The sequence below is a fragment of the Rattus rattus genome, chromosome 10 (genome assembly GCF_011064425.1).
Source record: "Rattus rattus isolate New Zealand chromosome 10, Rrattus_CSIRO_v1, whole genome shotgun sequence".
In the NCBI taxonomy this organism is placed as follows: Eukaryota; Metazoa; Chordata; class Mammalia; order Rodentia; family Muridae; genus Rattus; species Rattus rattus.
The window spans coordinates 12,659,757-12,793,707 of NC_046163.1; the positions used below are offsets into that span (position 1 = coordinate 12,659,757).

The following is a 133,951-nucleotide window of genomic DNA, read 5'->3' on the forward strand; positions in this document are numbered from 1 at the left end:
CCATGCACTGGGAAAACGTGTGTTGAGCGGCTGTTTGTCAATTCCACACAGCCCAGAGACATCTGAAGAGAGGAAGCTGAGGGACCTCTTCTTTACTGTTGATTGCTGTAGAAGGGACCAGCATACCGTGCGCAGGTCATTCTTGGTCGGGTAGTCCTGGAATGTAGAAGCTGAGGGAGCCAGAGCGGCAGGCAGTGAGCAGCGTTCTCCCACAGCCTTGGCCTTCCGGTTCCTGCCCTGGGCTCCTGTCCTGACTTCCCGCAAGGATGAGCTATAAGCCGTAAACCCTTTCTTCCCAAGCTGGTTTTGGTCCGTGCTTTATCACAGCAGTAGAAAGCAGGCCTGGACAGCTTGTATCTTAGTTAGCTCTCTTTTGCTGTCATAAATGCCGTGTGGTTACCTGCACGCCGCCCGTCCTCACCATGTGTGCAGGAAGGCATCGAGCCTTTTGATGCTGTTGAGACCCTGGACCAGCTCCTTTTTACTGGTGGATTAAGGAACCAAAAGGCACATAAGAAGTGTTACCAGAGTCTTGGGGGTCCTGGTGGAGCAGCCCTGTGACACAAGGAAATCAAGGTTCCCTCTGAGGTTTCTTAGTCGCACCAATGACATCAAAATAAGAGCAGATTTGATTGGAAGCTCCAGGGCAATTGGGAAGAGTTCAAAGGAAAACTACAGGACGGGTAAGCTTCAAGTGAGGGCTTCCCAGAAAAGGGAGATGGCAAGCCAGCATAGAGGTCAGGCAGGCAGCCACTCAGGGAGGAACTTTGGGAAGAGTCCGGAAGCCCGAAGAACCAGCGAGTCTAAAAGCAGCTGTAGAGAATCAAGTGGCCATTTGAAGAGAGTGCGCCGGGAGGTGGGGCTTCTGGGCAGGACAAAGCCCCTCCCCTGAAGGTGAGCCTGTCTTCCTGGGGGTCTGACCTGGCCCACTGGGGCCACACCGCCACCTAGAGTTCAGTTCCATTTATGATTTTGCCCAGGCTCTTCAGTAACTCCGTGTGTCCTCAGGGCTACAGCCTAGTCCCCTTACTCATCTGCACAGAGACAGAACGCCATGTCACCCGCAGTCCTGGCCCTCTGCTTTAAGGTGGAAAAGCCATCAGGCCAAGCGACTTCCTGAAGGTCACATGGTAAGGACACACCATCCTGCCACAGCTCCTGGCTGGGACTTGGGAGGATTTGTGAGGCCCTGGGTTCCACAGCCAGAACCAATATCAAGGCCTAAAAATCCCTGTATTTGGGGGATGCCTGTAAAATTCCCTATTTAAAGAAGCCTGGCTCTTTGGGGGAGAGCAGTGGGAACCAAGGACAAATACTTAAGAGTTCCCCCAAACAAAAATGTCTTTTAGATCACAGAGGTTAAGTCAACAGTGAACTGTTTTTCTGCACAGTATTAATCTGTGTGTGTGTGTGTGTGTGTGTGTGTGTGTGTGTGTTCCTGCACACATGTGTTCAGAAGTGAAGCCACCAAGTGAAGTGTGAGGCTACAATGCCTGGGATCTTGTATATATCTGATTTTGAATTAATTTTTGGTATGTTCAGAAACATTTCAGAGTTGTACATTTTTGTACCTCCACATTAGCTGTCACCCCCATATAGAGTTGTGACCCCCTATAGATTCAATGCGTTGGGTTTTAAAACTCAATGCATAGAAGTCACCACACAGGACACTCCAGGTGACTCTTCACCAGGGTGGCCGTGATCCTGTCAGACTCTCTGATGGAGTCACACTTCAGGAACCAGTCACTAAGTGTTGGTCCATCTCCTCCCCCCCCCTCCCTCCTCCTCCCTCCCTCCCCCCCCTTCCCTCTACTGACATAGAACACAGTATCTATTTCCTCAGAGCTGTTGGGCTACACTCTCAGACTCTGAGTCTGGTCTCGTGGCTTCCTCCATGGGCTAAACTTGTGCTTGTACCAGAAGGTCTATCTGCTGCTCCTTCCTCTCCACGTACCTCAAGCTGATAACACAGGATCCTGCTTCTTGCTGTCTTACTTTAGCCTTGATTCTTTGTAGCTAAAGGCCGGGGACCCCTACATGGAGGAGTTTAGGAGATGCCTAGAGAGATGGGGGAGCTGCACTGTACGCTGTTAACCCTTGTGTCCCAGCACTGGACTGGGAAGGTGGTAGACAGCAGTGTTCACTAAGGGCTCCATGGACCGACCGACAGAAGTGAATGAATGAATGAATGAATGAAGAGCTTTAAAATAGCTGGAAAGAAGCAAGGGATATTTCTCAACTGCCTTCAGGTTTAGTCTCTGGGTCCCTCTTTCATATGCTGAGTGGAAAATCCCTGGAGGCCCCTGTGTAGAGTGGAGTATATATAGATCGCGGGGTCATAAACCAGAGACCTTTGTCCCCGCACACGGGTTCTGTCTCAGTTCCAAGCACGTTGCCACTGTCTTATCTCTCCTGCCATCTCTTTCTCTGCCCCTTAGGCCTGGGAGTTGCCGTTGCCAAACATAGCTTCTCCTGATGGCTGGCGTGGTTGTGAGGATAGCAAGCCAAGCCAAGTTATGAGGACATGGGGAAGAGAGGAGCCCTCGTGGGAAGTCTGACTGAATTTTTGCACACTGAGAAAGAGTCCAACACAAGTGCCATTTGCTTCGGGCTTTTTCCCTTCCCAGCTGGGAAACTGCGCTGTTCCAGGACACTCTCTGGCACTCCTCTATAGGGCAGCAGATATGCCCTAAGTCCTGTGTGCAACCCCGTGACTCCTGGTTTACCCCGTCAACTCTGGAGCCATGCTGTAGTCTTAATTATGAAGGGAATAGAGACAGAGGAGAGGAGGGTCCCTTAGAATCCAATAAACAATGGAATTCTAAATCCTGTATCCTGTCACCACTAAGAGACTTAACTGTGGCTGGGAGACATCTACGCCCATACTCCTGGAGTGCCTTAGCCCCTCCCACTGTGCCTTGTCTTTTCTCCTGTCTCTTATGTGTGTATTTGTATGCACATGCACATATGTGTAGGTCGAATGTTGATGACAGATATCTTCCTTAATTGTGTTTCTACCTTGGTTTTTTGAGACAGGGACTCTCCCTGAAACCGGAGCCTGCTGATTGGCCAGGCTGGCTGCCACACATATTTATGTAGGGTCCAGAGATCCCAACCCAGGTCCTCCCATGTGTGCTGCAAACACTTTCCCCACTGAGCTGTCTCTGTGGTTCCTCTTTCTATCTTTAATACATTTCAGCGCTGGTTTATACTTGCACATTCTGAAGTCCTTTTCTGCACCAAAGCCAAGGATCTGTCTTGATGTGAGGGGAGGTCCTTAAAAGGTCTTGGTAACTCCCTGGGCTGCTGAGAGCAGTGGCATGGGGCTATGTGCTGGTTAGTGTTGACAGTGGCCGTGTGAAGAGAGCCACAGAGGACGGAGAGTGGAACATAGGTCTTCATAGCCAGTGTTTGCCACTGTGAGGGTTCATCTTTCTTCTATCCTTCTATCCTTTCAAGCTTGCCCTAAGATTAGATAGGAGAGAGAAAGGGATAGAAAGGACAGGGGGTGACATTATCCTTGGATGACTTCCTTCTGATTAGGGGCATTGAATTCCTTGGGCAAGTTTGATCTTCACTGTCAGGATATCCAATTTCTTCTTCTTTCTCGAGCCTGAACTTAACAAACTGCAACCAACAACAGCCAGTAGCAACCAATGGCCAACCAACAACAGCCAGTAGCAACCAATGGCCAACCAACAACAGCCAGTAGCAACCAACGGCCAACCAACAACAGCCAGTAGCAACCAATGGCCAACCAACAACAACCAGTAGCAACCAACGGCCAACCAACAACAGCCCGCCCACCTCTCCAGGCCCTAGCATCTGTATACCCTCCGAAAAGGCCCCAGAATCCCAAATGTCACACAATCCCAGGATCTGCAGCTGGCACAACCACGCCCCTGCTTGAGCACAAAGTAAATCATGGTCAGCTGCAGTGGACAGTCCGAAGCAGCCCCACTCCTGGGATTAAAACAAAAACACATTCTTACAACATCTCTGTGCTTTTTTTAAACCCAAATCCCAATATTCTCACTACAGGTCTTCCGACTTGAGTGTGCATCAAAACCCCTAGGAGGGCTATTTAAACCCAGAGCAGAGGCTTCAAGAGATGGCTCAGTGGTTATGAGAGTTTCCTGCTCTTGTAGAGGAACTGAGTTCAGGTCCCAGCACCCACATCAGATCGCTCACACTCTGGTTCCAGAGGATCCAACACCTCTGACCTCCATGGCACTTTCACACGTGTTCAAACCCATATGCAGATAAATAGGATTAGAAGTAAAAATATATCTGGAAAACAAACAACGAAACTCCCACACAGCCAGACCCAGTCCCACCATGTTAGGTTTCAAAGGCCTGAGCTGAGAATAGAGAACATGCCTTTGCCCAAGTTCCCAGGCAAAGATGAGCCTGTGAGATTGGCCACACGGTCAATCTCTGGTCTAGAGCAATGGACCAAGAACACAGGAACTGCTATTCTGCTCTGAAGTCCTGTGTGACCCAGGTAACCTGCAATGCTCTCTCTGCCTTGTGAAATAAAGTGCTGCATTTAGTCATAATAAGAATTGGCAGGGTTGGGGATTTAGCTCAGTGGTAGAGCGCTTGCCTAGGAAGCGCAAGGCCCTGGGTTCGGTCCCTAGCTCTGAAAAAAAAAAAGAATATATATGTACGTGTAGATGTATATGCATATGATATATATGCATATGATGTATGTGCATATGATGTATATGTATGTGTATGTGTATATGATGTATATGTATGTATATATATGAGGTATATGTATATATGTATATGTAGTGTATATTTATATGCATATGATGTATGTGTATGTGTATGTGTATATGATGTATATGATGTATATGTGTGTATGTAAAGCACCTGTCTGGCATACAGTCTTGGTACTAGGAGCTTGAGGCAGCTCCTCACATTGTCTCCAACATCACAAAGCAAAGAGAGGTTAAAACTCTGCTCATTTCCTGGTTTTTATACCACCCCAGACTTCAGCCCTGGGAACCGAGCCGCCCACAGCGGGCAGGTCTTCTTACCTCAGTTGACCTAACCAAAATAATCTGAAACAGGTGCGTCTGGAGGCCCATTTCCCAGGTGATTATAGAGTTTATCAAATTGACAGCCGAGATTAACCATCACAGCTTACAAATGAGACCTTTCTACCTATCAACTTGGAAAGGCCAATGCTTCATGGTGCTAACAATGGAAGTTATGCTGCCAGACAGATCTGGTTAGAAGTCCCTCAGGTGTGAGCTCAGGGGTCCACTTGTCCAAGTTTGCCCTGGACTAAGGATTTCCCAGACAACGACACTGCTGATCCCAGGAGAGTCCCAGTAAACCTCGTCTGATGGTTCACCTGTGTATCCATGTGAACACTAAGACAGTCGCTATGGTTTGAATATGGAATGTCTCTCACAGGCTTCTGCCGGGGCTTTGGTAGCCCACAGATGGGCTTTGAGGAAGTCACTGGATCTTGAGGGCTCTAATTTAAATGGGGACTATATCTTGCTCTGGCTCCTTCCTTTATTCCATTCTGTTTGTCTGCTGTCTGTCCGCCATATTGTGAACTGTTGTATTCTGCCACTCCCTCTCTGACATGATGAACTAAGACCTCTGATATCATGAACCCAACTAAAGTCTTCCCTGTTTGTTCTTGACATTTGGTCACCGTGAAGTGAAACCATCTGACACAGCAGTGGAGAAACACTAAGCGCTCAGCCGTTCGTAACTGGGAAAAGAACCCAGAGTTTGGAAGCTCAGGGGTCATCTCTGCTCTGTGTTATGTATTAAGGAATGACACCCTTTGACTTTCCTGCACACACGCAGATATAGGGAACCCTTGGGTGGGGTTAGACGTGCACGGTTCACAAATTAGATCAAATTATAGAATTACATTTGGGAACCCCACCCCCACCCCCCTGAAGTGCTGCAACATGTCTAACTGGGGGCCCTGCGCGGCTGGTGAAGCTGGAATAGGATTCAGCGACTGGGAAATCAAGGTGAACGCTCGCCCTCTAGTGGCCAGAAGTCCAAAGTGCAGCGAGAGCCAGCTGGTCCGCGGGCCTCTGGCTTGCTCAGAGTAGATACCAAGGACATAGGGCCAGACTAGACCAGTAATGGCGCTCTGGTATCTTTTGGTTTAAGAAACATTTCTATAAATACCTCGTCTTTCCAGAGTCAGGACCTCTTTTTAGAACTCCTCTCCCCGCACCTCTCTCCTTAACAAGAGAGACAGGAGCACAGGGCGATACCTGGGGCTTTCCATAGATCCCTGACTGATATGTAGGCTCTGACCAACTAAGCCTTCTCCGTAGTCGGCATTAAACCCTGTGCATTAGAGGACAGGAGAACTGACTGAAAGGAAGGAGAAGTGGAGAGAACAGAGGCCTGGCCTGCTTGCCCCATTCCTGCCCTTGTTGACAGCCCTGTTCCCGGCTCTCAACCTGGCTTTGCATTCCTGCCTCTGCTCTGCCTCAGAGCCTTCCTCAGCCTCTCCATTAGAATAGGTTGGCTCCCCGGGCAGTTCTGCATTCTACCATCTTGGATCTCAGAGCTCTGTCAGGCCTGAACCCTTGAGGTTTTTTCATCTAATTCCCAACAGAGATTTTCAAACCTCCCTGAGGCCCAGCTGGGTGGCTAGAGACAAGGGGGCAACTTGTTTAGTGCAGCCCACCCCTTTCCACAAGCAGTCTAATGGTTTGCTCTCCCAAGATGAAATCGCCCTGAGATGCCGCGGGTTTGCTTCTGGCCCCCGACTCCTACCTGACTCCCTCCACGACTCTCCTTACACACTAAGGAAAGTAAGCAAACTTTATAATATATACATATATATAATCTTTATATATAATATATAATATATATAATCTTTATATATATAATCTTTTAAAGTATGGCTTTGATTAAATATTTATCTCTAGTGTGTGAGTGTAGTGCATACATGGGTCAGAGGACGGTTCTCACTGATTGGTTCGGGTGAGTCGGGCTTAGCAGCAGGTCCCTTTATCCACTGAGCCACCTTGCTGGCCCCTAAATGTATTCTCTCTGTACTCCAGTATGCAGTAATGGTTTGTTCTTAGTCTGCCGATTTTCTCCTCCTTCTTTCCTTTCTCGGTGCTGATGATGGAACCCAGGACTCTATGCGAGAGATATACGGAAACTACACTCTAACCCTGATTCTCGTTTGTTTGTTTTGAGACTTCTGATCCTCCTGCCTTCACCTCCCTAGTGCTGAGAGTATAGGTGTCCTATGACACCATATCCAGTTTATGTGGTGCTAAGAGAGGGACCCAGGCTTTGTATATGCTAAGCCAGCGCTCTACCAACTAAGCCACATCCTCAGCCCTCGAGCTCCCTTTTAGATCTCTGTTCTAACTACTTATCACTGTTGCCCCGGTGCCAGAGCAGCCACAGGCAGCATGTGGGGGTGTCTATGTGCTAATAAAGCTTTATTTATAAGAGCAGGCAGTGAACCCCAGAGGCAGCATGTGGGGGTGTGTCCATGTGCTAATAAAACCTTATTTATGAAAGCAGCCAGGCAAAGAGCTCTAGTTTCTGATTCTCAGACTAGCATAAGTTTTACATAATTATTCAGTAGAACCCACACTTCCACTTTTGAAATTTGATCATTATCTGGCTATATAAGATGGTCTTCATTTTTTAAAAATTTAATTTAGTATTTTTACTTATTCACTTTACATCCCACCCACTGCCCCCTCCTGATCATCCCTCCCACAGCCCTTCCCCCATCCCATTTTCCCTTCTCTGAGTGGGGCCCCCTGGGTATCCTACCACACTGGTTTTCTCTCTCACTGAGGCCAGACAAAGCAGCCTGGCTTATCCCACAGACAGGTAACAACTTTTGGGATAAGCCCCGTTCCATTGTTTGGGACCCACATGAAGACCAAGCTGGACATCTGCTACATATGTGAGGGGAGGCTGTCTTAAGGTTTTACTGCTGTGAATGACCAAGGCATGTCTTATAAAGGACAACATTGAATTGGGCCTGGCTTACAGGTTCAGAGATTCAGTCCAATATCATCAAGGCAGGAGCATGACAGCATCCAGGCAGGCATGGTGCAGGAGGAGCTGAGAGTTCTACATCTTCATCTGAAGGCTACTAAGAGAATGCTCACTTCCAGGAAGCTAGGAGGTGGGTCTTATAGTACACAACGACACACTTCCTCCAAAAGGCCACACCTTCTAATAGTGCCACTCCCTGGGCCAAGTATATGCAAACCATCACACTCCACTCCCTGGCCCCCGTAGACTTGTTTAAACATATGAATGTATGGGGGCCATACCTGAACATAATGCAAAATACATTTAGTCCAACTTCCAGAGTCCCCATAGTCTATAGCAGTCTCAACAATGTTAAAAGTCCAAAGTTCAAAGTCTCTTCTGAGATTCATCCAATCACTTAACTGTTATTCCTAAAGAAAGACAGGAAACCAGCTGGGCAAACTCCAAACCCTGCACCTCCATGTCTGATGTCAAAGCAGTTTTCAGATCAACTCCTTTTTCATCTTTGTTGACTGCAACAAACTTCTTTCTCTCGGGCTGGTTCTACTTCCTGTTAGCAGCTTTCCTCAGCAAAGAGCCCACAGCTCTGTCATCTTGAACATCTTGGGGTCTCCAAGGCAACTTCAGTGTTACAGCTTCTTGATTCAATGTCTAGGATCCTCCAATGACAAATACAACTGAGGGTGCCCCTTCACCAATGGCCTTCCATGGCCTCTCACAGTGCCCAGCCTCAGCTGTTCTTCATGACCTCTTCTGACCCGTCCAGCAGGTCCAGTTATTCAGGGTCCCGAAGAGGCCTTCTACCTGTGTATCAAATGGGGGTGAAGAGAAGAAGGAGACCAAGCAAAGGTTCTGTTGTCAAGGTCTTGTTTACTGGGGTGAACGTTACAGCTTTTAAGGCTTTCAGGTAGGGGGAGTGTCCTTAGTGAAACACAAAGGATGGAGGGAGGAGGGCATTCCAGCAATGATAGCAGAAGGTGAAGATGTCATGCAATGGAGACAGCGGAGACGTCTGGTGTTTGCTCAGACTGAAACATCCTGTGAATGTTATCTTCCTGTGCCGTAAATTCATGGGAGAGGCTTTTGTCCAACACTCTCAAGACTTACGGCAGTCATTTCAAGGTTGAACATCCGTGGCCATGCAGCCAAGAGTCACGTAGCCACTTTGAGCCATACAGTCACAAAGTGGCCAGGCCCAAATCCAATACGGCTCCCTACACCCTTCATGCCTTCAAAGCCAGTGCCACCTGGGTGACTCTTCCACCAAGTACAGCTGCAGCATGCGGTACGACCTTGCCTAGATCCGGAACACAGCTTCCTTGTGCTCTCAGAGAACACTTCCCAGAAGATTTCACCTCAATGATGCTGGTCTCTTCTTAATCACTGCTAATTTCTTTTTTTTTTTTAAATAGATTTTTTAAAAGATTTATTTATGGGGTTGGGGATTTAGCTCAGTGGTAGAGCGGTTGCCTAGGAAGCGCAAGGCCCTGGGCTCGGTCCCCAGCTCCAAAAAAAAAGAACCAAAAAAAAAAAAAAAAGATTTATTTATTTAATGTATATGAGTATGCTGTTTTCATGCACACCAGAAGGGGGAATCGGATCCCATTATGGATGGTTGTGAGCCACCATGTGGTTGCTGGGAATTGAACTCAGGACCTCAGGCCTCTTAACCACTGAGCCATCTTTCCAACTGTCACCACTAATTCCTTAGCTCCAGATAACCAGCATCAACTGTCCCAGAAGTCCCTTCTATTCTTGACTCTAAAGCCAGAGCCACGTGGCCAAAGCTGCTGAATTCTGCTGCTTCCTGGGGCTGGAACATGGCCCCTTGTTCTATTACATCGTCACCAGCTTTCTGTTTTCCAACTCCTTCACTGCCTACGCTTTGACTGTCCTGGAGCTTGCTCTGTAGACTGACCTTGAGTTTAGAGATCTATATGCCTGTCTCCTGGGATTAAAGGAGTGTGCCACCATGCCTGGACTTAATCTTTTTTTCACCTAGAACTTGCTCTGTCCTGGACTGGCCTTGAGCGCAAGAGATCTGCTTGGCTTTATCTCCTGGGAGTAAAGGTGTGAACCACCATGCCTGGATCTAAACTTAGCTGGATAGGCTCTTGCCTCAAAGTCCCACTCTCTTAATCTGCTGTCTCCTAGGACACAGGATTCGGCTCATTTCATTTCTTGGTGCCCCTTTAATACTTGAACCATATATTTTATATTTTTCCTTTCTAAGCTTGCCACACTTGTTCAAAACGCTCTTCATGAGACCTAACCAGAGAACAAAGTCTCTACTGGGCTCTTTTGAGACTTCCTTTGTCAATGCAATTAATATAAATCTCTCTACCTTAGCCTCAGGGAGACTCTTCAGACAAGGGCAAAAAGCAGCCACATTCTTCACCAAAATACTTCAAAAACAGTCTCTGGGCCACATACTTAAATTATTCTCCACTGAAACCTTTTGGGCCAGGTCAGCGCAGTTCAAATCACTCACAACAACAGTCTTCCATATTCCTACGGATGGCTCATTAAGCCCTACTTAAAACATTCCGTGACTTTGCAAATCCAAAGTCCCCGAATCCACATTCTTCCAAACAAACGCATGGTCAGGCCTATCACAGCAATACCCCAGTCCCTGGTACCAACTTCTGTCTTAGGATTTTGCTGCTGTGAACAGACACCATGACCACAGGAAGTCTTATAAGGACAACATTTGACTGGGGCTGGCTTACAGGTTCAGGGGTTCAGTCCTTATTCATCAAGGCAGGAGCATGGCAGCATCCAGGCAGGCATGGTGCAGGAGGAGCTGAGAGTTCTACATCTTCATCTGAAGGCTGCTAGCAGAGTGCTCACTTCCAGGCAGCTAGGATGAGGGTCTTATGGCCCACAGTGACGCACTTACTCCAACAGGGCCATAACCTACAGTGCCACTCCCTAGGCCGAGCATATACCAACCATCACAGAGGCCTGGGGCCAGCCCATGCGTGTTCTTTGGTTGGTGGTTCAGTCTCTGAGAGCCCTAAAGGTCCAGGTTAGTTGTCTCTGTTGGTCTTCCTGTGGAGTTCCTGTCCCCTTAGGGGCCACAGTCCTTCCTCCTATTCTTCCATAAGAGTCCCTAAGCTCCCTCCACTGTTTAGCTGTGGGTGTCCTCATCTGTGTCAGCTGCTGGGTGGAGCCTCTCAGAGGTCTGTATGATTCAGGAGTCTGATGAAGGTGGAGAACGAGTGGTGGGGAATCTGACCTTCATTCTTAAAGCTGGACACTGTAACCACCCAATCAACTTCATAATCATCATTGTAATTACGGACTCTCCACAGTGTGCTTGGGTGTAATGTTTGTTAATAAGATATAGTCAACCCATTTCAACATGGTGCTTTCATCTTTTAATGGGGCCATGACCTCAAATTCATTCTTTTTTAGTTCCCTGCCTTCGCTTCCTAAGTATTAGGATAGCATGTGTGTGCCATCACTCTCATTTATATCTGTGGTTCCCAACTGTCCTAATGCTGTGATCCTTTAATACAGTTCTTCATGTTGTTGTGACCCCCATCATAAAATTATTTTGTTGCTACTTTATAATTGTAATTTTTTACTATTATGAATCATAATGTAAATATCTGATATTGAAGACGGTCTTAGGTGGCCCCCATGAAAGGGTCACTGGATCCCAAAAGGGTCACAATTCACTGGTTGAGAACCGCTCAGTTTCTCAGCTGTAGTGTTAGGGACTGAACCTGGGGCTCTGTGAATGATAGACAAGCATTCTACTAACAGAGCCACATCATTATGCTGTGTAAGTCAGGAATATGTGTCCTTTGAAAGGAACAGAACTGAGGAAGGCAAGGAGGAGGTGGAATTTTGATATCCATCCATCCTTCCACACATCCTCCTGTCAACCCATTGATCCACCCACCCATCATTCCATCCATCCATCATCCATCCACCCACCCACCCATCATTCCATCCATCCATCCATCCACCCATCCATCCACCCACCCACTCACACATCCATCCATCTATCCTTCCTTCCTTCCATTCATCCATCTATTCACCTATCCACCCATCCACCCATCCACCCATCTACTCATCCACCCACCCACCCATCCACCCACTCACCCATCCATCTACCTATCCACCCACCCACCACCCCATCCATCCATCTATTCATCCATCTATTCATTCATCCATCCACCTATTCACCTACCCACCACTCCATTCATCCATCCACCTATCCACCCACCCACCTATCCAACATACTTCCCAGGGATTTATGTCTGATGTCTGAAGGCATGGGACTAAGGAAGGCAGGCTGCTATTTCCAAGAGCCTCAAGCTGGCTGGTTCCTTAAGGAGGAAGTGGTCCTCTTTGCTAATTGCACCTTGGTATGTAGAGCTCAGTAGTAGAAAAGTGTCCATGGGGGTTGGGGATTTAGCTCAGTGGTAGAGCGCTTGCCTAGGAAGCGCAAGGCCCTGGGTTCGGTCCCCAGCTCCGAAAAAAAAAAAAAAAAGTGTCCATGGCGGGTGGGGGGGTCCAGGTAAGCCTCTTGAGGTGAAAGTACCCAAGCCCTGCCCCAAGACCATTCTAATTGCCACAATGGCCAGCTCTACCCTACAGTAGGGAAAACAAACAAACAAACAAACATCCAAAAGCAAAGCACCAAATCCCACCAATCCCCGAGCTGCCCCAAAATTTAGCTGCAAAATCCACCAATTCTGGGCCACCCTGGAAATCTGTGCTCCCAAAGAAACCCTATATAAAGATTGCCTCCTGCTTAGTTCTTTGCGACTTCTTGCCTGAGAGGAGGCAGCCACCCTCCTGTGTGAGGTTTGCTATGTAGGACGACTGTGGTATTCCTTGGCTCCTGATGGCCAGGGTACCTTTCCCTTCAGAGCTTTGACACTCACACTGGGGAAATCGTCCCCTCAGAACTGTAACACTTTCATGAGGGAAACGTTTACCCTCCGAGTTGACACACACGCATCGGGACTTCTGGTCAGGGCTATAACAGTTGTGTTGGGGAAAACTTTCCCCTCAGACCTGTACCATAGCACATGAGATAAGGAGAAGGATCTTCGGAGTGAGGGAGAGTTGGGCGCGGTCCTCAAGAATGCCAAAGTTTGGTGCAGGACTGGGCTGAAGCAGAAAGAGGTGAACCAGAGAAGCAGCTCTCTTGTGTTTCTCACCAGGCAGATGATGGAGTCTCAGATTAAGATTTTCCAGAAAAGCTCAGAACACAACAGGAGTCTGTCCTCACAACACCTTTTCCAGCTGGCGAAAGAAGACGTTCTGTATTTTAGCCTGGCCACAGGAACTTGAGCAAGCTTGCCCGGAACAGGAATCTTTAGATGATGTAGTTCTCCCTCCGACCTCCAGAGGCGCGCCAATGCTTCCTTTAAAGGTTTTTATTTTTATAATAAAAGTGGGCAAAAGTTATTACAGACTCCCTTGAAAGTGGAGTGTTGATGGTTGTCTTCTCTCTGGCTCTTGTATTCCTCTCACTGCCACAACAAGAGGGGCCTTGGCTTACAGTTCCAGACGTTTCCATTTATAGTGGTTTGGTTCTGTTGCTTTTGGGGACATATAGCAGAGGAGAGGGAAGAGGGCAGAAGAGGAGAGAAGAGAGGAGGGGAGGAAAACAGAGCCTCAATAGCCTCTTCATAGTCCCAAATGGCCTAATATCCTTCCATGAGTTCCCAAAGCCATAAGGCTCCACTGTTTCCTTATAGTGTGGTGACCAAGCCTTCAACATGTTATATGTACGTTTGTCCCCCAAATACAATGTGTGTGCGCATATAAGCACTAATCAATAACGTACATGCTTAAGACTATGGGACGTGCACTGATGTCCACAGATCACTTTGAAATGCATGAAAGTACTTTCGGCTTGCTAGTGGAGCACTTAGAGTCTGGTGGATGACGTGCGCCAGATGAAAAGCTGAGCTAAGAATCCATTGAGTGGGAACATGGCTGCTCACTGAAGAATTATTTCTGTTCTCTGGGCATTTGAAACATTTTAATAAAATGGTCTCAAATAGGGCTGGGGACATGGCTGTGCTGCTAAAGTGTCTTGTCTGAGGACCTAAGTTTGAGCCTTCAGAGGCCATGCTAAAAGCTGCGTGTGAGTCTTGGGGTACACACCTTTGATCCCAGCACTCAGGAAGCAGAGGCAGGTGGATCTCTGAGTTTGAAGCCAGCCTTTCTACAGAGCAAGCTCCAGGACAGTTAGGGTTCTATAGAGACCCCATCTTGGAAAAAAAAAAAAAAGCAACCCAAAATCTGTGTGTGGCAGTGAACTGGTGGCTCTGGGGGAGTAGAGAGGTGGACCCCACTGATCAGAGACAAAGCTTGGAGCAGCTAGAGCAAGGCTTTGTGCTCAGTCTGCATCTTTGGCAGATCCTCAGACCCCTTGAGGATCTCTGCCGAACATGGCTTCCTCCCCTCAGAGCTCTGAATGTGTTCCCAGATGACGCACAGTCTGCCCACATGAGCCCTTCCAGTTCCTTTCTAAGCATCTGAGGCCTGAGGCCTGGTGCTGTGCCTTGAAGACCTGCTTCCTCAAACACTGACCATTTTTTATTCACTGACTGCCACATCCGGCCCTGAGTGAGTAGGAACGCCCACTCTCACTGGCCCCAGAGTGTGCTTGGTATCTCTCTCTCTCTCTCTCTCTCTCTCTCTCCTCTCTCCTCTCCTCCCTCCCCTCCCTCCCTCCTCCCCCCTCCGTCTCCTCTCCTCCCCCCTCTCCCTCCTCCTTCCTACCCCTTTCCCACTCCTGCTGCCCCCCCCCCACGCACACAGAGGATCTCAGGGATGGGAAAACATCTTGCTCACTGCTCCTGGGCACAATTAGACTTTGAGAGCAGGGCTGGACTTAAGCGTCTGAAGGGAGAAATAATTCTGAAGTCTAACAGGAAGGTGGTGTTCAGCAGTGAGGGAGAGTGATCAAATGAAGCCCCATAAAGAAGGCAGCTGTCAAACTTGTATTTTCATTGAAGCCTGAAGTAGCAAAATACCATTCTTGTCTGCTAAGCTATGAAAACCATTCTTAAAAGGATACTCAAATTAGCAAAGGCATGTTAACATTGAATACATTAAAATTCAGTCATTCTTACCCTCGTACTGAGTTGGAGGCCAGCCTGAGCTACACCAGACTCTGTCTCAAAACTCCAGACAAGCAAGAAATCCATTTGCAATAATCATTTTGTTTATTAACAGCAACGACAAACAGGTCCCAGTTTCGGGTCCTACTGATGGAAATGCTAAGGGTTGGCAGGAGTTGGGCAGAGTTCTGTCCATAGCAGGCTGGAGCAAACACTACAAAACAACCGTGTCACCAAAAGGCTCTGGGCTGCCCCAAGCAGCAAAGGTTGCTGCCACTGTTCTATTGCAACGCAGGCTGCAACAGCATGAATTTCCACAACCATGGGGAAGTGAAGGGTCACCGGAAGGGGGCGGGGCACACAGACTGCCCATTATGGAGTCTTCCTTCCTGGCTGTTGTGATGGGAACTGTACACACGTTACCAGTCACCTAGGTCTTGCAAGACTCGTGAGATGCACCCTGTACCCTAGACAAGAGATGACAGGAACCCACCTCACGGTGGCATAAGCAACCAGAAGTACAGTGTGGTTATGTGGGAAAGACAGCTCCATAGGAGCCTTCCTCATTGAGAATATCATGGGTCTCAGGCAGCTTGTATTTTCCAAAGAATGGTGGCGACAGGGTCCCCCATTACGTAGGCCTTTCCTTCAGTGTGACATTGGCATTTTTCCCATCAGGTTTTGGGGAGTGCGCTAGAGAGATGCTTCTGCATTTAAGAGAATTGGGTGCTCTTCCAGAGGACTAGATTCAGTTCCCAACATCTACAAGGCAGCTCACAAACTATCTGTCACTCCACTTCTAGGGGTATCTAACGCCTCAGCTGGCCTCCATGGGCACCAGGCATGCAGACGTTTGGCACACATATATGCAGCCAAAACACACGCATAAAAAATAAAACAAATTAATCTTTTTTTTAAAAAAAAATGCAGGAATGGTGGCACAAGTTTATAGCCCTAGTGTGGGTGTTCTGGCTAGTTTTATGTCAACTTGACACCAGCTATTGTCACTTTGGAGGAGATTAGGTCAATTGAGAAAATGGGTGCACTCGATTGGCCTGTGGGCAAGCTTTTGATTAATGATTGCTGTGGGAGGGCCCAGCTCAATATGGGCAGTGAGTGCTGCCTATGGGCTGGCAGTCCTGGGTGAAATAGGAAAGCAAGCTGAGCAAGCCAACAGGAACAAGCTCGCTGGTAAGCAGCATCCCTTCATAGTCTTTACATACATTTGTTTCTGACCAAAGTTCCTGCCCTGGCTTCCCTCAGTGATAGATTTATAAGCTGTGCAGTGAAAGAAACCCATTCCTCTCTGTCTTAGCTAGGGTTTACTAACTGCTGTGAACAGACACCATGACCAAGGGAACTCTTATAAAGGACAACATTTAATTGGGGCGACTTACAGGTTAAATGGTTCAGTCCAGTATCATCAAGGTGGGAACACGGCAGCATCCAGACAGACATGGTGCAGGAGGAGCTGAGAGTTCTACATCTTCATCTGAAGGCTGCTAGAAGACCGGTTAGGAGGAGAGTCTCATTGTCCACCCCCACAGTGACACGCCTACTCCAACAAGGCCACACCTCCTAACAGTGCCACTCCCTGGGCCAAGCACATTCAAACCACCACATTCCCTAAGTTGCTTTAGATCGTGGTGTTTTTATCACAGCAATAGAAAGTGTAACTAAGAGAATTGGGGAGAGGGGTAGGGAGGGAGAAGTGACTGAGGGTTGCTATCTAGCCATCTTAGCTGAACTACTGTATTCCAGGCCAGGGAGAGACCCTGTGTCAAAATACAAGGTGGACAGTGGCCTGAAGAAGGACACGTGAAGTTGGGCTCTGGCTTCTACATACATGTGCACACAAGTGGACATGAACACGCACATGCACATGCATCTACACTCCACACACAATGGCTGGATCTCTGGGGATACTGCATGGGAACTCAGCCACCATGCTGTGAGAGAGCTTAAGCCACATGAAGGGACATGGGTAGGTGTCTGGCTCCTGCTAGAGCCAACCATCAGCCTAGTGAATGTGGACATGATAAATCCAGGGAAACTTGGACATGATTCAAGCCTGGGCCATCACCTAACTGCAGCAATGTGAGCCCCTAGCTGAGTCATGGGCCAACCCCAGAACCATGTGGGCAAGAAAATGTTGGTATTTTAATATACTAATTTTAGGAGACCTTAGTAATATGGGTCTAGATAACTAAGGCTCTCCATCTTTTTGAGACAGGGTCTCATGTAGCTCAGGTTGACCTTGAAGTTACTATGTAATCAAAGACAACCTTGGAATTCTGATCCTCCTGCCTCTATTTCCCACCAAGTTGTGACTACACAGATACACTACCACTTCCACATTTGGAAGTTTGCATGGATGAATGTTTAGGGTAACATTATTTCTTTTTTGCATCCCCAGGAGGATTGGTTGCCTTGATGTCTCTAGTCTTTAGGAGCTTCCTGTGCCTTGTCTTGTGACTTCTGTCTTCAGAGACTGAATTGTTCTCATATTGTACCTTCAACACTGACTTTTTTTTCTTTGCCACTTTCACACATTGTGACTACATCAGGTTCTTCTCGACTATTTTGAAAACTTAGTCGGTTAATAGCTTCATTTCCATCTGTGCTCTTAGTCTGGGGAGGAGAACAGAAACATCTTTAGGGAGACTACTCTTCTGCTGATTGTGGACTTTGAAAAAGTCTTGTTTGTTCTTTATCCCTCCTTCTTTCTTCCTTCTGTGGACGTGTGGTGTACCCAAGTCTGCGCTCAGTTATGGTGAGGGGCAGCCTCCCAGAACCACTTTTTGGTAGGGCCTTGCAAGCATGAGGTCCTGAGTTATGTTGACCAAATCCACATCTAATAAAAGCGGGTTGTGGTGGTATATGCTCTTAATTTCAGTGCTGGAGAGGTCGGCCAGCTAGTGTAGCTGAACCTGCGAGGGACCCTGATTCAGAAAAGGTGAAGAGTGACTAAGAAAGATACCAGAGGTTACCCCTGACGCCTGCGCGTGTGTGCATGCGCGCAGGCACACACACACACACACACACACACACACACACATACCAAAAGAAGTGGGGAAAAGGGAATCACTACGAGTGAAAAGCAGGAAGGGATGCAGACTTCAGAAATGTTCAACATCTGCACCAAGCATCGGGGTGATGGTGCTTGTCTGACTTTTCCTGTTGCTGTAACAAAACACCGACAGAAGCAACTTTTGGGAGAAGGGTTTATTTGGCTCGCAATTCCAGGTTATAGTCCACTGAGGGCAAGTCAAGGCAGCAGAAACTTGAAGCAGTTAGTCACACCACGTGCATAGGAAAGAGCCAATTGCAATGATGAATGCATGTATGCAGGTGCTCAGCTCACTTCTCTACTCTTAGATGGTCCAGTCTCCCAGCCTATAGCATGGTGTCACCTACAGTGGACACGTCTCCCAGCCTATAGAATGGTGCCGCCTACAGTGGACACGTCTCCCAGCCTATAGCATGGTGCCACCTAGAGTGGACACGTCTCCCAGCTTATAGAATGGTGCCACCTACAGTGGACACGTCTCTCAGCCTATAGGATGGTGCCGCCTACAGTGGACACGTCTCCCAGCCTATAGAATGGTGCCACCTACAGTGGACACGTCTGCCTAGGTCAATTAAAACAATCAGAGTATATCTCCTGAGACAGGCCCAGCTCTAATCCAGACAACTGAAACTGTCTTGCCATGTGGTTCTAGATTATGTGGCGTTGTCAATTAAATCACCACAGTGCGGCTGTCCGGCCAACTCTGAAAGCCTAGGCTCACTGGTCCACTCGTCTCCAGCTCACAGGTGTCCAGCTGTTGACGACTCTGTCCCGCTGGCCTGGGTTCAGTGTGACTCTACCCTGCAGGTTAGTGTCCAGTGCATCCTGTCTCTCAGTTCATCCACTCAGCAGCAGTGGCTGCTATGTGTGCTCTCACTGTGGGTGCTCTGCAGCTGCACCACCCTAAGCTGTCCCCGCTCTCATATGGGGGACACTCTCTGTACTCCTGCCTCCCCCCCACACACACGTTCTCTGGTCACTGTGCTAGGTCTGCACCTTCAATCTTGGTGGATCTCGTCGCCATCCGACCCTCACTGGATCCTACCTTCGAAGTCTCTATAGCAATCCTCTTCATCCATGGCTCGGTTATCTGCACACAATCGCAGTCCTCAAATGTCAGAGAAAAAAAAAGTCACAGAAGTCACTTGAGCTGTACGCTAGCCTAAGTAGCAAGCCAAAGTCTTACGCTGTCCCCTTCAGATACAGTGCATGACACAGAGCCCAAAGGCAGATCTCTGGGAAAGCCTGCCTCACTGGCGACTTCTCTGGGCTCATCTTCAACTTCAGTATCTGTAATTTACACACCTATAAACCGTCTGGCTGATTAAACCATCTATTTACAATATTCCAATCGGACATTAGTAACGAAGCCACACCCGGGGGCTTCTCTTTGCCCCTCTGTGGGCAAATAATATTGTGGAACAATAACCTACTTAGTGCTGTTTAAAAAATATTTTTATGGGGTTGGGGATTTGGCTCAGTGGTAGAGCGCTTGCCTAGCAAGCGCAAGGCCCTGGGTTCGATCCCCAGCTCCGAAAAAAAGAATAGAAAAAAAATATTTTTATTATTTAAAAAATTATGTGTAGGGCTGGAGAGATGGCTCAGCGGTTAAGAGCACTGACTGCTCTTCCAGAGTTCAAATCCCAGCAACCACATGGTGGCTCACAACCATCTGTAATGGGATCTGATGCCCTCTTCTGGTGTGTCTGAAGACAGCGACACTGTGCTCATATATAATAAATAAGTAAATAAATAAATCTTTAAAAATTTATGTGTAGATGTGCGTGTGTGTCTGTGTGTGGATATGGACATGTGAGTGTAGGGCCCAGAGACCAGAGACATCCGGTCCCCCCCATATCTGGAATTACACGTGGTTGTGAGCCGTCTGACATGGGTGCTGGGAAGCAAACTTGGGTCCTTTGCAACACCAGTGGGTGCTCTTAATTGCTAAGCCATCTCTCTGATCCATGGCTCCTTGTGTGTGTGTGTGCGTGCAGGTTGAGGTCAGAGGGCAACCTCAAGTAGTAACCTTTCGCCATCTTGGGGACAGAGTCTCTTGTTTTCATTGTGTACTCTAGGCTTGCTGGCCTCAGTGCTTCCAGGGATCCTTAGGTCTCTGCTCCCATTTTCCTGTTTGAGGCACTGGGATTGCAGAAGCATGTCTCTGCTCCAGTTATTGTTGTTGTCATTGTTATTCTTATTGTTGCTGTTATTGTCGTTGTTATTGTTATTGTTGCTGCTATTGTCATTGTTGTTGTTGTATATGACTACAAGCTGTCTTCAGACACACCAGAAGAGGGCATCTGATCCCATTACAGATGGTTGTGAGCCACCATGTGGTTGCTGGGAAATGAACTCAGGACCTCTGGAAGAGCAGTCAGTGTTCTTAACCGCTGAACCATCTCTCTAGCTCCTGCCCCAGTTTTATATGGGCTCTGGGGAGTTGAACTCGGGTCCCCGTGCTTACCTGCTGATCTCTCCCCATCCTCCAGCCCTCAGCTCAGAAACTGAGGCTCCCTGAGGTGACATGATTTGCCCCATGTCTCATTAACTTGAGTCACTGCAGAGCTGAAGACCTGACTTGCTGTTCAGTGACACGTCATGCTTCTTTGAAATGCTCGTTCCCAGACTTCTGGATCATGGAACCACTTTGGTGTAGAGAGGACATGTTGAAACAACTCACACCTGCTTGTTCTGGAGCTCTGCCAGGGTGAGGCACAACACCGTGGCACCTGGCCAGGACCTAAGTTACTGTGGAAGCCCAGAAGAGCCCCCAAGGGAAGGTGCTGCTGACACCTCAGAACGCCAGGTAAATGTTCCCAAGGAACCAGTAGGACTACGCTCGGGTATGTGCGTATTGAGGTGGTATAGGCAGGTAGCTGACAAACCTAGCTCAGGCTGGGAATCACCTTAAAAAGCAGGTTAAGGGGCTGGGGATTTAGCTCAGTGGTAGAGCGCCACCTAGGAAGCGCATAAGGCCCTGGGTTCAGTCCCCAGCTCAAAAAAAGAAAAAAAAAAAAAAAAAAAAAAAAAAAAAAAAAAAAAAGTGCTCACCTGCACCCCCCCCTCCAGGTGGGCGGGAACTGCTTTTGCAATCGTGTTCTCCAGAACGGATCTCATGGCGTTCGAAGGAGCACAAGAAGTTGTCATTATTGCCTCCCCCTACCCCCACCCCCATCCCTTCAGTGGAGATAAAGAGCAGAGTGATGGCTGAGGGTGACGAGCAGGGACAGGACAGGAGGGAACAAGCAGGGCCTTCTAATGCTTTTATATCACCCAAGCCATAATCTCCTTATTTGGATAATGAACACAGCAATGTCCTATACTCCCAGGTGCTACAGCACCCTCTCAACTGTGCTTCGCTTTCTGTAGTTTCATGACCTTTGATAGAAAAAGTACTGAATAGGGGTGGGGCATTGGTGGTGCGTACCTGTAACTCAGTTACTCAGGAGGCTGGGACGGGAAGATCCTGTGTTTGAGGCCAGCCTAGGCTATGTAGTGAGACCATCTCAAATATGAGAAAACGTCCGAGAAGGCGGCTTAGTGCGGTGCTTCTCTTACTGCAGGAGAGATGAAGAGTCGGTAAAAATGCTTACTGGGGACCTGAGTTTGACCCTAGAAGTGGCACAAAAGCCAGGATAGTGTGCCTATAATCCCAGACTCCCACAGAGAGATGAGAGGCAGAGTCCCCTGAAGCCCAAGGGCCACCGAGTCTGGCAGTCACTGTAGAGAAAGAACAAAAGAAGCACTGTCCCAAACAAGGTGAAAGGTGGCCGTGGGCACAGGGGTTCTTTGGACTCCCACATGCGGCCAAAGTGTACCTGGGCCTGCACGCACACACAAATGCACATGTGTGCACATGTGTGCACACACATGGCAAACAAGCAGAAGTTTAAAACATTTTAAAAGTGGAAGGCTCAGCGAGTAAACTGTTTGCTGCCCCAGCGTGAGAATGTGGCAGTGCTCGGAAGCAGAGACAGGTAGATTCTGGGCATTACTGACCAGCCAGTTTAGTGGGAAAACATAAATTCCAGATTTACAGAGAGACCCTGTCTCAAAATACAACGAAGAGACAAACCAGGACATCCTCTACCCCCTGGCCCCACCCATCACAGGGTAGGGTTGGGGTGGAAAACTCCACAAGTAAGCAACTTGTATTTTTAGCTAACTAGTATATGGTTATACCTTTCTACTTCACTAACTATTGCTAATTTTGATGTGCATTTTCATAAATTACACCACAGGGATGTACATAAAGAGAAGAATAGTGTGAGTACAGTTTGATACTCAGTGTTCTCAGGTATCTGTGTAACATCTTGCAATGTGTTCCCCAAGAAGAAGTTCACTGTAATGACATGTACTTTTCCCATCGAAGGACTGAAACGGGGGTGGGGGTGGGTGTGGGGGGTGGGGATGTGATCTGCAAAAGCAGAAATGAAGACCATGAATGACAGCCCTATCAGATACTCAGTAAACAAAGGCCACTGACTGAGGCCACCCAAGTTTCTTATCATCAGACATGCTGAACTGAGCTGTACTCCTGATCTCAGGGAAGCCACCGACTTCTCACTCTGTCCCTTCCTGTACCCAGAGAGCACTGACATGAGTTTAGAAGGCTGTCATGAGCCAGAAAGTCAGGCCTGAAGGCTCTCTTACCAGGAAAGGCGAGGACATAGTGCCCTGGAGGCCCATCTGCCTCTCACGAGCCACAAGCAAGCCAGAAGGCTGTGTGGTGTTCCTTATCCAGTCATGCAGCTGAGTGACCATTAGCTCCAGTCCGAAGGCCTCCTGGATTCCCACCCCCTTAGAGCTGGAGTTGCTGGTGATTGTAGTTAAAAGCTGTTGGGAGACAACATCTCAACAAAGGAATCTCTATGGTGCCAGCTCCAGGCTGGAAGCCTCTCGCGGGCTTATGAAGGTTCACTGCCACCCTCCAGGGGAGTTTGCTGAGTTGAGCCTTGAGCCAAGTCTGGATGGAGAGGGACATTTTGAACTTCACTTAGGATATTTCCCCCTTAATTTTCTGTCTGCCTCTCCCCATCTCTCCATGCTAAACTTACCCTCTACTATTTACATTTACCCTCAGTGTATTTTGTTGTGGGTTCTTTTGAGACGGAGTAGGAGGGAGGTGTCTCTGCAAACATCATAGCCAGTTGTGTCCATCCAAGAGAGGTCAGAAAGAAAAATTGGTTCAACAGGACTCTAGTCAGTCTTGGTTCAAACCTCAAGAGTCTAATTCAAGGTAGTTTATTTTAGGCATATTTAGGCACAGCACAATTTGGAAAAATGTTTCCGGGTGATAATTAACTCAATCCCATGTCCTCAAGGCTTAAGACATGACTACGTCACAACTCTTTCAGATACAAATGACGTCTTCCTTAAAGATTGAGGAAGCAGGCTCCAGGTAAACAATGCTCATGATAAGGTCTTCAGGAGGATATCGCTGCTGAGATAAGCAGGCTCAAGATAAGGGTCTAGCGGTTGGGGATTTAGCTCAGCGGTAGAGCGCTTGCCTAGGAAGCACAAGGCCCTGGGTTCGGTCCCCAGCTCCGGAAAAAAAAGGAAAAAAAAAAAAAAGATAAGGGTCTAGGGGAGCCAATGAGGCCAGAGTGTTAAAATACACAGGGTTGTGTCTTCAAAAGGAGAGAGGTATAATCTGTTTTTCTCCCGTAAGACTGGGAGCTGAAGTGGTTAGCAGCTTGGTGAGCTCTGTGGTATCTGTACAACCAGGCCATACCATGAACACAAGACCTCGGTGTCTTCTACAGGGCTTTGCCCAAGCTGGTCTCTAATGTGTCAGCCTCCAAGGCAAGTGGAACCCCAGTTGTGCATCCCCTGTCTGACTCTCTTGGTGCCTGCTTCCTTAACAGCTGTCGATTAGAGTATGATTTAATTCAAAGGCTGGTTTATTTGCTTTTAGGAGAGATTTATATGCAGAGTTTGTCAGAATCACGTGGGGGGAATTTAGCTCGTGGTTCAGAACTAAGATAGGAAAAATAGAAGTCTGTAACTCCGGGTAGAGAGCATAGCAGATAGATGGTATATATAGTCTGCAGGAAACTCATATTCTTTGCTCGTGGACTCCATGAGAATGTTAATTTTTGGACATGACAGAATAGAAAAAGCCTAAGAGTAGGCTCACACAGTATTTTAGTTTACGTCATTAGTTTTAGATTGTTTTAATTTTCAAAATGGGTGTGATTTTGTGGTTATATTATTTCTCTGGGAGAGAATACAAGATACAAGCTTTCCTGGTTGCCGACTGAAGGATATGCTGATTTGGGGAAAAGGTTTTGTCTTTGTGTTTTTAGAAAAGGTGACTAGGCTCTGGACACCTTCCAGAGTTAAATGGATCAGATTTGATAGAGGGAGACCCCTGAAGACTAGATTCCAGAGAATCAATCAAAACAGATACTTGATGATACTAAAATTTCATTTTGAGATTTATATATTACAGAATGTTCAGCTTTGGTGAGTCTCACTGGCAGATGTGCTGAACTGACCAGCTTGACCTCCTGATCTCAGGGACTTTCAGCCAGATTCAGTCAGGACAGACATCAGAGATGGCACTCGTTGGTGTGGCCTTCTTAAGACCAAACAACTCCTCTATTTCCTCCCCCTTCAAGATATCTCCATGCCCATGTACGGCTTGAAGAAGTTATTGAAGAGTCATTGCCCCAGTTCCCTAATTTGGGGAGGCTGGAGGTGGTTATTCTAGGCTGTCTTCCTGGGGAATTTAGAAATGGTCATAATTTAACATGGAAGAATTAACTAGAATTGATTGTGCAGCCTAATCTCATTTAGTAAAAATCCTTATAATTGTTACTAAGTTGAAGTTATAATTTCTCACTTTGGTACAGAATTCGTTTTGGTACAGGATCAGTGTTTTCATTGACGTATATTTCCTCTATTGTTACAAAAAATTAGAAGTATGAGGCTTGGACCCAGCCCTTCTATTCATGCCATGAACTGTCTTCAAATGATTTCCCAGTGTGAGTCAGGGCCGGAGAGCAAATTCTTGGCTCTGCGTCAATGGCTAAGTCTAGAAACAGCTGAGAGTAGTTAACAGACAACAGTCCAGGTTACCTTACACAGATAGGTAGTTTTCAAAAACATCAGAAATCCAGTGTGACATTTAATGTTATTTATCATTTATTGAGACATGTCTGCTCCTAACAGCTGCCCTTTCGTGAGTTCAAAGAAGGAACTGAGCCTCCGTCTCCAGGTGAGGATTGTGGCAAGGTGGCCGCTGGGCAGACATCGCCCATTTCTCCTACAGACCTGTACTGCTCTCGAGAGGACAGTTACAGGAGAGGACAGCTTAGTCTGCCCAGACAGAATAAGCTAGTCTCAATAATTCCTGTTTCACGAGGTCTGTCAGATGATCCTGGGCCAGAAGGCTGAGGATTGCAATGCGTTGCTAACAGGGGACTGTACAGGTAGGCAGCTGTCTCTAGAACTTGTCTCGGTTCTGGAAGCCGTGTTAGGCTTCCTATATTTTCAGATAATATTGATTGTTCTTGGATTTCTGATGGGGTTGAAGACTAATTATAGTCTCATAGCCAACCTGGGCTACTTAGCATTGAGAGAACTCATTTGAGAGGGTAGTTTTCAGATAGTATACAAGCTAAGCTAGGACATAACAGATATAAAATCATAAGCCTTTTTAAGTTAGGACAGATAACAAAGTGTTCAATTTAATTGACAAAAATGATGGACGAGGTGTTAGGTATACCTTATACTTTATAAATATAGAGTATTTATAATGGTAATAGTTATGCTCAATTTCTATTTGAAAGGAAAGAGCCTTTTAACTGGACGAAAGGGGAAATGTGGGTTGATGCCTATATGTAGGTGAGGGCAGGCACAAGATAAGGCAAGGCCTGTGGTTGGGCAGTGAAAAAGAAAGGTGGGCTGAGAATTTTAGAAACAGGACAGAGAGTACAGAGAGGGGAGAAGGAAGGAAGAGGGAGGAAGAGGATGACTCAGATCCGTGTGGCTTTCAATAGCCACCGGTAGCAACGAGTCTCATATAAGGGATGGATTATTACAGGACAATTTGTCCAATCTAAGTGGGCACCTTCTATCAGTTAGCTCTGAGTTCATTTGGGCATTTGTGGGTGGAGAATTTAGTGATATAAATCTGACTGATAAATGACAAGCCTCTAGAGTTTTTATTTTGCAGGGTTATGGGGATTTGTGACAGCTAACCATGAGATGGGGTCATGGCATGGGGCTGGTGTGGCAGCAACCCGACCTGGGAACTTAGCGAGATGGGCGATCACTGCTGGGGCTAGACATGGAGGCAGTGATCCCGCTGGGGCCAGAAATTACCCAGCCCTAGCATGGGATGGTGCCGCCATATTTAACATTTCCTGCTACGCACCCTCGATTTCTGGCAGTGTTTCAAACTGACTTACTTTTGGAGCAGCCAATAACAGAGCAAGCAAATGGTTGAGTTAAGTGGTCTTGACAACCTCGGTGCAACGAGCTAGGTAGGACAGAACAAGACAGCAGGGGCTCTGCCTCAGACATGCCATTACATTAACAAGCAGGAAAAACAAAGTCCTCATACGCGATCCTGTCACATCCTCTGGGCGCCTCTTGCTGTGTTAAAGCCATCTCCCACACGCTCAGCTCAGATGGTGCATGTGTGCACACGCATGCGGGCACATGTAGGCCAGAGAACAGCTTTGAGTGTCATTGCTCTGTCCACCTTGAAAACATTTATTGTTATGTGTGTGAGTGCTTTATCTGTGTACCATATGCGTGCTTGGTACACAGAAGCCAGAGGAGCGTGTTGGATCCCTTACAGCATGGAGTTAGAGGCAGTTACGAGCCATGGGTCAGCTGCAGGGACAGCAAGTGTTCTTTTTTTTCTTTCTTTTTTTTTTTTTTAATTAATTTTTATTTATATGAGTACAGTGTAGCTGTTTTGAGATGCACCAGAAGAGGGCACCAGATCCCATTACAGATGGTTGTGAGCCACCATGTGGTTGCTGGGATTTGAACTCAGGACCTCTGGAAGAGCAGTCAGTGCTCTTAACCGCTGAGCCATCTCTCCAGCCCCGACAGCAAGTGTTCTTAAATGCAGGGGCTCCTCCCTTGTTCACCTTGTTTAAAAGGCAGGCTCTTACTGGCCTAAAACCCACCAGGCTGGCTTCCTAGAGAGCCCCGGGGATTTGCCTGCTGCTGTGTCTCCTGTGCTGGGATTAGTAATGCACGACACCACACCCAGCTTTTTAAGGGCTCTGGGGACTGAATAGACAGAGCCACCTCCTCAGCCCTCAGACGACACCTTTATGTCCACCTCCTTAGGTTCCCACTGCCTAGAAAAGAATCACGCACATTCGAGCCAGTTCTCTCCTGTCCTGCGGTACAGAGGGTGCCATACCCAAGCATGAAGGCAGTAGCTTGTCTCCTTCCTGCCCTTCTTCAGGCTTTGACACCAGGGTCAAGAGCTGCTGTTTTGTCTGCTTACCAGCCAAGAGAGCCTGGGTGAGCCACTCTCAGGCCTCACTGTTGTTCTGGGGCTGAGGCTGAACTGTGGCTATGGGCGTGGGTTCTGAAGGAAGAATGTCTCGAGAGCTATTTGCCCTTGGAGTATTGTAGAGTTCCTTTCAGCCTCAACATCGTCACTCATGACAGTATGTTCAGGGCTGCAGCGGGGACCCACCTGGGGCATGCATTTGCTGCTGTCCCTTTTCCTTAGAGCAGCAATCCTGGCAAAGTCCAGCCGTACTTTTCTATGGCCTCCCTTCTTCCCACCGAGGAAGTCCTTGGCTCATTGGTGAACAGTTTCCTGCCCCCAATGTGGTTCCCCTTCAATAGGTACCCTGGGAGACCTCAGCCCAGGGCGTACTCTGTTCCCAAGGGTACTTCCACTCTTGCTCAATTGTTCTGAACCCAGACAAAGTTCACACTGTCAATCCTGCCTTCCATAGAACCTGAGGGTGGCCCCGCAAGATGAGGCTCTTACAGCATCTGTAGGCACAGGTCCCAGTCAGATCACCTGATCTGAGGTGGGTGAAAGGAGGAGGAAGGCTACTTCTATAACCTAGTCCCTCACCATGGGAATGAGCATGACAATTCCCTCACATTGCACCCAGGTAGAGAAAAAGGGCAGAAGCGTTCGAAGAACATTTACTTTTACGACACAGGGTCTTGTACAGTCCAGGTACTCTTAAATTTGCTCTGTCACCAAGATGGCCTGAATCCACCTCCTGGGTGCTGGGATCACAAGTGTGTACAAGCAAGCACTCCTGATTTTTGTAGGCAGTGTTGGGGAATTGAACCCATGGGTCTGTGCATGCTAGGCAAGCACTCTACCAAACTGAGCCACACCCCAAGCCTCAAAGCACGTCATCAGAAGGAAGGAGAGGTGAGAGATTAGAGGAAGGGACGTTATCTCAAGAACCTTGAAGATGGGCTGGTGAGATGGCTCAGTGGTAATAAATGCCTGATAACCTGCTCTGGCAGGTTCTTTTCCTCTGATCTGCACGTGTTCTGCTGTATTTGCACCCACCCGCGCACACACACAAAATATATTTAAATGTAATAAAAATCAAATGCATGTGTACACACACACACACACACACACACACACACACACACACACACACACACACACACAGAGACAATAGAGTAAACCAGGCATAGAGTAACAAACGTACTTTTAATTGAGTTCAGGTAAAAACTCCAAAGGGAGGAAGAGCAGTAATTAACTCTGGCCCTAACATATCAGAGCCATGTCATCTACATTAGGAAAAAAAAAACCAAGGCATTATGTCCTCATAGGCATTATGTCACACATGTGACTGGCCACCAAATCTGGTCGTTTATATTCCATATTTCTTCTTTAGCTCTTCTACCTTTTCCACATAGGTCTTCATGGCATTTTCCTTGGAAGTTCCTGGAAGGAATTGGTAGGAATACACATCAGGGAGGCTGTATGCTAGAAAGGCATCCAGCTGGCAGGGGTGTCCAGCCGTTGCTTTTTAAAAACTTGTGTGTGCATATTTTACAGTGGATGTAGAATGTATGTGTCTGTGTGTTTGCCAACAAATGTGCACGTGTGTGCATTGTGGTGGTCAGAGTTACATGCCAAGTGCCTTCTATTCTCACTCTCTATTTACTTAAAAGACTTATTATTTACTTATTTGTTAATTAATGTGGTGGTTTGAATAGGTATGGCTCCCAGAGCCTCATGTGTTTGAATGTTTGACCCATAGGGAATGGCACTATTAAGAGGTGTGGCCTTGGGGTTGGAGATTTAGCTCAGCGGTAGAGCGCTTGCCTAACAAGCACAAGGCCCTGGGTTCGGTCCCAAGCTCCGAAAAAAAGAAGAAGAAAAAAAAAGAGGTGTGGCCTTGTTGGAGGAAGTGTGTCACTGTGGGAGCAGGCTTTGAGGTCTCCTATGTTCAAGCTATGCCTAGTGTGACACACAGTCTCCTTCTGCTGCCTGAAGATCAAGATATAGAACTCTCATCATGTACAACCACAAGCTGCCATGCTTCCTGCCACGATGATAATGGCAGCCTCAATGAAATGTTCTCTTTATAAGAGCTGTCTTGGTTATGGTGTTTCAAAACAGCAATAGAACCCTAGACAATTAGTACGCATATGTACCAAACGCATCCAGGTACCCATGGAAGTATAATGAGGGTGTCAGATCTCTTAGAACTAGAGTCATAGGCAGTTGTGAGTCACTTGTTGTAAGTTCTGGGAACCAAATCCAAATCCTCTGTAAGAGCAACAAGTGCTCCTAATCCATTAACTATCTTTCCAGCCTCACCTTACCTATTTAAAAAATTATGTGTTTATTTTGCAAGGGGGGAGTGGTGGTAGTGACTTGAACTGGAATGGTTGAATGCTTGGTCCCCAGTTAGTGGAACTGTTCAAGAAGGATCAGGAGGTGTGGCCTTATTGGAGGAGGTGTGTCACTGTTGGTGGGGTTTAAGGTTGGAAAAAGCCGATGTCAGGCTCAGTCTCTATTGCTTGTGGGTCAGGATATAAAGGTCTCAGCTCTACCATCATGTCTGTCTGTTTTCTGCCATGATAATCATGGACTACCCGCTAAAACTGTAAGCAAGCAGAGTTGCCGTGGTCATGGTGTCTCTTCACAGCAATAGAACAGTAACTAAGACAAGAGGAAAGGGGACATACACATAGCACAGCATGGGTAGACGTCAGAAGGCAACTTGTGGGAATTGATCCCCATGTGGGCTCTGGGGATCCAACTCAAGTTGTCAGGTTTGGTGGCAGGCATCTGTACCCACTGAGCCGTCCCACCAGACCTTCCGCTTTATTTTGAGACAAGATTTCTCACTGAACCTGGAGCTCTTAGACTGGCAGTGAGTTCAGAGGATCAATCTGCCTGTCTCTGCCCCTTCCAATTACAGATGCCTGCTGCTGTATATAGGCACTGGGGATCTGAACTCGGGCCCTTGTGCTTACATGACAGGCACCTTGCTGACTGAGGCCATCTCCCTAGCCCCAGATACCTAAGCTTTGGACATTGTGGTATTATGTGTGTCTGCTTCCTCCCATGATAACTATGGACTAACTCTTTAAAATTGTATGTTGAGCCATAGGTCAGATACAGCTGCTGTGATCCCAGTTAAATATTTGGAGGTTGTTTTTTACATGTCTACTACAGCTCTCTTACATCTCAGAGACGGCCTGAGGACTGGACCCAAGGCCCTCCAGGGGCTGGGTTCTGCCTTACCGTGCACCAAGGTCCTGCATGATGTGTCACCCATGAAAGTAGGGCAGCCGTCCGTGTGAGCCTCAGCCTTCTAGGCAACCAGGAAAGTGTCCCTGCGCTGATTTTTCTGGTGCTAATAATCTTATCTTTGGCTTTAGCCTATGGACTATTTGTTTGGGGCTTTTTAACTCCCACAGCTGTACTGTTGGCAGTGAGAAAGCAGAGCCAGCCGCCTTCTTCGCCCCTGTGAGAAGAGCTAAAGGCTGGGCAAAAAGTTGCTGGTTCTTGGAGAGGAATAAAGCAAACCTTTGTCTCCTTGTCATGGCACAAGGGACCGTGAACACACCCCGAGGGACACACTCGGTTCTTAGACTCCCCCAGGGAAACGAGAAGTCCCCGGGGACTGAGAGAGCTCGTTGTGAAGCACTAGATGTCCAGGGGCCTGAGAATGCTGTGGGAAACGAACAGCCAGACTTGCATGGCCCCCCGAGCAGTGCATTTCAGAGTGCCGGGGCTCTTCCTGAGTTCATGCCTCTCTCCCTTGTGAGAGGACAGAAGGCTTATTCAGCAACTGGCTAACAAGCGAACAAAAGCTGCCAACGGCTTTGGTGCCAGCTTTTGGGGCTTGCTGCCACGGGAACACGTGATTTAGTGGATCCTGGACACTTGTTGGATGATTGTGCTTTAGTAAATAATAGTTCCATTCACTGGCCATGAATTACCTCATCCCCCTTCTCTATGTGCCCTTCTGGCTGAAAGGGAACTGGGGAAGGCCACTCGGCTAAGGGGTCACTGCCTGGCCTCGGTGGGGAGATAGAGGCGTGGACAGAACTCTCCTGACTCTGGACACATCTAAAGACCACAGCGATGATATCACTCCCCAGCCTGTTTCTCTGTGGCCTGATTCCCTGGCCCTTTCCCTCCAGACAACTCCAATGCCCAGAAGACAGAGAGTTCTTAGAAAAGGTATCGGCACCATTTGGAGGGAAAAGAAAGGGTATGACCTAGTTTTCTGTGTGAGGGTGAAGCTGGGCTAGCTTCCAGGATGTGCCTCCTGACCTTTGCCCTCCTTGCTCTCCAAGGGAGTCTTCAATGCCCAGCCCCGCACAGGAGGGAGTTGGCTGGGATGTGTTACCTTTCAGCTTGTTCCACGAGTCCCACTTGGCTTTGCCCTTGAGGTCCAACAGCCCCGGCCGATCTGTAGGGAAGGGCGGACATGGTAAGGTTTGCTACAATGGATAACTTTCAACTTATTCCCACGAATTTGTTACTGTTGTCCACCCCCCACTCCCCACCCACAATGACAGGGTTCCCTCTGTGTAGCCTAGGCTGTCCTGGAACTCACTCTGTAGAGCAGTCTGGCCCTGAACTCAGAGATCCACCTGCCTTTTCCTCCTGAGTGCTGGGATTTTAAAGGAGTATGGCACCACCCTTGGTGCCAAGACATTTTTTCATGTAACATTTTTTTTTTTTATCGATTATTTGGGAATCTTATATCACGAACTTCAACTACACTTCTCACTCCTTCCAGTTCCCCTCCTTCTAATCCCAGTTACAAAAACAAAACAAACCAAGTCCAATTTGTGTTGCCCGGATACTCCCTGGAGAGCAAACTCCCAGTGCCCAGTCCCTTAGAGAGAAAACCTTCCCCTGTCCCACCCCAGCCAGAAGCCCTCAGTTGTGGAGAGCCACACTCTGGCATCCTTACCATGGGTTTTAAGAACGTCTAGTGTCTCACACAGTGGGCTCTATTGCAAGAAACCCAGTCAGGCTTTTAACAACACAAAGGTAAAATTGAGAGAATACAAGATTAAAAAAAAAAAAATGTTCTTAGGGTCTTTTTTTTCTTTCTTTTTTTTTTTTTGGTTTTTTTTTTCGGAGTTGGGGACCGAACCCAGGGCCTTGCTCTTTCTAGGCAAGCGCTCTACCACTGAGCTAAATCCCCAACCCCCCTTAGGGTCTTTTTAAACTGTAAAGTTAAATGTTTAAAACCCAACGTTTTAGTTTAAAAAACAAAAACCGCACTCTTCTTTGGAAGTGGGGATGAAGCTTAGTTGGCAGGGGCTTGCCTCACACGGACAGGGCCCTGGCGGGTTTCATCTATGAACAGGGAATGGCGACATACACCTATGATCCCAGCACTTCAGGAAGTAGAGGCAGGAGGATCAGGAATTCGAGGTGGGCTTGACGCCAGCCCAGGCTACGTGAGGATTTGTCTCAAAAAATTAAACATAATACAAAAAAAGAAACTAGACAGGCGTGGTGTTCACACCCATGAGGCCATCCACTCCGGGGGCCGTGGGGCCAGGAGGAGGGAAAGTTCAAGGCCTGGCTTACAGGGGCTTAAAGCCAGAATGAGTGGCTTAGTGAGAGTCTTTCAAAATTAGAAAAATATTAAGTAATAAAAGGGCTAGGGGTGTGGCTGACTTGGCAGAGTGCTTGCCTAGAATGCTCCGAACCCTGGCCCAGCACCAGATAAATTGGGCGTGGTAATTTATATCTGTGAGGTGGAAGCAGGAGGATCAGAAATTCAAAGTTGGGGTTGGGGATTTAGTTCAGTGGTACAGTGCTTGCCTAGCAAGTGCAAGGCCCTGGGTTCGGTCCCCAGCTCCAAAAAAGAAAAAAAAAGAAAAAAAGAAATTCAATGTTATTTTTGGTTATGTAGTGAATCTGGGCCAGCCTCGGCTACATGAGACTCTGTCTTAAACAAAATAGGGGGTAGGTGAGGGGAGACTAAAAAAATCCTCAAAACCAAACCTGTCCTTTAATCAAAATAAATAAACATCCATCCATTCATGTGGTTCAGAATTCAAAAATTCTGAAAATAGGCTGGAGAGATGGCTCAGCGGTTAAGAGCGCTGGCTGCTCTTCCGGGAGGCCTAGGATAGATCCCCAGCATCCGCATGGCAGTTCACAACTGTAACTCCAGTTCCGAGAATCTGATAACTCTCACACAGATATACATGCAGGCACTACACCAAAGTACCTGAAATTAAAACAACCACCGACCTCAAAAACAATTCTCTCCCCACCCCCTTCTCAGCTTCTGATTTCCGTCCAAGTTGCATTACCGTTACCTGGGGGGGCTCTGGTGTCCTTGCCTGTGCTTGTCTTAATACTCTGGCCCTATTTTCATATCACCAGACTCCTTCTAGAGTTTTTGTCTGAGGACCACACTGCTTCCAGAGCACCTGTATCTGGAAAGCCCTTCTACCATTCTTCCTTGCTAGGAGCAGAAACTGCAGAGTGTACAGCTTGGGGAACTGAGTCTGAGAAAAAGTTCCAGGAACCTCACAAGAAGACCAGGCCTGCAAAGGAACCCTCAGAACCCCAAAGGAAGACTCCCTGACAGCCTGTTCTCCTCAGATGGAAATATACATTAGCAACATTCCATTAGTAATAATAATAATTATTATTATTATTATTATTAAGGATGTATTTATTTTATGTATGAGTATAATACATAGCTGTCTTCAGACACACTAGAAGAGGGCACTGGATCTCATTACAGATGGTTGTGAGCCACCATGTGGTTGCTGGGAATTGAACTCAGGACCGGGGGTTGGGGATTTGGCTCAGTGGTAGAGCACTTGCCTAGCAAGCGCAAGGCCCTGGGTTCGGTCCCCAGCTCTGAAAAAAAAGAAAGAAGAAGAAATGAACTCAGGACCTCTGGAAGAGCAGTCAGTGCTCTTAACCACCGAGCCATCGCTCGAGCCCCCATTAATTAATTTATATATTGCGGTGCACATGTGTGCACGCCATTGTTGCAGGTGTGGAAGTCGGAGGAAAACTTTTGGGAGTCAATTCTCTCCTTTCACCGAGTGGGTCCTTTAGATAGTCAGGCACGGCTGTAAGAGCCTTTACCCGCTGGCCATTTTACTGGTCCCTGCAACATCTAATTCAGAAACCACTTGTCCCCTGTGGCCACTGAGCCCTTGAAATGCAGCTGACGTAGCTGCAGGCTGGGCTTTTGGCATTACTTAGGTTTAGCCAGTTTTAGCTAAAACCCATTTAGCCAGGTGTGTTAGTCTTCGCTGTACTGAACCAGTACAGCCAAAAACCAAAACAAACAGTTCCCTGACCAGGCAGGGGTGGGTGCCAAGCTAGTCTACTGATGCTTATATGCCACCAGGTACCTACAGCTTGGCTAGGGACGAGGCTCCGAGAAAATGCTACCTACCAGAGAGCATCCAGGCCTCCCTGATCCCTTCCCACACTGTCTTCTCCTTCCTGGATGTTTATAAGCCCTCAAATCTCTGACCTGCTTGGCCTGCCACTCCAGCTGGAGGCCACGCTTGGTGGAGGCTGAGGCATCTATTTCCTTCCATGCTGTCATGTGTTCTCTCTAGAACACACTGTGCTGTTATCTTAGTATATAGCCACTGCCCAGGGCAGCAGAGAAGGCAGCGTTATAGGCCAAGGTAACCCACAGCACAGTTTCAAAAACTATACCAAGGGGCTGGAGGAATAGGACAGCCACTAAAGTACGAGGGTCTGAGTTTGACTCCCAGGGGAATATAAGGTCACACTGTGGCAGCCTATGCTTATAATGTGCTAGCACTGGAGAGGCAGAGAGAGACAGGCAGACGGGGTTGGGGGTGGGAGGGTGGGGCTCTCGCTGGACCACCAACCTAGACTACTTGGCAAGCTCCAAACCAAGGGGGAGATCCTCTCTCAAAAGTAAAAGACAAAAAGCCAAATGCCAAAAACAAGGTTTAAAAAAAAAAAAAAGAAAGAAAGAAAAACCTGCCCAAGATCTTTAGATAGGGAGAAAAATCATCTGGGCAGGGCAGACTTGGGCCAGCAGCTCCTTCAACTCACCTCAGGGCAGCAGATGTGTCCCTGCTCATCTATTAGGCTCGGGGAGTCTGCCAAGCACTCTGTGACCCTGCTCATCTGATGGAAACGGTAGGCTCAAGAAAGCTACTGACAAAAAGCAACGGGGCTTAGGGCGAGCTTCCCTCACAGTAGATGCTGAGATAATCAGTCAAGCCCTTCTAAACCCACACTGAATCTGCTCCCAGGGTCACTAAGAGTTTAGGGAGATGGTCTTTGCAGGTGAGTATCTTCCAGCTTAGAGTCTCGATGCCAATGTTCTGCCACCGTGCCCTGCCTGAACCGTGGTGCCTCCGGCGGTTGGGAAGTGAAGTTCTCAGACTCCTGGGCTGCCGAGCCAACTTGGCCCGGCTCCGATGATGAGAAGTTGGGCATACCTGTGTTTACATCGCCCACAGTAGCTTGTTTGAAGTGGCTGTAGATGAACAGCATCTCTTCATCAGTTGGCTGAGTCTTGAGACGCTTCACCTCCTCAGCGGCTTTGTCGAAATCAGCCTAAGAGAGAGGGAGAGGAAGGGGATGCAGGACGCCTGAGTGGGAGAGGTCCAGGGATGCACGGGAAGGTGGGAAGCAGCACTCTTCCCGAACTCCTCCTCCTTGTCAAGATTCTCTACAGGCCCACCTGTCCACTCATGTAGTTACAGCACTGTGTCAAGTACTAGGAATAGACTTGGCCCACAGCAAAAGTACGTGCCCTTGAAAATTTTCGTGCTCAACTAACTGCCTGGGCCACCACTGGCCCAGATCCAACAACTGCTGGGGTTCCAGCAAAGCCCCGACCTTTGATCAGCGGAGATTTACTGGGCAGAAAGGGGAAAGAAATGTGGGGTGATCAAAACAGTCGATCAGGGTTCAGGACGCGAATGCCGTGGAATCCAGGGTCGGGTGCCAGCTGGTCCCTTCCTACCGGGGCCTGGAGTTCAGCGTTGACCTCTGTCCCAGTGCCCAGATTAGGGAGAGGCAAGTGGGAGGAGCCAGAGGTCGCCCCACAGGGCTCAGTCCTAGGCAGTGGTCTCCACTGGAGGGAAGGAACAGGTTTCTGGGCCACTTCACCTACTCGCATCTCTTCTGTACACGGGCAAGCCAGGCACAAGACTAAATACCTTCCCCGACCTCCAGGCTCTTCAACCAGGGCCTCCATTGAGTGGCCCTCTATTCCTTTCGGTTCTTCTCAGTATGAGATTCAATCTTCCCTGTCCTTCATCCCCCTTTCGCCCCATCTTTCTTTCGAGGACCCTGTGCCCGCTTCACCCAGGAGTCCAGCCCACCCGTAACTCTCTAGCAGTTCCGGCGTGGGTGGCAGTTTCAGAAATCTGCAAGGGAAAAAGTTCCGCTCCCCAGGCTATGAGCTGGGCTCGGATCCCAGAACAGCTGCGGGATATCCGAGGAAAGAGACCCCACGGGATTCCTGCGGGCTGATGCCCCCAAACCCACTGCATCTTCGCGGCCCGGCAGGGCACGCACAGTACCTGAGACATACTGGCGAGGTGACCTGGATGCTGAAAGCGCGGGAGCAAGCTCAGAAGAGGGAAGCAATCAAGTTCCAGAGCGTACCGGCTAGCGCCTTTAAAAGCACAACCCCCGCGTTCCTACTGAGCTCGGGCGAGCGGCGGCAGCCAATCAGAAGTCGGATCTGCTTTCGGGGGCGTGTCCATCCTCCACAGAGCGCTCCGGCCCTTCCCCGACACAAGAGGGAGTTTATTGCGCATGCACAGGGAGGAGCCGCGGAGCACGTTGGGAGCAGGTTGGACACGCTACGGTTTTTTTTTTTTTTCCGGGGTGGGGGTGGGGAGCGGAGGGGGACGGAAGGCAGTGGGATGGATGGACGGGACGTTCTGGGTCGGGACAGTTGGGCAGGAGCTGGCAGGAACTGAGAACGCCGTGAAACGGGGTGCTGCGGGAGAACAGTGAAAGTCAGAATGATTCTTTCCCTTTAAGTCCCTGTGGATTGGAAAGAGGCCGGAAGTTGCCCGCCTGGAAAATGGGCTGTTCCGACCCCTTTCAGGGAATCTAGGGAAGAATCCGTGGTGCACAGCTCGTTGAAGGCCTACTGGACCAAGGCCTTTTCTTCTGAACTTCTAGCATATTCTTTGACTTGCGCATATTGCCCATGATTTTCAGTCCTGCACCCCTAACGCAGTCTAGTGCTTCATCAGTGCTTAATAAAGTCAGAGACAGAGTCATATAACAAACTTGCACGTGAAGAGGTGCCCAGAAAGCCTTGGTTAAGTGAATCACTTTAAGAATTTTTTTTTTTTTAAACACTTGTCCTGATGAAATCTTAGATCTTGGCCACGCAGTTGTGAACAAACAGACGAATCTCTGCTACCGTGGAGCGTCTTATAGTGGGATTCATAGTTGATATATTTTAAAAAGTAAAGAGTTGGGAGTTGAAACTGATGAGTGTGGAGAGGGGCTGGGGAGAAGATGCAAGTTGGAAGGAGCTTTCTAGCAGAGAGCAGGAGTAAACAGGAATTACTGTGGACACTGGGGTTCCCTTTGAGTTCTTAGTCTCATTAATGAAATATTTTAAAACTGATACGGAAGGAAGCTTGTGGACAATTTTTTTAAAGTTTGAGGTTAAAAAAACAACAACAAAAAAAAACCAACAGGACGGACAAACTGAAAAATCCCTCACTGGGGAGAGGATATGGAGGAAAAGTTCTGCCTTTTAAGCTAGGCCTGGAGGTCAAAGAAGTGGTGAGAAAGCCCAGAGTGTCAGGGAGAGCATGCATAGGAAAAGCAGGTTCAGAGGACTACAATTAGAGGGCATTCAAGCCCAAGAATATGTGACCCAGGACCAAAGATTATAGCGGAGCACGCGATGAGAGAATAAAAAGGCACGAGGCTGGAGAACTAAGAAAGGTAGGCTGACTAGGTGATTGCCGAGGCATTCATTTGGACCATGCAGACAATCATTCCGATGGAGTCATGGGGGTGGGGAGGGGACTTTTCAGCAGAAGTGATGGAGTGCAAAGGTGACTGATGCGAGGTTGTTATGGGGGGCTTGGCTCCGTGGGAACAGGAGGAAGGGAGGCAGCACAAGCGGATGGGAGGATTTAGTGGGCTAAATGGAGAACTTTCTGGCATTGGATACAAAGGGGAAAGAGAGTCATGATAGAAAATTCTTTGGCGGTCATTACAAAAGGGAGATAGTCCTTCACTTGTTTTTACATTGTTAATATGATTTTATTCGGGTTTTAAATATTTTAATTTTCTTGAATCCTTCACTTTCTAATATGTGACCAGAGGCCTGGGCCACAGATCCCTACTCTTTGTGCCGGCCACCTCTATCACAGCTCTAGTAGTTTGCAAAGGCAAGGCTGGGACTGCTGTTCCGTGCCGGAGAGTGTCTGCCTAGTACATGTGAAGTCCTGGGCTCCGGTCCCAGCCCCGAAACATAGAAAACTTTAAGTCCAAACTTTAGATTTCACCAACATCGTCAGTCAGGTTTTGTGGAGTGTTTGGGAAGGAGACCTTTAATTGCAGGGAACGCATGTAGATTTGCTAGTTTGTGAGGCACTTCGGTGAGAAAGCAAAAGTAACAAGAATGTTGGAGATAAATTTGGGGAAATTGCCTGTGAAGTATAAAAGAATGTAGATTCCTTTCATAGTGGTGATTTGCCCCCTTCCCCCCTTAATGGATGGATACAAGATGGATAGCTTGTATTCCTTACTGTAATTTTCCTTGTCACTTCTGAAAGAGGAATTGACACCACGGCGTTTTGGCTGGACTCATGCGGTCAGTGGATCAGTGGAGTGTTACTGTTATCTGTATGTCGTCTGTATGTAGTATGACAGTCTGTATGTAGTTCCAGGTTGAGTCGTTGGTTTCTTGTAGGAATGTAACTCACACTATTAATTAATTCCAAGTTGTGGTTCCAGATGAGGGTTCAGAAATTATTTCGACCGGGTAAAGGACATGCTGAAGGGTGTGGTCCTTGGGAACCAAGCCTTCTTGAGGCGGAGGGGCCGGAAGCACTTCTCCTTGTGGAGTCTTCCGTGCACCACGTGTCAGTGAGTCTGAGGGCATGCTTCTCAGCATAACTTCCACCTCCTTCCCCGGCTGCTCAGTGTCTCTGCTATGGGAACGTCACTGCTAAGCCCACCCTTAGTGCTTCTGCCACAGGGAGTTAGGATGGCATTTGGAGGCCATAGAAAAACTTGGGCTATTATGCCCCAAATGTTCCGTTTGTTTTGGAGACAGTGTCTCCGTTGTCCTTGAACTTACCATGTAAACAGCCTAGACTGGTTGGGCCAGTGAGCCCCAGGGGTTCCTCTTTTTCTGTCTCCCCAGCACAGAGATTATAAGCATATGCCACCATGCCTGGCTGTTTTGCATGGTTTATAGAGTTTGAACTCAAGTTTCCCCTGCTTGTGTGGCAAGTGCTTTACTGACTGTGCCTTCTCGGTGTTTGGAATTTAATTTTTAAAAGTAAATTGCAGGGGCTGACAGGATGGCTTGTCCTGCTGTCCTGACAACATGAGCCTAACCCTTAGAGCCCATATAAAGGCAGAAGGGGAGAACCAAGTCCACAAAATTGGCCTCTGACTGCCATGTATGTGCTGTGTCACACATGCATGCATATGCACAGTCCGTGCACACACATACAATAATAAAAAAAAAATAAAAATAACCGCTCAGTATATTTGGGACAAGTCATGAAGGTTTTTGGATTGCAAATTTCTGCAAAACTAGAAAAGGTCATTGCTTTTCATCATCTCCAGTAATCAATGGGGTCCTTGTCTCTGTTTATGTCCTCATGAGGAAATCTCATTATAACTCTTGTTATAACTTCACTTTTCCACTGTCTGCTTCCTCCCATATCTGAGCTAAGGAGAGCAGAGGTCACCGTGCACTGGCCACCACTTATCCCTTCATGCTTGCTCTTCAGAGGAACTCAACAATCCTTATTGACTGAGTATAGTGCCTTTTTTTCCGATGAGATTTGCTCCTTCTGGCTAGATGTAATGGCACCCACCGTGACCCAAGGAGGAGGGAGACCAAACCAGGAGCATCCCTGAGTTTGAGGACAGCCTGGGCTTCATACTAAAACCTCGTCTCAGAAAGCAAATGAAAAGGACTTGGGAGATGGCTCAGTTGGCAAAGCATCTGCTCTGCAAACAGAGAGACACGAATTAAGATTTCCAGGCCCACATAATTGTTAAAATGTATTTTCTGCACCGGGGAGGCTGATACAGGCAAATCCCAGGAGATTGCTCCGTGGACATTTTAGCCAATCGGTGAGCTCTGTTTAAGATATCCAATGTCAAAAAAAAAAAAAAAAAATCCAATATCAGCCTCTAGCCTACACACACACACACACACACACACACACACACACACACACACACACACACACACACACAGAGCACATTCATACATAATACAAAAAAATGACAAAAGAAAAAATTCAAAAAGTTCCTTTTAATTAGCTGCCAACTTGGGAACCAACTGAATTCATTAGGACTGATTATCAGATCATGGGCTAGAACAAAGCAGATGAACTCTGGCCAGAGGCCTATGCAATCTCTTGGTAACACTCCCAGCTTTGGAAGCAGAGGGCTGAGGGAGGATGGGGAGCCTGACCCAGCCACTTGCCAGCCAGACTGACTCAGCCCATCAATGGGACTTGTCAGTTGTTGCAGCTTGTCCTCGTGGTTATGAATCTATAAGGTATAGTTCTGTCTTCCCACAGGCTTCCTTGATCTCAGCTTAGATTGATTGACCAGGTTTACCAGGTATGGAGTTCCGGCTTTGAAGCAGGCCTCAGAGCAAGTCAGAAAGCAGTTGATTGTTTTATAGCTCTCACACCACTGTTGGACCAATAGGATCCAACACTGGATAAGCCCTAGCTAGCAGTTTGTACTACACTTTCTGACTATGTAAGGTAGCCAGCAGGTAGAGTTTCTTGTTACTCTGAGGTTGGTTTCTGTGTGTCTGTATCCACAAGTTCTCCTTATTGTTAGCTTAAGCCAAACTAGCAAGACACATGAACTGGTGAAAATTGTTCCTGCTCATTGGGTGTGAAGAGTGGTTTAAGATTAAGTTTCTTTCTATAAAGGAAACCTCTAATTTCTAAAAGTCGCCTAATCATTAAGAAAAGAGTTAAGAGCAGACTAATGCTGTGAGAGAGCTTCTGTGGAAGGCAAGGGTGTCCCACACACCCAGTCAACACTCAGAACCTGGTTTCCCTTTTCTTGGAATGTGACTCCCCTGGCCAGGCTCCAACAGCACTGGGTGGGGGTGGGGAAATAGTATGCTTTTAAAGGGATGGGGAAGTGCTTCTGGGATGGGAGTGGGGAGGGAAAGGGGGACGCCTGGGCTCTGAAGGCTGAGGGAGGTAAGAGCCCAGAGAGTGGGGTAGGAAGGTAAGGATGACTTTTCTACACTGCAGTAAGGGGAGGCTTGCCAGCCAGAGCTCTGAGCAGTCCTCTTCTTTGCCATCTTTCCTTCCTCAGTCGTTGAGAGGAGCCGCATCAAGGCAGGTGTTAGGGAAGGGTGTGTACCACTGGGTTATCATTCTCTACCATCTTCTCTTCTTCTGTCGGCATGGGTGGTGGTATCCAGTGGTGGCAGCCTTGGACACCAGGAGGGCTTGAGGGTGGAAAATGGTAGGGAGGTGCCCTTGACTCACTGGGAGAAGGGAAGGATCGGATGTTCAAAGTCGTCCTCCGCTACATATCTTGTCTTAGTGCCTTAGGTGTTCACATGTGCTTGTGTGTGGGTGTGTCTGCACGTGCATGTATGTATGAAGGCCAGAGGACAACCTCAGCTGGTGTTTTATTAATTTTGATGTTTTTGCACAGTCCTTAAAAATTATTTTTTTTTTTTTTTTCGGAGCTGGGGATCGAACCCAGGGCCTTGCGCTTCCTAGGCAAGCGCTCTACCACTGAGCTAAATCCCCAACCCAAAAATTATTTTTTAACTGTGTGAATGGATGTGTGTCTGTGTGAGTATATGCTGTGTGTGTGCAGGTGCCCACGGAAGCCAGAAGAGGAAATCAGTTCACTTTGGAACAGAGTATAGGTGGTTGTGAACGGCTCCATTTTTCTTCCTGAAAATGTGGTGTGTGTGTGTGTGTGTGTGTGTGTGAGAGAGAGAGAGAGAGAGAGAGAGAGTGTGTGAGAGAGAGAGAGAGGCGTGTGTGTGTGTGAGAGAGAGGGCATGAGTGTGTGTGTGTGTGTGTGAGAGAGAGAACATGAGTGTAGTGTGTGTTTGTGTGTGTGTGTGAGAGAGAACATGAGTGTAGTGTGTGGTTGTGTGTGTGTGTGAGAGAGAGAACATGAGTGTGTGTGTGGTTGTGTGTGTGTGAGATGAGTGTGTTTGTGTGTGTGTGTGTGAGTGTGTGTGTGTGTGAGAGAGAGAACATGAGTGTGTGAGTGTGTGTGTGTGTGAGAGAGAGAGCGTGAGTGTGTGTGTGAGAGAGAGCATGAGTGTGTGTGTGAGAGCGTATGTATATTTGTGTGTGCGTGTGTGTGTGTGACAGTATAAGTGCTCAAATGCCAGTTTTCAGAGGTGAGTTTCCTCCTCCTGCCTTCTTAAGGCAGTGTCTCTCCTTTATGCTGCTTCCCTGCCTCCTCCGTGCTGGCTGGCTCTGGCTGGCTCTCGAGGTTGCAGATGGGCCTTCGGTCTCTGCCTCTAATCTCACTGTAGGAGGGCTGGAATTACAGTTGTGAGCCTGCACATCCGGCTTTTCACGTGGGCTCTGGGAATTGAACTCAGGTCATCAAGCTTACAAGGCTTTTTTCTGCTGAGTCGCTGTAATGGTCCCACCTTGTTTTTGAGACAGGAACTGGACTGGAGCACCCTGGCTAGGCTAGGCTGGGTGACCAGCGGACCCCAGGGATCTGCTTGTCTCTGCCTCCTCAGTGCTGGGATTATAAGTGCTAGCTACTGAGCCTGGGTTACTTTTTAAACCTGGGGTTTGGGAATTAGATCCCTGTTTAAGGTCCTTGTGCTTGCAAGGCTTCACTAGACAAGACGCTTCTCTGGCCCTTTCTTAGTGCCTTTCTTTGATACCCTCGCTCTGACAAAAGAAGGGGATCACTGACATTATTATTAGATGGAGGGAAAAGTTCTGTCCTTACAGGCAGCTGAACTGAGTAGGGGTCAGGCTCTCCCTGGGCCTCTGCAGCCGCCTTGCTGGCAGGGCCAAGAATGCCTTGCTACTGTTATGACCCACCTTCCATGGATGTTAAGATGGGCTAGCCTTACTACAGTGGATGGAGGGACAGCGCCTGCCCTCCAGTAGGTCTCCTTTACACCACTCTCTGTGGAGAGGGAGGAACGTGTGTGTAACCAGTGATGGGGAGAAAGTTGGAGATCCTCAGGTGGCCTCATAGCCACAGGGAAGATGGGAGTAGGGTGCTCTGCAGCTCAGATCCCTTCCTCCTCTGACAGGTGATGGGCCCGGTGAGGACAGGGCTCCTAGCATCCTGATGTTCCTGGTTCATGTAGAGGAATGGTTGCAGTCTTTTGTGGTCTCTACTGAAGTAGAGTCATCCCTGCCTGGAGCTTTTTAACATGCTAGGTTCCTTCTGTCCTTCTGTGCTGGCGCTTTGTCTAAAAAATTGGAAACTGTGTGTGTGTGTGTGTGTGTGTGTGTGTGTGTGTGTGTGTGTGTGTGTGTGTGTCTGACGTGTATGCCATTGTGACTGTGCACATGCTTCTTGGGTACGCGTGGAGGCTAGGAGAGGATTCCCTGGAGCTCGGGTCACAGGAAGCTGTGAGTCTCCTGATATGGGTGCTGGGAGCCAAAACTGGGTTCTCTGCAAGAGCAGCAAGTGCTCTCAGTCACAGAGCTGTTCCAGCCCCTGGAGCTTTCTGGTTTTGATTCCTCATTGGTATTTCTGAGATTGGAGAGTTGCTAAGCAATGGTGTCTGAGACCCAAGAAACTTCAGGAAAATAGTCCACCACTATCTTATGCCTGCGATCCTGAGGTCTCTAACTTGCCTGCCCTCCTTCCTCCACATTTCAGAGTTGAGCTTTGCTTTGTACAGAACATCAGGATTTGGAATTGTACCAAGTAGGAAATATAAGGAAAAGACATCATTTTCTCATGAAGGACAGCACCACTTGGAGCTTGTTAATAAGAATTGTTCTTTTTTTTTTTTTTTTTTTGGTTCTTTTTTTCGGAGCTGGGGACCGAACCCAGGGCCTTGCGCTTCCTAGGTAAGCGCTCTACCACTGAGCTAAATCCCCAGCCCCAATAAGAATTGTTCTTATGTATGCGTATCTGTGTGTGTCTCTGTGCAAGCATGCACACTTGTATAGGGAGACTCATAGAGGCCAGAAAAAGGTGTCAGATCTGGAGCTGGAGTAACAGTCTATTGTGAAGTGCCCAGTGTGGGCACTGGGAACTGAACTCAGGTCCTCTGGAAGAGCAGCGCTCTTAACCACCGAGAGTCATCTCTCCAGCTCCTGGAACTGATTTTGCCAGGCATAGTGGGACACACCTATAATCCAGTATTTGAGAGGATGAAATAGAAAGATTTCAAGTTCAAGGTTTAGGTTGGGGTACATAGCTAGACTCTGTCTCAAACAACCAAAAACCCCTCCCCCAACAAACAAAACAATAAATAAACGAAGCTTATTTTTAAATTACTCCTACAAAGTACACTGGCTTCTGACTGTGTAACTCCTGTGTGAATCATCTGTCTTTCTTAGATTATTATTTAAGTTTTTAAAATATGTATGAATATGCCTGCATATATGTCTGCGCACCACCTGCATCCCTGGTGCCCACAGAAGGCGGAAGAGAGAGTTGGGTTCCCGGAAGCTGGAGCTGCAGATGGCTGTGAGCTGGGTGCTGGGAACTGAGCCAGGTCCTTTGCAAGAGTTGCAAGTGTTTTTAACACGGAGCGGCCTCTCTAACCCCGTCTTAGATTACTTTTGTACTATTAATCTATTTTCGTGCATGTGTATGTAAGTGGGCATGTGTGTGGAAGTCAGAAGACAACGTGTGAGGGTGGCTTCACTCCTTCCACCTTGTGGGTCCTGGGTCTTGAACTTAGGCTCATCGTGGTTGGATGCAAATGCTTTCACACACCGAGCCATTTTGCCAGCTCTCCCAGACACCTGCCCTCCTGTGCGAGCCTTAAAAACCCAGTGAAGACTCTTGAGTTTCACTGCCTCCATTAGTGCTACTGTGGTTATGGGAACGCTGGGTATAAGGTAGGACATTGCCCTGTCTTTAGATGGTCCTGGGATGTGAGTAAAGCGCTTGCCTTGCAAGGGTGAAGACCTAAGTTCAAGTCCCCAGGGCCCACGTGAAGGTGGGATGTGGAAATGTTTTCTTTATCTTCACCCCCAGTGCTGGAGGTGGGAGGAAGGGACAGCAGAATCGCTAGAAGCTCCGTGGGCCAGTCAGCCTCGCTATGCAATGGGCAAACAACAGGAAACACTCTCAAACCGGGCTAAAGCAGAAGTCAAAGGTTGCAGAAGTCAAAGGTTGTCCGTCCTCCGACCTCCAGTGCGTGCCACAGCACGGTCAGCCTCACACAGGAAAAAGAAAATAAGAAAGAGCGCAGGTGGTCAGCTACTTACTATTTTGTCCACTAACCCTAATGCCAGATCAGCTGAGCCTGTTAATGCACACTTTTGAGCATTCAGGGGTTTATCTCACAGACACCCTTCCTGGCTCGAGCTTTGTCAATGACATCTGGAGTTTACCTTTCCTAAATGCCCTCTCTGTTGCCCCTGTGATGCTAACTGTTCTCTCTAGCCTATCAGACACCTCTGTGGAATGCGCTCTGGATGGAACTCACGCGTCACGCCTTTGCGAATGACCCCGTGACCCTCCATCCTTTTTTCCCCATCTGAAGAGTGGGGATGACTGCAGAGAGTCTGGAGCTCTGGTTGAATTTGTCACTCCGGGTGGCAGTCGTCACCACCACAGTTTCTAGTGCAGGAGCTGAGCAGATGTGAAAGATGAGGTCAGAATCAGAAGAGGTGGCGCGGTGGTAAAGGCACGTACTGCCAAGCCTGGCAGCCTGGCAACTTATCCCCATGACCCACATGGTGGAGGGAGGAAACCAGGAGACGGGTGTCCTCTGACCTCCACGTGTGCATTCACATACACATGCATGCACGCATGAGCACACAGATACTTTTAAAATTATTTGTGTGCACATCTCAACCTGGAGCTCACCTCTTTGGCTAGATTGGCTGACCAGTAAGCCCCAGGGGTCTTACTTCTGTTCCCACCCTCCAAGTGCTGGGGTTGCTAGCATTTGCTGCAATAGCCAGCTTTTATGTATATATACCATATATATATATATATATATATATATATATATATATATATATATATATATGGTGCTGGGGATCGAACTCAGGTCCTCACCCTTGTTCTGCAGGCACTTTTCCTACTGAGCCATCTCCCTGGCCCAAGTGTCATTTCTTTAAAACAAAACAAAACAAAAAATAATAATAATAAATTAACATTTATTGAGAGATGTGGGCAGGTATGTGGAAATGCATTTGTACCTTGGTGTGTATGTGGAAGTCACAGGACATCTTGTGGGTATCAGTTCTCTCTTTCCATCATGTAGTTCCTGGGTTTAAAACGTAGGTCTTCAGGTTTGGCAGCCATCTAAGTGGCCTTGTGTGACCTTGCCTTATTGGCACCATCGTAATTAGTGAAGAGCGACTCTGTTCTTTTTAAGTAAGGAATTGTGGAATGAAAACATCGGCATAATTTGAGGGTAGAGCTGGTAGTAAGTCCCCACTTCAATGGTAGTCTATATTGAATAATTAGGTTACTTTAAAAAAATGAAATCCATAGTTTAAAAAAAATATTAAAAAGTGCTTTTCATGGACTAGGGAGATATGAGTTCGATCCCCAGAACCTATGTGAAAGTCACAGACATGGTGGCAAGCACTGGAATTCCAGCACTGGGGAGGCAGAGACAGGTCCCTGGGGCCCTAGCCAGCTGGTCTGAGTCTACAGCTAAGTTCTCCCAGCTCCAGACCAGTGAGAGACCCTGCCTGTCCCACAGGAGGTACACAGCAATCCCAAGAATGACACCTGGGGTTGTCCTCCAGCCTCTACACACATGTGCAGGTGTTTGCACATACACTTAGGGTTGTCCTCCCGCCCCCACACATGTGCAGGTGTGTGTACACATGTTGAAGACCCTGCAATTCATGCCTCCTATGCTGCCCTGGAGTCCCCCAGCCCCTTCTATTTGTCTGTGTCTTAGAAATGAGGTGCAGAATTGCTTAAAGCAACAGAAGTTTGCTGTCCCAGAGCTCTTCAGGCCCACACTTTGTGAAACAGATTATCAGCAGCAATCTAGTTTTCTTTCTGATGCTGTTATAAACACACTTGGACCAAAAGCAACTTTGGGAAGCAGAGGGGTTGATTTTACCTACAGGTCATAGTTCATCAGGCAGGTATTTGAAGCAGAAAACACAGGAATGTTGCTTGCTGGCTTGCGTATTGACCCAAGCTTAGCTAGCTTTCTTATACAGCTTGGGATACTTGTCCAGGGAATGGTGCTGCCCACAGTGGGCCGTGTTCTCCAAAACATCCCCTATCCCCATGCCCACTGAGCTAGCCATCCCTCGATTGAAACTCCTTCTCAGGTGACTGTAGGTTCTGTCAGGCTGACAGGAGAAGCTGACTAGGACGAGCAGCACGGAGGCCTTCCAAGGCCTTTGAAGGAGAATCTGCTTTGTGTTTGTCTCCCAGTTTCTTGCAGACCCTGGCATTTGGTTAATTGATGGACTGTTGAATTCCCTGTCTTTATGTGGTATTCTCAAGTGATAGTTTACAGAACTTTTCCTGTGAGGGCACCAGTCTATTCGACTAGGGTCCAGTTGCTGTGACACGTCACTAGGGACCAGGTCTGGTGTCTGGAGAGTCCTGGCTTTCCGATTCATATTTGCTTTGGACAGTGTCCTTACATGCCAGAGACGACAAGGCAGCTCTGAGGTCTCTCTCACTCTTTTTTCCGTGTGTGTGTGTGTGTGTGTGTGTGTGTGTGTGTGTGTGCGCGCGCGCGCGCGTGTGTGTGCGTGCATGGCTGCCTGCCTGTGTGCGTGGAGACCTGGGGTTAACATGTCTTCCTTGATACTCACCACCTGACTTACTGAGGAAGGGTCTCTCAGTCGAACCCAATTGGCCTAGCCTGACGAGTCATCTTGTTCTAGGGATCCAAGTGTTGAAATTACAGGTGGCCACCCTGCCTGCCTCGCACTCACATGGGTCATGGGAACCTAAACTCCAGTTCTCACTTGTACATGGCAGATGCTACACCCACTGAGCCATCTTCCCGGCCTCTGGGACCTCTTTTACAAGGTTCTAAGCTCATTCATGAGGGCTTGCCCCCACAACCCAGTCATCTCCCCAAGGCCTTGCCTCACAACACTGTCACATTGGTGGTTAAGTTTCAAAATGCACATTAGGAGGCATCTTCCCCCTGAGGCAAAGGATAATAGCTGTCTCAGTTCTCCTGTGCCTGTAATTCCAGTACTCAAGAGGCTGGACTTCTAATTCAAGGCTAGTTTGGGGCTTCATAGTGAGCCACCATCTCAAAACAAAGCTGAAAAGCAGAACAATCCAGCAGTGTGCCAGGTTTCCTTTTTGGTGGCAAGAAGCTGAAGAACCAGCCATATCTCCTTGGTGATCAAAGGGACTGTAAGGCTACCTATCCACTCCTAAGGAACTTAACTTGATATGCATTATGTTCCTCTGTCCCTGTGATGGAATCCCTGACACAGGAGACTTCAGGGAGGAAGGGTGTACTGTGGCTCTCAGTTCGAGGGGTCAGTCCATCATGGTGGGGAAGGCACGGCAGCAGGAGCGTGAGCAGCTGGCCACATGATATCCACAGTCAGGCAGCAGAGACATGGATGCTGGTACTCAGCTTGCTTTCTTCGTTTTCCTCCGTCCAGGACCCCAGCCCATGGGATGGTGCCGCTCACATCCTGGCTGGGTCCTCCTACTTCTGTTAACCCAGTCTCTGGCAGAGACTACCCATCTGTTTGTCTCCTAGGTGATTCTAGGTCCTATCTAGTTAGCAGTCAATATTAACCGTCCCTGGAGTGGTAAAGTGACCCCCAAATTTTGCTGGCAAGGATGAGATCCCAGTACAGTCAGGGCTGGCAGAATGACTGCTGTCACCCAGCATCTAGCAGCTTGCTTTTTTATGCAATAGGCTTTTGGGACATCCGGAGGGGTCATTTGCCTTAAATCCTGGCCTCCCACTGATGACAGATGGCAGGGTGTTTGTCTTGCTAGCATTTCTCTCCACATGTAGCTCCTCCAGACTGGAGGGGCCCCTCTGCCACTGTGGGTGGGGTGGCACCAGCGTCTGTAGATGCCCCTTCCTATGGTATGTGTGGGTGTGGGAGTCAAATGTGTTGAGTTGGCTAAGGACTCTATACTCCAGGCACGCCAGTGTCCTTCCCTTCTGCTGTTTGAACTTTTAATATTATTTAAAAAATAGAGAGAGAGGGGTTGGGAATTTAGCTCAGTGGTAGAGCGCTTGCCTAGCAAAGCAAGGCCCTGGGTTCGGTCCCCAGCTCTGAAAAAGAGAAAAGAAAAAAAAAGAGAGAGAGAGAGAGAGAGAGAGAGAGAGAATATGTTTGTATACTTGAGGCCAAAACGGGACATTGGTTCCCCTGAAGCTGTGGTTATGAGTAATTGGGAGCTGCCCAGCTGGGTGCTGGGAACTGAACTCTGATCCTCTGAAGGAGTAGTAAGCACTCTTAACCACCGAGCCATCTCACCAGACACCCAGAGCATCTCTTGAAAGCCCATATGTTAGAGCAGTGGTTCTCAACCTTCCTAATGCTTTAATATAGTTCCTTGTGTTGCGGTGACCCCACTGGCTGTTTCATTGCTATGTAATAACTGGAATTTTGATACTTTTATGAATGGTAATGTAAATGTCAGTGCTTTCTGATGGTTTTAGGTGACCCCTGCAAAAGGGGTTGCAACCCACACGTTAGAAGCACGGTCCTCTAGCTGGTGCTGTTTGAAGGTGGCAGAACCCTTTGAGAAATGGGACCTGTGAGAAGCCTTTGGATCACTGGTAAACCCTCATCTCTCTCTTGGTCTTTGTGCCCTGACCCTGAAGTGAGTGGTTCTGTTCTGACACAGTTTTGTTCCGTCTTTGTTCCCATAGTCCTGAAGCAGCAGGGCCACGAATGGTTAACTGACAGAGAACTTTTGGTCTGTGAGCCCTTTGTTTTCATTGTCTTAGTGTTCTACTGCTGAAGAAACACCAGGAGCATGGAGATTCTTACAAAGGAAAACGTTTTTTTTTTTTTTTTTTTTTTTTTTTTAAGATTTATTTATTCATTATATATAAGTACACTATAGCTGTCTTCAGACACACCAGAAGAGGGCATCAGATCTCATTACAGATGGTTGTGAGCCACCATGTGGTTGCTGGGATTTGAACTCAGGACCTTTGGAAGAGCAGTCAGCGCTCTTAACCACTGAGCCATCTCTCCAGCCCAAAGGAAAACGTTTAACTGGGGCTTGTTTATACTTTCAGAGGTTTAGTCCATTACCTTTATGGCAGGGAGCATGATGGCATGCAGGCAGACATGGTAGCTGAGAGTTCTTTATCTGGATCCATGGGCAGCAGGAGGAGTCACTGAACCTGGCTTGAGCTTTGGAAACCCCAAAGCCCACCCCCAGTGACACACTTCCATCATTGTGGGGAAGTCAAGATGGTAGGAACTTGAAGCAGCTGTGTACATAGTCAAGAACAAAAGCAGTGAAATAAGGTCTGCATGCTAGTGTTCAGTTCACTGTCTCCACGCTTAGGATTCCCTGCCTAGGGAATGGTGTCACCCACAGTGGAAAGGTCTTCACTCTTCAGTTAACATAATCAAGATAATCCCTCACAGACATGCCCACAAACCAACTCGATGTAGACAGTCCTTCACTGAGACTGTCTTCCTGGTGATTCAAGATTGTGAGGAGTTGATAATTAGAACTAGCCATATAGCTGTCTCACCAGCCCTGAATACCTGCTCTTTGAGTCTCATGTCACATTGAATTTCTGATTACCCTGCTTCCACCTCCTGAATTCTGGGTTTGCAGGTTTCACTACCATGCCTAGTGCATGGGCCCTGTGCATGCTACAAGTAAGTACTCTACCAACCAATCTGCATCTGCTGCCTCGGGATCTAAAACTTGATGTTGATGGAAGACATGAGACTCTTGGGTCAGAGACAAAGGACTCTGTTGTTCATGGCACAGCCAAGAGCACTTATCATTTATATTAATTTCTCTTGCCCTAAATTCCCATGGGTCAGGGCTCTGTGGCTCAGAGTTTGATACACAATCATGTGTTTGCGTCACAGCTGCAGAACCCCAATTTTAGGTAATCTGAACCTTTACAATAGAGCCACAAGCTGCTTTCCCCCTGAGGGAGATGCTGTCTTCATTTTACCAGACAGTAGTCAGACCTGCCTGCTGTGCCGGTAGGAGAGCCCATCTCTGTCTTGCTGAGCTGCTAGAAGCCACGTATCCTAGAAAGAGAGCCTAAAACAACAGCAGCCACTCCTGCGCTCAGAATGCATGCAAAAACTGTAAGAGGCCCAACCCAGAAGGGTGAAGCTTCTCCCTGATGGGAAGTGCAGGGGCTAGAGTGGTGGCTCAGTGGGTACAGTGCTTACTTTACAAGCAGGAGGACCTGAGTTCAGATTCCCAGAACCTACATAAAAAGCTGGATACACTCTGGGAGTGACACCATATGCCTTTAATCTCAGCACTCCAGTGGCAGAAATAGAGGCATGTAGCTCTCTGCGAATTTGTGGCCGCTTGATCTATACAATGAGTCCCCAGGTCAGTTAGTGATACACTGTGAGGCCAAAGTAGCCAGGCACAGTGGCCCCTGTCTGTAACCCTGGCATGGAGGAAGACAGGTGAGTCCCTGGAGTTCACTGCCAGCCAAGCCCAGCCAAGTCAGTGAGGTCTCAGTTCAGTGAGAGACCCTGTCTCATAAAATAAGGTGAAGAGGGCTAAAGAAGGCACCCTAATAGTCCTTGTAGACACACAGGCAGTCAGACAGGCAGGCAGGCACGCACACACACACACACACACACACACACACACACACACACACACACACACACAGAGAGAGAGAGAGAGAGAGAGAGAAAGGGAGAGAGAGAGAGAGAGAGAGAGAGAGAGAGAGAGAGAGAGAGAGATGCATGATGTATGAACAGTCTTTCTCTTAAATCTGGAGCACTGGCTGCCTTGGATCCTTTCTCAAGTGTCACATGCCTTCAGCACAGAAAACAAGCGATTGTTTTGCACATTTGCCCAAGGTGAAAGACCAAGGCCGAGGCAAGTGTGTGGAGCTACAGGTGTCTTGGCAATGCCAGCAGGTCGGAGGCTGAAAGAGCAAACGGGATCCTGTGCTTATTTCCTGGCTTGGCATTGACAGTGACCCATCCTCAGCTGCTAAGGTCACCATGTGATAAGCTTTAGCAATGTGGGGGAGCATGTGTGGGAGTTATTAGATTAGCTCATATTTATTTTGAATCTATCATGTTACTTAAACACCAACAGGTGAAAGGTTTTATTTTTTTTTAACTTAACTTAAAATGATCCAAACCTCAAAAAATCATTCTTTTAATTTAGATTTGTTTTATTTTTCTGTGTGTCTGTGTGTCTGTCTTGTGCGTGTGAGTGCCAAAGCTCATAGAATCCAGGAAAGGGCACTGGATTCCTTGAAGCTGGAGTTGTAAGCTATCCAACGTGAGTCTTGGGACCTGAACTCAGTTCTCTGCAAGAGTGATATGCTCTTAACTGGTAAACCATCTGTGGTGGTTTGAATAATGGTCCCTGTAAGCTCTTATGTTCCAATGCTTAGTCACCAAGGACTGGCACTCTTTGAGAAGGATTGGGAGGTGTGGCCTTGTTGGAGGAAGTGTGTCACTGAAGGTGGGCTTTTGATGGCAGGTCCCACCCCTCTCTCTTTCTCCCCCTGCCTGTCTCTTAGTTACTTTTCCAGCATCACCCTGCCTGCAACCATGTTCTCTGCTGCTATGGTTCTCACCAAGATGGCAATGGTCTAAACTTCTGAAACTCTCAGCAAGCTCCCAGTCAAAGCTTCCCTCTTATAAGAGTTGCCATGGTCATGGTGTCTCTTCACAGCCATACAACAGTGACTAAGACACCATCTCTCCAGCTACAGTCATTATTGAATTAACGTAGGAAGTGTGTTTCTTAAAACTTTTGTCAGTGAAATGTGGTCACACCCATGTTTCTAGAATACTGGGACTTTGGTTTGCAGAATGTAAGAAACTAAAGAAAAAGGGCAGGAAGTTTGCAGGTGTTCATTTGATTGTCGATGGCCCTAGTTTTATACTATCATTATCATTGGTCTTTAGAGTCTATACATTTATTGTATATGTTACTTTGTGTATGTATGTGGGAGAGTACAGGTCCCATAGTGTGTGTGGATAGCACAACTTGGAGGAGTCAGCTCTCTGCTTCTACTGAGTGGGCCCAGGGATCGAACCGAAGGCCTCAAGCTTCTGCAGCAGTCGCTTTACCAACTGAGCCATCTCCCCAGTCTGCGTTTCATGTCTTACACCTGGCCGTCTTTGCTAGTTTCATTATTCTCAGTTACTTTCTTCTTGTTAGTTTCATTATTCTCAGTTACTTTCTTCTTGTTAGTTTCATTATTCTCAGTTACTTTCTTCTTGTTAGTTTCATTATTCTCAGTTACTTTCTTGTGACCAAAGTACCCAAGAGACAAGTTCAAGGGGAAAGGTTTATCAGAGCTCATAGTTTCAGAGGGTTCAGTCCCCCGTTCATAGGGTTGGGGGGTACAGCAGAGGGCTCAGTCCATTCATGTGGGGGGTACAGCACAAGGGGCTCAGTCCATTCATGTGGGGGGAGAGGACTCAGTCCATTCATGTTTATCAGCAGAGGTCAGTCCATTCAGTTTCAGAGGGTTCAGTCCCCATGTGTGGGTTGGGGGTACAGCAGGGCTCAGTCCATTCATGTGGGGTACAGCAGAGGGCTCAGTCCATTCATGTGGGGGGTACAGCAGAGGGCTCAGTCCATTCATGTGGGGGGTAGAGCAGAGGACTCAGTCCATTCATGTGGGGGGGGTATAGCAGAGGGCTCAGTCCATCCATGTGGGGGGTACAGCAGAGGGCTCAGTCCATTCATGTGGGGGGGGGTCCATTCAGCAGCAGAGGGCTCAGTCCATTCATGTGGGGGTACAGCAGAGGGCTCAGTCCATTCATGTGGGGGTGTACAGGGGGGCTCAGTCCATTCATGTGGGGTGGTATAGCAGAGGCTCAGTCCATTCATGTGGGGGGGGTATAGCAGAGGGCTCAGTCCATTCATGTGGGGGGGTACAGCAGAGGCTCAGTCCATTCATGTGGGGGTACAGCAGAGGACTCAGTCCATTCATGGGGGGTACAGCAGAGGGCTCAGTCCATTCATGGTATAGCAGAGGGCTCAGTCCATTCATGTGGGGGGTACAGCAGAGGGCTCAGTCCATTCATGTGGGGGGTACAGCAGAGGGCTCAGTCCATTCATGTGGGGGTACAGCAGAGGACTCAGTCCATTCATGGGGGTACAGCAGAGGGCTGTCCATCCTTGCAGGCACTGCTGTATAGCAGAGGGCTCAGTCCATTCATGTGGGGTACAGCAGAGGGCTCAGTCCATTCATGTGGGGGGGTATAGCAGAGGGCTCAGTCCATTCATGTGGGGGGGGCTCAGTCCATTCATGGGGGGTACAGCAGAGGGCTCAGTCCATTCATGGGGGTATACAGCAGAGGACTCAGTCCATTCATGTGGGGGGGTACAGCAGAGGGCTCAGTCCATTGCAGAGGCACTGCTGGGGGGTCCATTCATGTAGCAGAGGGCTCAGTCCATTCATGTGGGGGGTACAGCAGAGGGCTCAGTCCATTCATGTGGGGGGGGTACAGCAGAGGGCACAGTCCATTCATGTGGGGGGTACAGCAGAGGGCTCAGTCCATTCATGGGGGGGGTACAGCAGAGGGCTCAGTCCATTCATTGTACAGCAGAGGCACTTCATGTACAGCAGAGGGCTCAGTCCATTCATGTGGGGGGTACAGCAGAGGGCTCAGTCCATTCATGTGGGGGGGGGTACAGCAGAGGGCTCAGTCCATTCATGTGGGGGGTACAGCAGAGGACTCAGTCCATTCATGTGTGTGTGTGGGGGGTATAGCAGAGGGCTCAGTCCATTCATGTGGGGGGGGTGGTATAGCAGAGGGCTCAGTCCATTCATGTGGGGGGGTATAGCAGAGGCTCAGTCCATTCATGTGGGGGGTGGTATAGCAGAGGGCTCAGTCCATTCATGTGGGGGGTATAGCAGAGGACTCAGTCCATTCATGTGGGGGCTCAGTCCATTCAGCAGGGCTCAGTCCATTCATGGGGGGTACAGCAGAGGGCTCAGTCCATTCATGTGGGGGTGGTATAGCAGAGGGCTCAGTCCATTCATGTGGGGGCTCAGGTATGTAGCAGAGGGCTCAGTCCATTCATGTGGGGGTACAGCAGAGGCTCAGTCCATTCATGTGGGGGGGTACAGCAGAGGACTCAGTCCATTCATGTGTGGGGTCATAGCAGAGGGCTCAGTCCATTCATGTGGGGGGGTATAGCAGAGGCTCAGTCCATTCATGTGGGGGGGTACAGCAGAGGCTCAGTCCATTCATGTGGGGGGTATAGCAGAGGCTCAGTCCATTCATGTGGGGGGGTACAGCAGAGGACTCAGTCCATTCATGTGGGGGTATAGCAGAGGCTCAGTCCATTCATGTGGGGGGGTACAGCAGAGGGCTCAGTCCATTCATGTGGGGGGTACAGCAGAGGGCTCAGTCCATTCATGTGGGGGGTACAGCAGAGGGCTCAGTCCATTCATGTGGGGGGTACAGCAGAGGGCTCAGTCCATCCTTGCAGAGGCACTGGTGTATAGCAGAGGGCTCAGTCCATCCTGATGGTGATGGTATGACTGATGGGCTTATGCCATAGGGGACAGGAAGTGGAGAAGAGGGGATATATAAAAAGGCCAAAGCAAACTTCCAAGGACAAGTTCCTAGAGATCTATTTCTTCCAGCCCGCCCCGCCTACTGCCTTTCACTGCCTCCTGAGGTGCCGTTGTCCTCTGAGTTCATCTAATCCTTTCCTTAGGTCAGAGTCCTTGTGATGCACATGCCTGGTAGATATACTCAGACATGTGCTGCTGTTCTCCTGGGTGCTCCTGAATCAAACCAGCAACGGAAATTAACCACCTGGCAGCTGAGAGGTAACGCACTTGCCGTGCAAACCTCACTACATGAGCCCCACCCCTGACCTCTGACCTCTAACCTGTGACCTGTGTAATGTGGCATACCCTCCCTATACATATACACATGCACAAATTAATAATCAATAAACAAAACAAGAAGTCATTGTAGTATTGCACATGCAAAGCAAGTTTATTTTTAAAGAAAACGGACAGAGAGGTGGCTCAGCTGGTAAAAGTACTCGTCTCCAAGTCTGGTGACCTTAGTTCCATCTCTGACTCACAAGAGAAAACAGGCTCTTGGAAGCTGTTCTCAGACCGCCACATACCCCCAACTGCCCACCAAATAAATAAAATTATTAAAAACTTAAAACAGTAAACTTTTATACCTATAACACAGATCTTCAAATAGGAAACTAAGCTCGTAAGGTAATATGAATGTGATTGTTTTTGGTTTGCTTGTGGTTAAACCATACTTTTTGGGAAGCTGTATTTTATGCAGTTAAGACCTTTAAAGGAAACACCCTCTATGAAAGTTCTGAGTTTTGTAAAACTTGAATTGATAGAAAAAATATAACTCTAAAGTGGTTCTGGTTTCTAAAATAATTCCATTCAGGTGCCTGTTCAATCTCCAGCCATACACAAAATCAGACACACAGACACATGGAGTAGAACAGAGGACCCAGAAATAAACCCACAAAGCCACAGCCACTTAACTTTGACAGAGGTGTCAAGAGCGTGCACTGGTTAAAGGCAGCCTTTTTGGCACTCGTGAAACCAAACACAGCCCCACCGTGCACAGACCTCAGTGTAAGGCTTGAAACGTAGAGACTGTGAGGAGGAAAACACTTTTACACAATCAGACACTTGGGAGTTGGTCAGTGAAGGACAGAGGACCTGAATTCAGTTCCCAGCACCCATGTCTGGCAGCTCAGAAGAGCGGGCAACTCCAGTTCCAAGGGGATCCGGTGCCTCTGGCCCCCTCTAGGACTGCACTTAAAAAACAAACAAACAAACACCCATCATGGGTACCTGAGAAGGACTCCAAGGATATAATCCTAAAACTTGGTAGGTGGGTTTAGATAAATTTAGAAGCACAGCAGAGGAAATGGCCAAGGCTACCGAATTAGAAAAAACATCTTTATCAACGTCAGACAGGGGATGGATATGTAGACTTTACGATAACTAGGAAAAGTACCAGAAAAAGCAGACCATCCAGTTAATAAATGCCCTAAAGAACTGAAAAGACAGTGTTCAAAAGAATAGACAAGAGTGGTCAATACTTTATTTTTTTAAGCCAATATCTTTAGTCATCAGGGAAATGTAGATCAAAGCTGAGTTGAGATTCTGTCTCCCAGGCATCGTGAGTTCAATCCCTGGGACTCACGTGGTAGAAAGAAATCTTAGATTCCATCTCACCGTAGTCAGAGCTGCTGTCATCAAGGAGATAACTGACAGTGCTGGCGAGGATGTGGGGGAGGACAGCCATTGTTTGCGTTTAGTGGGGATGTAAACTTGTGCATAGAAAACAGTACGGAGGCTGCTCAGCTAAAACCAGGCGTCATCCAGCTATACCAGCCTTGAATGTAAATATGAAAGACTAGCTCAGTGGTTCTCAACCTTCCCAATGCTGCTACCCTTTAACACAGTTCCCCATGCTGTGGTGGCCCCGACCATAAGATTATTTTCATTGCTACTTCATAACTGTGATTTTGTTACTGTTAATGTTAATTAATTTTGTTAAATAATTTTGTAAAATAATTTTGTTAATGTTAATGTTAATCTGTGTTTTCTGATGGTCTTAGGTGACCCCTTGTTTGACCCCCCAAAAGGGGTTGTGACCCACAGGTTGAGAACCACTGCTCTGGGATTGGGGATTTAGCTCAGTGGTAGAGCGCTTGCCTAGGAAGACAAGGCCCTGGGTTCGGTCCCCAGCTCCAGAAAAAAAAAAAAAAAAGAAAAAAAAAAGAGAACCGCTGCTCTAAATCAACATATCACAGAGAGACTGCCCACCTAGCAGCCTAGGTGACCGTCAACAGATGAATTTGTAATGAATATGCAGTGGAATCTTATTTAACTGTGAAGAAACAAAATTACATTTGCAGGCAATTGACGGAACTGGAGGTCATTATGTTACCATATGTCAGAGTCACAAATTCAAGTATTTCGTGTTTTCTCTTACACACTGACTCCTCCGAAGCATGTATGTGTGAGTGTGTGTGTGTGAGTGTGTGAGTGTGGGGGGGCATAGAAAGGAAACCAGGCAAGAGGAAGACGAGATCTTACGGTAGGGGAAAGAGGAAAAGCAGGAGGGACATGGAAGCTGAGGGGGAAGCTGCTGGAGCCGGGGGGGGGTACGGGAGGGGGAAGATGCATAAAAGCGGGACATGACACCAAGTATGAAGGTGCCTTTAGGAAATCTGTTACTTTGTATCCTACCTTAAAAAGCAAGAGTAGAGGGAAAAGCTTAAAGAAGACAGCGGGCTGACAACTCCTACAGCTTTGACACCTGCTGGTAGCATGGAGGGAGGACGGACAGTGCAGAGTCCTGCTGGTGTGACACACAGGGAGGACAGACAGTGAGTCCTGCTGGTGTGACACACAGGGAGGTCAGACAGTGCACAGTCCTGCTGGTGTGACACACAGGGAGGTCAGACAGTGCACAGTCCTGCTGGTGTGACACACAGGGAGGTCAGACAGTGCACAGTCCTGCTGGTGTGACACAGGGAGGTCAGACAGTGCACAGTCCTGCTGGTGTGACACACAGGGAGGTCAGACAGTGCACAGTCCTGCTGGTGTGACACACAGGGAGGTCAGACAGTGCACAGTCCTGCTGGTGTCAGCACAGTCTGCTGGTGTGACACACAGGGAGGTCAGACAGTGCACAGTCCTGCTGGTGTGACACACAGGGAGGTCAGACAGTGCACAGTCCTGCTGGTGTGACACACAGGGAGGTCAGAGGGTGCACAGTCCTGCTGGTGTGACACACAGGGAGGTCAGACAGTGCACAGTCCTGCTGGTGTGACACACAGGGAGGTCAGACAGTGCACAGTCTGCTGGTGTGACACACAGGGAGGTCAGACAGTGCACAGTCCTGCTGGTGTGACACACAGGAGGTCCTGCACAGTCCTGCTGGTGTGACACACAGGGAGGTCAGGGGCACAGTCCTGCTGGTGTGACACACAGGGAGGTCAGAGGGTGCACAGTCCTGCTGGTGTGACACACAGGGAGGTCAGACGGTGCACAGTCCTGCTGGTGTGACACACAGGGAGGTCAGACAGTGCACAGGGGGGTCAGACCGTGCACAGTCCTGGTGGTGTGACACACAGGGAGGTCAGCCAGTGCACAGTCCTGCTGGTGTGACACACAGGGAGGTCAGACAGTGCACAGTCCTGCTGGTGTGACACACAGGGAGGTCGGAGGGTGCACAGTCCTGCTGGTGTGACACAGGGAGGTCACACAGTGCAGGACACAGGTCAGACAGTGCACAGTCCTGCTGGTGTGACACACAGGGAGGTCAGACAGTGCACAGTCCTGCTGGTGTGACACACAGGGAGGTCAGACAGTGCACAGTCCTGCTGGTGTGACACACAGGGAGGCCAGACAGTGCACAGTCCTGCTGGTGTGACACACAGGGAGGTCAGACAGTGCACAGTCCTGCTGGTGTGACACACAGGGAGGTCAGACAGTGCACAGTCCTGCTGGTGTGACACACAGGGAGGTCAGACAGTGCACAGTCCTGCTGGTGTGACACACAGGGAGGTCAGACAGTGCACAGTCCTGCTGGTGTGACACACAGGGAGGTCAGACAGTGCACAGTCCTGCTGGTGTGACACACAGGGAGGTCAGACAGTGCACAGTCCTGCTGGTGTGACACACAGGGAGGTCGGAGGGTGCACAGTCCTGCTGGTGTGACACACAGGGAGGTCAGACAGTGCACAGTCCTGCTGGTGTGACACACAGGGAGGTCAGACAGTGCACAGTCCTGCTGGTGTGACACACAGGGAGGTCAGACAGTGCACAGTCCTGCTGGTGTGACACACAGGGAGGTCAGACAGTGCACAGCCCTGCTGGTGTGACACAGGGGGAGGTTGGAGTCCTGCTGGTGTGACACACAGTCAGACAGTGCACAGTCCTGGTGTGACACACAGGAGGTCAGACAGTGCACAGTCCTGCTGGTGTGACACACAGGGAGGTCAGACAGTGCACAGCCCTGCTGGTGTGACACAGAGGGAGGTTGGAGGGTGCACAGTCTGCTGGTGTGACACACAGGGAGGTCAGACAGTACACAGCCTGCTGGTGTGACACACAGGGAGCCAGCATCTGTAAAGTCTTCTGTCCCCGCTGTTTTCGTGTGAATGCTTTTCCTACACTTAGAACTTCTGATACTTTTTCCCCTTTCAAAGGCTTGTGTAGAATAATGGGCTCCCGGGGACTTTCATACTGGTGTATAAGATGCTTTGATTCTTGTTCCTCTCCGCACCCACCTGCTGCTCTCCCTCTTCTGCCCCACTTCCTGAATAGACTCCCTTCTGCTCTGCTCCTTAATCTTTTCCCACGTATGAGAGAAACAATGTTTGTCTTTCCAAATCCGCCTTTGTTTTGATTATCACAGTATTTTTCTTGTATCCATATTCCTACCAAAAATACTGTCACTCTTTTGTGACTGAATCACATACACACAAACCACAGATATATAGAACCTGACCACCACACCAGACTCCCCAAGACGCGCGCGTACACACACACACACACACACACACCCCTTGGCTGATTGTGTAATTCACTGTTGTGAATGGTGCCTCCGTAAGCATGTGAGTGTCTGGATTGTATGGTGGATTGTATGGTGACCATAGTTTTCTCAAGTTGTTACCTAGCAGTGGGATAGCTGGGTCATATGACAGTTCTAAGGTTTGGGGGTTTGTTTTGGGAATTTTCCATTCTGATTCCCATGGCTGGACTGCAATGTCTTCACTTCCTCACCAGCGTGTGTGTGTGTGTGTGTGTGTGTGTGTGTGTGTGTGTGTGTGTGTGTGTGTGTGTGTGTGTGTGTGTGAGATGACAGCCACTCTGACAGAAATAAAGATGTTCTCTCAATGGAGTTTGGTTTGATTTGTGTGTCATTCATTTGCCTATTTATCCATTGAATTTTTTGTTCTTCTGGTGTTTAATATTTTGGGTGTTTAGATATTCTGGACACTGATCTTCTATAGGACAAATAGCTGGCCAAGACTTCCTTCCATTCTGTATTTTGGAATCTGTCATCTCAGAGGCTGGAAATAGCTCGCACCAGACACTGAAGGTGCCACTAGGCATGGTGATGCACCTGGGCAGCAGAGGCAGAAGGATCGCTGGAGCCCAGATTCACAACCAGCCCCAGCAGCATAGCAAGACCCTGTCCCGAAAGGAAAGCAGACAGTTAGCAGAGGCCAGCGTGCGGCCATTGGTCATGTGGCCAGGCTGTTTGCGGAGTCTGGAACGAAAAGTGTCAGTCATTCTGTGCTCACAAGCGCAGCTCGGGGCTGACAGGGCGACACTTGGTCTTCTCATTTCAGATCCTCAGCTAAACAGACATCCAGTTTACAATATATTTAGTGTATGTGTGTGTGTATGCTTTGCATGTGTAGAGGTCAAAGGGCAACCTTGAATGTCCCTTTTCAGGTACCCCCACCCCTTTTGACAAGGTCTCTTAATAACCTTGAACTTTGCCAAGTAGGCTACGCTAGCTCTCCCTTGAGCTTCTAGGGATCTGCCCGTCTCTGGCTACCGTCTTACCACTGCGACTGTAGGCGTGTACTGGTATACTGGGTGGCCGGGCTGCCTGCCTGCCTGCCTTCCGTCCATCCTTCCTTCTGTCCTTCCTCTCTCCCTCCCTCCTTTTCTTTTCATTCTTTTAAAGAATGACCTCTAAAGTGACTCATTAACTTTTAGAATTACATTCATTAGTGTAGTAGGTGCATGTGCCAGCCACATTGTGGGGATCCAAGGACACTTGAGGGGATTGGTTCTCTTTCTTCACCATGGGTCCCAAGAATCAAACTCAGGTCAGTAGGCTTGGCAGCCGCCCTTGAATCATCTTCCCAGACACAACTTTTTTTTTTACTTAAAAATTATATGTATGTATGTCTGTGTATATGTGTGTCTGTGTGTATATATGTGTGTGTCTGCATGTATGTGTCAGTGTATATGTATGTGTGTGTGTGTTTGTATGTATGTGTGTCTGTATGTCTGTGTATATGTGTGTCTGTGTGTATATATGTGTGTGTGTGTATGTGTCAGTGTGTATGTATATGTGTATGTGTGTGTGTGTATGTGTGTGTCTGTGTGTGTGTCTGTATGTCCGTGTGTATGTATGTGTGTGTCTGTGTGTGTATTTGTCAGTGTGTATGTATGTCTGTGTGTATCTGTGTGTATGTGTATGTATGTGTGTTTGTGTGTGTATGAGTGTGTGTCTGTCTCTGTGTGTATATATCTGTGTGTGTCTGTGTGTAACTCTGTGTGTGAATATCTGTGTGTGTCTGTGTGTAACTCTGTGTGTGTGTGTGTGTGTGTGTGTGTGTGTGTGTGTTGGGAGCTCATGATGGAGGTCAGAACACAACTTGCAGGAGGATTTGGCTTTCCTCTACTGTGCGGGATCATAGAATAAAACTGACGTTGTCGTGCTCGGTGTTAAGGGCTTTTTAAAATAGTGATTCTTTGTGAATTTCACATCATGTTCTCTATCCCTTCATATCTGCCCTTTGTCCTTGCTATCCTCCCAAAGAAAATAAAATAAGATAGAATTAAAAACAAAACCTTGTCATGAAAGATCTGTATGTCACAGTGTGTCCCACAGTGTACCCTCTGTCTACACATCTTTACTTGCAAAGGATCATCGCAGTGAGTCACTGGTTTGTTTCACAGCCTCTGGCTTCTGCTACACTGTCTATCCTGGAGCCTCACTGGGACAAGGCTTGGATACCCTGTTGTTGCCCCGTGTCATGGAGATCCTACAGACTGGACCCTACACACACTCCAGCCGTTCAGAGATGGAGTAGATGTTGGGGTGGGCCAACCTGAAGCACCGGATCTGGGCCTGGGAGGTCCTAGGAGACCATCCCACTCTTTGTCCCTCACCACCAGGACAAGCTCACCTAGTGCAAGAGACAGGGTCAGCTCCTGCTCTCATGGCCTTGGGGCTGTACACAGGGGTGTACAGACACACCCCTCCCCCACCATCAGGGTCAGCTCTACTGTGCTGTGTAGGTGAGGGGCCAGGCCAGGTCAGCACGGCCCCTCAGGCAGCAGTCCATACTAGAGACTGGCCTAGACTTTGGTGGTAACGCCAGCCTGGGACATCAACACAGATCCTGGCTGCTGTAGGACCATGGATTCAGATGTGGCCCCCAGCAGCAGCATGGGCCTGGGTGTCCCCGAGGCCTCAGGTGGCAGTGCAGGCCACTCAGATCAGCTTGTCTCCCTGCAAGAGCAAGTCCTTCAGATAGCCACATAGTCTCTTGTGCAGCCAGACCACGGGCATTCACTTGGCCTTTGGTGGTAACCAGGACCACAGACCATGACAGAGCCCAGCTTCAGCAAGACCACCAACCCAGACATGGCCCTTAGTGGCAGCCCGGGCCAGGACCCCACCATGGCCTCTTCATATCTGCCTGGTCCTCTCTGCCGTGGAGTCTCCAGTCCCACCTTTTTCACAGTGACTGAGCCCCTCAGCTTAGCTTTCTCTCCGTCTCTCCACCGTGCTTCCACTTCTCTATCATGCATGCGACCATCGTAGCGGCACCTGCTCCAGGTGCTGTGTCTTCCTTCCGGCCTCCCTGAGCCAGCGTGAGTGGTAAGGGCCTTTACTTGCTGAACCGTCTCACCAGCCCCTGTGCCGTGTTTAATGTAGATTCCTGTGGTCCAAACTAAGCTTCTCATGCTTATGAGACAAGCATTTTACCGATGGAGCCATCTCCCAGAGCCCGTCTTTTGCTACATCTAACACCCCAGGTGTAGCTCTGAATCATTGAGTGTTCCTAAGTGTGAGAAGGAACCTTCCAGAGCTAACTGGTGTGGCAGACAACTTTCTATACACAGTGTCGACATCTGTGAATTCAGTTTTACAAACACACATGACAGAACATGACAGAACATGTCTTGATTAATTGACAGCCAACTCTGCAGACATAGACTACCATGCATAGCCAGAGTCAGCTGCAGTTGCCCGGTTTTCTTAAGCTGATGTGGATCAGTCTAAAAAGCCCACAACCCAGCGTCATGTGAACATGTGTTTTCCATGTTTATGGGAGCGTCAGGCTCAGAGGTTTCATGTGCCATGTGTCTTGCCACAGGAGTCAGCTTTGCTGGGTTCCTAGCAGTTTGGCTGGGAACTCTGCCAAGTGGAGAGGTGCCAGCTTGGGAAGTTGCACAGTCCCGGAGTAGCCGCTGTCCTTGGTTCCTGAGTGTCTGTCAGTCCCGGAACTGGAGTCTGTAAGCCTGCCAGCTCTGGTTACTCCAAGCCCCTCAACCTGTTTGAGCCTGGGCCAGTGTAGCCCTGGGTTCCCAGGGAGGGCCTTTGAGGGGCTGTTGAGTATCTGGGCTGCAGTGATGTGGCTACCAGGGAACCAGGTGCTCCAGCAGGCGCCAGCCAGAACCGGTTTTGTGGATGCTGAGTTTAAAGACCTTCCCAAGCCCCGGGCACTCTCACTTTTCAAAGCCAATGGCTTCTGCAGTAGGGTGTGCACAGTCTTAGTTCAGCTGAACTCCTGTAATACAGAGATGCTGAGTTGCTGAGTTGCTGGGTTTGGTTGGGAAACAGTAAGGTTTTCTTTATATCTCCTTCCTCCTTCCCTTCCCTTTATGTCACTCTTGTCTTCCCTCCCTCCCTCTCCCCCATCCTACCTTTTTTTCTTCCTTCTCCCCTGTGTGTCTTTCCTTCCTTGACTCCCCCTTCCTTCTTTACTCCTTCCCTCTCTCCCTCCTGCCCTCCCTCCCTCCCTCTCTGATGTCTTTTGGAACGCAGGGGATCCAGCCTTACTTGCACACCTTCCTGCGGCCCTCTGCATGACTGCTCTCCCAGTGTGCCCTGGGGAATGTAGGTCGTCCTCAGACCTGCCTATCAGCCAGCAAACATTCCTGATGCCCCTGACGTAGCTCATGTAGCCCAAGGTGACAGACCTAGAAGAAAGCATGTAGGGTGCTTTCTAGTGGGAACCCTCCAACAGGAGAGATGGCCAGGCTTGGCCCGAGGGAGGAGGCACTGACATCAGCTAGGCTCACAGTAGGGAGTCTCTAACTTGCTTCTTGAGTGGTCCCATTGTTGCAGAGAGGGACAGTGGAAGGATGCATCTGAAGTCCACTGTAGTGGTGAGGACTCCCAGATTGGGATGACTGGGGAGGCTTTCAGTGCTGTGCAGATAAGGTCAGATGGCTACTAGTCATGTGACCTGATTCTTGTGCCCCACCTGCTGAACACTATGAATTTATTTGCTGAGGTTCAGTGTGCAGCTATAATATAAGCACATGATGCTGGGAATTGAGCCCCTCCCACCATGCTGAGCATGTGCTCTGCAGCTGAGTTCTCTCCAGATGAGGTGCCTACCCTTTGAAGGTCCCACGGCCCTTCCGTACACTGTTCTGGGGCCAAGTGTCTGCAGGACACTGCAAGGACCACAACCCACGTCTGAACCAAACTCGTCTAGATACATGACTGTCACTCTTAGTACACTTTTTCTTTGTGTGTATGATGTCTGTCTGCATGTGTGTACTCATGTACACCAGTGCAGTTGCATATCTAGTTGCCATGGTGTGCATGTGGAGGTCAGAGGGCAACCTCTAGGAGCAATCTTCCTAGACCTCCTTCTTTATTTCTTGTGAGTTTGCTGAGGAAGCCAGGTGACTTCCTTAGCATCTTACTTTAGCTGGTGTCACTGAACCTGGCTTCACACCCTGTCAAGGCAGATGCACTGGAAGATCTGGACTTGATGCAGTCGGCCGCTGGCTGCGTCCGGGTCTCCGTTCTTAGCCACACCCCCGGTCTCTTACGTCGTGGCTTTGGTACTTTAACTCAGTGTGTTTCCCTCCACTCATAATTCCATCAGACCTGTCTCCATGACAACCTTTAGGAACCCCTGTGGTTTTACATGAGGTAATGCAGAAAGAGTATTTGTATCTCTCACCCAGTGTAACCATGGTGATAGCACCTGGCTTGAGCGTAGTCTGTCTTCATGGCCAGACGGCTGCTGTTGGCAGAATCCATGGTTTCAGTTTCCAGTTCAGATTTAACAATTTGACGTGTGTGTGTGTGTGTGTGTGTGTGTGTGTGTCTGGACATGTCTGTGTGTGCATGCATTTATTTTATGCATTTTTATCGCATGTGTAGATGAACATAAATAATATTGCAGTTAAGAATCAGAGCCTGTGCTATGGAGGGACAGCACAGTGGGAGTTGCGGTGGACCCCTCAGCAATATAAATAGCGACAAGAGACCTTTTTATTATTTTATAGCTTAGGCCTTTAGCGAGGGCCGTCCCCTAGCTATTCTGAACCTAATCTGACTAACTGTGCCCCACCACGTGGACACCTCTACCTCTCTGCTCCACTGGGGTCAGTCCGTTCACCTCCGGGTCAGCTGGCTGAATCTCCTGCCTCTCCTTTCTTTTCCCAGTGTCTCTCTTATTACGGCCACGCAGATACAATTCTAGATTGCCTTAGGCAGGGGAGGAAGAATGCCACAGAAACGGCAGTACCAGGATCCTGCTGGCGTTTTCCTCTCCTGATACAGAAGAAACAATTGAATACATGGAGACGCTCCTTCACACAGCGTACCCAACGTCAGGTGCTCGCTGCAAACCCCGAGTTTGACCCACGTGGTAGAAAGAGATAACCGAGTCCCACCAGTTGTCCTCTGACTTCCACATGGGCACCATGGCACAGTGTGCCCCAGTGTACATACACAAGGAACAAACAAACACAAGTAATGACGTAGAAACATGGGCTGGAGAGATGGCCCAGTCGGTAAAACACTTGCCCCGTAAACATGAGGACCTGAGTTTGGATCCCCAGGGCCCGTGTTAAAAAGCTGGGAGTGGTGCTGTGTTCAGTCAGGTGGATCCCAGGAACTCATTGGCCAGCTAATGTGGCCTATGGTAAGATTCCAGGCCAGGGAGAATCAGTGTCTCAAACAAAAAGTGGAAGAAACCTGACTTTGTCAGTGTCTAATTGCTGTAAAAAGACACCGTGGCCATGGCAACTCTATAAAATGAAGCATTTAATTGGGGCTTGCTTATGGTTTCAAAGGTTAGTCTATTATCAGCGTGGAGGGAGCCATGACGTCCTGCAGGCATACATGGTGCTGCAGAAGGAGCTGAGAGGTCTACGTCTGGATCGCAGGCAGCAGGAAGAGAGAGACAGATCCTCAAAGCCCACCCCTAGTGACACACTTTCTCTAACAAGGCCACACCGAAGCCAACAAAAGCACACTTCATATTAGTGCCAGTCCCAGGTGACCACACATTCAAATCTGTGCACCTCTGGGGAGCATTCCTATTTAAGCTACCACAGGACCCGAGAAACAACATGTGAGATTGTCCTCTGACCTCTGCCCGTACATACAACATACATGCACCTGTGCACTCACACATACATAAGTATAAACAGGACATTCAGAGGTGGGTGGTGAGCAGCTCAGTGGAAGATCGGTGCCCTAGGATATGCCAGGTTCTGAGACTGTGCCCCATCGTGCAAAAGAGATTTAGATATTTGATCTCAAGGTCCTTTATGTCCCCTTTGCCAGCTCCCCCTTCTTTGCTTAGCTTAGTGGCTCTGTTGAACCAGAGTTGCTGGAGTAGAATCCAGTGGTAGGAGGGAGTAGGACCACCCCCTCCCCTGTCCCAGGCCCCTGTCCTCCACCTTGGTGCACAGCAGAGGAGGTCACCCAGCTGCAGCCAGGTTAAACATCCTCTTCCCTTATAAGGTCGTCCAGCAGCACCTGGGATTCCTCCTCATGCAGATGAGGCACCCACAGCACCCTGACCCCAGCCACCCCTCTGCACCCCCTACTCACCATCCCAAAGGTTTAAATAGCCTTTGTTCCCCCCAAATAAATGAGCCGTCTCACTGAAGCGCGCGCTCTCTCTCTCTCTCTGTCTCTCTCTGTCTCTCTCTCTCTCTCTCTGTCTCTCTCTCTCTCTCTCTCTCTCTCTCCTCTCTCTCTCTCTCTCTCTCTCTCTCTCTCTCTCTCTCTCTCTCTCTCTCTCTCTCTCTTCCTCTCTCTCTCTTCCTCTCTCTCTCTCAACCTGAAGTCTGGTTGTTCTGGTTTCCCTTCTCTGGATCTGCCAGTTGTGGTTGCCGGGATCCCACTGTTAAGGGAAGGGGAGGGGTGGGAATGACAGCACCGATCTTTTTGTTTCTGTGGTTTCCTTTTAAGAAAGACAAAGAGAATGATACAGATGTAACCTGTTGTGATTGGAAGTTCTCTCCTTCTCTCCCTCCCTTTCTCTATGTGGCTCCCACCAATGGCTTATTTCTAGCTGGGTGTGGTGGGGCTTGCCTGCTATCTTACCACTTTGGAGGCTGAGAGCAGCCTCGCCTACATAGTGTACACAGAGTCTAAAAATCAAACACCCACATACGTTAGAGTTGGCTGGAGAGATGGCTCAGGGGTTACAAGTGCTTGCTGCTCTTTCCAAGTACAGGAGTTTAAGGTTCTCACGGCAAGTGGCTTAAAACCATCTGTAACTCTAGCTCCAGTGGATTCAGTGCCCTCTACTGGACTCTTCAGGTACTGCATGCACACAAACACTAAAAGATCTTAAATGATAAGTATTATTGGGATGGAGAGATAGCACGGTGGTTAAGAGTACTGGCAGCTCTTCCAGAGGATCTGTCCGTGCGTGCACACACACACACATGATTTAAAAATTAAAGTATTACTATGAATCATGGATTAAAAATACTTGACATGATTTTCTTGTTAGGGTTAACTCTTGGAAGATGTAGCACTATGTGAACAGCTAGGCTGGCCCACCCCGTGATCTGGCTGTCCTACTTCCCCAGCACTGGGCACAGCAAGTTCAGTTCTGACTGACCCTAGACCCCAGATTTAAAATTTTTATAGATTTCTCTTCTTACACCCCCGAATTTATGTTCTTATCAACACTATATAAAAATACTTGTTCCTCCTCATTTTTGATTAACATTGATTAGGCATTTGAAAAGGTTTTGTTCTTTAATTTTACAGATTCAATGGCACAGTTGCCTTTTTTCATGTTTCTACTACAGCTCTTGGTTAGAATTGAAGATAAGTTAATTAGAATTAAAAGTAATGCACATCATTGGCTTACAGCATGCAGACAAAGCTGGGGGTGGAAACACACATCTAGGATCCCAGCATTTAGACAGAGGCAGGGTGGCCAGGAATTCAGGATTATCCTCAGTTGTGTAGTTCATTTGAGTCTAGCCTGGGCTACCTGAGTTTGGACAATTAAGACAATCCCTTGCCAATGACTGTTAACCATATTTGTATCAGGGTATTGGTTTTATTTTATTGTTATTGTAAGGCTTGAAGTGAGTCTTAACTACCATGAGACCCCCCAAGTGAGACACAAGAACGGAGTTTGATGCAAACACAAGAGGTTTATTTTCTGGCGTCAGGGTCAACCTTCAATCAGTCCCTCATGGCGAGTGACTGGAAGGCGACCCTGAATGGCTATAACAAGCAGTTTCTATACTTTCAGAGGTACAGGTTACATCAGCAAGGTTACAGTTTAAACTTATATGACATGTCTTCGAGCTCTATCTGGGACCAGAGGGCCAGGTGACTATCAGTCAGTACATTCTGTGGATTTTCAAGAATGTCCTGTCCCTGCTCCTCCCGAGAATTGTGGTGGAGAATGGAACTTGACCTAGCCTTGACCCAAGGCAAGAAGCTGGTACTTGGCCTAATCTTGACCTGAGGCAGTGTGTGTAAACCTGGCGAAAGCCCCTAGGGTCCCCATAACCTATGTACTTTCTGCCAGGCCAAGCCTCTTAATAGCTCTTACACTTTAGTAAGAACTAGGGTCCTTCATTATCCCTACTTTTTCTTAGTATTCCTGCTTTCTGTTTGCTTGGAGCCTTTCCTACGATTGTAAACGTATATACCTATTTTTGTGGTACTTCTGCATTTTAAAGGTTCCTTATTTTGTATAAAGAGTGTGGGGTAAGGAACCAGCATTGCTTCTCCCCCACTACAGGTCAGCTTTCTAAGTGCAAACTTGTTAAGTAAAATTTCTTTCCCCATTAACTTTGCTAGTAAACCCAGGTCCATCTCCATGTTACTAGGACCTAGCTCCAGGTATTCAGTTGCAAATGCTTGGCACAAAGAGAAAAGGACTCACTGAAAATGCTGGGGGAGGAGGTGTCTAGTGGCCTGGGTGTCTAGTGCCTAGCCTGTCAAAGCCCTGGGCTTTGCAAGAACCAGGTGTGGTGGTGCACATCTGTAAACCCATCACTCAGGAGGCAGAGGCAGGAGGACCAGTGGTTCAAGTTCATCCTCAGCTACACAGCAAGGTCCAGACCAGTCACAGGCCACTGTGAGACACTATCCCCATCAAAACCAGGAAACAAAGACCAGAATGTGAACAGAGCCAAGCAGATGCAGACTAGCACTGCAAACAACTCTCCTCTCTGCAGGATCAAGTACAGGCTCCTTCATTGTAGGCTAGGGGAAGGAAGTAGGGCCTGGGGTGGGGAACTTGGAGACAGAGACTAGCTGATTCCTCTTCTCCTATGGGCTAGAAGGGCACCAGGGTATGACAACTAGTAGTGGCAATCTGTCAGTCACCGTGCCTCATACCTGTCACTGTTATCCTGATGTCTCGGCTTCGAGGGGCCGGAGCAGATCAATCAGCCTCCTCTATCGTATAGAGATCCTGTGAGTGATTACACATAGACCTGAGCAGAAGCAGTTGAACTCAAAGGTCAGGGTTCTAAAGGGATGGATGCAGAAGGAGGGGACCTGCCACCTGGCTTCACTCACTGGTAGAACACTTAACAGGGGTCTAAGTCAGGACTTCTGACAAAGGAGTGTGGTGGACCATCGCCATGGTGATGGTCTGACTAGCCTAGCTGTCAGAGTATCCCAGGAACCCTGCCTTCCCCAGCATCTCCGCCTCCTGAGCACTGCATTACAGGTGCACCACCATGCCTGCCTGGCTTTACATGGGTACTGGGATTTGAACTCATGTCCTCACTTTGCATGGCGGGCGCTTTCACTGACCCGCCAACTGGAGTTTGATACTGCTTTTCTAACAGAGTTTCTTCCTCCAGAGATGCTCCTTACTAAGTGTCTCCCTATGCTGAAAGTTTTTATTTTGCCAGTGTTGGTTGAACTGTTGTGGGGTAGATTTTAGGACTGTGTCTATCTGAGAATTCTAAAGGAGCCAATGAGGAATGCTGTAATGACCAATATTGGAATTATCAAAGGATTGATTAGGCTTGTTAGCCATGAGACAAGGTTAGATGAACCCTTTATTTTATGAGGAAAATCTATTTCAGGTTTTATGGAAGCTGTTTTATTATAGCTAATATGCTCATTTTAATTATAAATTAGTTGATGCATTCGATAGTAAACTCCCTGGTTTTTCATGCTTAATGTGCTGTATCTTTCCCCAAGTTTAGTAAAATAATTGGACAAGCACCCAGGTCTTCAGAGAGACTTTCTAAGCCAAATTTGTATGACTTATTTCTGTGTTATGGACTATTTCAGACAAATTGAAAGGCATAAAAATAGCACACTCTCCATATACTTAATATCTTGCCTTAGGATGTAGAATGTTGCCAATGTTATTAAAGCCCCTGCCGATGCCTAAGAAATAACTTTTATTTGAATTTTATTCATTTTAATGTATGTATGTGTATGTATGTATGTGCGTATAGTGTGTATGTATGTGTGTATGTATGTATGTGCATATATGTGTATGTATATATGTATGTATGTGTGTATGTATGTATCATGTGTATGAATGTGTATATGTATGTGTGTATGTGTGTGTACATGTATATGTTTGTGTGTGTGTATGTATGTGTGTGTATGTGTATATGTGTGTATATATGTGTATATGATCTATGTATATGTATGTATGTGTGTGTTTGTGTGTATGTATGTGTTTATGCATGTATGTGTGTATGTATGTGTGTGTTGTGTGTATGTATATGTCTGTATGAGTGTGTGTGTATGTGTGTGTGTGTATGTATGTGTGTATGTATGTGTGCATGTGGAGGAGGCCTGAGGTTGACCCTGGGTGTCTTCCTTAGTCTCTCTCCCCTTCATTTATTGAGGATGAGCCCCCAATTCTGGCTAGTCTTGCCAGCCAGATTGCTCTGGATCTCTGACTCTGACTCCCAAGTGTTGGGAGGGCAGGAGGTCACTATATATGCCCAACTTCCATATGGATGTCAAGGATCTGAATTCCAATAGCAGCAATGTCTTTACGCACTTTCTCCACCTGTCTTACCACAGGTTATCTCTCCACATGGCTGTGGAGGAAGCCACCATCACCGTTCGCCTCATCCGTTCATTTGAGCATCGAAATTTCAAGCCTGTGGTATATCATCGAGTTAACTTACATCAAACTGTAAAGGAATTTATAATATTTCTAAAGCAAGGTATGAGAAATTAGAGCTTCTTTGTTTCATTTGTGTTTTGACAATGAAAACATCTGACTACAATGTTAGTAATAATCTTTGAAAAGCACAGAATTAGGCTGAGCCTAGTGGTATACACCTACATTTCCAGCACTCAGGCCTAGAACAGGATAATCATGACTTCAAGCTACCTTGGGCTATTTAGCAAGTTTTAGGCCAGCCTAGGCTGTGTAGTGAATTTTCTGCTAGTCTGGGCACATAGAAATATTTATGCTTCAAAACCAAACCAAAACAAAACCAACTAAGAAAATCAGCAAAGCAGCCCTTCCCCCAACCAGAAGCTGGTGCTAGCAGAGGCTAGGCCGGCCCGTGTCCTGGGCTGGCCTGTGTTCTGTCCTCAGCTGCCCCAGTTTGTCAGTGAGTACTGTGAACACATACACCAGGGGTTTGTTTCCATCATGTTTAGCCTCAAACAAACTAAGGTTCAGGGCAGGAGTGGTGACTGGCAGGTGCTTGCCACACATGTGTGAGGAGGACCCATGTAATACAGGAATGGAGGTGCATACCTGTAATCCTGCTGGGAGATGTCGGGGGTTGGGGGAATGGAGTACCCCTGGGGCTCACTGTCTAGTCTGCCTGCTACATAGGACACAGCATGGGTACCAGAACCCGGTTAGGGGTAGCAAGAGAAAGGGATAGACACACAGATACACGGACACACAGATATACAGACACACAGACAACGAAGCTGGGACCATCTGAGATTCTCTAACTGTTACCTCATCTGTCTGGAACTTCAGCATGTTTAGTAGGTACAGCATAGGTTGGGGTGGGGGAGGATGGCCTAGCTAGTTTAGACAGGAGCTCTCCATAGGCAAGCCATCCCAGGCTGTAAGCTTCTGGAAGGGAGAAGCTGCAGTTGCACACATAGATCCATCACCATGCCCATGCTCAACCATGCCCATGCTCAACCATGCCCATGCTCAACCATACCCATGCTTAACCATACCCATGCTCAACCATACCCATGCTCAACCATACCCATGCTCAACCATACCCATGCTCAACCATGCCCATGCTCAACCATGCCCATGCTCAACCATGCCCATGCTCAACCATGCCCATGCTCAACCATGCCCATGCTCAACCATGCCCATACTCAGATACTCAAGCTTTGCCTCGAGCCTGACCCAAATGGGTAATGGCTTTGCCAGTTTACCGAGGGCCAGTTGGCCTTAGAGTCGTTAACGGGCTCGCTCATGTCAAAATACACATTACTCAGGATGTAGTGCACTCCAGGCTTCCTCCGCTCCTCACACCTGTCTGGCAGAGTTGGTGAGCTCCAGGTTCAGTGAGAGAGCCTGTCTCAAAAGTAAAGCGGAGAGAGATTAAGGATGGCATCCATCCTTGACCTCTGGCCTCCTCACACATATGCATACATAAACATGTACACACACAGAAAGTCACATTTACCTGCAGTGAGTTTATATCTTTGGAGACTGAGTGGCACGGAGTGAGGTGTAGCTGACACTGTGTCATCCCAGCACTTAGGAGTCCTGCTGGGGAGTGTTGCTATGGCAGCAGGGAGCTGATGCAGTGAGGAGAGCTCTGATCTCTGTGGTCTCAGAGATGGGACATTCTTTACATTTTTCATATTTGTTTGTTTGTTTGTTTGTTTGTTTATTTATTTATTTATTGGCCAGGGTTACTTTTCAGGGACTTGGAGGCCACTTTTGTTTGAAGCCCTCATCTTTTTCTCTTGGGTCTGTATAGGTGTCTTTGGGTGACTCAAACAAGGTGACAGATCTGGGGTTTTCTACGCTCATGCTGTCTCTGTCCTCCCTTTGCTTCCCTAACTTTGGTCAGATTGTAGACACATCAGTCACTCACGTGCACTTGGGACATAGTAAATAACGGCTTGCTCGAAACTCACCCAGTCTTCTTTCTTCAAAGCCAAAAGATGTCTAGACAGGAGTGGCTAGGTCTTTTCCAGGTTTCAAGCAGGTCTGACCTGTGGCCTGGAGGCCCCATGTGATCCAGGATGGTGGAAAAATGAACCCAACACAAAGTCATAAAGTCACTTAAGGAGCTGGGTAAGGGCTCAGTGGTTGAGTGCTTGCTGCTCCTGCGAGGACCTGGGTTGGATTCTTGTCCCCACATTGGAATGGAGAAACTACAGTTCCTGGAGATCGGAGGCTCTGGCTTGGCCTCTGGGTACTGCATGTGTGTTGTGTATACACAGACAAAAAGATGCACACGTATACGCATAAATAATTTTTAACTCACTGATTTTTCTCTGCTCTGTTTTTAAGCGTGATTAGGCCGTTCTTGAGCCTATTCTGTATATGTATTTGTTGCAATGAAGACCATGGTGTTGTGATTTCATGCGTACTGACCTCTGACTGCACAACCCGGTCCATTCCATGGGAAAGGGGCCTAGGAGTGTCTGGTCACCCGTGCTTTCCTAACCTGAGTCCTCCTTCCCCACCTTGCTTACGATGGGTTAAGGTGTATTTTCCAGGCCAGGACGATAGCTTAACATATGAAAGCACTCGGCAGCAAGCCTGAGAGGATCCCGTTTGATCTGAGGAGCCACGTGGTGGAAACAGGGAGCCAATTCCTGTAGGCTGTGGTCTGGCTACAAAAAGTGTACTATGGCACATACGTCTACACTGATGCACAACACATAAATAAAATGTCATTTTAAAAATTGATGTCTTTTCCCAGGGCATTGGCCTGCTATCTTCCTGATTTTATGGGCATCTTGAGTAAATAGTTTTTTTAAAAAAATTATTTATTTTTCCTTATGTGTGACTGTACTTTTACCACATGCATGTAGTGCTAGTGCAGGCCAGAAGGGGGCACCAGATTCTCTGGAATTGGGGTGATAGACAGTTGTGAGCTGTCAGTGAGGTCCTCGGAGCTGAAATTCGTTCCTCTGCAAGAGCTTCCTGTGTTCTTAACTGCCCAGCCATCTCTCCAGCTGAGTAAATTGTTTCCTTGCTCCAACTACTAGTCCTCTATTCTGAGGGCTGTCTTTTGAGTGGCAAATAAATGGGTTTGGTTTGGCAACAGGTTTCCTTTGTGTTCTTAGAGACAGGGTTTCTCTGTGTCGCCCTGGCTGTTCTGGAAGTCACTCTGTAGAGCAGGCTGCCCTGAGACTCAGAGTTCTGCTTGCCTCTGCTTCCCAAGGGCTGGGATTAAAGGCTTGCACCATCACCGACTGACTCTTTGTTGCTGTGTTCTTAGTTATTAGGGGGGTTTTGATGTTTAACACAAAGGTGATGTTATGGGGAGAAAAAGCAACTTTTCCTTATTCTGAAGGTCTTAAAAATAGCTGTATATATGATGTGTGCGCACACACACACACACACACACATGCACACACGCACACAGTCGTGTCACGGAGCACACATGGAGACCAGAGGACAACCCCATGTCAGTTGCATCGCGTTGGAGACAGGGTGTCTTGTGCTTCCTGCTCTGTAACTGGCCTTTCCTGTCTCTGCCTCTCGCCTCCTCTGGGACTACAGCCACGCGCGGCCATGCCAGGCTTTATGGGGGCACTGGGGACTCAGTCGAGTCTTCACACCTGCATGGCCCAGGCAAGCAAGTGCTTTACCCACCAGGCCATCTCCCCAGCGCCAGCCATGTAAGTTCTCAGATGAGAGGGCCAGTGAGCAAGAGAAAAACCAGCAGGAGTTCGTTGCTACGTGCACGCCATATTTGTTGGTTGCCTAGGGAGTGAACACTTCTCAGAGAGGCGCCCAGACAAGGAAGAGGTCTTCAGACCCTGAAGCTTTTCAATACGGTGCACTCCGATGCCCCCTGCAGGCTGATTAGGGGCACAGCAATCTTCTAAGGTTGTTCTGTGCTGGGAGGGTGGGGGTGGGGAAGGCGTTGGTTTCGGCAAACATGGAGGGTCCAGAGCACTAGATCAGCTTTTGTCTCCAAAGAATCCTTGTGCCAGGTAGGCATATAATACATTGGGGTGACATATTCTGGCCACCCCTGGTGCCAGTTACAGAGTGGCCTGCTTTCGTAAAGCCATTCCTCAGTGTATTAGGCTTTTGAACTACAAACAGATTTCTACAGAGGTCTTTTCAAATTATTTTAATATTTTATAACATTTTGTTTGTCCCCCCCCCCCGTGTGTAGGAAGTCAGTTCTTCCCTTCTACCATGTGGGTCCAAGAGACTAAGCACGGGTGTCAGGCTCAGTGGTGGGTGCCTCTCTGCTGAGCCATCTCACCAGCCTGTGTTTTCAAATGTTCACATGCTAGAGAGTCCTAGTGTTTCTTGGTATCAAAGCAGCAAGGGCTGTGGTATTCTTGGTACGGCAGAATGGGTACCTCTTAAAGTCCTTAGGAATAAGATGAGTCAAGTTGCTATGGTGATGGTGGCACAGGAAGTTGTGCTTTCCTTGGCACCCCAGAAGGATTCATTCACAGTAACCATTGGTCACCGCTGTCCCCTGTAGAACAGGGGTACCTGTCATAGCTACATGCTCAGGCCTGGCTGCTTGACCTTCCACCTGCCATGGGAAAGTCATAACTTCTGCCTGTTTCTGTTGAGTATGTGGGGGAGGTATAGCCATGAAAGTGAAGTTTGAGGATGTCCCTCATCTGGTAGAGTGCTGACCCATGTTCAGAGTCCTGGGTTCCATCTTAAACAATGCATGAATTGAGCATGATGGTGCACATCTGTAATCCCAGTACTCAGGAGGCAGGGGCAGGAGAATCAAGAGTTCAAGGTTAGCCTCTGCTTACTGGGAGTTTGAGGCAAGCTTGTGTCACGAGAGACCAGAGGGTGTTGGAACTCTGAAATGAGAGTTACAGGCAGTTATGAGCCACTTAATGCGGGTGCTGAGAACTGAACCTTGGTCCTTTGCAAGAGCAGTGTGTGTCCTTAACCTCCGAGCCAGCTCTCCAGCCCTCTTCCCTCTTTTGGCTTTGTTTGTTTGAGATTGGGTCTCTCCTTGGTTGTCTGAGAGTCTGCTGGCCAGCCTAGGCTAGCTCACCAATACCCCAGGAATCCTCCTGGTTCTTCCGCAGCGCTGGCCCACCAGCTCTGTGGCCCTAGTATTTCTTTGCATTAGTAGTCCCCAGTTTCCTCTCTTACACTCTCTTGGCACATTAGAATGCTACATTGGCTACAGTTAATGAATCCCCTTTTGATTAACTTCTTTTTCTTTTCTTGCTGAAGGTTTCCAGAGAGGTTCTATTTTACACTTCACTGTCATGGCTTTGTTTTTTAACTTTGTTTTAGTATCGTTGTGTTTAGTGTATGTATGGTGTGTGTGTGTGTGTGTGTGTAGTCATTTCTCTTCTTCCAGTTATATGTGGTTTCCAGGGACCAGGTCATCAGTTTGTGTGGCAGCCATGTTTAGCAGCTGGCCTGCCTTCCTGTAGCTCCATTGTTGTCCTTAGGCTCCCCTGGGCTGGGTTGGTTACTCTGACTTTGCCTGCTTCTGGCGGCTCTGAGGACTGGCTGGAGTATGGGAGGGTTCTCTTTAACTGGAGCAGCAGTTCTCAGCTTGTCGGCCATGACATTTTGGGGTCACATCTCAGATACCCTGCACATCAGATATTTGCATTATGATTTTTAACAGCAGCAAAGTTAAGTTATGACATAGCAATGAAAATAACTTGATGGTTGGGGATCACCACAGCACGAGGCACTGTCTTGAAGAATCGCAGCATTAAAAAGGGTGAGAACCACCGGGTTAGAGTTTGCTGGGCAGTCTTTATGTGCTTGTGGGGTTCCTTCTTGGGAGGAAGATCACAGAGACCCAGTCACTCTCCTCACACCCCGTGAAGGCATCTGCTTTGTATGTGCTCTGTGCTTGTTAGTGTGGACCCTGAAGCAGTGTGGCATGTTGTCAGTGCAAAATTGTGCTTTCCCTTCTTAGCTGTACTTTTATGTTCTCTCTCTCTCTCTCTCTCTCTCTCTCTCTCTCTCTCTCTCTCCCTCCCTCCCTCCCTCCCTCCCTCTCCCCTCTGTGTTAGTATGTATGTGTGTGTACTCTTGTGTGTGTGTGCGAGTGCCCATGTGCGTGACACATTCTCACTTAGCCCAGTCTGTTCTCAAACTGGCTATGTAACTGAATGACCCTCAGCATCTAATCCTCCTGCCTTGACCTCCCAGCCATTTGAAGTACAGAGCTAGACCACTTCTCTTGGTCTTTGTAGTACTAGACATCAAACCAAGAGCTTCACTCATGTTAGGCAAGCAGTCCTCTGATTGAGCTGTGGCCAGCCCCCAGCACCCACAGTCTGGAAGTTACTTCTGTGCAGTCTACAGTCAGAAAGCAAGGAGTTACCCCTCAGTCCTTGAGGGCGATGTATCATTTATATTGAATTCTTCTGCATGAATAAGTTTATTTATATTTAAGTTTCTATTTATATTAACTTGAGTGGATTGTTGTGGCTTGGGCATTTGGAATTCAGTTCATATTCCTGACATGTGTACATGTACTGGCTGGTTTTGTGTGTCAACTTGACACAAGCTGGAGTTAGCACAGAGAAAGGAGGCTCAGTTGTAGAAATGTCTTCATGAGACCCAGCTGTAAGGCATTTTCTCAACTGATGGTCAAGATGGAAGGACCCAGCCCATTGTGGGTGGTGCTGCCCCTGAGCTGGTAGTCTTGGGTTCTATAAGAGAGCAAGCTGAGCAAGCCAGGGGAAGCAAGCCAGTGAGTAACATCCCTCCATGGCCTCTGCATCAGCTCCTGCTTCCTGACTGCTTGAGTTCCAGTCCTGACTTCCTCTGGTGATGAAACAGCAATGTGGAAGTGTAAGCTGAATAAACCCTTTCCTCCCCAACTTGCTTCTTGGTCCTGATGTTTGTGCAGGAATAGGAACCCTGACTAAGACAGTACACATGTGTACACATGCGTGCATGTTAACTCTTTCATTTTTGGTATAACAAGATGATTCAGGACTACCCCAGCCACAACCCCAGGGCCTTCACCAATCACCTTCTTGGAGCCTCATGCTCACAACTGCCAGGCAGAGGGATTTGACTGTGTTTCTTCCTTCCTGGGGGTTTACGAATACCTGCCACATACTCAGGGCAAATTTTAGGTTGTAATGACACTGGGAAAAGCAGGCTGTGGTCTCTAACCTCCCTTTTGTGCTGAGCACTGCCCAGCAGTTTGAGAAGATAGTCCATGGTGTCTTAATCTCCAGGGATTGATGAAGGAGCAGAGAATGGAGACATTTTAGATAAACCAGCAAGGCTATAGGAACATCCAAGGAGCTAGTGCCCTGAATTGGGATCCCTAGCACACGTAGAAAAGGCTGGCACCGTGGCACATGCCAGTGCTGGGGAAGCAGACATAGATACTGGACTCACCAGCCAGCCAGTCTTGCTGAATCAGCGTGTTCCAAGTTCAGTGACAGACCCTGTCTCAGAAACTGAAGTGGTGGTTGGGGAAGACGGTTGATATCAATGTCTGCCCTGTCCTGCGTGCATGCACATACATATGCCTTGTGTACCTGTATCGTGGGGACATGTGAACATTTGTATACAGAGGGGAGAGAGGGAGAAGGGAAGGGGAGGGGAAGAGGTGAGAGGGAAGGGGAGGGGGAGAGGGAGGTGGAGACAGTACACACACACACACATACACACACACACACACACACACACACACACACACACACGTAAAGTCTGCTGCGAGCCAGCCATTTTGCTGGGCTCAAGGGCTCATGCATGCAGCTATAATTAGAGTGACACCGAAGACCTTGGCCCAGGCTGTGGCCAGAACCTTGCTGCAGGATTCACCACTGGACCTGCATGGTCGCGAATGGGGACTTGGTAACTGCACAGTGTCCCAGGCACTGTAAGTGAATGCATCCTACTTTAACTTGGGTGTTACTGGCCCTTTAAGGGGCAAGTGTGTTTAAAGTGCTTTTACTGTCAGTTCTGTTGGTCTCTTCCTTTAGCTTTCTTTTGCTTTGTTTTCCCAGAGCTGAAGGTTGAACCTAGGGCCTCATGTATGTCAGGCGGGTACTGTAACGTTGAGCTACGTCTCCAGCTCTCCTTACCTCAGCACAGAATCCCCTGTTAACCTACTGCATTCCTCTTGTTGGAAGACAATGGAAATTCTCTTCTCTTGTCCCTGTCTGAGCAGAGCACCTCAACAAGCAAATAGCAACAGAAATACGTTTTACTATTCCTTTATTATTTTGTGTGTAGGAGTGCACATTCCACGATGCGGCATGTGGAGATCTAAGGACAGTTTTGTGGAGTTCTTTCTCTCCTGCTCATGTTGCTTCTTGGGCTTGAACTCAAGTCACCAGGTTTGTGCAGCAAGCACCTTTATCCACTGAGCCATCTTGTTGGCCCCTAAATAAATACTCTGATGCCACTCTCTGTTGCTTACGTAGTCTCTTACAGTGATGTTTCCCTCATACCTCGTTGCCCTTGACACATATACTTTGAAAATCTTACCTCAACAGAACACCTCTTCCTTTTCTTTCACAGTTGAGAGAAATGTTTCGTTGTGCAGTTTAGACTGTATTTAGCGCGCACACTACTTAAGGTCGTTTGGATTTTGGTCGTATGCAGGCTCATACACATGTGTATGCATATGTGTGTGTGTGTGTATGAGTGTGCATGTACATGTGCCACAGTGTTTGGAGGTCAGAGGACTGGTATTCTCTTCCCACTGTGGGATCTGGGGCCCATCAGGTTTGCACTTTGACCCACCTGGCCATCTCTCTGGTCTTACATATTTTGATAAATGCCAAAAAAAAAAAAAAAAAAAGCCTTCAGTGACTGTTGTACTATCAGCTGTTAATAGTTAAAACTGATGCTGGGACTTGGGATCTAATGTCTACTCTGTATTGTGGCCTATTCTCTGCTGAGTTAGAATATTTATTTTAGATAAATCTAAAGTAATATTGAGTAATTTGAGTAATCTGAGTAATATTGTTCCGGGTCGTTGGTCTCTGCTAGTTGCCAAAGACCCTTAAAAGTGCCTCTGATTCATGTGCTAAGCAAACATCAATGATATAAAAATAATAGTTCATACATACATGATAGTCCGTGTTTCGAGTGTACATAGGTAACCTTGTAATTAACAGTGTAGTAGCTCTTGTGTATATGGGGTTGTGTGTGTGTGTGTGCGTGTGTGCTTGTGTACTTGTTAGCATGGGTGTATGCACATATGTTCAGATGCACATTAGGTGAGCACACATTTGTGGGGAGGCACGAGGCCCATCATCTTCCTTTCTTGAGACAGGCCTCTGGCTGAACCTGAAGCTCACTTATTGGGCTAACATGGCTGCCGGCCTCCAGGGTCCTCCTGGATCCACCGTCCCCCAGTGCTGGGATCACACAAGCACACCCCTGTTCTCTGGCATTTCCTGTGTGTTCTGGGGATCCTTGGGTTTCTGCAGCAGGTGCTTTTCTGGCTGAGCCTTCTTCCCGGCCTGGGGATGGTTCTTTCAGTAGTTTCAAGGACTTCTTGGCGGGTGGCTACCAGCTCAGCAGTCAAGGGTGGCTAGTGACAGTCGATGGCTCCTGCATTTTGTTTATGCTTTAGCTTCGTTTTGTCTAATTTTTCTAATCAGTCTGTAGTTGGGGATGTGGCTCAGTTGAGCGTGTGTTCCAACCTAACACACCATATAAACCAGGCGTGATAGCACACATCGGTAATCCCAACACTCAGGAGGTGGAGGGTGGAGAATCAAGAGTTCAAGGTCATTATTGACTGCACATGGAGCTGATGGACAGCCTGTGCTACACCAGACCTCATTTAAAGAAAAAGGAGAAAGACCCTTGACTACAGGTCAAAGCAGAACTGAAGGACTCTACATCCTTTTTAATATTTTATAATGACAAAAACTATCATTTTCTCTTGCAGATGTCCCTTCGAGGACCAGCCTGCCACCGCCACTCAGAAATTACAAATATGGTAACCACGTTTTAGTATTTCAAATAGTTTTGCATTACTTTTTGTTGACATGAATCTTAATGTGACGTTCAAATATCTGCTCTAAGTTAAAGTCGGTTTGGAGGGGCAGGGGGCATAGCTTCCACGTCAGTATGGAAGTTTGTTAAGGAGTACAGGTGTCATGGCATGCTGAGAAGGTCAGTTGTAACTGTGTAGGGAAGTAGCCGGCTCGTGAGGAATAGCACACTTGGCAAACCTGTCTGTAAATGAGGGTTCTTTGGAAAGTAATCAAGGAAGACAAAACCCAGCCAGGGACTAAGAAGTAAAGGAAGTCATTTAGGGCTCCTTCAGGACACTGCGTGGTTGGTGTTCACGGAAGCCCTGGGTTTCATCCCCCTCCCAAAGAACACTGAGTGTGGTGGGGCGGGCGCACTTGTAGTCCAGCACTCGGAAGGCAGAGACAGTGGAATCGGAAGTTGAAGGTTATCCTCAGCTACAATACGGAGTTCAAGGCCAGCCTGGGACACATATGACCCTGTCTCAAAAGGCACTTTCACATTTTAAATGCTAATAACTTGGACGTGCTGAATCCAGTACTGGATACACGACACCTGTCTCACAAATAAATAAATAACTAAATAAATAGATAAGGGCTGGCAGGATGGCTCAGCAGGTAGGTCTCTGCCCATCCTGTCCACCTGAGTCCAATCCCTGGGACCCACAAATAATGGAAAGAGAGAACTGACTTTCATATGTCATCCTTTGCCTTGGTATACATGTATGTGCGCTTGCGAACGAACACATACACACACACACACACACACACACACACACACACACAGAAGTAAAAATGCCGTAATCAATCAAGCCGAGGCTCTGGGTCATAGTCCATTATAAAACCATCTGGTTCCTCCTCCTTACTAGAGTGGCACTCAGCAAACTTGGATTCCAGACCCTGCTTGAAAGTGACGATGCACCTAATAAATATTTCTGCTAATTAGTGCAGGCATTTGAAAGTGTAAATTTTTTATAACCCTAAGTCATTTTCCAGAGTGGCTTTTCATTCCGTTCCCATCTGATAGGGCAACTGATGACCTCCAATCTTTCGGAATCACAATCTCTGTGTGCCTGCATTTTAATACCCGGAGTCTCATTGTGAGGTCGCAGAGGCAGCAGGCAGGAGACGGAGGCCCTGAGTGGAAAGTGCTTTGATTGATGAGACCCACAACATTTACATACTCAATACTGAAGCAGAGAAAGGAATGAGAAGTGTGATTGAGGTAAATATGAAACTTCTCAATTGTGGCTTTCACCGCTTCTGAAGGAGAATGCCTTGAATAGAATCTCAAAATCGTAAGCTTCAATCCACCTGCAAATTACACATAGTTTCCCTTTTTTTGCATATTGTATTGTATGAGCGTGAGTGTGTGTGTGTGCGTGTGTGTGTGTGTAGGCAAATGTGTACAATGTCAGCTTTTTCAAAAGATAAATTTTAAACTGAAGCAGAGCTTGGGGATGGAAATCGCTCAGTTGGTAAAATGCTTGCTGAACACTGTGAGGGTCTGAGTTTGTTCCCTCTAACCAGTGTGAAACATGCTCAGCACAATGGCATGTGTTTGTAATCCCCGAGCTGCGAGGGTAGAGCAGGTGTGTTCTCAGGGCTTGTTGGCCAGACCAACCTAATGTAATCGGTGAGCCCAAGGCCGGTGAGAAACTGTCTCAAAAGTAAACAAACAAACAAATAAGTAGCAGAGTGGGTGACTCCTGAGGAAGGACAGTTGATGTTGCCCTCTGGTTTTCACACTCACATCCTAACCCTAACCCTAACCCTAACCCTAACCCTAACCTATACACTTTACCCATACATACATACTTACTTACATACATATATACATACATACATACACACATCACAGCAATATAAAATAAGCTAGTGTAGCCATCGGAGACTCACTGGGGCAGGAAACATATCATTAGACTACTGTCTCATTAACCCCATTTCATCACAGCATGTGTGCATATTCAGGGAGCAGAACAGGACCTGCAGAAGCAGCGGGTCCCACAGGAGGCCTGGTGGGGCTCTTTGGGTGGGTATGGCTGGTAACAGTTGCTTTGTCTCGCTTAGGAAAGGCTTGGTGCTGGCTTTTCACCTACCCTGGTCCCCTGGTGCTTGTCTGACCTGTGGGGATAGGATGGGGACATCTTTTCTCTTGAGCATCATTAGCCATGCAGCCCTGGCCAGAACTTGCTCTGTAGACCAAGCTGTCCTGGAACTCCTAGAGATCTGCCAGCCTCTGTCTCATGAATGCAGGAACTGAAGATGTTTACCACCAAGCCTGGCTGTTCGCTTGTGTCTTAATGTAAGATGCATATATGGATTGGGTTTTATTAATTGTTCATGCTTGGCTTTTAGTGCCTATAGAAGGTAAAACGGAGTTACATGTTTGCTTTTCAGGCTTCCGGTGTTCCATGGTTCAATGCCAAAGGCCTAACCTTTGAACCCATACAGGCCTCAGGAGGCCCCATACTAAAGTGACACTTACTTAAAACATTACCAGGTTTTTGGTGATTTGTTTTTGCAGTTCGATGGTTCCCGATTGTGAACTTTGTAGATGACAATGCCATATCTCTCAATGTCAAAGCATTGAACACTCATCAATTGAGAATATTTTCTATATTTTTCTCCCTCTTTCTCTCGTTCTCCCTCTCTGTTCCTCTCTCCTCTGTTCCCTTCTCTCCCCTTCCCCTCCTGTTGTTCATCCTTCCTCCTCCCAGAACCTTCACGTGCCAGGCGCGTGCTCCGCCACGAAGCTCTACCTCTGGTCTCCTACACTTTGAATAATTTGCTAAAATGCATTATCTTTTACAGTTGAACAGGTTTTAAATAGGTATGTTCATAAGGAAAGGGTTTCTGTTTTTCCAGTTTCTTCACCTAGTAATTATAGCAGATGTTTTAGATGCATTCGTGTGAAGAAAGAACTTGCTTTGTTTTTCTTTCAGACACACTGAAGATTCTACATCAAGCCCACAAAGCAAAGGTGTGTGCAGGGCGTTCTGGTGGGTGGGGCTTCTGGTGGGCGGAGCTTCTGATGCGCGGGGGAATAAGCAAGTGGACTTGTGTGTCTAAAATATCTTAGTCTAGAAATGATTATTTTTGGAGGATTTCTTTCTTTTTCTTTCCCCCTCCCCCCTTCCCCTTACCCCCCCTCCCCTTCTTCCTCCTCCTTCTCCTCCTCCTTCTCTCTCTTTTTTTTTTACAGCCTTCCTTTCCCATTAAAGGAAAAAAGGTAGAGTCTGGGTGATGGTTTCGTCTATAGTGTTTACCTTACAGGCTCAGGGACCTGACTTCTGGCCCCCAGCACCCAGGTAAAAGCAGTGGTTCTGGTTCGCACCTATAATCTCATCTCTGGGAAGATGGAGATGGCGGGGGCTGGATCTCCCGTTTGACTTTGTGGATGCCAAGCGTGCATTGCTCACGGGTGTACGAGTGGGGAAGTGGGAAGGAGACTCTGTGAGGTCCATGAGGACGTGGCCACTCCAGAGAAGGAGTGTGCACTCTTCTCAAGTGGATGAGGAGGAGGAGCCAGGACCCCACATCTCATTGCTTCACATTGTTGCTGGCCGCGCTGGGTTCAGCGTTTTCTCATTGGATAAACAGAAACCATATCTGCCCTTTCTGTGTGCACCTGAGGTTTCCCCATGATGTCTCAAAGGCTTTTAAAAAGAAAGATTCCAACAGCAAAAATAGCAGAAATTGAAGAAAGTAGCTGACATGGGCAGACATCTGGCATTTACATGAACACATGTAGACACATATGTGTGCACGTACTCTGCATACATACAAAAGCCCGGTCGGGCCAGCGAGATCACTGGGTGGGTAAAGGCTCCAGTTGCCGTGCCTGACAGTCTGAATCAAATCCCTAGGCCCTACATGGTGGAAATTGTCCTCTGCTGTGGGATGCACACACCCAGTCATACACACACACATACACAGTAAATCAATGTAATTTAAAGATTTAAATAGTCATGTGTAATTGTTAATAATAAATCTTTTTAAAAGTGAAGTAGGTGGGCATGGTGGCTCACACCTTTAATCCAGCCTCCTCCACGGGGTGAGGGGGTGGAGCTCAACGAGTCCAAGGCCAGTCTGGTCTACATGGTGAATTCCAGGACAGTTAAGACTGCATAGAGAGACCCAGTCTCCAAATAAAGGGGGGTGTTAGCTAACATATGCATAAAAATACCTACCACCTATTTAGAAAAAAGAGGCATAAAATCTAGTAAAAACCCACGCTGTATAAAAAGTCCAGGGTGATCTTTCTCACGTTCTTAATCCTGCTCTAGAAACAAAGGCCCAAAGTAAACCCTGGTCCTCTGCATGGGTGCTTCCACAGCACAGGCTCCCCTTCCAAAGTGTCCCTTACCCGAAGAGAGCTATGCATTCATGGGTTCTATGTTTTTCTTTGTATGAGCTTGAAATACTCGTGTCAGGTTCTGATGATGTTGCCGACCATGGTGTGCTTCTCAGGCAGGGTGGAGACATCTTTCTCTTGAGCATCCTTGACCTTGCATAGTCTCCTCATTGAAACCATCAGCTCAGTCTTATAAGAATTGCTCAAGGATGAGGGACCTACCTTTGTATGGGTATATGTACATCTGTGTGTATATGTGTATCTGTACATGTGTGTATGGAGACAGGTGTGCACGTGCATGTCAACCAGAGGTCAACATCGACCGTCTTCCTCAACTGCTCTCCAGGTTCTGCTGCTGCTGCTGTTGTTGTTGCTGTTGTTGTTGTGAGAATCTGTCCCACAGTGAGGTCTAGCTGACTTGGAATTTGCTATGTAGACCTAGCTGGCCTCAACCTTGCAGAGATCCGCCTGCCTCTGCCCTGAGAGGGCTGGGGTTAAAGGCCTGTGCCACCAAGCTGGTACCCACCGTAGCTCTTAGACTCTCTCACTGAACCTGGGTTCGTGGTCCAGCCACACTCCGGCTTGTCCCCAGGATCATCTAGTCTCCACCTCGCTGGCACTGGAGTTGCACGAGTGCACCATGTCCAGCTTTTGAACTCAGGTCTTTGAATTTGTTTGGCAAACACTTCACCAGCTGAACTGTGAGACGCCTGAGCCCTGAGGGCCCATATCTTAGTATCCATGCCCAGCACACACCTCCAGCACCTAGTGTGATGGGACATAGAATTATCACAGCGTTGAAAGTCTTCACTGCATTTTCATCTATTAACCGCTTGTGCATATGGGCGTGCATATGGGTATGCATGCTGAGGCGTGAAGCTCAGAGAGCAACTCTCAGGACTCTGTTCTCTCCTTCCCCCATGTAGAGTCCCAGGATCAGCCTTTGGCCCTCAGGCTTCAGATGCTGCCCTCTGGGTCACCTCACTCACCCTCCCTAGCAGGAGTTGAGTGAAGTAGCCGTGAACTAATCAAATTTGATTCTCATTTCAAATCATTGCTACACTTGTAAACTCAAGCTTTCAGGTAAACGCGTGTCACGCATGACAGGAGCCAGTGCCCAAGAGTGGCCGTTGGTTTCGGGTTAGGGACTTGGTGACATTTATTGCATATGAAAATTTGGCAATGTCTCAAAATATTGGGCTCACCCGTGTCTGAGGCTACAATGTGGCACCTGCTCTTTTACCAGAACGTTTTACCACAGTCACCTCAGGCTTCATGTGAGAAGCCTTTCCATTTTGACTTCTAAACGGTAGGGAAGGCAAGGTATGGTTTTGTTTTGATTTTTTCTAGTTTCTTTTCTCTCTGCTGTGACAGAATACCCAACAAAAGCAACTAAAGAGGGTTTCATTACATATTTATTGTTTTATATGACTAAAGCACAGTGCTAGGGCACAGTCCATCATGGAGGGGAAAACATGACATTTATAATCAAGGAGCAGAGCCATGCACGCTGGAACTCAGCAACCCCTCACCTTGTGTTTGCACAGAGGATGTTCCTGTCCTGCTCCATTACTCTCCAGGATACTCCCTTGACACAGGACCTCTCACTGAGCCTGGAAGTAGGCAGAGGCAGGCAGGTAGTAAGCCCCAGCGACTCCTGTCTGCCCTTCATGTGGTACTGAAGTCATAGTACTGGGGATTTGAACTCAAGTTCTCATGCTCAAACAGAGAATGGTCTTCCTCAGTGAGCCATCTCTGCAGCCCTACCGCCATGTTTTTAGAGAGAGAGAGAAATAAGACTTTAGAAGACAGCACATGATACGTTCCTGTTTGCATGGCAGGGTTTACGGGGCATCTTCACAGGTGTGGCACATGCAGCAGTGGGGTCGGAAAGCACACATGCAGGGACAGGCTCTGCAGGGGAGGCTCTGTAGCAGGGCACAGGGGACGGGGACAGGGGACAGGAGACTTTCTAATTTTCACTTTTCATGTGCTTGGAGAACTTTGTATTTATTCCCTGTGTTCTAAAAGAACTTTTAATAAAGCATTAACTTTTTTTTTTTTTCTTCAGTAAATGTGCTCTGGAGTTCAAGGCCCTCTGTAATCAGTGAAGTTTATGAGCCATGGAATATGGTGTCTGGCTTATGGGGCTTCTGTTTGGGTAGAGGAGAGACCTTTCTGTTGAGTCTGTCTCAGATATATCCTAGAAATAGGGTAGACTGGGATTGGGGAATTGTTTAATCAGTAAGCAAGCCAGAGGAACTGAGTTCAGGTCTCCAAGACTCACAAGGAAAGCCAGATGTGGTGGCGAACATGTCATCAGCGTTGGGGAAGCAGAGACAGGCAGGTCTCCAGGGCTCATGGCCAGCGAGTCCAGCTAATCAGTGAGTTCTAGGTTCAGTGAAAGACCCTGTTGCAAAAATAAGGAAGAGTAGAAATTGAGGAAGATACCTAACATTGACTCCTGGTCTGCATTAAACACGTACCCATACACTCACGTGCGTGTGCACGCGCGCACACACGCACACACACACACACACACACACACACACACAGAACTACAATAGCTTGCTAAACAGCTGAATTCTGATTGGCAGGTGGCACTGTATGCCCAACCCCAGTCACTTCCAGGTGCTGTTCAGACGAAGACAACTCCAAATTGTTTCCCTTGATGTCCAACTAGATTTGTAAACATCACAAGAGAGCAAACATCCACCACAGCTCCCAATCACATGACAGTTAATAAGACACAAGCTGAAATGCTTGTCAGCCTGGGCAGAGTTTTAAAACATGTGCCCTTGGAGCCACTTAAGGCCAAATTGCGTCTCTCAGAAGTCACATTATCAAGAGCGTGTCTCCAACCGCACTTCTGATCAGCCATGTGCCCTGGGCCTGCACGATTACAAACCTTCCCAGGTTCTTGTGATGACGACGATACCACATGGTGACAGCACATGTAGAAGGCTTAGTCAGCACTGAGGGTCTGATCGTCACACCCTACCAGGGAAAGAGGAGGCTGTGCTCTTTCTCCTTTCTCTAGCTGCAAGGTAACTGAAGCTTGGAGATGTTTTTAGTTTAGGCAGAGGGAACCTGTGTTGTAATTCTGGTTTGACTCCAAAGCCTGTCTGTAGCGTGTAGTGCACAATATTGGCGCTTAGTAGGTCTGCATTCTGCATCCACTCTGTTCTCCCTTTACCACAGTAAAATTTAACATGACCTAGATTATTGCTAAGACTCCATGTAGTAACTGTGTGTGTTGTATGTGCAAGTTCATGGGCGTGTACACAAATATATGCTGGGTGCTTGTATGTGTGCACACATGTGGAGGCCAGAAGCTGATGTTGGGTGTCTCCCTCTATCGCTGTCCACCTTACTTTTCAAAATGTTATTTGCATGTGTACACGTGCATACGGGTTTAGGGGTGTGCCTATCGAGGCCAGAAGGGAGCCTTAGATCCATTGGAGGTAGAGTTACTAATGAGCTGCCTGACTTGGGTGCTAGGATCTAACCTCCAGTCTTCATGGTGGAGAAGCCAGCTCCAGCCTCTGAGCTGTCTCTCCAGTCCATTCACTTCCTCTCTGAGACAGGGTCTCTCACTGGGCCCCAGGGCTTGCTGTTGGATTAGGCTGGCTGGCCAGGGAGTGCCAGGGAATCCTCCTGTCACTGCCTCCCCAGCACGGTTACATAGCATGGGGGGCCGAACTCAGAGCAAATGCTTTCCTGGATGAACTCTTTCCCTGGCCCCTCCAAGTGGTCCCTTCCCAGGACGTCTCGAGCAAGCATACTGATCAAATGGGGATTCTTTCTTTCCAGACAAATGAGCTTGTGCTGGGCTTGGAGGACGATGACACACTCCTGCTAAAGGAAGACAGAACGCTGAAGGACTCAGGAGTAGGTGAGAAGGGCTGAGTGGGTGGAGGGGTACTGGGCTTCCCAACCTGTGTGCAAGGTCTCCTGGCATCTCTGCAGAGTAAATGCCCCTGTGCTGAGGATGCTGTGCGTCCTGGTCTGTGACCGAGGGCACTGGCATTTGTTCTGCATGTGTGCAGAGTTGCAAATAGTCCTTTTCAGGTTTGTCCAGCGCTCTGGGGAGGGCCATTTTAAATGATTGACAGGCTGTTAGCGCAGTAACCGCGGACTGTTAACAACACTGTTGGAGAGAAATGGACCTAGTGGAACTAATGTAGAATAATGAAATGAGACGTTGTTTGCACATCACACAGCGTAACTTCTGATAATCACTCAAGACTCTCGGGGCCAGCCAAGCTGTGGAATTTAAACTATACGCCTGGTGTGTACAGTGGGAAAATCGCCCGATTTAGCTTTTCGACCTAGACTGTGTGTTCGGTTCTGTTTGAAAGAAATGCTGTGTGTCTCCTGGCCATTAGATGTCACTGTAATTCTACTTCTCCTTCGCCAAGATGGCGTCTGCAAATGTGAGTTCTGTGTAGCAGGCACGTGCAGCCTGGGACGCACCTCTGAGGTTGCGGTGCACGCTCCCTGAGTCCCCATATACAGTATGTGAGAGACATGGGCTGTGAGGGCTACGCTGGGAAGCCGTTCGTTTCGGTGAGGAATGACCAGATGCCAGAAAACGTTGAAGGATTAAAATAATCGATTGAACCTAAGAGCATCAGTTGGGTTTCTAAGACTGAACCCCAGTGAAATGGGACAGTTTAAAATAATGGGGGAGGGTTGGGGGGAACACCCATAAGGAAGGGAGGGGGAGGGGATGTTTGCCCGGAAACCGAGAAAGGGTCTGTATATAAGGTTAATTAAAAAAAAAAAAAAATCGATTGAGGGGTGGAGGTGTCTCGGGGTAGGTGAGTGTGCCAGCTTGAGGACCTGGATTTGATCCCCAGAACCCCTGTGGCCATGCGTGTGCCTGTGACCACAGCAGTATGGGAAGTGGCCTTAGGAGGGCCCCTGGGGCTCTCTGGCTGCCGGCCCAGCTCAGGTTCAGTGAGAGACCCGGTCTCAAGGGATAAGGTGGCAACTGGCAACTGATGTCTTTTACCTCTGCACAGAGACTCTTGCATCAGTGTGGGCTCCTGCACACACACACACACACACACACACACACACACACACACACACACACACACTCTTCCTCTAATAGATAAATGGCAGGTTATGAAATCTTAAACTTCGTCTCTGTGTTGTCCACACAGTTTCCTATGATTAGTACCTATTCGTATCATAAATACAGGAGATTTATTGTTATTTGAAGTTAAAAATCATTTTTTCTGTCTATGAATTATACACAGGAATTGTAATCTTTGGTACTTATATTGGTTTCTGTAAGTTCGTCCAGGATCATATTCCCTAGAAGTAAAATCAAGTTTGAGACTATTCCTAATGGCTTCTTTCTGGTCATGGTGGTGCATGCCTTTAATCCTGGTGTAGGAGAGGCTGAGGCTGGAGGACCATGGGTTTCAGGCCAGCCTGGGTTGCATAACGAGCGAGACAAATCTAGACTGTTGCTGAGAGCCTCTCTATAAATGAATAAATAATAAATTAATGTTGGGCTGGAGAGATGGCTCAGCGGTTAAGAGCACTGGCTGCTCTTCCAGAGGTCCTGAGTTCAATTCCCAGCAACCACATGGTGGCTCATAACCATCTATAATGGGATCTGATGCCCTCTTCTGAAGACAGTGACAGTGACTCACATACATGAAATAAGTAAATAAGTCTTTTTTACTGTTACATTAAATGTTACATTTGAATGTTTTTAATGTTAAAAATTAATGTTTCTGCTTTTTGGAAAAGGTCATCCATCAAATAGTTTTGGATGTTTGTTTTGTGTCAGTGAGAAATGGTTATTTTAACTCGACACTTGGTGAGTCAAATGCTGCCTCTCTAGCGGGTGACGCTTCCCTGACTGAGACGTCTAGAGACTGGAGGAAGCCTGGCTTCTTTAAAATCTGAATGTTACAGGCTGGTATTGATATGAGAATGGACAAGTAGCCCAGTGAAAAGCAGTGCAGAATCCAGTGCAGTCTGGAAAAGGACTACACGATAATAAAGTTAGCATCTCTCAAATTAACAGGGAAGACATGAAGCAAAAAAAAAGATGTGAGTTTCTAGAAAATGAATTTCAAATTCCTTTATTTAACTCAAGTTTAACTCAGCCTTTATTTAAAGAGAAATTCTAGATGGATTAATGTTACAGTGTAAACATAATTTTAAAATACTTTTACTTCGGGCTGGAGAGATGGCTCAGCAGTTAAGAGCAATGACTGCTCTTCCAGAGGTGCTGAGTTCAATTCCCAGCAACCACATGGTGGCTCACAACCATCTGTAATGGGATCTGATGCCCTCTTCTGGGGTGTCTGAAGACAGCTACAGTGTACTCACATAAAATAAATAAATCTTAAAAAAAATATTTTTACTTGTTGGGTATAGTGGCACATGCCTTTATCTCAACACTTGGAAGTCAGAAATAGGTAGATCTCTGTGAGTTTGAGACTAGCCCAGCCTACATAGTGAGTTCCAGTATACTGTGAGACCCTGCCTCAAAAATATACATAATTTTGTTTGTATGTATGTATGTATATATCTATGTATGTATGTATATACATATATGTATGTATATGTGTGTATATGTATATATTATGTATGTTTGTATATGTTATGTATGCATGCATGCATGTGCGAGGGGCATAGTGCTGTGCACCATGGTAAACATATGGAGCTAGACAACAACCTGTGAGAGCCGGTTCTCTCCTCTCACAATGTGGGTCCCAGGAAATGGAATCTAGAACTTCAGGCTTGGCAGCAAGTTTCTCTACCAGTAGAGCCATCTTCTCATCTCATAAAAACATGAGCTCATGACCTCAGAGGAGATGCTATGGAGGGAAACAGTGATGAATATGACCTTGGAAATGGTCCACAGACTGTGTTGCCTAGTTTTGTGTCAACCTGACATCAGCTAGAGTCATTTCAGAAGCAGGACCCTCAAGTGAGAAAACGGCCCCACCAGATTGGCCTGTGGGCAAGTGTGTGACACAGTTTCTTGATTGATAACTAATGTGAGAGGACCCAGCTTGCTGTGAATGGGGTCACCCCTGTGCTGGTGGTCCTGGGTCCTATAAGAAAGCAGGCTGAGTGAGCCACAAAGAGCAAGCCAGGAAGCAGCACCCCTCCGTGGCCTCTGCATCAGCTCCTGCCTCTAAATTCCAGTCCCTTGAGTTCCTATCCTCTCCTTGATGATACGCTGTGATGTGAGATTATACACGGAAATAATCCACCACCACTCCCCCCCCCACACACACAATGTGTTTTCATCACAGCCATGAAAACCCTAAGTAAGGCACAGGCCTAAAGGAAAAGTAGCAAACTATGAATACGTGTGTTAAGTATGTTAAATGACAGATAGGAAGTTGCCAACCTGACTGACAACTCTTTGGGACTTGGAGAGATGGACACAGGAGGATCCCTGGGGCTCACTAGCCCGACACGCTAGCCAGTCGCTGAGCTCCAGGATCAGAGACTCAAACAAGCAAGGTGGAGGAGCTGGAGAGATGGCTTAGTGGCTGAGAGTACACAGTGCTCCAGCTTACGAAAGACCCAAGTTCAGTTCCTAGGACCATGTTGGGCAGCTTACAGCTCCCTGTAGCTCGAAGTCTTGTGCCCTCTTCTCACTCACAATCACTACACACACACACACACACACACACACACACACACACACACACACACACACGCACACACACATGAACCTGCACACATGTGCATATGCCATAGACAACCTTGTAGTTAGCATAGAAAAGACAGGCGATCCTATACAGTATATAGTGTGAAGGAACAGTTAGCATGTCAAAAAATGCTTGCACACTACTGGTAGGGTGGCAGTGTTGAAATAGATGCTCTCTGTATAGCAGAGCCAAGAAGCTGGGTCACACCCCAGTCCCCAAGGCTTGGGCTCAGAACTTGTTTCTGACCCTGCGTCCACCCAGGTGACCCTGGACAACCAGCAGCTCTTACAGGATTGGTTGTCATGCATAAAACTGGTGAGCCCCAGGGAGGTTACAGTGTAGGAAAGAATTTTCTCCCGCGCATCTGCTAAGTGCTAGTATTTCCTCTCATGCTCTGTAGTCAGGGCTTCCTCTTGTGTCTTTTAAGTCAACAGAAACCTGCTCCTCGGGTCCACCCTCTACAGGGTGGAAGGGTCCTCTGTGTTCCCAGTCACATTCACTGATGTGGACATTTGCCTATGGATGGAGAATAAATTGTGTGACATCATCATCATTTAAAACTCGCACATGCGGGCTGATGGCTCGGCAGTTACGACTGGATTTTTCCAGAAGGCTGGAGTCTGCATCCCAGCATCAGTTGGGTGGCTCTCACACAAGTGCCTGAACTCCAGCCCAGGGCATTGAATGCCCCTTTCTGGCCACTGCCTCTCACACCTCCCCACACATGTGCACACCCCACACACACACACACACATGTGCACACCCACTCACACACACACACATGTGCACACCCACTCACACACATGTGTGCACACCCACTCACACACATGTGCACACCCACTCACACACATGTGTGCACACCCACTCACACACATGTGCACACCCACTCACACACACACGTAACAATATTTGAATATTTTTCAAAACAACAAAAGGTACACAATCCGTGTTTGTGGGTGTTTGTGGAGGAAGGATCACATGGCAGAGTTAGATGCTGCCTTGGTTTGTTCCTTCCTCTGATTAGTCTTATGATTTAAATCCTTCACTATAGTTAAGACCACTTTTTAAAAACCGTGTATGTGTGTATGTTTGTGTGTGCGTGTGTGTGAGTGAGTGTGTGTTGCATATGGGTGCACTTTCATGAGTTGTGTGAGTGTGTAGAGGCCAGCGGTTGATGACGGGTGCCTTCCTCAATCTCTATCTTCTTTGTGACTCCGGGTCTCCTATTAAAGCCAGACCTCGGCAAGTAGGCTAAGGCAGCCAGCCGGCGAGCCCCAGAAACCTGCTGGTTTCTGTTCTCCTGGTACTGGGATTACAAGAAAGTGCTACTCCATCTGGCCTTTTTAAAGTGTGGATTTTGAGGACAAGAGCTCGAGTCTTGATGCTTACAAAATAAACACTTTACCCATTCTTGTCTTAATGCTTTTATCAGACTTTGATCAAAATCAGGTCCTTTTTGTGGGGTCATCTCTGGACTTGGAGTGTTCCAGGGATCCCCAAAATGCCCTCTACAGCAGGCAAGGCAGCATGTGGGTCCCCCCTAGACACAATTTCGTCTGCTTCCTAGAGCCGTGTTCTTGTCCTCTGGGGAACAAGCCTCGGTTATAGCCTGGGGAGGACACAAAGTCCCCCGAGAGCAACAGGAAATTACAAGTGGGAGTGGAGTTGTCAAGTGTGATTTTTCTAGGGAATTTTCCTTCCCGCCTGCGTCTGGCTGGGCTTCGGAGAGGTTTAAGAGACAAGCTCAAAGTCAGCTCTCCCTCCCCTTGCACTCCTTGATCTCGCTGAAGAGCTGTCAGTCTGCTATCAGAGCCAGTTGCCATGGGAATAATGCCAGTGTGATAAATATGTCACTCTGACTTTCTGCAGGAGTTGGAAAAGAAAGGCCAGGAGGGGAACTGGGAGAACAGAGCAAAGCTCATTCCCCTGCAGCCTTCCGCTTTACCAGGACCCTGTGGTACATCCACACCTGACACAGGCACCCATTTTTGTTTGTTGACTTGTATGAATAAAATAATTTGCTTTGGGGCTGGAAAGCTCACTCTCTGGGCAAGAGCATTTGTTACTCAAGCATGAGGAACTGAGTTCGGATCCCCAGCACCAGTGCCCACCTACATTCACCTGTAACCCCAGAGCTGTGTGTGGGGGACGAAGACAGGAGATCGCTGAGGCTTACCCACCGCCAGCCTAGCCCAAGGTTAACTGAGAGACCCTCTCAAAGAAATAAGACAGAGGGACAGCGGCACCCTCCTCTGACCTCTGTGCAATGTGTGCAAATCTCACACACACCTACAGGACACAGCTTCAAAAAGTAAATCACAGCGGTTTACTCCAGGAAGGAAGGGGGAGCTTCACCGGGACGTGTAACGTGCAGGACTTCAAGGCTGTTCTCGATCACTGGAGTGTCTTGGACTGTTCACCTAGGGAGGAAAAGGCTGTGAGTCTCTGCAGCTATACTGTATCTGTTTCGTTTTGCCCGCGCCTCTGCTGCTCCCTTTTGAATCTGTTCGGCTCTGAGAAGGAATCGTGGCTCAGTGGTGCTCATAGAGCAGCCGTGTTTTACTGTAAAGACGTGACAGTGGACCAGCCAGCGCTGCATCTCTGGGGGAAGGGTTCGTGCCAGCCTTGTTCTGTAATAATGCCGTGACTCCCCTGGGGTTAGTTTTCATTTCTTGTGTCTCTTCTGCCATCGGCTTCCTGCCCCTGCCTCCACCCTCCACCTCTCCATCCCATCCTACATACGGAACCGCTGCAGACGGCTCTGGCCCCCACCGCTTCACAGGGCGGGATTTACTGTTCCTTAAGATTCGAGGCCTTCCTGTTCCTTTCCTTGGGGACTAACACCTTGAGACAGACAAGTTTTCTCTCCTGACATTGTCCCAATGGCTGTTCTTCACATTAACAATGTAACAGTGACCGACTAGACTCAGTAATGCTGGCTGGGGTTCTAAAGTAGACCCACAATACAGCCCCTACAGACTCGTGTGAGTGTGTGTGTGTCTGTGTCTGTGTCTGTATGTGTGTCTCTGTGTATGTGTGTTTGTATGTGTGTATGTGTGTGTGTGTATGTGTGTCTATGTGTGTGTTGTGTGTGTGTGTGTATGTGTCTCTGTGTGTGTGTGTGTGTGTGTTTGTATGTGTCTGTCTGTTTCTGGTTGTGTGTGTTTGTGTGTGTGTGTCTGTCTGTGTGTCTGTGTGTGTGTCTGTGTGTATGTCTCTGTGTGTGTGTCTGTGTGTGTCTCTGTGTGTGTGTGTGTGTGTGTGTCCGTGTGTGTGTCTGTCTGTCTGTGTGTGTGTCTCTGTGTGTGTCTGTGTGTGTGTGTGTGTGTGCGCCTATGAGAGTAGAGCCAGCCTCAGCAGTTGTTCTTCAGGAGCTGTCCACTTTGCTTTGCTGAGAGAGGGTCTCTCGCTAGCCTGAAAACCGTCAAGAAGACTAGTAACCCAGGGCACCACCTTTCTCTGCCACCACAGCACGGGGACTACAAGCACTTGCCACTAAGCCTGGCTTTTTCCTGTGGCCTCTGGAAAGGAGTAAAAAGCAAAAAGCAGATCCTCAAGCTTGCAAGGCTGTTGTCGCTTTAGGCACTCAGCCGTCCTCTGTTGTTAGTGAGTGTTTGTCTTCCTAGCAATGCTGGGGACTAAGCTCGGTGCCCTGCACTGGCAGGTGCTGCATTACTGAGCTCTCCCTGCCAATATTTTGCTGTCTTTTTGTTTAATGTATCATTTTTTGACATATAATGATTTTATGTGTTTTTACAAATTTATAAGTAAAGATATTTGTGTACTCAGTGAAATACAGTGTCATTTGATACACAAACACATACACACAAATACATATGTATATGCATACACATATACATATATATACATACATGTATTTACATACACACATATACATATATAGGTACACATATATATACTACAGACACACACATGTATATAAAATGATCAAGTCTGTCACTCTAGACAATAATCACTTCGTTATGTTGGGAACACACCAAATCTTTTCTTCTAGCTATTTCAAAAAACAACATATTCTGACCCCTGTAAGCCTTCTGATTCTACGGAAACAACTTTTTAAAAATGTGTGTAGAATATGTATGTGTTTGTGTGCACGGGTGTCTTAGTTGGGAATTCTATGGCTGTGAAGAGACACCACGACTATGGCATTTAATTGGGATTGCTACGGTTCGTTCAGAAGTTCAGTCCATTGTCATGCATGGCAGCATGCAGGCAGACGTGGAACTGGAGAGCAGCCCTGAATATCTGTGTTTATGAGGGTAAAGTTTTATAGAAAGCAGCCAAGCTGGGGGGCGGTTGGGGGTTGTGTGGGGGTGTGAGTGTTTCTAGCCTGTCAAGCATCTAATTGGAGAGCTATTATGGCCTTTAGCATAATTGACTGTGCTGGGAGCCTAACCATAAACCTAACTTCTGCTTCCCTCTGCATTGGTGGTTGTTAGGCAGGGGGCGGGGCTTGTTGGGGATTTACCTGGAAATGCTTGATTTGTTGGGGGAGATTAATCTGGAGACACAGGCCTTGTTGGGGTTAGCTTAGAAACTGGAGCTAGATGCTTGGTTTTGGTGAAGGTTTACTTGGAAACTAATGCTAGGTTCCAGACCATTAGTTTACCTGAATTTAAATTCTCTAAAATGGAGTCTGAACATCAAAGATTTATGTTCAGACAGCAGAAAGAGAGAGTGAACCACTGGGCCTGGCTTGAGCTTCTGAAACCTCAGAGCCCAGCCCAGGTAATGCACTTCTCCAACAAGGCCACACCTCTTCCAACAAGGCCACACCTCCTCCAACAAGGCCACACCTCCTCCAACAAGGCCACACCTCCTCCAACAAGGCCACACCCCCTCCAACAAGGCCACACCTCCTCTAACAAGGCCACACCTCCTCCAACAAGGCCACACCTCCTCCAACAAGGCAACACCTCCTCATATTACCACTCCCTATGGACCTATGTGGGGTGCATTTTATTCACACCACAGTGGGGTGTAAGTTCATGTGTGTTCATGTTCATGTGAAGGCCAGAGATCAGCATTGACTATCTTCTCTGTCTCGGTGACCTTGGAACTCAAGTAGGCTGACTGCCCCATGAGCTCCAGAGACCTTCCTGTCTCTGTCTCCTGCCCCCCAGTGCTGGAGTTGTAGACATGCACCTCCTTACCTGGCCTTCTACATGGTTGCTGGAGATCCAACACTGCACTTTACACACTGAGCCATCCATTGGTCCCCAAAAGTACACTTTAGCTCTCACATAGGAGTGAGCACCACAGGTACTTACCTTTATGTGGATTGTGTATGTCCTTGTCCTAATGCATCCGGTTACATGTGTGTTGTTACATGTGCTGGGATTCCATCCTTTTCATGGCTGGATTGCATTATTAGACTCTTTTATCTCTCCAGCTCCATGTAGGCATGTGCCCGATATAAGAAAACTCGTGTTTCATTATGTGCTGTCTTCGATGTGTTGTTTGAAAACTCGCTGACTGACTTACATAGCCAACCCAATACAGACATTCAAAGCAAGCAGGACAGAAAAAGTCCAGGAGTCTAGACCTCTTCCCTGCATTTCAGCCCCCACTGATAAAAGTATAGAATAGAACTCAGCTGTGAGTTCTACTCGGTAGGGTTTATAGCTCTGAGTTAGTCCTCAAAGATCCATATACAAGAGCTAGGTGTGATGGTGCACACTTATAATCCCAGCATTGGGAAGGAGGAGACTGGTGGTTCACTAGGGCTTGCTGGTCAACCAGCCTAGCCTACTTGGTGAGCTCTAGGCCAATGAGGTATCCTGTCTAAAAAAACAACCAAGTAGGGTCTGCAGAGATGGCTCAACAACTCAGCACACTGACTTCTAGGTCAGAGGACGCAGGTTCAATTTTCAACACTCACACGGCGGCTCACAACTAACTGGGACTCCAGTTTCAGGGGATCTGACACCTTCTTCTGACCTTCACGGCACTGTATGCATGTGATACACAGACATAGACGTAGGCAAAAGCCCATCCACATAAAATAAGAAGAAATAAATCTCAAAAGCAAAACCAGGTGTATAGTGCCTAAGAAATGACAGATAAGGTTGAATTCTGGTCTCTGCATATACATTCACACATATATGTACATAGACTTACATTAACATACATACAAAAGGGAGCCTAGGATGTTTTCCTAGAGTAGAAGAAAGGGTGAAACTTTGTCTTTGGACCTCAGTTTGCTCTGAGTAGTGGTTTTTTGTTTTTTTTTTTTTTTAAATGCTGTTTATCATCACTCGACAGTCTGTCCTGGGTGTTCCACAGAGCCAGCACACACAAGTCAGTTTTTCTCAGACTCTGTAAGTCATAGCCTAGGGTCAGGAATAGAGAGAGAGCTTGTAGTATGTCTGTCGGTAGCCATAAGTTTGTTTTGATAGATCAGAGGAATAGTTATATTGTATTTAAGTTTTTTTGAGATTTTGGACTTAGAATAGATTTTAGAATAGATTACTTTTGCTTTCTCTTAGTTCAGGTAATCATCCACCTCCCCTTAAAGAGGCTGTGTGTGCGCATGTGTGTGTGTGCGTGCGTGCAAGTGAGCAAATGTGCATCAGAGAGACAGATATGGAGAGATGTTGAGAAGTGTTGAAAACTCTTTTTTCTTTTTTTGTTTTGCTTTGCTTGTTTGTTTGTTTTAAGATAGTTTCTTTGTGTAACAGAGCCCTGCCTGTCCTGGACTCACTTTGTAGTCCAGGCTGACCTCCAACTCTCAGAGATCCACCTGTCTTTGCCTCCTAAGTGCTAGGACTAAAGCATGTGCTGCCAAACCCAGCTAGGTGGTTGTTTGTTTGTTTGTTTGTTTTGTTGTTTGCTAGGTGAGGTTTGTTTTGTTAGTTAAAATTCTTAATTTCATATCCGAAGTCTGGGTGTCCTGGCTCATGTGCTCATGTTACACTGGCGTGCCGGTATTAGGAGGCCCCACAGTGTATCAGGGGACTCTCCTTGGTTTCATTTGATAGTGACTTGAAGACTCCCACATGGAGACCTCTGCACCCAACGGTACTGTGCTCTCAGCACGATACATTTAAAGCCAGGGCCCCCTTCCTGTGGGCTCTTGTCTGCTGTGCTTGAAGAAGTGTTGGCAATACAATCTGAAGAGGAGGAGTTGAGGGGACACTAGTAGAGAGTGTGGTTGTGTAGCGGCCATAAAGCCATTGCCTGGGGCAGGGCTGTAGCTTTGGTAGAGTGCCTGCCCATCACCATAAAGCCCTAAGCTTTGTGCCTGGCATTGCAGAGCAGGCACACGGTGGCACTTGCCTGTCGCCCCAGCGTTTGGGAGGCAGAGGCAGGATAAGAAGTTCACAGTTACCCTCATCTATGTAGGAAACCTTGGTCTACAGGTAATTTTGCCTCAAAAAGAAAATCATTTGTAAGTTCTGTTAAACTGTTGAATAATTTAAGTACCTAAACTCATTCCCTCGAATGTTTCCAACAGACACCCAGAGTGTTTGTTTGTTTGTTTTTATATACTGATGGCAGCTTCCCCTCCCTCCTCTCGTCCCAGTCCTCCCCCACTTTCTTCTGCACCCCCATCCATCTACTCCCCCTCCTCTGTTTCCCCTCAGGAAAGGGCAGGCCTCCCATGGATGTCACCCAGCCTTGGCATATCACGTTGCAGTAAGGCTTGGCTCTCCTCTCCTCTTAAGGCCAGAGAAGGCAACCCAGCAGGGAAAAGGGTCTCTAAAGCAGAGACAGCTCCTGCTCCCACTGTTAGGAGTCCCACAAGAAGACCAAGCTACACAGCTGTAACAGATGTGCCGAGGGCCTTGGTCAGGCCCATGCAGTCCCTGGTTGGTGCTTCAGTGTCTGAGTGAGCTCCTGTAGGCCCGGGTTGGTTGAGCTCCTGTAGGCCCGGGTTGGTTGATTCTGTGGATTTTCTTGTGGTTCTCTTGGCCCCTCTGGCTCCCTCAGTCCTTCCTCCCCCTCTCCTCAGGATCCCCCAAGCTCCACTTATTGTCTGGCTGTGGGTCTCTGCATCAGTTTCCATCAGTTGCTGGGTGAAGCCTCTCATGACAGTCAAGGAGGACATCGGGTGTCCTGTTCTACGGATCTCCACCTACTTTCTTTGAGACCTGGAGCCAGGGTGGTGGCCACCATGTTCCAGGAAGCCTCCTGCTCTACCTGCCACAGAACTGGGGTTATAGGCATATGTGACCACACAAAGTTTTTGACATGGTGCCTGGGATTCAAACTCAGGTCCTCTTGCTTGCACAGCAAATACTCTTAACCACTGAGCCAGTCCTTTGTGTTTTGCCTGTGAATATTCAGAATAATTTGTAGTCTGTGCTTTCTGATTTGTTGTGATTGAGCTTTTAAAAAATAATAGTAATTTGAAGCATAAAATTTAGCCCACTTGTTGACCCAATTTTCCAGAGAAACCAGGGACATTGATCTGAAAATACAATCTTCAGCTTCAGTGATTTTATTCTGCACCTTTGTACCTATCCACACTTTATAAATCGCAGGTGGATATGGTAACACATGCCTGTAATCTCAGCAGTAGAGAAACAGAGGCAGGAGTGTCATGAGCTCCAGGCCATCAGCCTGCATTATATGGTTCAACATTTCCTCAAAAACCCAAACAACAAAAGTAGATTCTAATACTGAGTAACATAGTCTCTGTGAGTTGAGGGCAGCCTGGTCTATGTGAGTTCCAGGCCAGCCTGGTCTACATATGGAGACCCTGTCTCAACAAACCAAGGCAAACCAAAGCCATAAATACTGAGTTACTCACTAAGGTCTCAAAACCGAGCTGCCAGTTCAGGGTTTGTGTCCTCTCTGATTATCCTGAGAGGAAGCCTTGCCCTGTGATTATTAAGAGCATGTGGCTTTGATTTCTCTTCTAAAACACAGCTAGAGGGCCAGGGATGCAGCCCAGTGGATAGAGTGCCTACCCAGCATGCACAGAGCCCTGAGACCCATCCCCAGTGCACCGTAAGTTGGGCTGATGGTGCATGCTTGTATTTTGAAGCTGGAGCTGGGGAAGTGGAAGAAGGAGGATTAGAAGTTCATGGACTTCTTTGGTTGCATAGGGAGTTCAAAGCCATCCTGGGCTAGAAACCTTGTCCAAAAGAAAAGAAGGGACAGATGGAGTAGTGGGTCATACCGCTCTCCCTCTGAGCATGCTTGCCTTCAGAGAGGACCTTTGTTTTGTCTTGTTAAAGGATAGTGCACCAGATACCTTCTTGGAATCACTAGTTTTCTGAAGCCTCACCCTCCCTTTCTCGGTGTGCATGTGCTTGTGTGTTTGTTGTATGTTTGTGGAGGCCAGGACAGGGCATCCAGTGTCTTCCTCTACTCTTCCATGCCTTATTACCTTGACACAGGGCTCTGACTGAGTCAGACGCTCTGTATTCTGTTGTTTAAAGTGTTTCAGCCTGGCTGGTCAGGGGTCACAGGCTTACACACCATGCTCAGCTTGTACATGGGTGCTGGGGATTCGAATTCAGGTCCTCACGCTTGCAGAGCAAATGCTCTTACCTGCTGAGCTATCTCCCAGCCACTACAGCCCCCTGTTTTTCACAGGCAACAATGTTGATGTAGAGCCTGCTAGCTACTCTTTGAAATGTGGCTACTTCCCGGGCTGCTGAGCTGCACACGGACCCACTATTTGCCTAGGGAGTCTCCATTCCCAGCCCCTCTTTGAGTCTCAGTTTCCCTCTGTGGTCTCCCCCACCCGGGCTCCATGTGGTGAGCGGTCCCAATGGAATAACCAACCACTCAGATTTCATCTATTCCCCAGGACACAGTACATCAGGACTGAGTAGCTGTGGCTATGGTCGTATCGGTTTTCTTCTCTGTGTTTGCTTATTTCCTCTAGAGCACAGGATAGCTTACGGTAGAGAGATACTACATATGATATTCTTGCAAACAGCAAGACGTTCTTAATGAAATGCCATGCTAATCTCTTGAATTCCATCCTTTTGTGATAGAATCTAATGACGAGATTAGAGCCCTGTGCCACAGAGCAGGGTAATCCTCTCGCTCCCCTCTCCCTGTTTATTTGGGTTGAAGAGTTTTACTTGTCTCTTTGGAGCGCCTATGTTAATTGAGTACTCAGTATTCATTACGAATAATCATGTCTGTTTTCTTGTTGAGCTTCGCAAGGGCCCTTTCGCCTTCTGTGAAAGCCGAGCAGACTGTATTAACTCCCGGTTTAATTTAAAAAAAAAAAAAAAGAAAGAAAAAGCATCGTGGAACTTGTGGGCGCAGCACCTTGAAGAACCACATGTTTAATAATGGGAAGGCTCGCCATCAGATCTGAATTAATAATGCTGCCGGGTTATGGTTTCAGAAGCTGGAGTCCTTGACCCGTTAGGTTGAAAGCACTGTGGCCGCCCTGCACCTCTGCGGGTCCTTTAGCTGAGCCATTTCCCCCGTGAATAATTAGAAGCATTTGAAGGTATTGCACAGAAGCCAATCTGTGCCTTTCACTTTGCTGAAGCCTCATGAATGAGTCATGAGCAGGGCCAAAAATTAACTTCTTCAGACACATATTTTGATGGGTCATGAGGGAGAATGTAAAGTGATCTGTAAAATATTCCACTGATCCTCTAAGTATTAAATTATTATACCTACAGGCTAATTTGGGGGGGGGGCAGAGGGAGTCCCTCCCCTTCTGGAACTGACTCGCCTATTTGAAAGAGATCAAGGCTTTTATTTTTCAGAAGTATAAATGAGCAATGTTAGTATTTCTTGAAAACCTTCACTCTTGTGTTAACTCTTGGTTTTAATTTTAGAGTTACTGTTTGTAAATGTTTAAATTACATTTTGCGTGTGTGTGTGTGTGTGTGTGTGTGTTGGTGTGTGTGTGTGTGTGTGTGTGTGTGTGTGTGTGTGTGTGTGTGTGTGTGTGTGTGTGTGTGTGTGTGTGTGTGTGTGTGTGTGTGTGTGTGTGTGTGTGTGTGTGTGTGTGTGTGTGTGTGTGTGTGTGTGTGTGTGTGTGTGTGTATGTGTGTGTGTGAGTGTGTGTGTTGGTTGTGTGTGCGTGTGCTGGTGTTTGTTTGCATGTGTATGTGTGTGTTGGTGTTTGTGTGCGTGTGTGTGTGTGTGTGTGTGTGTGTGTGTGTGTAATTAGAGAACAACCTGAGAGTGTCAACTCTCTCCTCCCACCCTGGGCTTGAACTCAGGCTGCCAGGCTTGGCTGCAGGCTCCTTTACCCACTGAGCCATCTCACCAGCACGAGTTATTCTTTATTTTTAAATTATTTGAGTTTTAATCTCCTATAATCACACTGAAGCTTCTGGCTGGTTTGGTAAAAAGTCATTATGCAACCCAGCCAGCACCGTGTCTTTTAATTGTGAGCACCTTTGATGACAGACCAGTGTAATGCAGATTTCCGTACCTGCTTCAAATCTAGTTTCACATTAAAATCTCCTTTTTTCTCTCCTTTCCCCTTTTTCTTCTTTTCAGCCAGTGAAACTGAGATTGCATTCTTCTGTGGAGAAGATTATAGGAGATACAAAGCTAATCCCACCGTATCCTGGTGAAAGTCTCTAGGTACAACTTACATACCTTTATTCTACAAGTGATTTATTTTTTACTTATCAAATAAACCTTTAAAAAAAAATCCTTGGCTTGATTTCTCTCCGTAGTTATTCCTCACTCCCAATCTCTTTCCCGCCTGCCTTTCCTTCCCTCCCAACTTTGCATCCTTCTTTCCTTTCTTGTTATAAAATGAGCAAAACATTGATTTTAAAAATTAAGTGTTTTTAGTTTAAGAAGCATTACTTCTTAGGGTTAGGGGACATAGCTCAGTGGTTAGAGTGCCTGCCTAGCACCCACGAAGCCCTGCATTCCATCTCCAGCAGTGAATAATCCCCATGTGATGGCAAAGGCCCGTAACCCAGCACTTGAGACATAAAAGCAAATGTATCAGGGGTTCAAGGTCATCCTTGTCTCTAGAGGCTACACAGGACCCTGTCTCAAAAATAAATACACATCGTTTTGTTTCTTAAACTAGGGGCTATTTGGTGACTTAACACGTTGACTTCTTTAAAGAGACACAACCAGAGCTGAGGAGATGGTTAAGAGCCTTGCTGCACAAGCACGAGGAACTGAGTTCAAATCCCCACTACCCGTGTGAAAACCAGGACATGGCCAGATGCTCCTGTATCCCCAGGGCTGTGGAGGGCAGAGACAAGAATGTCACTGGGGTGTGCTGGCTGCCAACCTTACTCCAGGGTCAACAAGAGACCCCTCCTGAAAGGAATGAATCACAGTGGGAGCAGGGCACCCAGCATCCACGTCTGAGCTCTGCCTGTTAGGTGTGTGTGCACCCTGCCCCTGTGCATAACACACACACACACACACACACACACACACACACACACACACACACAGAGAGAGAGAGAGAGAGAGAGAGAGACAGAGAGAGACAGAGAGAGACAGAGAGAGACAGAGAGAGAGAGAGAGATTAAAACCAAGATCATACTGTTCTGTGTTTTGGGGTTTTTTTTGTTTTTGTTTTTTGTTTTTTGTTTTTGATTTTCTTTTTAAGATTCTCTTTAGAGAAACTGTCCCTATCTTTGGCTGCCAGACATTGCATGAGGTGACAGCCAAGGCCATCTTTCACCCCGGAGTGTCAGCCGTACACCCCCAAGGCATTGGATGGTAGTTATTTTAGGGGGAGCTCCTGCTATAGGAGGGATGCTTCGCTTTATTTATTGTATTTTATTTTGCATTAGACCACACAAATAATGGTACTAGCATTTTTTTTTCTGGGACATTTCCTGACTTTTATTATAGCAAAGTGTAATAGAACCAAACTCATTCATCAGAGGAGAGCAGGTAGCCGGATATGGGTGCTTCCAGGAGTCAATTGTGGAGAGGCGTTCTGCGTCCTGGAAGACACATCCTTCCAAAGCAGTATAACTTCTCAGACCCGGGGGGTGGCTGAACACTGGCTGTGTTGAAGGGGCCTCTCAGCTAGCACGTGTCTGCTTGGGACTCTAGAAGGATGGCTGGCCCTGGACTTTGCCAGCAGGACAAACTGGTTTCATTGTGGTGCCGGAGCCAGCTTAATGTCTTTTCTGAGACTCAGCTCCAAGAGTCTGATTAGCATGGTGGGGAGCACTCCGCTCTGTGGAAATGTTTAATAGAGTCCTTTTTAAACATTGTTTGTCTTATTCCTTCCTTCATTAAGTGAAGTGCTGAGTACACAGATGGCCTCCGACAACTTTTGCCTCAGTAAGTAGAAAAGATAGCCATGCTTTTAGTAGAGTGGCAGGACAGACTGCCGCAGGAACAGGGACAAGGAGGTAATCAGTTGTATATGTTATCATTTTTGTTGTATTAGTTTTCTAAGGTCTAGTTGAGCTTTGTCTTTAAAAACTGAATAGATATTTTTACTAAGGGAAAGAGTTGTGTTGGTGGTGGTGATGGTGATGGTGGTAGCAGTGATGGTGGTAGTTGTGGCAGTGATGGTGGTGGTGGTGGTGATGGGGTGATGGTGGTGGTGATGGTGGTGGTGATGGGGTGATGGTGGTGGTGGTGGTGATGATGATGGTGGTGGTGGTGATGGTGGTGGTGATGGTGAGTGGTGTTGGTGGTGGTTGTGGCGGTGATAGTGGTGGTGGTTGTGGTGGTGATGGTGGTTGTAGTGGTGGTTGTTGTTTTGGTGGTGGTGGTTATTGTGGTGGATGGTGGTGGTGGTGGTGATGATGCTGATGAAGAGGAGGAGGAGATGATGATGATGGTGGTGGTGGTGGTGGTAGTGGTGGTGATGGTGGTGGTGGTGGTGGTGGTGGTGGTGGTGATGGTGATGGTGGTGGTAGTGGTGGTGATGGTGGTGGTGGTGGTGGTGGTGGTGGTGGTGGTGGTGGTGGTGGTGGTGGTGGTGGTGGTTGTGTGGTGGTGATAGTAGTGGTGGTGATGGTGGCGGTGATGGTGGTGGTGGTAGCAGTGATGGTGGTAGTTGTGGCAGTGATGGTGGTGGTGGTGATGGTGGTGGTGGTGATGATGGTGATGGTGATGGTGGTGATGGTGGTGATGGTGGTGGTGACAGTGATGGTGATGGTGGTGGTAACAGTGATGGTGGTGGTAGTGGTGATGGTGGTGATGGTTTCGTTGCCGGGCATGTGTCACCACAGTGTGCATGAGGAGCTTGGGGGACAGCTTTGTGGAGTCAGTTGTCAGTTCTTCCCTAGCTTCACGAGATTTGGGGGGTTGAACTCGAATCCTAATGCTTGTCTGGTGAGTACTTTATTCACCGAGCCATGTCACCAGCCTGACTGCATCTTGTCTTTGTCGTTGTTGTTTGGCTGTTTTGTGTTTTTTGTTTTAAGAGGCACTTAGATCAAGTTCCAGGGAAAAGGTTGGGGCTTTAGTAGAAAGTGCAGGTTCCAAAGACTGTGGACAGGGACTGTGATTTCCAATAGTGAAATAAACATGGGAAATGACGAGAATTTTAGAAGAAAGTTTGGATAATGTGCATGACCTTGGGGTGGCTCCTGACCTTCATCAGATCTGACATATGGATATGAAAAACTAGGTTAGAGAAGTCACAGTGGCTGGATGGTTGGCTCAGCAGTTAAGAGTGTATACAGCCCTTACAGAGGACATTAGTTCCGTTCTCGGCACCCATCTCCAGGGGTTCACAACCACCTGTGACTCCAGCTCCGAGGGATCCCTCGCCCTCTTCTGGCCTCTGTGGGCACTGCACTCATGTGCACAAACTCGCACACAAGCATGCACACGTACATGTAATTAACAAAATGAATCTTAAAAAAAAATCGCATGAGGGTCAAAACACAAAGATTGGAAGAGTCTATTTGCATGTGTAAAGTAAAGGATTGGTTTCTAGAATGTTTAAAGGACTTGTGCAAATCCGTGAAAAGAAAGCAACCATACAATGAAAATTTACAAAAATTTGTATAAAAGGAATATGGGGGGAGTGTGGACAAGCTGCTTAGGAGGTAAAAGACATGCTACTGAGCCTAAAGACAGAGACAGACAGACAGAGATAGGGGCAGAGATTGACAGATTGGAGGGCGGGGGAGGCAGAGAATAAAAGAAACACTCGTATGTGTAACAGATATGAGGCTACACGTCCTGTTTTTCAAGGAAACTGAAGTTAAAATAGCAGGCTGCTACTTTCCGTCAACAGACTGACAGAAAGGAACAGGTCTGGCAGCGCACTGGGAGAGATGTGTGCTCCTCATGGAAATGTGAGTCTTGCACAGTCATTTAAGTGGGCCATTTCAAGGAGCGTCTGCTGAAATAGGTGCAAATTACAGGGACCTAGAAGTTCCAATTCTCGGAGTCTTTTCCTAAGAAATCTCTAAGAAGAGAATTCACTGTAGAGTTAAAAATAGGAAACTGTGACCAACTAAACTGTGGTGACAGAGAGGCTGTCTTATCCGAGTGTCTCTGTGTTCTAGATTCCTGGTTAAGCAGCAATGGGGACATTGTGTCATTCAGCAACATGGAGTCTGAGACATATGACGAATACAATTGCAGAGGTCTCAAACAGATGGGATACAAGCTTTGAAAAGCACATTGGGTCGGTGAGATGAGGCTGGGTGGGTAAAGGAGCTTGCCGCCAAGCCTGAAGACCTGAGTTCAATCCCAGGGACCGCATGGCAGTGGGAGAGAACTTGTTCCCACAAGCTGTATACAAGTACTGTGGGTGATACGATGGCCAGTATCGATTTTCACTGTGACTGGGTCTAGAATCACCTAGGAGACAAATCTCTGGGCATGTCTGAGCTTCTAGATTTGGTTAATTATGATGAGAATGCCCACACTAGCTGTGGGCAGCAACATCCCATGTGCTGGGCATCTGTCTCTCTGCTTCTTGATTGTGGATGCCGTGTGAGCAGTGCGTCACACTCCTGCTGCTGTGCCTTCCTCACCAAGATGGACTGTGCCCTTGAAACTTTTGTCACAACAACAAGACACACACACACACACACACACACACACACACACACACACACATCTTATGCAACATATATGTGCACAAAAGGACATGCAGGCGGAAGCTAGGGGCAGGAAACAAAGGCAGAAAGAGTCCAGTTGATAAGGCTTAATTTTACCAGACTATATCTGCATTCAAAATCATTAAAGCACATCTGCTATATATACAGTAAATTTTATTTTTTAAGATTTATTTATTTTTTTTATATGAGTACACTGTACCTGTTTTCAGACACAACAGAAGAGGGCATTGGATCCCAGATGGTTGTGAGCCACCATGTGGTTGCTGGGAATTGGACTCAGGTCCTCTAGAAGAGCAGTCAGTGCTCTTAACCACTGAGCCATCTCACAATTTTACAATAAATTTTAAAAACAGCAATAACAACAACAACAACCCCCTGAGGTGAATGTCGTGAACATATGATCATTTTGGTATATTATTTCCCTCTGAATTGTTTTTCCCACATTTATATCTTAGCACTTATGCATTTTAACTTTTACAAGTAATATTTACTTTTTAGAAACCATCTTGGAGCTGAAATATATATAATTTTATAGATAATTACATTTATAACATTATACATATATAATATATACTATAGCTTAGGCTAGCCTTAGACTTGTTTTGTAACCAAGGATAAACTTGAACTCCTTATCTTTCTGCCCTTCCCTCCCACGTGCCGAGATTCCAGAAATGCTGTTTAATACTGGTGCAGGGAGACTGAAGGCAAGTCCTCAGGAGGGCCAGGCACCAGTGGAACCCTGCCTCCTAAATTCCCATATCCTCAGGTCAGTTCCCTGCTCACCATTCTGTGTAAGACATTTTCTGCATATATAACTAAGAATATAGGCATAATGTAGGCATGCTGGCATGTGTCTAAAGTTCCAAGTACTTAGAAGGCTGAAGTGGGGGGAGCGGTTTTTTTTTAATTTTATATATATATATATATATATATATATATATATATTATATATATATACACATTTTTAAAGATTATATTTTTTTACTGTGTGCACACACATGCATGCATGTACATGTGTACTGTATGTGTGCATTTGTGTGTGTTGTGTGTGATGGTCAATATATGCAAATCAGAGGACAACTTGTGGAGACTCAGTTGTCTTCTTCCTCACGTGAGACTGAGGGATCCAACTCAGGTCCTCACGCCTGGCAGTGAGCACCCACACCCTTGAGCCATCTCCGAGGCCAGGGGTTGCAGTCGTAAATACAGTTGAGAGGCTCCATTTTGTTGCAGTCAGACATCAAACCCCACAGTAGACCTGTGCTGGAGCATGAAGGACTCTTGCTTTCCCCGTGGAGAAGACAACGGGGCCCACAGTGCAAGAGTTGTCACAGTAACAAGACATATAGCTTATGCAATATACATGTGCACAAATTAGTGTCAAATGGGACACTCTCCGAAGTCCCTTAATAGCTAGGGCCTGACAGGAAGCCAGTTCTCATCACACGTGACGTGGTTCTCACAAAGAACTGTCTCAGATACTGCAACTTCATCTTGGAACAAAGAATGCTGATCCTCAGAGACATCGAGCCACTCTGACCCTCAGAGACATCGAGTCACTCTGGTCCCCGGAGACATCGAGCCACTCTGGCCCCCAGGGACATCGAGCCACTTGCCTTGGTATAAAATCTGATTAGAGGTTTTCTTTTTGTTTACATTGCAAGCACTGAATTGTCTGGGTCAATGGACTATGCACACGTGGGGTGGGGGAGATGATGGCTCAACAGGTAAAGGTGCTTGCTGCCAAGTTTGATTTCCTGGGTTTGATCCCCAGGACCCATGTGGAAGGAGAAGATTGCTTGTCGCACGCTGTCCTGTGACTGCATACACACACGTCCAAACATGCACATTGCTTCTGACTTCATACCTCACTTTCAGAGATGCATGGAGAGAGTGGCATTGGGCACTAAGGGAACACGATAGGACTCTTGTCCACCGTCACCAGTGGGCAGCTTCCAACCATGTTCACCACAGGACTTAAAGCCCATCTTGCCATCCTCAGTGGGAAGAACCTGTCTTCCTGTGTCAGAGGAGAGAACAGGCGCCGATGCTAACCACGTGGGTTGTGCGATCCTGGGGCATCTTTTCACCACAGTGCTTTCCCGGATACATGCAACAGCAGTGATCCTGCCCGCATGCAACACCCGAGGGTGTGGCCCAGCCCGGGAATCTGTGGAGGACAGGAGGGGAGGGCAGGGCAATTCTGACAATACATTTGTCATTTGTGGCAGGCTCTGAGATTGCTGGATTGCTTTCTTAGTAGGCAGAGCAGTCCGAATGCAGCTGTGTCTGAGCAACTGTGTGTGCATACATGTGTGCATACATGATCATGTGAGGTCGTGTGTGTGCGTGTAGGGGGGTATGAATGCACACGTACACGCATGTGGAGGCTGAGAGCAGCAAATAGGTTCCATCATCGGGCTGGAATTAGCCACTTAGGCTGTGGCCATGGAGCCCTCGGACCCACCTGTCTCCTTTCCCTAGAGGCTTTCTATAGATGCTGTGCTTTGAACTCAAGATACTTTGTGCTTTTTTAAAAACATTTTATTTATCTATTTATTTAATGTACATGTATGTCCATAAATGTGAACGATGTCAGTCGTCTCCATCCACCGTATTTTGACAGGGTCTCTGTCGTTTGCTGCTTCTGATGCCTAAGCTGGCTGGCCTGCAAGTTTCTGGGGAATGCTCCTGTCTTTGTATTCCCTTTCACTGTATGATTGCTGAGAGTGTAGGTAGGCTCTCCTGCCACCAGCTTTACATGGGTCCCGGGGATTCGAACTCGAGTCCTCATGCTTGTGCAGCAAGTGCTGTAATGGGGGACCATCTCCCTGACCTCAGGCAGCTGGATTTCTGTCATCCCTCTCTCATTATGTGTAGTTTTTGCGGGGACGGGGCTCAGCTCATGATGGCTGTTTGACCCCACACTAATTCTCAGAAAGTCTGGGTGAATCCAATTAGGAAAGCTAATCCAATAGGAAAATGCTCTCCTCGTTGACTCAACAGTGATTTGATCTCGGCCCTCGGGACAAGCGGCTTAGGGCACTGTGGGCTCAGCATCCCAGGATCTCACGGTGACCCCACAGTGTGACACCTGTGTCCCTTCCCTTCACTCTGCCTCCGGCATCTCTGGGAAGTGCAGGTACAGAGGAGAAGCTATGCCCGTCAAATCTTTCCATCTGAAACATTTATTATCCAGTGATTCAGACCTGAGATCAGCCTCCTGTGCCCAATTATGCATTTTGGGTGAGAACATGAACTTAAGAATTTAGGTAATGGCCTTTCTTCGAGAGCTCATACAGTGTACAATGGCCCAGGAGAAGCATCCGGATGCGAGTCATCCTGCTCACATGGTGTTTTATAGAGTGTGGCCTGCTCTGTCCTGTGCTGCTCTGAGTGAGCACCCGGACAATAACGACTTTTGTAGGCAGCCAGGCTGAAGATGGAGAACATCCACTTTGGGTCCCAGACGATGCAAAGGTGGAGTGTGATTCAGTGGGTGACGTTCCTGTTACACAAGTCTGAGGACCCAAGTGAGATTCCCAGGACTCACTCAAGAAGACCAGATGGTGGGCTGGAGAGGTGGCTCAGTGGTTAAGAGCACTGGCTGCTCTTCCAGAGGTCCTGCGTTCAGTTTCCAGCACCCACATGGTGGCCCACAACTCTCCATAACTCCAGTTTCCGGTAATTCAACACCATCTTCCTACCTCTGTGGACTCCTGAATGTGTGTGGCACTTATATACCTAGGCACATATGCACATATACATAAAATATTTATTTTAAGAAAACTCCAGATGGACCAGTGAGATAGCTCAGTGGATAAAGATGTGTGTGACCATGCCTGATGACCTCAGTTTGATCACCACGACCTACATGGCAGAAAGAGAGAACTGGTTTCTTCAGATTGTCCTCTGACCTTCACACACACACACAAACACACACACACACACACACACACACACACACACACACACACACTCTACCCTCAGCCAAAGCTGAGGAGGCTTCTTAGAGGTCCCAGGTGGTCAGCCCCTGCCACCTCTCTGCTCCACACTCTGTGACTTCAACTTTCTGGCATGAATGAATGGCTTGGAGATTGGGTTTGGATTTTAAAACAAGGTTTGGCAGGTTCCTCACACTCATTATACAGCAAAAAATAATTCAGGAGGCCTGTATAGAAGGAATATATTTATATAATCAGCTCCATAAGCTTGAATAGACTGGGCTCTGGAAAAGAATTCTCAGTGCTCCTGAATGCTTATGTATTTCAAAGGGAGTTGAGAAAACACGATTGGGAATTATGTTAGAGGGGCTGGGGTGTGGCTGGGTCAGCAGGCTGCTTGCCAAGTGTGCACGAAGCCAGGGGCACGATCCCCGACACCATGTGAACTGGGCATGGTGGTGCATGTCTGTAATCCCGGCAGGAGGACGGGAAGGTCAGAGTCACCGTTTATATAACAAGGTCAGCCTGGGCTTGGGGAGACCTGGTCTACGAAAGAGAGAGACAGAGAGACACAGATATTATCCATCTCCCTTCCACAGGGGCTGTATCTGCATCTCTGGATATTTCTGCCCAGAAGTTCCCTGTATGCCAGAGGCAGTTCTGTGCCTGGTGAGGATCTCACCCCCCAACCCCCCATAAGCCAGAAAACAAAACATTCTGATTACCCACCATAGGAAAGGTGAGTGTCCTAGACTGTCATCTGCTTCCTTTTGAATGGTCCCTGGAATGCGGAGCAGAGAGCCCAACAGTGGCTTCTAGGACTGTCGACATCACCGTGCAGTCTCCCTCACTTGCCCTGAAGCAAAGTTGCTTGCTTAGAAGTGACCTAGAAGTGAGCTTGTGGTGACATTAAAAATTATACAGATTACAGAAGGCGAAGGGTGCACGTCTGCATGGGCAGAGTTATTTGTCTTGCTGTGTTTGCTTTGGGCAAGCGTGAGGAGAAGGAAGGAGCATCCACTTTGCAGTCAGGCGGCGGCAGCACGAAAAGCCAGCACCCACCACCACTGACCTAGACTCTGACCTTGGTGGGGCGGAAGCCTCAGTCTTCCACTCCATTAAGTGGGATGTCCATGCTGACCTCAGGATTACCCTTGGGCTCAGGGGAAATGACCTAACAAAGTGTGTAGCACACGTATGTGGTTCCCGCACACCCATGCTTTGTTAGCAATATTAATCTCAACTGCCCCCAAGTGCGCACACTAGGGCTGGGGAGATGATGGTTCATTTGTTAGGGGACTTGTCACACATGCATGAAGCCAGGCATGGCGGCGTGTGTCTATAATCCCACTGCTGGGGAGGCAGACACACACGGTCCTGCAGCCCACTCGCCAGCCAGTCTGGCCAAACCGGGGAATGCTGGATGAAAGAAAGACACAGTTTCAGAGAACATGATGGAAGGTCTGGAGAGGCGGCTCTGCAGTTAGGAGTGTGCTCTTCCAGAGGACCTGAGCCTGGCTTCCATCCCCTGTGGTATATGGCTCACAAATGCCTCTCTTCTGGCCTCCAAGGGCACCTACATTCACATGCACACATCTAAACAATTACAGAAAGTAAGGCTTTCCAAAAGAAAGATCAGGTAGAGTGAGCGAGAAAGACACCTGCGACCTCTGCCCTCCCCACGGGCACGGACGGGCACACCCACACACACATGAACACTACACACACCACACCATACACACACACACACACGCACACGCACACGCACTAAAGAGCCTATAGGTGCTGAACAGAATGTTATATCCCACACAAGTAGGACTCATGGTGCCGGGACTTCCAGAGAGGTAGGCACATCCACCGTCCTGCTCGCCAGTGTCTGCCAGTCAAACTCTCAGCTCCTCAGTGGCCCAGATGTTCTCAGCACCCAGGAAGGACCCTGGTTTTCCAAGAACCTCTTGTCTTTCTAGCTCCTTTTCTGGGTGAGTGATACCTGGCTGCAGGGGACCCAGAGCACGTAACCTGATATCTGCCTTTTCTGACTGGTTTGTTTTCCAGTTAGGAACAGTAGGCTCCTTCAAACAACAGAACAGCCACACTTCCTCTGTTCTCTGGGCATACCTTGCCTCAAGTTCAGGTATAGAGCAAAGGGTTACAGAGAGAGGCCAGGCATGGTTTCTGGGTAGAATAGTCTTGCAAGGTCAGTTTTTGCAGTTTGACTTTTCTGGATCCGCCGCAGCTCAGGACCAGCTGTTGGCTGCCCCACCACTGATGCATGGAGCTTGTATCCTCCAGTGATACCTCCCTGCCCTTTCAGCCCACATTCCTTACAGTCCAGGCAGTAGTTAGCGCCCGTCTGCCCTTTGTCGGCCACCAGGTGGCAGCAGAGTCTGCCAAGGACCGGAAGCTGTGGGCAGAGCCCGTGAGTCACCAATTCATCACCTAGAGTGGGTGGTTGGCCCACCTGCGGGTGTCTGGCCTTGGAGTTCTTTAGTTCAAAGTCAAATCCTTTGGCTTGTGACTGTGATGGCACTTGCCAGTGCTCGGAAGGGGTGACAGGATGGCTAGTGTCTAACGTTTGATTTAATTTAAAAGCCAGGACCTAATTATTCTAAAGCCACAGCACGACTTCTATATTGTGTCTCTGTTGGTATGTGTGTGTGTGTGTGTGTGTGTGTGTGTGTGTGTGTGTGTGTGTGTGTGTGTACAGGTGCCTGTAGAGGGGACAGAAGTGACATGAGGTGCCTTCCTCTATTTTGGGGACAGCGTTGCTCCCTGAATCTCTGTTCACTGATTGGCTAGACTCACTGACCAGGGAGCACATTATCTGCCTACCTCCACCTCACTTCCTGTACTGGGGTTGCAGGTGGGCACCACTATTCCTGACTTCACATAGGTGCTGGGGATCCCGCCTGGTCCCTCACAGGAGTACAGCAAGCACCTGCCCACTGAGCCATCCTCCCCAGCCCCCATCCTGCTGACTTCCAGAGTGGGAAGGATGAGCTAACATCTTACAGAATGCTCTGCTTATACGCTGAGGATCGTTTTTCAAGGCTGAAGACGGAAGGTCATGAGCAAGTTCTAAAAGCTCCCCAGCCTGATACACTGCCGCTGTGCTCCTTCATTGCTTGGGCCTGTGAGGTTCTAGGGTAAACTCCCGTCACCAATGGCAGGATAATCCCTGCCCAGTAGGGCGTCTGCGAGCTGCCCTCTGGGACCCAGGTATCAGAGCTTTGGAGGCACGGGGACACCTGTGGCATGAATATGAGAATTAGTCAGAAGAAGGAGACATCGCCTCTTTCCTTCCTGAGGCCCGGATGTTCTCTAATAAGATGGGGCCGTGCAGCTGACTCATGTCCTGTATAAAACCCCATGCTTGTCTCTCACTTACCTTGACAGTTAAGAAACTTCACACTTAGGCAGTGTATCAGAACCGAGGACAAAAGATGAATATGTATTATTAAAGGGATTCACTAAGTTGGTTTACCTGACAGGCTGGGCCATGCAGTCATGGCCGTCCACACTCTGGCGAAGCTGAGAAGCCAGCAGACACCCACTCCAGGAAGCTGCAGGCCTCATCTGGAGCTGAGGGCCTGGAGGGTCTCCCATCCACTGTGGAGAGCTGAAGAGGCTGGGCTCTGTAGGATGGAGTGGCAGCAGCAGCAGGATAGACGCATTTGCCAGCAAGTAGCAGCGGCAGGCAAGCAGCACTGCTTCTTCTTGGATCCCTTTTTTATTTATTTAGTAATAGAGCATTCTGTGTTCTTTGACAATTTTATGCAAGTAAGTAATGTATTTTGATTATCTGAACCCCAACTTTCCCCTTCTGCTTCCTGTAGACACCCCAAACAACTTTCCTTTTAATCTCTTCCTCCCCTTTTTTTTTTTTTTTTTTTGTAACCCATTCTGTGCAGCCAGCGGTGCCTGCTGGGATGCTGACCGAGCTTGTGCAGGTTACCACAGCTGTGGTGAGTTCACGAGTGCACTGAGTGTGTCATGTCCTGAAGACGGCATTTCACAGCTCTCCACCACCACCTCCCCCTCCTCCTCCTCCTCCCCCCCCTCCTCCTCCTCCTCTTCTTCCTCCTCCTCCCCTTCCCCCCCTCCTCCCCCTCCTCCTCTTCCTCCTCCTCCTCCTCCCCCTCCCCCTCTTCTTCCTCCCCCTCCCCCTCCTCTCTCCTCCTCCCCTCCCCCTCCTCTTCCTCTTCCTCCTCCCCTTCTTCTCCCCTCCTCCTCCTCCTCCTCCCTCCTCCTCCTCTTCTTCCTCCTCCCTCCTCCCTCCTCCTCCTCTTCCTCCTCCTCCTCTTCTTCCTCCTCCTCCTTCTCTTCCTCCTCCTCCCTCCTCCCCTCCTCCTCTTCTTCCCTCTTCTTCCTCTTTCCCCTCCTCCTTCTTCTCCTCCTCTCCCCTCCCCCTCCCCTCCCCTTCCTCCCTCCTCCCCCCTCCTCCCCTTCTTTCAGCCTCTCTTCTGAGATGTTTCCTGAGCCTTGAGCATGTTGACACAGGTGTCATCTTTAGGGCTGTGCACTCAATAGTCACTCACTGTTGGTACTGGGACCAGTTTGGAGTCTCTGCACAAACGGCCGCTCACTGCAGAAAGGAACTTCTCTGGCCAAGGTTGAGAGCAGCGCTAATCTAAAGGCATAGCATAAACACTTAGAAGGCACTTTGACAACGTGCCGTGGAGCTCTTCATGTCTGGGCCATACATTGGCGATGGCACCTGCCCCCGGGACAGGTCTTCCCTCTGCTCCTGAGTGTCAGTCTGCAGATGCCCCAGAGGTGCGTTTCCTGGGTGGTTCCACCCCTCCTCTCCCCGGTTGGACTGTCCATTAGGATCAACCATCATGTGTAGTAAACAGAATAAAACCCAAATGCCATGTCCCTGTGTTCTCAGCCGTGTCCGGATGATGACGTGGAGTGGAGGTGTGGCTAAGAGTGGAGTCTGAGAGTGGGGCTCAGGTCAGCCTGGTGACTCCCACAGTGTGTTCAGTCCAAGTTTCATTATCACTCTGTAGATGTTTAATATGGGTACCACAGCTAGAGAGGCTTCTAGGTAAGAACAAGTCTCATTAGAAGATATTGGGAAGTGGGGGTGGGGTGGCTCAGTGGTTAAGAGTGCATACCGCTCTTGCAGAGATCTGAGTTCGATTCTCAGCACCCACCTACAGCAGCTCACTACTACCTGTAACTCCAGCTCTAGGGGATCTGACTCCCCCTTCTGGCCTCTGTGAGCATTGTACTTACATGGCTCAACACACAAACGCACACATAGAGACCTGATGCAACTTTTTTTTTTTTAATGCAATGGGCTTTAAGCAATGAGGACTGGTTACCTTTATAAAACTATAGAAGCTGGAGGTATGGCTCAGGTTAGGGCGGCTGGGTAGCATTTTTCTAGTTCCTGGCCTCCAAGCAGAAGAACCGGGATTCAATACCTAGAACTCACGGTAAAATGCAAGGCACGGCAGCAGATGCTTGAGTCCCAGCTCTGGGGAGGCAGAGAGCGCTGAGGGTCCCTGCAGCCCGAGCCCAGCAGCATCGGCGAGCCGGTGAGCTGCAGGCCAGTTAGAGACCCTGTCTCAAGAGACCTGGACGGCATTCCTGACGGTAGGATCAGAGCTGTCCTGACTCCCACACATGCATGAACACACACATGCATGTGCATATGCATGCATATAAACAAGCATGTACAGACATTAAGAAGTCATGCCGTCATTTATATCCTTCAGGTGTCAGAGGAAAAGGTTTGCTGCTTTCCAGAGAGGCTTTTGAAAAAACGAAAAGGTCCCTTCATAATCTGCAGGACTTTGTCACTTCCAAACTTACCGAGAAGAGGGCCTGTGAGACGGCCCAGTGCGTTCGACACTTGCCACCAAGCCTGATAACCAGAATGAATTGGATCCCTGGGACCCACATGGTGGCAGGAGAGAACTGACTTCTACAAGGATGCATGCACATTCCCCTCCCTCTACCAGACAGACACACAGACAGACAGACAGACAGGCAAACAGGCAGACAAGTGTAACTTAAACATTAAGGCTAGGCTGTAGCCTCTGCTTTGCAGCTGTCCTCCTGCCGCAGACAGTGACAGGCACCCCCTGGGATGCTGTGACCAGGTTTTCCTACCTTCGGCTCAGACTGAAGGATGTTGGTGGTCGGTATGCGGATCCTCTCGCTTTCCACTCCCTTCCCTGCCTCCTGCCTGGGAGTCAGAGAGCTGGGCTGTTAACCTTCCCACCCCCATTCCCAGAAGATGTCAGAGCAGACCCCGTTTCTGCCCTGTGGGCTCTCTTCCCTTTAGAGACCCCATCAGGCTGGTGAGATGCCTGAACTCTCCTCGGAGCCCCTGCCATTCTGTTGCCCGTCTGTCTGTCTGTCCATCCATGGTGCTAATAATCTTAATAAATTGCTAATCCCCGATAATCCATTTCAGAGTCTGCTTGAACCACTGCTCTCCCAGTATTCAACACTTAACAGTGAGCAAGAACCCTCATTACCACACGGTGAAGGCCGAAGGGTGCCATGCCTGGTCCTTGGCTGGCGCTCAGTGACTCTGTAGACCTTCCATGAGCAACTGAAGCCACATTTCACAATTTTGATTTGCCCAGCAGTGAGGGTCAGCAAGCCCTCGGGAGGCTAAGGGGCAGTGTGTGTGGAGTGCTTACTCTGCCAGGCCTTGGTGAAGCCCTTGTAGACACAGCTGTCCACTGTAACCTGGGAGGGCTATGGCTGCCACGGGCCAGGATGCTGGCACACCCTCTACAAAATGGACCCAGGATTGCCTTTGATTTGCGTACGTCCTCATAAATATATTTTAATGTTTGTGGTATGTGCATGTGTGCGTGTGAGCGTGTGTGTGTGTGTGTGTGTTCGTGTGTTTGCAGGTGCACGTGTGTGTATATGGGTACATGTGTGTGTGTTCATGTGTTTGCAGGTGCACGTGTGTATATGGGTACGTGTGTGTGTGTGTTCGTGTGTTTGCAGGTGCACGTGTATATATGGGTACATGTGTGTGTGTGTGCAGACCAGAAGACAACCTCTGGTGTCATTTGGATGATCAAATAGACTAGCCTGACTGGTTAGCAAGCCAAGAGTCTCCACCTTTCCAGAGACAAGATTACAAAGGAATGCTGCCCTATCTTGCGTAAAACGAAAATGAAAACAGACAAACAAAAAAGACGTGGCTTCCGGAGTCCTACTCAGGTGGATACGGTGCTTGTTTGGTAAGCACTTTTCTGATGGCGTCAGAATGGAAAGGAATCTTTTCAAAATCTGACTGTGTCTCTCCCGATGGGTCCCCGGTTTCCTCCTGATGAAGGGTGCTCTCTGGTAAGGGAGAGGAGACCATGCAGTCCCTAGTTCCATCTCCCAGCTTTTCTCTCACTGTGTGCTTTGCCCCACTGTGTGTAGCACAGCCCACCACCCCCTCCACTGCTTCGCTTGGACGCTCCAGGTCTCCACCCTACTCAGAATCCTCTCTGCTCTCTCTCGGAATGCTCTGCTCGCTGCTGCAGCCCTGCTCCAGACTCTTTTCCACCTTGTGAGCTGTTGTCCTGATCACATCCCTAAGACCTCTCCAGTCCTCAACTCTCCCACCCTCACCCCACCACACTACCATCTCCATCAGCAGACTCAACCCTGTCCTTTGTTTCCTCGGTGTAACCATCCTGGCTGGAGTAAAGATTTTCTGAAGGCTCTTGCGCCCCTCCCTCTGCCCTCAGACGACAAAACAAACTCTAAGGAAATAGAATCGCCCTAGGAGTCTCTGGACACCGGTGTCCACCAGAATGGAAGCTTGTCTCCCAGGGAGAGATCTCTTTCCCACAGTGTAGACTTGTAAAGCTAGCCTGTGTCCCAGACAATGCTGGCTCAGTCCGGACAGGACCACACCTTGACCAGGCCTGCATAGCTTTGCAGAACTCCTGCCTGCTATTGAGATCTAAACCTCCTGTCATCCTCAAAGAGGGATGCGGGAGCAGGGGGTTCCCTGTTTCTCTTCCTCTTGTGGCCATGGTGACTAAATCTCCTTTCTCTGCTTTTCACTAACACGTGTCTCCTCAGATGGCCTGTTAAGAATGGTGGCTGACCCTAACAACTGAACACCAACCAGCTCTAACCGGAACAGGCATAAGAGAGTTCATTCTGGAGCCGAATATGAGTAACTGGATCAGGAACTCAGATTTAGGCCACCCCAGACTCTGTCTCCTAATGTGTACGTCATTTCGGGATGTTTTTATGCTAACATTACTAATCAGAACAGTAATAAACCAAGATAATTTTTCAAATACGTGGGCAGAACACCCCAGAGGTAGGTTACGGCCCAGGAGAGAACCCTTAGCTACAGGCCTCAATATTCTTAGCCCTTTGGTTGGAGGAGAATAGTCTTGGTAATATATCCCTAAAGGTGTGGAAAGCCGTAATAGCTTCTGCCATTACAAGATGGCGCTGGCTTCCGTTGCGGCAGCCCGGCTCCTCCCTGTAAACAAGCTGTGTGCGCATGTGCAAGAGTGTGTTCGCGCCAAGTCTTTGCCCACCCCGGGGTGTGCCAGTGAGATCATGGGTAAGCGACCAATCAGGCGTGGACGTGCCGTGCTAGGGTTTTATAAGCAGCGCCTTTCTGGGCCCCGGCTCTCTCCTCTTCAAGATGTAATAAACGCTTTGCTGCAGAAGGATCCTGGTGTCATGCGTCGTTCTTGCTGGCGAGACGTTGGGCGCGCGACATAAAGGTTTTAACCCATTAGTCATGGGATGTTAATCTGACAGAAATGAGCAAGGAGTGGCTATCCAGAGGGCTAATGCTCACCCAGGGTAATTGTAATTAGCCCCTGGACCTGCAACATTCCAACCTCCCCCCATCTTTGAGGCTCCAATCAGTCAGCCTTTGCAGACAAAGCTTTGTTCTAGGAATCTTTTCATAAAGCCATGACCTCACAGTTTACTAGAACACCGGTAGTATGCTGTGACTTGCTTTGTTTCATGTGGTGGAGATGAGACTCAGAGCCTAGCGTGTGATGGTCAAGCCTCTGCTACTGGGCTATGCTTTTTCTGCATCTCCACTACCTAGCACATTCGGGGAACTAACAAACGCATGGCTCTGCGTGTCTGTGCATGGATGAGTCAGTTGGCTCTCCATCTTGCATGGTATCTCCTTCTTGAATTTACTGGGCTTTCCAGAACTTGCATTAGGAGATTCAGATGCCAGCCATAATCTCCAGATACACTAGCCACCGCACAAACAGCTCGGTAAGATTCTCTGCGCCGTGTGCAGAGACCGCAGTTTCTCCATGCAAAGTCCCTGCCGCACTTTGGGGTGTGGCCCTGGCTGTAATTGGTTTGTAGGCTTAAGCTGCCTGGGAGTCTGGGATGCGATACAAGAGGCAGAGGTGGCGTCCCAGCTACTGAAGCCCCTGACATAAAAAATGAGGTAGGATGCATCCATTGGGCGGGATGCGTAACAGCCATCGACATCAACTAATGAGACCTTCTTCTTCCCTGTCCTCGGAGATGCCTGCACTCATCTACAGGTCGCTCTTCCGAGCCACGTGACCCTATCAAGGTCTCGTTTCACCGCGGTGATTTGTTGCAGTAAAAATAAGGAAGGAGTGTGGAAGCAGCTAAGGTCACTTTGTGCAGAGACCACGGTACTACATCATGTTAAATAAAATGTCACTCGATCGTTTTCCTGTCATCTCTTCAGAAAGCACTGCAGATAATTCTAGAAAAGTGTATGTGTGGTTTGGATTTGACTCTGTGACGGTCGGCCCAGGGAGTGGCACTATTAGGTGTGGCCCTGTTGGAGTAGGGCTGTCACTGTGGACGTGGGCTTTAAGATTCTCACCCTAGCTGTCTGGAAGCCAGTCTTCTGCTAGCAGCCTTCAGATGAAGATGTAGAACTCTTAGGTCCTCCTGCACTATGCCTGCCTGGACGCTGCCATGCTCCTGCCTTGATGATAATGGACTGAACCTCTGAACCTCTAAGCCAGCCCCAATTAAATGTTGTTTTTATAAGAGTTGCCTTGGTCATGGTGTCTGTTCATAGCAGTAAAGCCCTAACTAAGACAGACTCCATTCTCAATTTTTAAAGAATTTAGTAAGAACATATAAATAGGGGCTGGAAAGATGGCTCAGTGGTTGAATGGAGAGTGCTGCTCTTGCAGAAAACCTGAGTTCAATTCCAAGTACCAAGCCCAGCAGCTTACAGTCACCTGTAACTCCCCTTCCAGAGAGTTCCAATGCCTCTGGCCTCCATGGGCACCTGTGCTTACATGTGCGTCTGTACACACACACACACACACACACACACACACACACACACACACACACACACACACAGACTTTCACAGTTTCTTCTGTGTACTTCCTCAAAGAGAGAGTGTCAGACATGAAATTCTTTCAGAGGGACTTAGGTGAATTCTCCCAGGGACACGCAGATTGCTTACTACCTCAGTCTTGAGGTATTAACAGGGTAAAAGAGGCTTGGGAGATGAGTCAGTTGGTAGAATACTTGCCTTGTACACACGAGGCCCTGAGTGCATTCTATAAACGTATATACATATATACGTGTATATATGTGTACATATACATACACACATGTGTACATATATATATACATGCATACATATACACGTGTATGTATGTACGTACACATACACACATGTGTATATACACACATGTACATATACATATATACATACACATATACAAATACACACACATATACACATATACAAATATATACAAGTGAAGCAGCACATGCTTGCAATCCCAGCACTAAAGAGGCAAGGGTAGGAGGAGTGCTGCTTGGTGGCCAGAAAGGCTAAACTAATTCACAGGCCAGTGAAAGACCCTGTCTCAAAAACAAACATGTTACAAACTAAATTAGACAGTGGATCGACACCTGCAGTTACACACACACACACACACACACACACACACACACACGCATGTTTACATGCACACACTGGCAGTCAGGGTTATCACACCTTCATCCGATTGTCACTCCTTCACAGCCCTCAGCACAGCAAACCGGATTACGTTTTAAGCTGCTTTCTTATTTTTGCTATTCTGCCATTGGACTGATTATGCAGAACTGCACGGCACGTTGTTGCCTCTGTGGCACCCGTTCTCCAGGGACAGACAAAGCTCTGCTTTCAGACCATGCCCTGGTGCTCTCACAGGGGGACGCACGCACAGGCGTCTGCCCTGTCCACTAAGACCCCAGACACTGACTTTACATGGCCTTCTCAGAAGAGCCACACCAGGCAGGAGGCTCAGAGGCACCAAGATCCCAGATCTGTTAATACTTTCTTTGTCTCGAGTGGCAAGGGAATAAATGCAAGGCAATCAAGAAAGAGCCCGTTTGCCAAAGAGGACAGAAGGCAAGTTGGCTGCGCAGAAATCACCTGGAATCACCTCGGGGAAGTGCTGAGTCACTCCCAGATCAAGGACAGCAAGGAGGCCTGGTGAGTGACAGTCCCGTCCTGACTGTGCCTCTGGACAACAAAGCCTCAGATCAAAGTGAGAACAGATTTCTGCATCAGAGTAAGGCACATTGTGAGAGCTTTCTCTCTTCTCGGGGATGATGGCCGTCAGTACCACAGAGGATACCTCCTGTCTCATTTATGTTGGTTACTGTCCTAGTTAGGGTTCCAGTGCTGTGAAGAGACACCATGACCAAGACAACTCTTAGAAAGGACATTTAATTGAGGCTGTCTTACAGGTTTAGAGGTTCAGTCCATTAACACCAAGGCAGAAACATGGCAGCATCTAGTCAGACATGGTGCTGGAGGAGCTGAGAGTTCTACTTCTTAAACCAAAGGCAGCCAGGAGAAGAGTGTTTTCCAGGCAGCTAGGAGAGGGTCTCAAAGCCCATGCTCACAGTGACACACCTCCTCCCAGGCCACACCTCCTCCCAGGCCACACCTCCCCCAGGCCACACCTCCCCCAGGCCACACCTCCTAATAGCGCCACTCCTTGGGCCAAGAATTCAAACATAGGAGTCTGTGGAGCCGAGGTTAATCAAACCACTGCAGTTACTCAGCACACCTCCAACCTCCTCAACGTTTTACTTCTTAATGACCCTTCCAGAACATTATAGGACACTGACATCCGCGTGTAACCATCCTGGAAGGCATGAAGAGATTGTAAAGAGACATTGTGCCTGTCACTTTGGTTACCAGTGGACCCCAAGAAAGTACAGTTCCCCAGGAGTCCCTGGCAGGGGGAAGGGAAAGACCTGGAAGCAGGTGACTGTCAGAGGGCGAGCATGTCTCCCGGAAGAGACTTCACACAGTGCTGACAGCCTGTCAGAGCCCGTGAGGGAGACAGGAGCTGAGGTGATGCTGGGTCGGTAGCAGGCAGGACCACACCTCGAGCAGGTGTGGCTCTGCACGTCTCTTGCCCTCTGTTTTAACCTGAACCACATGTCAGGACTCAGAAGCTGGATTTACAGGGGACAGGACCTTTTGTTTGTCCCGTTTCTCAGTGTGGCCACAGCAAATCAATCTGTTCTCTCTGCTTTTCAGCACCGTCTGTCTAGCTAGCCTCTTGAGGACGGTTTCTCAAGCCGAGCCTCACCTCGGGGACCCAAGCTCTGACCCTTGCTGCTGCAGTGACGCCGGTGCAGAGGGACACGATCCTGGGTGACACGGAGAGAGAAGACTGCCCTGAATTCTCTCACAGGTTTTCTGACTGAGGGGAGAGGCTGCCGTCTCAGCTTGCACCATGTCTCCTCAGGTCTCCCCTCTGCCTCCTTCGAGCGGTTTATTTTATAAAAAGAGAAAACATGCTCTCCAATACGTTACATAGACAAAAATAGATTTACTATAAAGCATTTTGCGTATGTATGTGCTTGTGAATGTAGCACATGGGGACGTCAGAGGACAACCACGGGAGTTGTTTCTGTCCTTTCTACCATGTGGTCCCTCGGCCCTCGGGCTTGCACGGCAAGCCCCTTTACCTGTTGAGTCGGCTCACAAGCTTTCTTTTTCTAGTTACGTCCTTCAGGTGACACCAAGAAAGTGTCTGAGTATCCCGAGACAGATGACTCTGATTCTGCGTTGATCAGGCTCTTGTTTTCTGAGGCTTTCCCCAAACTACTCCCCAGACAGCGTGGGTAAGTCCTGGAAGGGTGAATAGGAAGACAGGAATGGGTTCAGTGACATTGAACTGCTGTGCTCCACATGCAGGTGCACCTCAGCTGCCTTTCGAGTGACCGCCTGAATTAATGGCTGCTGACAGCTGAGAGTGGATTTTTATCCTCTGTGTGCACAGCCTCCATAGTCTTCATTTGGAACAAATGTAAATCCCCAAATGTAAATCCCAATAATAAAAAGCACACCGTGAACTTAACGTTCCACACAGCTTCAGATACTGCATGTAGCTCCCATCTCCTTTGCTTTCCTAGAAGTAAAACTAGCCTCAGGGCCGGGGGTGGCTCATTTGGTAACATGCTTACCAACATGCATGGCCTGTGTTTGATCCCCCAGCACAGCACACGCATGCCCGGTACACATGGCTGTAACATAGCACTTGTGGGGGGGAGGTATTAGAAGTTCAAGGTCTCGGGTGCACAGCAAGTTCTAGGCCAGCCTGGATACACAAGACTGTCTCAAACAGATAAAACAACGCTGTCCTGAATTTCGTTTTTAGTTTTTTTTAAAAGAACAGCTTTAGAAATCACACATCTAGGGCTGATGTGGTGGCTCTGTGGGTAGTGGCCTGTGCTGCCAGGCTGGCAACCTTCCTTCGATCCCCAAGTCCCACAGGCTGGAGAGAGAACCGGCTCCTGTAAGGTGTTCTCTGATCTGCACATGAATTCTGTGCATGTGTGCACATGCTACACACACACACACACACACACACACACACACACACGTACACACACACATATACACACACATACACACACATACACACACATACACATACACACACACATACACACACACATACACACATACACACACAGAGTAAATTTAAAGAAATGAATAAATAAATGTAATTTAAAAATGTTGAATCATATTGTTAAATGATAGTGTTTAGTGTGTTGTGTTTATTTATAAAAATAATATCAAAAAGGAGAGAATCTACCCTAAATTTGTTTTTAGCTATCATGCTTCCTTGAAACACAGGGTTTTTGTTTGTTTGTTTGTTTGTTTTGCCCTAACTGTCTTAGAATTCAATTTGCAGAGCAAGCTGACCTCAAACTTACAGAGATCCGCCTGCCTCTGCCTCCCCAGTGCTAGAATTAAAGGTGTGGACCACCATGCCCAGCCTGAAAGCAAACATGAAAGGCAGCCTTAGAAGCCGTGTAACTATGCATCCTTAGACAGTATTATTCAGCTTCTGCTTAGCATCTGAGGTTTTCGAAATGGCATCTTATGACATCCTGTGTTCTTACTTGCCTTTCCCCATCCCATATTACATTTTTACATTTTACTCAGCTATAGGCTCTTCATCATCTGAACGGCACAGTTTATACTTGAAGGCCCCTGTAGATTAAATTTGGTTGCTTTCCAGTTTGGAGAAATTATGCATGATAATGCTACGTAATTTAAAAATACTTATTTGTGTGTGTGTGTGTGTGTGTGTGTGTGTGTGTGTGTGTGTGTGTGTGTGTGTGTGTGTGTGTGTGTGTGTGTGTGTGTGTGTGTGTGTGTGTGTGTGTGTGTGTGTGTGTGTGTGTGTGTGTGTGTGTGTATGTATGTGTGTGTATGTGTGTGTGTATGTGTGTGTGTGTGTGTGTGTGTGTGCGCGCGTGCGCTGTGCCACAGCGCATGTGTGTAAGTCAGAGGGCAGCCTATGGGAGTGAATTCTTTCCTTCCACTGGGGGGTTCCAGGGATGGAGCCTGGGTCCTCAGGCTCGGCAGCAAGTGCCTTTCCCAGCTAAGCCATCTCAGCAATACTAGGAACAATGTGAAGTGACAAGGGAGAGTGAAGGAAGAGAAGACAAGAATCTACCAGACACAGGAGGTCTCAACAGAAATGACCTATACCTAACAACCACAGTAGGTCCAAACAGAAACAAACTACCACACACAGTAGGTCTAAACAGAGAGGAGTGGGGAGAAAGGAAAGAGAGGGCAGAACGGAATCAACAAGAGGCCTGCTGCAGAGAAAAGATTGGGGGCGGCTCTCACCTAGGTGGAGCTTCTCTCTGTGGGGAAGCGAGGAGCAGGCTTAGGCGGTCAGAGCAGTGTCTTTTTTTGTGGACTGTATGGAGTGTTTCTACCTCCTTAACCGTTATCTTGTTTTTTGCTGGCTGCACACTCGTGTGAACAGTTATTTTAATGGCTGGATGGTTTTCTTTTCAGCTCTTTGAACGTTAGATACCTCCCAGTCCTCCTTAGAGGCTGGGAGAGGCAGGTACACTCTGACTTTAAATATAGTGCTTTTTACTTTTTCCTTGCATACAACACATGTTTGGATCATATTTACCCCAAGCCTTCTCAGACCACCCACAGTTCCTTCTCTCCCTCTCCCTCTCCCTCCCTCCCCCACTCCAAGATCTTCCTCTACAGCTGAGTTTGCCCGAGGCAGCTGCCCTGTGAAATGCTGTCTGAAAGACGTCTGTCATTGTCTTTTACAAACATCTCTGGGTGAGCACTGTGGTGTGTTCCTATAATCCCAGCAACATGGGAGGATGAGTGGAAGAACTGAATTCCAGACCAGTCTGAACAAATTAGTAAGACTTTAAGATAAAAAACAAAAACAAAAACAAAAACAGCTGAGGCACCAGACGTACACATCTGAAATCCCAGCATGTGGGAAGCCGAGTCCAGAAGGTTGCTGTGAGTTCAAGGCTAGCCGGGAGTAAGGCACGAAACCCCCCAAAAGAAAGGGAGTCTCAGTTGTTTGCTTTGCAAGCACTGGGGCCTGAGTTTGACCTCCAGAGCCCAGCATAAAACGGGACATGGGCTGGAGAGGTGGCTCAGCAGTTAACAGCCTTGGCTGCTCTGCCAGAGGACGTGGGTTTGATTTCTAGCACCTACCTAGTGACTCACAGACATCAGGAGATTCTAGGTTCAGGGAACTGATGCCCTTTTCTGACGTCCTGGGGCATGAATCCTTTGATGAACCAATGTCACATGTATTAGTAACTCTCTTTACTATGCAAGACTTTCAGAAGGGTGATGAACTAGTTTTGTTTCTTCTGGAATTTTCTTCCATACGACTGATAACCATTCTGTAAATTACAGTAAAAGCATTTTCCTCCTGCCCCTTTTTTCCCCTCCTCTCTCTTTCAGCCTGTGCTCCAGGCTGGCCCCAAACTTGCTGTGTAGCGGAGGATAACCTTGCATTCCCCATCTTTGAACCTTGACCTTTCAAGGGCTGGAATTACATGCTTGCACCATTGTACTGTCCAAAGTCTCTGTCCCGATTTCACCAGCAGGTAGCTATAGCTTCCTCTTCATGCTACTCCTTAAATCACTTCCTGCTTGAAAGATCAGGTACAGGAAGGGCATCAAAAGCTAGTGCAAGGGCTGGCAATATGGCTTAGCAGGTGAAGGTGCTTGCAGCCAAGCCTGAGGACCTGACTTCGATGCCTGGGTGCCTGGGCCCCTCTGACCTCCACATGTGCACTGTGCCTTATGTGCACTCATGCACATACGCATGTCTACACACATGCATGCACACGCGCGCGCACACACACACAGGGATAAATAAATGTATAATATATATATGTATAACCTTATGTGCTGGTGGGCGGTAACGGTTTAGTAACCGCTCCCCAGTGGTGCTGCAGACATTAACAATTGCAAGAAGTGTTCTAACTTCAGAGAAATTAAAATATGCAAAATATGTGTCTCTGAATCAACAAAACGTGGTGCCTCAGGTTTCCGTCTCTGTGTGGGTCTGTTTTTAGGTTTTCTGTTCTATCTATTCCTGGGCTTCCACCACACTGTGTTAATTAGGATAACTTTAAAATACATCTTGATATTTGGTAGGGCGCATTTCCACGCCCGGCTCGTCACGAGCACCTTAACTTGACTTTTGGTTCCTCTGCAGAGATGTTGGCGCCAGCTTCTGGAGAGCCCGTACTTTCACATCCTCCCTACCCGTGCCTGCCAGGCACACCTTAATTTGGGCAACCTGATACGATGATCAAGCCACCTCGATTTGGCCCCTTGCTTCTCTGTCACCCACCTTCTTCTGGGGTGCACATTGTGTATGTATATGCTGTGTGTGTGGGGGGGTGTGCATGCGTGTGAACATGCAGAGGGCAGAGGCCAGAGGACGACATCAGGCATTTTGTTCTATCCCTTACTGTACAAGATGCCAGGCTGCACCAAAAAGCCCCAGTGTTCCTCGTTCCTCTTCCCTATAGGACTGGGGTTACAGAAGCATGCAGACAAGCCTAACCCCCCCCTTTTTTTTAATTTACTTATTTTTGTTTTATGCATTATGGGTGTTGCCTGTATATCTGTACACCATGTGAGTACTGTTGCACAAGGCCAGAAGGCAGTGTTGGATCCCCTGGAACTGGAGTTATAGACAATTATGAGCCACCATGTGGGTCCTGGAAATCGGACCTGGGTCCTCAGGAAGAGTAACCAATGTTCTTAACTGCTGAGCCATCTCTCCAGCCCCCACTTCTGGCTTTTTGTGGGGGCTCTGGGATCTGAACTCAGGTCCTCATGCTCACACAGCGAGCCCTGTTACCCACTGAGCCATCTCTCTAGGCCATACTTTGGAAACAAAATTCTCAGCATGTGCCACTTCTGTTTTGGGGTCTCACACTTCAGGTCTTTTGCACCCTCATAGTCCTCTCCTATCCAGATACTCAACACCCAGAGACAGCCCATATTCCCAGGGCCCGCTGATATCCCAAACCTGCTTGCTCTGCCATGCCAGTTCCCTCTGGGGGACACCATGGTGAAGGCAATTGCCCAGGCCCAGGTCTCGCCTGCTAACTGACTCCAGTGCGCCCTCGTGTGGCCAACTGCAGCTGTGACTCTCTTTCACTAGATCTGTGAGGAACGCACCACTGGCAGTACTATAATAATATAGTAATAAAACCTATTAAAATAGCCGGACAGCTTCTTTTCAAAAGACTGAGTTTTTATCTCATGGAGTATATAAATAAATTTAGAGGAAACTGGAATTTCTAACATGGAGTTTTCCTTCCAAGACCGTATATAATGCCTTCAATAAACCTCCATCCTTTCATTATGGTTCGTCCCCACGTGGATTAGGTTTCATTCTACACAGCTCATGTGCTTGTCATTGTAAAGGCCATTTTTAAAAAGTGTTGTTTTTTTACTGCTGTTGTTAGCATGTGAGAATTCAGTATTTTTTATTTTCTTGAAAGAGGATCCTGAAAGTTGAACAGTCTGTCTGTCCTTCTGTTTATTTTGGGGCAGGGTCTCATGTAGCCCAGGATGGCCTCAAACTCCCTAAGCGATGGAAGCTGACCTTGAACTTCTGATCCCCCTG

At 47.9% G+C, this 133,951-nt stretch overlaps 2 protein-coding genes across 5 annotated transcripts; one reads left to right on the top strand and one right to left on the bottom strand.

Annotated features, from left to right (window-relative positions):
- Window positions 1–28,851: 28,851 nt before the first annotated feature.
- Dbi (diazepam binding inhibitor, acyl-CoA binding protein) lies at window positions 28,852–37,330 on the bottom strand. The gene is made up of 4 exons (XM_032915129.1): window positions 37,207–37,330; window positions 36,115–36,232; window positions 32,037–32,099; window positions 28,852–29,107 (listed from the first exon to the last, which is right to left on the bottom strand). The coding sequence occupies exons 1-4, from the start codon at window positions 37,213–37,215 to the stop codon at window positions 29,034–29,036; spliced, it is 264 nt and encodes an 87-aa protein (XP_032771020.1). The 5' UTR covers window positions 37,216–37,330; the 3' UTR covers window positions 28,852–29,033.
- On the top strand, window positions 37,228–107,202 carry C10H2orf76 (chromosome 10 C2orf76 homolog). 4 transcript variants are annotated; one of them, XM_032915125.1, is made up of 6 exons: window positions 37,401–37,481; window positions 73,456–73,601; window positions 83,451–83,501; window positions 86,481–86,518; window positions 91,706–91,787; window positions 107,044–107,202. In XM_032915125.1, the coding sequence occupies exons 2-6, from the start codon at window positions 73,469–73,471 to the stop codon at window positions 107,118–107,120; spliced, it is 381 nt and encodes a 126-aa protein (XP_032771016.1). In that variant the 5' UTR covers window positions 37,401–37,481; window positions 73,456–73,468; the 3' UTR covers window positions 107,121–107,202. The 4 variants fall into 4 exon arrangements, with proteins under 4 accessions (XP_032771017.1, XP_032771018.1, XP_032771016.1 ...); XM_032915128.1 differs by having other exon boundaries at window positions 37,438–38,082; XM_032915126.1 differs by lacking the exons at window positions 86,481–86,518; window positions 91,706–91,787; window positions 107,044–107,202 and adding an exon at window positions 84,563–84,908 and having other exon boundaries at window positions 37,228–37,481.
- Window positions 107,203–133,951: the final 26,749 nt, after the last annotated feature.

Bases quoted from the DNA above. Each gene is read 5' to 3' on its own strand.
- Dbi (XM_032915129.1), bottom strand. The intron at 32,100-36,114 runs GTATGCCCAACT...CCTTCCCTACAG, and splicing joins TGTGGGCGATGTAAACACAG to ATCGGCCGGGGCTGTTGGAC. The intron at 29,108-32,036 runs GTAACACATCCC...AATTCCTTCCAG, and splicing joins CTCGTGGAACAAGCTGAAAG to GAACTTCCAAGGAAAATGCC.
- C10H2orf76 (XM_032915126.1), top strand. From the start codon at position 37,234: ATGCTGAAAGCGCGGGAGCAAGCTCAGAAGAGGGAAGCAATCAAGTTC. The intron at 73,602-83,450 runs GTATGAGAAATT...TTTCTCTTGCAG, and splicing joins TATAATATTTCTAAAGCAAG to ATGTCCCTTCGAGGACCAGC. The intron at 83,502-84,562 runs GTAACCACGTTT...CCCATCTGATAG, and splicing joins ACTCAGAAATTACAAATATG to GGCAACTGATGACCTCCAAT.